This window comes from Amphiura filiformis, chromosome 4 (genome assembly GCF_039555335.1).
Source record: "Amphiura filiformis chromosome 4, Afil_fr2py, whole genome shotgun sequence".
NCBI lineage: Eukaryota > Metazoa > Echinodermata > Ophiuroidea > Amphilepidida > Amphiuridae > Amphiura > Amphiura filiformis.
In genome coordinates this window covers 38,310,064-38,454,242 of record NC_092631.1, presented here as the reverse complement: position 1 = coordinate 38,454,242, position 144,179 = coordinate 38,310,064, and the positions used below count along the sequence as shown (strand labels likewise).

Below are 144,179 nucleotides of genomic sequence, written 5' to 3'. Positions count from 1 at the left end.
CCCCTGGCAGATTTTTGGCTATTTCTCCATTCACAATCCTGCCCAAAAGTGTCTCCTTTTGACATGACACGTCACATTTCAAGAATAGGTAATCCAATGTTGTATTCGGAAGAGGCAGGTTTTTCAATAAACATCAAACTTGATGGGTACCAATCATTTTGATACACCCTGTTATTGGTGCCGTACCTCAGAGTTGAGTATTAATGTTATCGCACATACTTTAACGTGCATAAAACAAATGTACATGGCGAAAATAAAGGAAAATATGCACGATCCTGGAACCTAGAATCGAGCGCAGATATCAGAACCGGGAACCACATTCTCTCTCTTTTCGAACAGATCTGACACTTTTAACAGCGATGACCCCACCACCTTCTCTTTTCGAATAGAAGTTCTTATTAGTAAGATATATTGGTTATAATATACCTGCAGATGACAAAATATATAATTAATCTGATAACCCGACTTCCGAACCACGAGACGCAGCACATACACTGCTTATATACCCACACGTGCTAAACAGTATTCGCCGTAGAAATGATGGTGTAAATTTTATGCTCGCAAGTAAATGGACATATAATTGCAGGATTTCCGATCTTATAGGAACATTTTGGGAGAGGAAGGGAATTCTTACCAAAAGCATGTTGAATGATTAAATACATATAGTTTTATTAGTATTATGAATGAAATTGAACATAATCATGATCTTGAAATGCCGTGTCAACAGAGAAAATGGATCTATCCATTGTCCATAATAAAAATTCGACACTCCTCTATAGATATATAATTATGATTTACAAGATATTCGTTTTAAAAAGATTTGAGCTTAATAAAGAACATTATGTGCATAACAATTGCGTATTATATACCCGATATAAAACACGATATGAATGTTCCTTATCATGCTTATTTCGTACAACATAAATTGCTTTATGACGTGTTCAATTGATCATGATTCATCTGTTTTTATACTTTATTTTCATCATATTTTTCCGACTCTGATATTTGTTTGCTAAGTGCCTAGAATCGTCATTCTTACGTTTTATGTAATATCAAATTTGCTGTAGTGTTGTTGTTGCCTTAGGTTGCGATCACATAGTATACGGTATACGGTATTCGCTATTAAGATTATAGCCTCCTGCATGGATCGTTTGATAAAAAGTAAAGAAATATCAGATAAGTCACATGTAATGGCTGTTTGTAAGTTATGTTGACCAATTTCCCAACTATAATAATTATTTATGCCAATTCTTATAGATTAAGGGGCATTGAGAGAGATTAAGGGGCATTGTGAGATTAAGGGGCATTGAGAGATTAAGGGCATTGAGAGATTAAGGGACATTGTGAGATTAAGGGGCATTGTGAGATTAAGGGGCAATGTGAGATTAAGGGGCATTGTGAGATTAAGGAGCATTGTGAGATTAAGGGACATTGTGAGATTAAGGGGCGTTGTGAGATTAAGGGGCATTGTGAGCGTAAAGGGCATTGAGAGATTAAGGGCATTGAGAGATTAAGTTACATTGTGAGATTAAGGGCATTGTGAGATTAAGGGCATTGTGAGTTTAAGGGGCATTGAGAGATTAAGGGCATTGTGAGATTAAGGAACATTGTGAGATAAAGGGACATTGTGAGATTAAGGGGCATTGTGAGATTAAGGGGCATTGAGAGATTAAGGGCATTGAGAGATTAAGGGACATTGTGAGATTAAGGGGCATTGTGAGATTAAGGGGCATTGTGAGTTTAAGGGGCATTGAGAGATTAAGGGGCATTGTGAGATTAAGGAGCATTGTGAGGTTAAGGGACATTGTGAGATTAAGGGGCATTGTGAGATTAAGGGGCATTGAGAGATTAAGGGCATTGAGAGATTAAGGGATATCGTGAGATTAAGGGGCATTACGAGATTAAGGGGCTTTGTGAGATTAAGAGGTATTGAGAGATTAAGGGGCATTGTGAGATTAAGGAGCATTGTGAGATTAAGGGGCATTATAAGATTAAGGGGCATTGTGAGATTAAGGGCATTGAGAGATTAAGGGACATTGTGAGATTAAGGGCATTGTGAGATTAAGGGGCATTATGAGATTAAGGGGCATTGTGAGATTAAGGGGCATTATGGATTTAAGGGCAATGTAGGGATTAAGGGCATTGTGAGATTAAGGAACATTGTGAGATTAAGGAACATTGTAAGATTAAGGGGCATTGTGAGATTAAGGGGCATTATGAGATTAAGGGGCATTGTGAGATTAAGGGCATTGAGAGATTAAGGGATATTGTGAGATTAAGGGGCATTGTGAGATTAAGGGGCATTGTGAGATTAAGGGACATTATGAGATTAAGGGGCATTGTGAGATTAAGGGACATTGTGAGATTAAGGGGCATTGTGAGATTAAGGGGCATTGTGAGATTAAGGGACATTGAGAGATTAAGGGGCATTGTGAGATTTCACAAAAATTGCGCTCTCAATTTTGGTCAAAATCTAGTTTTTCAACATGCACGCAATATTTGTCCAAACACTCTAAATCAGCATTTGAAACAGCTAGTGTTTTCGTGTAAAAAAATATGACTTTGTATTAGGCTATACTGCATGGTAGGCTCAATGAGTGTTTTCTCGTTTGATTTTTTTTTGTTGGCGAAACCTCTCAAAAGTCCCTTTAACTGTTTATTTGTCTATGGCCCCTCATTTTTATAACTTTCTTTCTTTCAATTTTTGATTATCTTCAATTTTTCTTAAACTGAATCGGAAGGAAACATATCGGGAAAGGAAATCATTTTAGCAACAGCATCCGCAGTCTATGCTGAATTTACAAACTTCGACCTATAAAGGAAGGCATACTTTGTAATTATTAAATATTTCTTTGCCTTATCTGATCATAGATGAAATTAGTAGTGAAATGTGTAGGTCTATAGGACTCAAATTTCAACCCGCAATTCGGAGTTTGTAGGCCTATATATTTTTTACATGTATTTGAGTAGGGGCCTAAAACAGAAAAGATAAAACATGATAAATGAAGCAAAACAAAATATATTCCCATGGTTTGTGCATTGAAATGGAAAGCTATTTTACTTTAAAAAGGCCAAGTAAAATGATAATTAAAATTTTTTTTTCGTAAAATCGGTGTAAAACCCGTAATTAAAACTTTTTTAGCATATAGGCCTACAATAATGCCTATAAAAAGGAGGTATTTTTACTATGTTGTAGTTCTGAGAGGTAGGTCCCCTCTAATGATCTCAAAACCTTCCAAAAGTGTTTCTTGTATTAATATAGCAAGGCTATATAGAAAGCATCTCAACTTCCTAAACATATTTTTTGAAAAGTTATAATATAATTGAATATAAGAAAATGTAAAATATAACTGAAGAAACCTCTAAAAAGGAAGCGGGAGGGACGTGAAACATGTTTATTTTTATTTGGCCTTACAGATACAGCTGCATGGTATCGTTCTGGTTCCAATCTCACTATCAGACCTCCAGTACGATTATCCCTGGTATGAACGACCTCTGGATCGACCGTGACACTTCGTAAAATAAAAGCCGACTGAAAATTAGCGTCCAATAAATTGGTCAAGGGCACCTTCATGCGTAAAGAACTGGCGACCTAAATGACCCTGCATACCTAAAGCTATAGCATGAAGATCAAATCAATTCTTGATATAAAATATAGACCAGTATAGGTATGGTGTATGATGATACGTTTATATGCGTTATTAATAAAAGATACATGATTATCATATTAATGATGAAAGCCCATGAATACAGGTAGTTTTAGCTATATATATTTATACTTGTATATTCTAGTATATACAGACTATTATCAGGGCTGTCAACTTTTTGGAATTGCTTGGCGTGAGACAGAGGCATACCGGGATTTAATACAATGTTCATTTTGACCATAATTATTTGAGCCACGGCGCTCGAGAATCGTGAGATTTTACTCATTTTCCAGCTTTTTGCGTCAGATTTACTACCTAGGCGTGAGATTATACTACCTTGCCGTGACACCGTGAGAAAGTGACCCAATGCGTGAGACTCACGGCCAATGCGTGAGAGTTGACAGCCCTGCTATTAGGCCCTTCGCACTTGATTATTAGTTTCCTCATGGTTTCCTGTTAAAGATTTTGAAAAAGGGACGAGGTGACTTTTAATTATTAATTATTAATTATCTTTTATTTTCTTTATTTAGTTTGAACTATTACAAGCAACTATAGTCTCGTTTTGACTAGAGCGGGCATTTAATTATTTCACAACAATATTTGATTTTATAAATAAGTGAAGGTGGAGTTGTACTCTTTGTTCATTCATCATTAATTTATTGTTGATATTATTAAAGTCAGAAAATGGCAAGTAGAAGTAGCTGAAAGTTATTTTAAAGGAGAAAATTAGAAATGAAAATAAAATAATTAATTATTTTGAGATTTTCAATTTTGGACGCGGGCGGTAAACAGGAAACTAATAATCAAGTTCGAAGGGCCTTATATAATTATTAATAATTATTTATATCTTTATTTATTAAGGGACACGAGGTATTATTGTTGGTCGAAGCAGCAAAAAAAAAAAAAAATCGATTTTCATTATTGACCCCCCCTATATCATTGAAAAATAACACTTTGATGTTAATTCTACAAATCATATACTTGGAAAACTTGCTTGATTTATTGTTGTGAATGTATTTCTATTTCGGTATTAAACTTCACACGATTTACAAGCGTGACCGTTTTTATCTAAAAGAAAAAAAAATGCAGTGTTTCCCCAATTCTAAAATATACATTTTATCATGAAAATCAAACTATTCAGTTTTGCAACCATTTCACATTTCAAGTACTATTGTAGATTTGTTTGACAAACAACACTGTAGAATTATTCCGAGTAAATGCTAAACTTGATGCCAAATATGCAACAACAAAGCTATTATATAGGCCAAAATGTGTAGGCCTAAAACAAACGTTATCTTTAAGCTTATCACATTTTAGTTTCATACTATACATAATATTCACTGCATGGACATGTATATTTTCATATCTGCACTACATGTAGTCCGAAACTTTTAGAGTGATACATATTTGGTTGAACTTACCGATATATTCAGTAGCTGAAGCATCGACCCACTTATTAACTTATACTCCGGGCTTATTATCGTATTCTTGATGATAATACCAGCAGAGCCGCGAGTGAAATCAGTTGTTTAGTTGCCTTAGTTTCCAGTCACTTTAATGTATAGAACGTATAGCCTTGTTTGGATTACTTGACACAGAAGCTTTGTATATAAACCAATCTTATCACATACATATAGGCCTACTGTTGCACAGAAGAACTATACCAAACCAGCCAATATAGCCTTTATCAGATATTTACACTGCCAGTGAGCCTAAACATGCTAAACGGGATGGATACCCAGCAGCAGCATCGAGATAGACTTGTTGCTTCAGACTGTTTGCTTTAATATTTTGGAGATTCCTGGAGTTGCGAATAACATAGAAAACTCATGAACCGTGCGATATGTTTTAATATTTTGAATACAATATGCACACAAGCCATGGACCGCTAAATCCTGTAATATGACCATGTAATGAACTCATGAAGCTAGCTAGAACTTTTATGCTAGAACATGCTATAACAGGTGACCTCCAGATGATAAAATGGCCCATGCACTTATTAAAATAGTTCAATGTGTACATGGTGTACCACACCAGATTAGTGACCAGCATTGCGCTATTCCATAAAATAAGCCCCCCCCCCATACAGAGAACTTTCCAATAAACGAAAAGTCTGGAGTTTCTGACAACGATTGGAATTCCAGTTGCCAATAGCAATGTTACTGGGTATTTAAAAGCTTGGAAATGCAATTGAATGAATGAAAATCACGGAATTATCAGCTATTAATATCCAACATGTTCCTCTCAAGTTGATGAGGATTTCCGGTTTAAAAACTCTTTTTCTGCTCAATTTTTCACCTTTTGGACAATTTAAAAGTCTGGATTTCCAACAATCATGAGTTGGCAATCCGAGCTCCTATACGGGTGTCCGGACGGGTGTGCATCTATTTTCTGAATTGCACAAGTTCATAGATTAGATATGGGGGAGGTTAAAGTTAAACAGGAGAAGCTATATTATGGCCTACACGTACTAGTGGCGTAGATTTCTTTTTGAAATAGGGGGGTGTGGGGAGGAAAATTTCTTGAAGTATAGTGAATCCAGCCCTTTTGGCGACAGATTAAGTTCATGGTACAAATGCGCTCGAAACATAGGCGTAGGTCCCGGGGGATGGAGGGATTCCCCCCCCCCCCAATATTTTGCTAGGGGTGGTCTATGTTCACGCCTGTGTGTAGACGCCTGTGTATGGGTTTCTGATTGCCAATTTTAGCTCCCAAAGTACAACTTTTTTCGCGCTTCGCGCGAATTTATTCAGTTTCCACCATATTTCACCAGTTTAGGTTCAATATGACAAAAATGTTCGCGCGCATTCGTACCATAAACTAATATTCAAATTGTAAAATTTTTATTAATATTCAATTTTATTTTTATGAATATTCAAATTTATATGTAGGCCTACTTAAATTTTGTTTTCAATTTTTTTTTTTTAATATTCAATTATGAATATCAAAAATTTACAATTTGAATATCCATAATTTGATATATAACAGTTCAATATGATCCGCATGGGATTTCATATGTACGCAATCAGTGGTGCTGAGTGGGTCAACTTTGTCTTTTGGATGCACTAGCATTTTACGGAGAGTGGTGTTCGGTTTCATTGCTATCGAGCTTTCTAAAGATTCTGTTGGCTTTCTCTGCGAGTCTCTCTACGTACGTACGTACGGGATCACAACAAGTCCCTTTGTCTGATTTTTACCGTCTTTCTTAGTGTTACTTGCTCTGTTTTTGCATCAATTTACCTTTAAGTTTAACTTATTTGAAAGTCCAACCAAGGAGGTAAATAACATGTTAACTGGGTGGGCATTTGCCCACCCAGTAAATTATTTTGACTACCCAGTAAATTAAACTTGCCCATTGCCCAAAAGTGCCCACTCAGTAAATTATTTTGCCCACAAAAAATTGGGCACCATATAAGAATAATCATAAAACTAGTACATGTGTACCATGGTGTATCTCTTGAAATCAACTTGCAATTTCAAAGTGATGTTAAACAATGAATGTGGTGTATCATTTTATAACATCTCATTCTGCCATTGTATTCATTTACCATGTTTACAACAAATACTGGTTTGGCAATTAAAAAAAAAAACAATTATCAAATAATTTCAAATATTTTTAGAAAATGTCACTTATCCAAAACAGGTATAATTAAATTTAGATTTTTTAAATCTGTGCGTGATGTGTGTCTGTGACAAGAGATTTCACAGTAAAAGTCAAAAACAATATTTAATTATAATACCAAATAAAAATATTACCCTTTTCCCATCTAATTTTACTGGGTTTTTTTTATACCTAGGAGTAATGGTGAGTGATAATTAGTATAAGATTTTTAGATGTCCAAAGTAAAATTTAATTCGTGAATGTTGCTACATGAATATGCTAATATCGTCATAATATGCATTTAGAGGGAGGGTTAAGTCCACTTTTTACATCGAAGCCAAATTCTACGCGTTTTGCGGCGCGCGTTAATTTGTGGAAATTGTCCAGTTTTAATGATTGTTCACATATTTTGAAATTGATGAATTATTTGCATTCAGGACTTGATAGCGCATTGACGAATTACTTGCTATCAGCAGTAGATAGCTCTTTGATGAACGACTTTATAGCTCAACTTGCTATCAACAGTAGGCCTAGATATGACATTGACGAACTTCTTTCTATATTGCAGTAGATAACAAATTGATGAACTATGCTTGCTTATAGCAGTACATTATTGATGAACTACTGTACTTGCTATCAGCAGTAGAAAGGGCATTGATGTTGATAAACTACTTGATATATCAGACTATAGCGCATTGATGAATTACTTGCCATCAGCAATTATAAAAAGGGCATAGGTGAGCTTAATGCAATTGATCAGTAGTATAATCCATTGCTGATTACTTTTTATCAGCAATAGATAGGGCATTGATGAACTACTTGATACCAGGAGTAGATAGTGAAGTGACGAGCTGCTGGCGATCAACAGTAGATAGTGCTTGGATGAAATACTTGACATCTGCAGTAGATAGCGAATTGATGAACTACTTGCTATCAGCAGTAGATAGCGCATTGGTGAACTACTTGCTATCAGCAGTAGATAGCGCATTGGTGAACTACTTGCTATCAGCAGTAGATAGCGCATTGATGAACTACTTGCTATCAGCAGTAGATAGCGCATTGGTGATCTACTTGCTATCATCAGTAGATAGCGCATTGGTGATCTACTTGCTATCAGCAGTATAGATAGCGCATTGGTGAACTACTTGCTATCAGCAGTAGATAGCGCATCGGTGACCTACTTGCTATACAGCAGTAGATAGCGAGTTGGTGATATATCTACTTGCTATCAGCAGTAGATAGCGCATTGGTGAACTACTTGCTATCAGCAGTAGATAGCGAATTGGTGATCTACGATTTTTGCTATCAGCAGTAGATAGCTAATTGGTGATCTACTTGCTATCAGCAGTAGATCCGGGGGCACTTCAATATGAAATGGATATAGGTGTAGGGCTGGCACTTTCGCAGTAAGGGGCATTCGGTGAGAGCAAAATGTAAAAAATATGGGGTTAATGGGTGGGTGAGAGCATGATTTTTGGCATTCGGTGAGAGCAAAATGTAAAAAATATGGGGTCATTGGGTGAGAATATGGCTTTTTTTTTTTTAAATAGAACCTTTGGGTGAGAGCCGAAATAGCGCCACAGAAACTTCAAACATCGAATTTCTATTTCTAAATGGCTTCATAATAAGTAACAAAATCAGTGATAAATGCTGTTAAAATTGAGAAATAAGGGTCTTTGGGTGACAGATCAAATGGAAAAATAAAGGGTCTTAAGGGTGACAGAGCATGTGTTCGTAAAAAAATATGGGGTCTTTGGGTGACAGCGACGCTGAAAAGGGGGGTCTTACAGCCCTACATACGCGTCACCTCCAAAGTTGAGTGCCCCCCGGGGCAGTAGATAGCGCATTGGTGAACTACTTGCTATCAGCAGTAGATAGCGCATTGGTGAACTACTTGCTAGCAGCAGTAGATAGCGAATTGGTGAACTATTTGCTATCAGCAGTAGATAGCGCATTGTTGAACTACTTGCTATCAGCAGTAGATAGCGCATTGGTGAACTACTTGCTATCAGCAGTAGATAGCGAATTGGTGAACTACTTGCTGTCAGTAGTAGATAGCGAATTGGTGAAATACTTAATATCAGCAGTAGATAGCGCATTGGTGAATTACTTGCTATCAGCAGTAGATATAGATGGCGATTGATGAACTACTTGCTATACCAGCTGCAGATATTTATTAATTACTGTACTTGTTATCAGCGGTCAGTATGTCATCTGATCGATAAAGCAAAATAACGAAACATCCTAAAAAAAACCTAAGAAAACACAAGAAAATAACACAAAAATTCACAACATTCTCTAAAATAACGGAAATATAGATATTCTAAGATAACGCTGATTTTTAGGAAATATTCTAAAATAACTTGTTTTTGTGTCAGTTCCTGCAGAACTGACACCTTTAGTACAGGTTTGACGATGACGTGACAAATCGAATCTGTGACGTCAATATTAATATCTATATCAGTTTAAGGCTGTTCTAGTTAAATTACATACCCATTGGCATTTTGGCTGTTCCATTTAATTTACATACTCAACATTTCCCTGTGCACTTAGTCCATGAATTGATCCTGATTTGCATTGTCGTATAGAGTTATATTTTTGTACACAACAGGGATGTTACTATTGTTTTAACTAAATGAAGCATATTTTGCTTTTATCTTTCTTTGTTCTTTATTAATTATAAATTAGGTGATTTAATTAATATAATTCTTTGTTTTAGCGACCCACGGGTAAACAGACAAACAAAAACATAGGTCAAAATCCTTAAAAAGTACCCAAATCCCTACATTTTATATCTCCCTGTGTTATAGACAAATTGTATACGTCACATTTAAAATCATTTAAAATGACTTATAAATTGCCTTATGCTATAATGGGGTCTTATACATTTGTATTGTGTGAACTTTGTTTTTAAATGCCTTTGGCTTCCAGGTTAGTTTCTCGGAGCTGGTGAGGTGTATCTGGGTGTAACTTGGTAGGGTGGTGGTAAGTGGCTGCCCTAAGACTTGATGCATTTTTTGGCGCAAAATATGCAAATTAAGTAGCCAATTTGCATATTTAACTTAAAATTGTTTTGTGGGTGGTTTTTTTTGCCATTTCGAAGAACTGGTGAGGCGTATAGGGATATAACTTGATGAGGTTGTGGTAAGCGGCAGTTTCACGGAGCTGGTGAGGTGTATTGGGGTATAACTTGGTAGGGTGGTGGTAAGTGGCTGCCCTAAGACTTTATGCAATTTTTGGCGCAAATTAGGTAGCTAATATGCATATTTAACTTAAAAATTGTTTTTGGGTGGTTTTTTTTTTTTGCCATTTCGAAGAACTGGTGAGGCGTATAGGGATGTAACTTGATGAGGTTGTGGTAGCGGCAGTCGTAAGATCCGATGCAATTTTTGTCGCAAGATATGCAAATTAGTCACCACATTTGCCTATTTTTTTTATTTGTCGAATTGCTTTTGGCCATTTTTCGGAACCATCTTTAACATTACATTCAAATAATAATTACATTGTAAATTGGAACTGACACCAATTTTTTTCAGGAATATCTTGTTTTTAAGGATACTTTGCGTTATCGATCAGGTGACATAGGGCCTCTTGCTTGCGATATGCAGCGTGAATTTCCTAGTAAAATCACCTGTCTGCCAGGCTGGGAACTATGTGCTGTCTATTTCAGCTACACATATTGCCCTACCAGTGACCACACGCACTGCGTTGAGGAACTCACTTCGATTTGAATTTTATCGGGTTTTTTATTATTGTCATTCAGTCTCGAAGTCCAAAAGTAATATGTATTTCCGCTTCCAAAAATCGAAACGAGAAATTTTGGGTTTTTTTTCGCAAAGGAAAGTTTTCGGGAAAAACACATGTGAATTATTCATCCTCCAAAAACTGTACTAAAGTGAAAAGTTGAAGCCAAAAAAAGCGCTTGAGTTATCGATCAGGTGACAATTCATTAATTCGCATGAGATGACGTCATTAATTTGCATATTCATGAGATGACGTCATTAAGCACATTTTATATGAGATGACGTTACTAATTTGCATATTCATGAGATGACGTCACTAATTAAAATATTCATTAAACTACGTCATTAATTTGCATATTCACGAGATGACGTCAATAATTTGCATATTCACGAGATCACGTCATTAATTGGCATATTCATGAGATGACGTCAATAATTTGCTTATGCATGAGATGACGTCATTAATTTGCATATTCATGAGATGACGTCAGTAATCCGAATATTCATGAGATGACGACATTAATTTGAATATTCATAAGATGACATTAATTTTCATATTCATGGTGACCTCATTTATTTGCATACTCATGAGTTGATGTCAGTAATTTGAATATTCATTAGACGTCAGTAATTTGAATATCCTTGTGTCCTATCGCTTGCATGCATATTATCCGTTTGTAAGTTGCATGGCAGTACGAAACAAACAAATCTGCATAGTCGTGAGATGTCATTAATTTGCATATTCATGAGATGGCGTCATTATTTTGCATATTCATGAGAGGATTGATGTCGGTAATTTGCATATTCATTCAATGACGTCATTAATTTGCATACTCATGTGTTGACGTCATTAATTTGAATATTCATGAGATGGGGACGTACGAGTAATCCGAATATTCACGAGATGACTTGTTTAATTTGAATATTCATATGACGTCATTGTTTACCACGGCGCTTTAGCAGTTAGTTATACGGTACGCGTTTCATTGATATTAGTCCCATCTCTATTACCCCCCCCCCACACACACACCCCACATACAAACAAAATAGAGACGTAGGTCACGTCCGGGACCTGCAACCATAATGGGCCGCAATACACCTAACCCCACCCTTAGGGGTTTTTTTTGGGGGGGGGGGTAAAAATGCCAGCATGGAGTGTCGGGGTCAGAGGATGATTTAAGGAAGCCCCATCATGCACTGCAAACGTGTTATCACCAGAGTTTCAACTGCAACTTTACTTTTCAAATCCCATTGAATTCTGTGCACAAGATTAAGAATTGTGCGCGTGTCATTATTACTTGGTCGATTTCAGATCTAAAGTGATGAATGCATGAAGGATAATTCACACCTTCTGTAGGTAACATAAAATGTGAAATCGACTAGCATTGTGAATGCGTTTTTATTGTAAATATATCGGTCCAAATTCAAATTTAACCATGGCCGTCAATGCCATGTAGCCTACAGTGGCGTGGTGGGAAGTGCTTAAATCATCCTCCGGTCGGGGGTCGAGGTCATTAATATTGCCTTGCATTACATAATAAATAGGCCTATTCATAATGTTTTCAATGGAATGAGTTTTAATCATTTCAAAAATAATTTGAAACTTTTTTTTTTGGACAATGTAGGCCCAACCTATTTGCCTCAAACTGTATGATATTAGCGTATTGCGGCCCATAATGGTTGCAGATAATAAATAATAGGCCTATAGAACAAATTTCTGAACGAGAATTTTGGGAAAGAACGAAGCATTCCCTCCTTTTGCATTAGTCGCAGTAGCATGGAAACGTGCGCCTCGGTTCTGATATGACTATACATGTAGTAGAGGAATTTGCCAAAGTTATTTGTCAATATGCCAAAACACCGGTTTATAGGTGGCGCTACGTCGATACCGTTTGATAAAGTTGGTTCAAATATCAAAAGTTGAGACTGTAGAGGGATTGCCACAGTTTTGCCAAAGTTCAGACGATGGTGGCCGCCATTATTTAATACTACAAACCCACGTGTATCCTGCAACTTCCACTGAAAGTAAAATTTAAATTCCGTTATTTTACTGGTCCCCGTAAAAGTACGGGGAAACAACTGGCAGCAAATTTTCCGGTTATCCCGTAAAAAGAAATTACGGGATAACCGGGAAATTTGCTGCCAGTGGTTTCCGTACTTTTACGGGGACCAGTAAATTTAAATTTTACTTTCAGCAGGATTAAGTGAGAGTTCGCGATACACATTGGTTTGTAGTATTACATGTATAGATTCGTGTGGGGTGGGTGTGGAGGTAGGTAGTTGGTCCCGATAGGCCTACAGAGAGAAGGAAAAGAAAGCCTCAAGTTGAAGAATTACACAAATGCATCCAATTAACATTTATATTTCCGAAAATTAGTTTTTATTTATCAAATCTTTTTTTTCATATACGACGTAAATTGAATCATACAGTAAAGTTTCTGAAATGTTTTACGCATGATGAAAGTTATAAGAGAATTGAGAATATTTTAATCCATATACTTTACCAACAATGTGTGGATGAAACGTTCCCTTATGTGCACAGGGCTTATCACAATGACCGGCACCAACCATTTCATATTGAAAAGCCGGTTTCTTCCAAAATGCAACATAGAATGCTCTTGACATAGCCTCTTGAAACTATACCAAAATTGGGAGTCTTATGACCTTTTGTACGATCATGGATATCCAATTATCGTTTACTCTAGTTTTCTATGGAGTACATGTAATACTTTTATAATTATAAATTAACATTTCAGATTAATAATTTAATGATTGAACCCGTGTAAATATGAACTTGGAAGTTTTATCATTATTCTAAACCCGTATCAAATTAAATAACACGATCTGTACACTGCAAAAACCAGAGACGAAAAAAAAATCATCTCGGGCAAAAACTGTCTAGAGAGTTTGATCACTTTTGTCCTCGATTTGTAAACTTCAAACAAGCGTTCAATATCAAATTCCTAAACCTGTTTAGCATTTAAACGAGTTACAAATCGACAAGATGGCGTTTAGAAGTGTTTAATCTCTAGACATTGTTTTTGCAGTGTACTAAATTCACATGCATCTATAGTTAGTGTTTTTTTTCAGTATAGTGTCTTTCTTTAGTGATGACAGCAGAATATACACTCTTAAAAATACGTGGTCAAATATGCACCGACTAAAAATATTTACCGTTTCATTGCAAACTACCATTTTTGTAGTGAATCCCAAAAGGGCAATTTCTTTGACCTGTAAGCTACGTCAATTATGCACCGAATAAAAAAGGGTCAAATTTGACCCATATTTTAAGTGTGAAGTAGATCGTTCAGTAAACTTTTTTAAATTAATAATCCACAACATACATAAACTCATTTGCAATTTATCAAGATGTTAAATCCGCTGTGTTCCGAAGATTTCTGATGACGCATATCTCCGACATTCTGCTTGCCAATCATCATTCTTAAACATACACTTTATATTTTTTAAGTTTTAATTGTCCATGCCAGAGAGATGCAGGCAATATGACAAAATCTGGGAACATGAAGGTTGGCCAAATCGGTTCATACTTTGTAAGATTGATGTGCTGGATGACATATTTTCACATGTCAGACTAGACCCACCTGACCCCCCTGGGTAGGGAGATATGGGTACCCCCTAATTTGGGGCTTTTGACACAGGAAAATTGCTGTGAAAACAGTTGAAAAATGGCAAAGTTCATGAAGTTATTTTTCTATCAGCAACTTCTCGATTGGATTTTATTTTGAAATATTTGTCAAGACCATAGTTTATTTGTAATATAGAACTTAAAATTGCAATGATTGGGGTCTCGGGTTTTCAGGAGGGGGTCGTCAATGTTACCCCTCTTTAGCATTTTTAATAAATGTAAAAAAAGTGTAATTTTTAAAGCCCTTTTATGAAAATATACATCTTAAATATTGATTTTTTTTTTTAATGTCAAAATTTTGAGGCTATATTGGTCTACTCCAAACAATAAATGGTAGATTCGGGCGGTGTAACGAATTTGCATAAAATTGGTGTTTCTAGACAGTATTTTCGCCTAATAAATTTCTTTAAAACGATATTTTAAGTCTAAAACTTGGAGGAAACTGAACGTGACAATTCTATTTTTAGTCTTAAAATGTTTTCATATGGTGACATTGTTTTAGATTTTTCTAAACAGAATCATGTCAAGTCTGCAGAAGTGTTTCTAAATACAAAACAATTCATATTAAGCTATCTGAGTAAAATACAAAACAGAAATACTGAATACAAGACTACCTTGTGATAAACCATGATGAACAAAATTGCAATATAAATGTAGGTCCATTAAATATAATGTAGGCCTATTGTGTATGCATTTTTTAATTATATCATTATATTGTTTTTATATATTAATAAAAAGTATGCCTAAAAGCCCTCGATATTGTGAGTAAGAAACTAGGATATTATTAGTTTGGCTACTGGTATAATAGCTGATAACTAACATAGATCACAAGAGTTTATAAAGGAGTAAGTTAATCATTTCAAATAAATTGGATCACAGTTTACATTCACAAATAATTATTCTAGAAACACTATACTGCAAGTGCACACGAATCTTAGCCATGGAATGTAGTTCTAGTAGGCCTAGGTAGTAGCTGGGGCAGATATGGTCTTTTATGATCTTCAATTTCATGCTATTCTGCTTGAACTGCAACTGCCTTATAAATACTGAAATATTCACTAAATCAAACCAGGATTTTGTCCAATTACAATCGCAAATTTCCAAGTTTTTGGACAGTTCTTCTTTCTTTCTTCTGTCAAACTTGTAATGAGCCATCGTAGCCATAGGGCCTATGCTTTAGGCCAATGTAACCATATTTGGTCACAAGGACAAATGGGTGGGGGCACACATGTTACATGACCAACTCGGGGTCAAAGGTCATCCAAAGGTCATTATGGCCAAAATGTGATTTTCACTAAAAATGCTTCTTCTTCCACAAATTTCATAACACAATGACGTCACATGCATACCTGCATCAGCTTTAGCTAATGTCTAAAAGTTGAACAAAGAATTGAGGTCAAAGGTCATTAAGGGGGTAAAATCTTACAATTGCATTATCTCGACATCCGTAAGGGGTATGGGGCTCAAACTCGGTGACAACAAATCTCATGACCAGGGGAATATTTTACAGGGGTCAATTCAAAGGTCATGCAGAGGTCAAATTTTAGAAATGTATTTTTTGGACATCTGTCTGGAATGTAATTCATAGGCCTACATTTACATGCGAGATATACAGGTTGTATTAAAACGATTGGTACCAATCCATATTTTGTTTATTAAAAAGAAAAATTCATGGAACATCATGATATCAGACAGAATAAAATAACCTAGATATAATAAAATAACCTAGATAACTTACACAGTCATAAAGTGACCTTTGAATGCTTTTGCATGCATCTTTGAACTGGAAATACTATTACAGGAAGACATCATAAATACTTGAGAAGTAAAACATGTTTGATGTATATGATTTAATCAAAGTATCTATTCTGGCTGGAATACTTAGATTGTGCTTGAAATATTTGAGGTATAAAATTGTATACTTTTCAATAAAATATTGGGTAAGTTGGGATGAGTTGTTCTATATTATCATGATTATCAGGATCAGAAATATCAATGGACGATTGAGAGTAAAATCCAAGAATCTTGTCTTTTTTGCAATGTCCAACAAAAAGTAACAGCTTTCCATTTGAGATACCCAAAATTAATATTGCGAGTATCATGCTTTGTTTTTTTCTTTAGTGGTTACTTTGTAACTTGTTAATAGACATTTTCAACAATGCCACGATAATTGTATTTCAAATACTTAGATTGTGCTTGAAATATTTGAGGTATAAAATTGTATACTTTTCAATAAAATATTGGGTAAGTTGGGATGAGTTGTTCTATATTATCATGATTATCAGGATCAGAAATATCAATGGACGATTGAGAGTAAAATCCAAGAATCTTGTCTTTTTTGCAATGTCCAACAAAAAGTAACAGCTTTCCATTTGAGATACCCAAAATTAATATTGCGAGTATCATATGCTTTGTTTTTTCTTTAGTGGTTACTTTGTAACTTGTTAATAGACATTTTCAACAATGCCACGATAATTGTATTTCAAACACCAGTATGAGGTAACATTTTGTTTTCTTACATTATATTATTTATAGGCTGATTGTGATATTTTGAAACAAAGCAAATAACACAGCCAATCTACGTTGGGACAATTTGTAGATGGCTTAGAGGAATGTAAATTTGCACTTTCAGCTCCAAACAAGATCTTTAGATGTAATAATTTTTGTATTACAATTATATACATATTACCAATCGTTAAAAACAAAGCAAATAAGGGCATGGTCTACGTTGTGACAATTTGAGAAGGATCCGATCGTTATCAATATTTCCAAAAGCAGCGTGAAAAAAACAATACATGGATCTTAATGTAGTGATTCCTGAAAGCAATGTAAACATTGCACTTTCAGTTCCAAACAACCTCTTATGTGTAAGCTATCATTTTGACACTTACCTGTCCTCAGCTACATGTAGTACAATTAGGCGTCGAAAAGAACAGTAACATGCAAAGTGTCATCATGATTATGCACTAATAAAAAACTGAATTGCTAGATCTATAATAACTCATATTTATATGTTGATGCTAAGTAATGTTGTATGATCATGATTTAAATCCAAAGGGAGTGCTGCTTACCAAATAATTGTTTATTTCTTACTTTTGTTTGAGTGTTTAACCACATATTTTAGGTTTTTCTCATTTCAGATCGAATAAAATCTAGAAACACTTAAATTTTAGTAACATTTTGCTTTTGTTGTCCATGATATTAAAGTTTAAAACCTTACTCAACTTAATAACCAGCTCTAAATAAAGTATGTAGTTGAAATAATCACATATTTCATTATTACAATATTTTCAGTTTGTAATATTGCTAAAAATACCATATAGAAACACTGTATTTTCTAAAAAAAGCAACACCGCCCCAAGATATTCTAATTTGTTTCCCACAGCCACATGTTGGGTCCCTTTAATGACACCAACAAAAATTCAAAATTTGGATGTATATTTTTATATTTGCATTTGAATTCTTCAACTAAAATTCAATTTTTAAGACATTTTGAGGGGGTATGTTTAGACACCCCTAGAGCCAAATGATAGGGGTTGGTTGAATGTCAATTGTTCCATGTAATGCCCGGGGTAGATGTTTCCAACAAATACTTAATTTACTTAAATAACTTCAACCACTTGTGAAAAAATGAGAATACAAAATTGGCTTAAATTCAGGAAAAATTCATCTATTTTTAAGGGGGGTAGATTGTACCAAAACAAATAAGGGCTATAAACCCTTAACAAGGGGAGTCAGAATCCTGGAAAAGTTTCAGTGAGAATGTTTCATCAAACACCCTTACCACACCAAATATGGGCAAATTCGGACAACCTTGATGTTCCTGCCACTGCCTGGTTTTCTCCGGCATGATCAATTAAATAGTTATTTCTTTAGTTGAACTTGCAGCATTATATTCGATATCCGACCTGAAAAGAGAAAAGATAGATAAAATACAATTAAATAAATAAGTTTAACATCATTCATTTAAGCTCAAAAATAGTTTGATTGTCCTCCACAACTTTCAGAATTGGGTCGGTCGGGATTTTTCTAATTTTTTTTAAAGGTCCTAGCCAAAACATTGACTGTATGCCTTTTTAATTAAAATTAGCTTATGGGGGTACTACACCCCTGTGGTAAATTTGTGATTTGTTGTATTTTTCTCAACTAAAAACACACTGGTAACAAAAGTCATGTATATTGTTGGGGCAAGGAATCCAATTACTGAAATTTCAGCGACTCGAGACAAGCGGTTCAGTATATGATAGGAAATGAGGTACATCCTAGCGGTACCTCATTTCTTATCATAAATAACGAGCCTCTTGTTAGAAAATTAGAAAAAATTCCTTGCCCCTATAATATACCTAACTTTTGTTACCAGTGTGTTATTAGTTTTTGAGAAGTGCAAAAATAGTCACAATTTATCGAAGGGTGTAGTACCCCCTTAATAAATAGCCCAAATAGTTGTGAATTGGGATACTCTACTTTATACCACCTCTTCCATGTTTTTAAAATGGACAAATCGTATGATCAAGATGTCTGAGAGAATCTTTCTGCCATGTTAAATTTGCAACCCGCGCGTTCTATTCCGTTCTCATGGTAACGGTGACGCTATTTAAGCATTTGTCATTTTTACCTTTAGTACGACGTCCATTGAGTGACCTCGGCGATTTATTAGCTATGATGGCGCCCTTCACATTTTTAAATTTTTTAAATTTTACTGTCGCAAATTTTATAATGCACCAAGGCACAAACACAGTGAATTCCTTTCAAAATCGGAAGACCTGTTACAAAACTGCTTACCTATATTGTGAAATATCATTCCAATGCTTGTCTTAAATGTATTCAGGAGGAATTTCGAGATGATTATATCGGAAAAAATCGCCGTGTTTTGGCTGCAAGTCATGTCATGAAATCACTAAAATCTGGATGTTCGTGGCGTTAATAATTTTTTTTAAATATTTCCGTATTTGCTCAAAAATTTGAAGTAAATCCAGAGGTAGCCACTGTCATAATAAACACTATAATGAAGTTTCCAAGTACTCTCCAGGGATAAGACAGCCATAAATCATATCAACGTGCGAAGATTAAGCAGTGCAAAATTCGGAAACCCGTGCGCCAGACGGAGATTCGCGGAAATTTGAGTTGCGGCTGAGCCTCTATGACCTTGGTCACGCATCCCCATCTTAAATGTTCCAATAAATTCAAATTCTCACTTACGTTCATAAAGAAATGATAGAATTAAATATTTTTACATGAAAAATATTTATTTTTTATTTTACCTATCAAAATCATTGTTTATTTCACATTTTCGTAAATAACTTAAAACAGTCAAATCAGCGAGGTCGGCTACGTCACGGGGAATCCTGATTCGGGATTCCCAAACTATGTAAATAAACAAAACGTATCCCGAGCAGAAATGTTAGATTTGAAGTATTTATTTATTATGAAGAGACTTCTAAATTACAGTTTAGTGAATTTCCCGCGAATGCTGTTTTCAATATCCGCGCAAATTAAAATTCCTCGTTTTCACTATTAACTCAAATATGCCTATCAGATGACATTCACAGGTACGGATGCTGAACAGGCTTTGATGAGTAGCAGCATTTAGTAGAAGTGATAATAGGCCTATCATGCCAAAAAGCCCCTTCATAACGAGTACCCACTATTTCTATGAAGGACAGATATGAACCCACTTGGGGAATAGCTGGGAGGGAGGCATATTGGACTCGGGGGGGGGAGGATGGTACTTGATGAACCCGGGCAAGTAATGATATAAAATTGGATCGATTGAGCCCATATCTATTGGTAGAGCTATGGTCGAGTACAATATTTTAAAAATCATAGCAAGACCAATAAATATTGGGCGTAAAGCATCTAATTTTATCATTATTATGTTTTGGCTCCGATATTTTCACACACTTGGATTCATCAAAACATAATGAGTCCGATCGGATCCTAAAATTTGGTGGCCTTTTTTACAGTGATTTTGAATTTGGATGATCAACATGTCATTATACTTTTGCTGGATACAGACTCGCTGGACTCCGGTTGTACTATAGTTTTGGGACTCTGCACCGACTTGGACTGGATTGCAGATACAAGAATACACAAATGGCCTGTGCTTGCTCGGATGAGATTGAGATGGACTCTGTGGCACAGTCTTATAGGGGCGTGGCATGCCCCTCCTCATTGGAATCAAAATTTGACAAATTCTATTTAAAAAATAGTGCCCCCCTCAATCATATCCAGCGAGTCCCAAGGCCTGGAATGAGCCCTCACCAAAAAAATTTGATGACTCACTTTTGGTTCATACATAGGTTAAAAAAAGTCCCGTCTCAAAGCGCCCATGCAAATTTTGTTTTTCTTAGCACGTCCATTTCGGTTGAAATGACAAAATAATTTTTTGTTTCCTTTTTTTTATAGTTTTTGCCGTTTTTCTTTGTGTAAAAGAACCTAAATTTTATGCTGTGTACTTTTAAGTAAAAAGAACACTAGCAAATGACATATTAATAAATTTTTTTTTTTTTTTTTTAAAAAAAATCTTAAAAAAACAACCGCATTCGTGTTTGGAACTGCCAATTGCTTTGAGACATAGCTTTTTTTTTAATAGTTTAGCCTCATCAGGACATTTGCTGGATCGGAATTACATCTCCTGCTCTTGGTCAATCACAACTACAGCTAACAAAACACACATTGGTTCAAATATTTTCTAATCACATTTTATTTTGTATCAAACAGAAATTTGTCACAAATTTCTTAACAACTATATGAGTTCTTCACAGCCATTTTATTTACCACAACATGGGTCAGTCACCTACATTAAACATTACACTTATCACTTAAAATTCACTCTATCATGACAGTTTATGTCATTTGAATTCAAGTAGCACATTTTCAAAAATACAAATGTATTTTGGGTTTTAGCATGTCTCCATTTGATGACTAATACCATTCCAATTCTTTGAGGTAATTGTATCATTCATATCAATGGTTCATGCTCTTGACCACCCGCTATGCCAGGGACATGTTCTTATACATTTACATTTCACTTTGTATTAACAATACATTACAATTCTTTGCATTTGCATAATACACAAGCCATTCACCATTTTAATACCACCATGCACCACATTGTAAACAAACAGTCTGTACGACATAACAGCACAAATTCAAGTACCATTACTGAAGATGACGGTATCATAAATCGTCATATCATCTACAAGCCATTCACCATTTTTCATACCACCATGCACCATTATGCACCACATTGTATCAACAAAAGTTTGTACTACAAAAAAAGCACAAATTCAAGTACCATATCTGAAGATAAGGGTTACACAAGCCATCATTGTTTATGTAACAATACATTTCAATTCTTTAGATTGCATACACATGCCATTTAATACCACAATTATGCACCACATATAAAACAAACACTTTTTCTGAAATGAGTCTTCATTGTCATACCCTCCATGTACACCTATCCAATTCACATAAATCCCATAAGCCTTTGCATGTAGACCTGAGATGTGGTCCTTTGACACCACGCCAATGTGTACATCATTTAGCGAACATCGTTACTGTGCATTTGAAAGCCATGAAGTGCGCAGTAACAATGTGTACATCGGCATGACAACATCAGAGGTCTACCCACAAAGGCTTATGGTATTTCCCGAAAGGTGAATTGTGTCTTACCCCCTCTCCATTTCTATATTACCCTTCTCCATTTCTATCTTACAATCCATTTCCATTGATTACTGTCTTACCATCCCTCCCCATTCCTGTCGTACCATCCCTGTCGTACCATCCCTACCCATCCCTGTCGTACCATCCCTACCCATTCCTGTCACACCATCCCTCCCCATTCCTGTCGTACCATCCCTACCCATCCCTGTCGTACCATCCCTACCCATTCCTGTCACACCATCCCTCCCCATTCCTATCGTACCATCCCTGTCGTACCATCCCTACCCATTCCTGTCACACCATCCCTCCCCATTCCTGTCGTACCATCCCTGTCGTACCATCCCTACCCATTCCTGTCACACCATCCCTCCCCATTCCTGTCGTACCATCCCTGTCGTACCATCCCTACCCATTCCTGTCACACCATCCCTCCCCATTCCTGTTGCAGCATCCTCCCCATTCGTCGTACCATTCCTCACTATTTTCCTGTCTTACCATCCCTACCCATTGATCCCCCTCTAGTCTTACCATTCCTTCCCATTCCTGTTTTACCATCCCACCCCTCTCCATTTCTAAATTACTCCTTGCTCTCATTTAGATATTTAGGGATTTGTAATTTGATGAAACCACAATTTGGTGTAAACATTGTATTGTATTCCAGCACTTCAAAAAAAAAAAAAAAAAATTCTTATATGGAATGGATTTTGGATTCTGAAATTTAAAAAAATGCATTTGCCTAAAGAAATTAGCTATATACATGTATAATAAGGTATTAAATTAATTTTGTTTAATGAATTTCTGAAATAAATCAAACCAAAAATTGAGAGCTTTCAAATCATATAACTTAATTTGGCACGTATGATTCTTTATGATTTGTTAGTGTAAATTATATATTAGTAATAACAAGACTAATGTGCAAGTGAAATTAATTCTAATAATATATAAAACAATAGATCTGAAAAGTTTTTATACAGTGGAAACTTGTTAACACACTCTTAACCAAAATGTCTGATAACAGTGATTTTAGAGTCTCAAGTTTATAAATAAACTCATGATGCCACAAACTTAATTCATTAGCCCCAGCAATTTCGTGTTAACAAGTTTCCTGTATTTTATATATCATGAGCTGTGCGCCAAGCGTGTATGAGCGTACAAACAGAAGAGATAAACAATCACGCTGATTGGCTGATCAACAAACTTGATAACAAGTCGGTTTACCCATTGGTTGTTGGCGCGGCGCATAGTAGACGACCTTGTCAAGTTGTCCCTTCTACGCGATCGCAATTCACCAGTGCGTATCTGCATTTCCTGGACTGCGGAACTAATAAAAATTAACTTTAGACTCATATTCCTTGATCATGATATATTTGTATCCAGCTTCACACCATTGGTGATTGGTTGCAAACATCTCACTAGTGTGGCAGCTATTTTCCAATCACTGGTTAGTATAATAAGGTGGCATAGTTGTATCTCAAGCTTCACATCACTTTATTGGTTGCAAGCATTGGGCATAGTTTATACCATTGTGAATCAAATAAAAAGGTGGCACATTTGATCCAGCTTCACACCACACGTCATTGGTTGCAAGCATTGGTCATCATGCCACCGTAAATCAAATCAATAAAAAGGAAGGCAGTATTCCTCCAGCTTCACAACATGAGTTTCCACGAATGTGTAGGTTGTAAGCATGGCACTATGCCTTAAATTGTGTTGAGTCAAATGAACTCCATATGTACAAACCTTTCCATCTGCAAGACAAAAACAAAACAGAGATAGATGGTTAATATAGTACCTTGCACCTTTTATTTTTTAACAGTGATACATTTTCTCCATGCATACCAACTTCCCAGTTTGTTTCTTGTGGGGCTTCCACAAATCAATGCAACTTGTGAAGATCCGAGTGACTAGAATCTATCTCCCACCGCAGGGCGGTCGGGGTGGCTTTTGTCACAGGAAGATTTTGGTGCCATGATTTAAAGGGAATTTAAATTGAAACAGCTGTGCATTAGTAGAAGTCTTGACCTACAATTTACCTTACAATATTTACATTACCTTACTTTACATACTTACCTTACACAAATTACATTACAATATTACAAATTACATTACAATATCATACTTGCATGAAAAGTTTTCAGTATTATATGGACTTGCGCAATATAACAAAACACAATTTAATGCAGTTTTATATTTTAAATTTCAACAGCTGAAGAAAGCAAGTTACTGTTGCAATGTTGGTGTGAATCAATTATCAGGACAGAATTTTGACAGTCAATGTATACATGCAGCAAACATTAGAAAAATATATTGCATTGTAAAGTATACATACCTTCTCCGGCACTTCTCAGTTGGGCACACCCCGTTATTCAACAACAGTTCCTCTGAAGTCTGAAAGCATAATGCAACAAATAAATTAATCAGGCACAATCAGGAACAGCATTTTCTACAGTACAGCTCCTCTTCAGTTGCATTTGCAAGAGTGATTTATAGCTCCTCTTGATGACTTGTTAAATTCATAACATTTGGCTACATACATCAGGCATGAGACTGCACTTTCCTAAAAACAAACTGACAATGCGTGTGAAATTGGGCAAAAAGTACCAAAAACAGGCCTAAATTTAATAAAGTTACAGAATTAATATTTTATTGAAAGACTAGTCTTAAATTGATAATCTAACAAGTATCCAGATTAGTCAAAATTGACAAATCTCCCTAATGGAAAAAGAATTATTTAATATGTGGGGATTTTTAAAAACTGAAGACTGTCTAAAAAAAAAAAAAAAAAGGATAATCGACCGACCGACCCAAATTTCAATTTTTCCCACTTGAGGGCAACACAACAAAAAAAATGTTTTGCCTAATAAAGAAGTTGAGCTGCCGGGCGCCGAAATTGTCGAGTGCAATGACGTCCCAGTTAAATACAATGAAGGCTGACGACACAAATAACCATTACGTCATTGCACTTACACAATTTCGGCGCGGGAATTTTGAATATCGTGTGTTGATGAGAGCCGACTGTTTTTATTCGTTTTATGGTCAATTTGAGTTTGTTTTAAATAAAACCATGTGATTCGTGCTTGATAATTGTTTTTGTAACATAGGAATAATGTTCAGGGTTCCAGCACCTTTTTAAAATTCAAGGACTTTCAAGGTCCAAAAGCACGATTTTCAAGGACTTACCACAACACAAAAATCATGATCGCTCTCCATGCGGCACATATTAACAAAGTGACAGCTCCTCCCCAAATTTTGTCAAAATTATATTTTAAATTCCAATTTGCAAGGACTTTCAAGGACTGTGTGCAGTTTTCAGGACTTTAAAGGCCTTGAAAAGGCGTTTTCAAATTCAAGGACTTTCAAGGACCGTGGGAGCCCTGAATGTTATGATTGCCCGAGACTCCCTTTAACTAAAAGTTGTCAAGAAAAAAATTGTTGGCGCAAGAAACAAAAATTAGGAACGAAATAAAAATAAAAAAATGTTTGCGTTGGTATGCATCGGTAACCATAACTTGCGTCAGTAGCCATACATACAGTGTACGTTGATAACTTGCGCCAGCAAGTTGTGTATCAATTTCATCTGATACACGCGACCACAATAGCATTTTAGAATAAAAATGAAGCACACTTGAATGCGACGGCAAAGTAACCAACACGCCCTCTTCAATTAGTCCAACCGAGAAGTTGTTAAACTACATTATTACTGAAGTTCAACCGGAATAAAAGAAATTGTTGCTCCATAAATTATAATCATTTTTCATAACAAAATATGATATGAAAACACAGGTGAGCAATGTATGAATATATGGAGAGGTTAAACAGGTTGTAAATTATCAATATTAAAGGCCTATTCAGTGATTTGCTCATCCGGACGATAGTAAAAATCATCAAAATTCAGATTTTGGTACCTTTGTCATTGTCATAGATGTGCTGACATAGTGACATAGCCTGCTAGTGGTTCAGCCGAAAGCTGTGTATTTACGACAAAATAAAGGCATTTACATGAATCTGTAACTTCTGTACTCTCAGTACAGAAATTAGCTACATGTATTTGAATGGGGCTTCAACTTCTTCAATATTGCTGTTTGCTTTTTGTTTTTTGCAAAATTTTTCATTTCAAAAATACCAAATGACAATTTGAATGCCTTATCCTTCACTTTTAAAGCAATTTATAAACAATTTTAATTTTTTACACTTTCGCTGGGATCACTGAATAGGCCTTTAATACTTTGTGACATTTATAATGAAAACATAATTAAAACAGTCAAAAACGTTATTTCGATAACTTCACAAAGAATTGTTTTAAATTTAATATATTTGAAAATTGGTGACGATTGAATGAATTGAATTGTCTACTTGTATTACAAACGGTCACCGAATACGAAAGTAACAGGAGTTGTACACACGTCACTTGACAGTACATGTAGATACATTGTAGATTTCTCGAATATTGTACCAAGTCATGAAGTCCAAGACGGCAAGAGCAAACCAAATGAAAAGTCAGTAAAATTAGGATTTAGGTCATAGCAGCTGAATGCTATGCTGGGATCTTGTCTCGTATCATAATACATGGACATGGTAATTCATGAATTGGTATAAATATGTTGAATTTGTTTGAGTTTGATTGACATTCGACATTCAGAACTTGTCATTGACCCGACAGAATTATCGAAAAATTGACATAATGGCCATCAGGATCAGCATTGTAAATTACGAATAAACAATCATGACAATACCTGATGTAATGCAGCAGTGAGTTTATGGCTATTTAATACATGTATAAGCTTACCAATCATGTTACAGTACAATCGTTGTTCGGCGAATCGCCATATTCGTGCACTGACAACACATGTGAAAGAGCATATCGCAAGCGCACATGTCATGCACGTGTGCCGAATTTTGCTCCAATTTTGAGACACTTTTTCTCTACAATCCGTATCTTGCTCATTAACGGTTTTACAATCAAAAGTTGCCTAAAATACTAATGAAACAAATGCATGCATGTAATTTAGGCTCACAGGGATAAGACAAGAAATATTCTAATCAACTTAGCGTAAACAATCGTAAAATACCACTTACCAGTACAGTCAAGGACGCCGCTGCTGGGGATGATATTTTCCTAACCGGATTAGCAAGGTTAATCCCAGATATATATTAAGAAAGTTCCTATAACTAGGTTTATTTTAAAACAAACCCGGTTTAAAACAATCAATCTGACCTTTTAGAATCGATTAGAGAAGTAAACCCGCTTATGACGCGCGAAAATATATCGATCTTGATACCCACGAGGGCTCAGTTCGTCAATGCGAAGTTCGCATCGTAAAAACTTGACCTTTAACGGTCAAATCGCGAGTTGGACGTCGTACTACCTTATAAATTTATCATTTTTACCTCGTCAGTTATATTCATCCTTGCTGTTCAATAACTTAATAATTTTGGATTATTCTGAAATATACATTTTGTTAATTGGACTTTTCTTTCTAATTTGACACGGTTTGTGAACATTGAGCAAGAATTGACCAAGATATATGCGCCTCCACAAACTCTCAAACCCCTAAATGAAAAGTTGCAATTTTAACGATTCAATTGTGCCCGTTACACTGTGTGCTTTATTGATTGGCCCGTGGTGCTTGTGTGCAATACAACGATGCGTTCCCATTGAAAATGCAACTTTTGATTTTGGGGTTGAGGCTTTGGAGGCGCATATCTTGGTCAATTCTTGTTCGTTTTTCACGAACAGGGCGTCAAATGAGAAAGCAAAGTCCAATTAACAAAATGTATATTTCAGAATAATCCAAAATTATCTCAAGTTATTGAACAGCAAGGATGAATATAACCGACGAGTTTCTTTTTGTGCCTGGTGTACACTGGTTTTTGGTGGACCGCATAGCGGGACCACCCTATAATAATGAACTAAACTCTCAACAAAAGTTTGGAAAGTTTTTTAAAGCATCTGTATCTCAAATTATTTGCGACATATTCATATCGTGTTGCATACCAATGGATACACTCTTGTTCCGGCAGTTAACAGTCGCCAAGTATAAGAAGAAAAGTTTAAGATTTTTAAACAATTAATGTTCAAAGGCGTGATTTTGCGCTTAATCTGCAAAGTTTAACGTATGTTAAAAGACTGTTAAACTCGAGCGTATAAAGGTGGTTATTTTTTGTTACGTTAAAAGGCGTTAAACTGTGTAATGTTTAGTGGAATTGTACTTTACCTGTTTAACGATACATCTCGCGCCACGGAATTTTAACCAATTATTGTTTAAAATGACAAAAGCAAATGGCGGCCACGAGTGAATGCTGGTCGTGCTGCTTATGGTATCCTGAAACTTCGTTCAAATAGGTAGGTTTGAGTCAATCAGGTTGCACCAAACTCGAGATTCGTTTGATAAGTTATGCATAGACATCATTGAGGATGGATATTGATGCGTTCATTTGCTAGATTTAACAACGTCATTGGTATGACATTCTAGCGATACTGTACTGTACTGTTCTACGTGCACGGTACATGTATATCACCAATGTGTGTACCGCGATGTTCAGTTTTGGGCATACGCACAATAGCTTACAATGTAGACGAGATGCATTGAAGTATCGGTATGTTCGATACCGTATCGAGTGTGTGAATTTATTAGCGTTGATGTATTGTATTTTAGCATTGTATCGTAATGCATGCGAGAGAGAAAGGCTTACTAGATTTTAATTTTTTACTCGGATACATTGCCCGGATACATAGCGGGTTGAACTGATTAAAAAAAAAAACTTTATGCATGAAATTGTATTTTTGAACGAATCTCACAGTTGACCAAGATCTGATGACTTCAAATCTATCATGAATTATGTTTCAGTATAAAATTTTTAAAAAAATAAAGAAAGAAAGTCCCAATCATAATTAAATCCAATACAACCATTGATTAAGCAGTTGTATTTCTTAAACAATCCTTAGATAAAATAGAACATATAAATCATTATCTGTTTAGAGTTATTAAGCAAATATTGATTAAAAGACCTTAAACAACCTAGTTGGTTAAGCACTTAAACTTGAAGCTGGTTAAAGTGCTATATGCATTTATTGGTTAAAAGTTTTAACCAACTATTGATTTGAGCCTTAAACAACAAGAAAATTAAGGGCCCTTAACCAATATTTCGACGAGAGGACCACGTAACTAACACGAGTTTAAGATTGATTAAGATTGTTTAAGACTTTTTTAATTGGCGAAATAAGAGTGTAGCTACAATACGTCTCTTTACAATGACGCCCCATTTGAAACAATAACATTTTTCACGGCCGAGTACACGCCTTGTGAATGTGGTCTCAAACAGAATTTGCCAAATTGAGCATTATTCTGTACAGCAAGCTGCAATCCCATATCTTGTCGCGTCCCCTTTGAAATTATATAGGCCTAAAAGGATGAGTCATGTCCCCCTCCAATATTAAGGTCAAAATTTCATGTCCCCCTCGAGTCAAAATCCTCCGTTCCCCATGGCTTAAATAGTGAGCGCTCCTTAAGTAGAACCGATGTTACTTACCAAACTGACTGTTATATACAACGAAGGACGGAGGGAGGTAGTTTAACAAGTGCATGAGCCAGGTGCGCACTTGCAGTCGGCACCACACGCGCAGTTTGGACATGCTGAATCTGAAAATAGTAAAGTAATAATGATAATAAATATAAATAAAATAATACTAATGATAGTACAAAGTTTCACGAAAAATTAACTAATTTGACCTCAAATGACCCAGCTAATTAACATAACAGTTACACTGCTAAAACAAGTGTTTATATTTAAACACCATATTGTGTTTATCAGAGCAACACTTAATAAACACTAATGTTAATGTTAATGGTTCTAACACTAATGTTCATAAATTAACACTTAACGCCGACACTAAAACTTTTGTTAAAATTCTTTTTACTTCCAAATTGCCCCCCCCCCCCAATATCTGATCTAGGAGGTGGGGGCCACTGTTAATTTCTCGGGGAGAGGGTGTATGACACATGACCATACCCAAGTATTTGCGAGGTCTAAACATGAGAAGTGCGATTTCTTTCCAATCTTTGGTCACGCATGATACCCCTGGGGATTTTGGGCCATTGACCTGGACCCATCTGGGCCTGTGGTAAATCCAGCCCCGTTTCAATAGGGGAGAGCGGGTAGTGTTCGTCCTAGTGGCAGGTTCGCCCACCACGTGATTCATCTCAGCACTACGGCCATCGGGGAATTTGGTGATGGCAAAATTAGGTAACATACATGTAGGTCATAAACTTCTCATATTAGCTACGCGACAATACGAACGTGTTCATCGAACTATAATTCAAAAGTAGCACTTACTTGAACATGCCCCACATCCTTTGCAGTTTCCTTCTTTACAACAGCTTCCATCTTCACAGCATGCCTTCCCTGCACAGGCACATGGCTTGCCATCTGTGATAAGTAACATAGAATTACAATCAATTAAAATCTGGTGAGGAATGCAACAATTATGCGTACCCCAAGAGTGGCGAATTCTCCAAATGGACTGCCAAAAATTACTTTATTAAATTGCGCATGTTTAGCAGTTCCAAAGAATCTGCCTCACCGTTTTGGATGCACTAACAAATCTTTGCCCCATTACACATGCCAGATGTTTAGGGGCAATATTACCCTTACCCCCTTTGACGTGCCAAAAAAGTGCTCCGCCCATCTTCACCCTCCCTAAGGGACCGATCATTATTTACGGCAGGGGGGGGGGGGGATAGTGGGCGTTTTGGAAAATATATCAACAAAAAATTCGTGTTCCTCTTCGTTTCCCCTTGCGTTTTCCCAATTTTCTCCATTTAAGGGGGTACTACAGTAACTACACCCCTGCCCAATTGTGTGCCTAATTTTGCATTTTTCTCAAAAATTATAGCGCATTGGCGACAAGTAAGATATGTACATTAGGACAAACTATTGTGGGGTAACAGTCAAAAATGAGGGAAAACCAATATTTGATCAACAAATCAATAAGTACTTGCCCGAGTTGCTGAATTTTCAGTGCAGTAGTTCTAGTCTTGCCACTATAATATACATATCTTACTTGTCACCAATGCGCTATAATTTGAGAAAAATGCAAAAATAGGCACAAAATTGGCCAGGGGTGTAGTACCCCCTTAAAATTTAACAATCCCCCTCCTGGTTCAACTAAAAATTTCAGGTTCCCCCTCAAGACCAACAAAATTCGTGTTCCCCTAAATTTTACCATCCCCTGCCATAACGATCGCTCCCTAAAAACCGACCTATATACATTGTAATTCACCGCCCTTGGGGTACACATTGCACCACCCCTAAATGAAAAAAACACCAGAGAATATCTTCATTGTATGTATTATTATATAACACTTTCCCTATACAGTGGCATACCAAGTAAATTATTCCAAAAATTGGGAGGGGGAGCTTCGGGTATACCGACTCGGGTTAACCATTCCCAAACAGATTTGAACAAGAGTGCAAATATCCACACAAATCCAGGTAAACCTTTCGTACTACAGAGCGTAGGTGCACCATCAGTGGAGGCGCTACGGGGTATCCCCCCCCCCCCGAATAATCCCCACACTCTTGAGGCAAAACCCCAAAATTGCGGCAATTTTGCACAAAATTTGTCTTTGCCCCCCTCCCCAAATTCACTTTGCCCCCACCCCCGAAAAAATTCCAGATGCCACCACTGTGCACCATCCCCTTCGACCTGCCAAATTAGTGCCAAAATGGCTTCCAAAAGGCTTCCTCCTTTTCAATATCATGATGTTCATAAAGAACGCCATAGCAGACAATGGACCAGTACAATGGCGATGCATTCATATTGCACTATTATACACTCAGAACGCTAGTCAATCGATGGCTATTGTTATATCAGAGAAGATAAAATTTCTTCTCATCTTCTCTGCAGGCTCACTCATTTCGTCTGCGGTGCATTTCATTTTAATCAAGCAGCATTTCCAAACCCCAAATCGGATTTAAACGAAATAAAAAGCATTCGATAGCCAATATTGTACATTTTTAAATTATTAAAAACCTCAAAATGCCATTTTACCTCTATTTCCCGTTTTCACCTTGCAAGCTTTACCTTATTAATCTCAGCAAACCACAATGCATGACACTATTTTTTTTCTAAAATCCTGGTGCTATTTTTGGTGTCAACTCTTAGCTTTTTTCAAAGTAAGGGAACAACCCACAAGTTCGATGAAGTCCTATAAATGAAAGTCCTTTCGTTGGAAGGGGGTCAACAAATTACAAATTACGTTGTAAAAAAAATAGTTAAAACATCGGTTGATCAAAGTTGATCTTTTTGTTTGAAGGATTTAAAGGAGTATTTCGTGATCCTAGCATCCTCTTTATGACATTTTTCTGCAGATATCCACGAAAACTTGACTTGACTTGCAAAAAAGCTTATCCCAAAAATTTCAGTCGATTCCGATTTTGCGAATTTTGCATGACTATGTGCATTACACTGCTCCATAGACAATGTGTTGTTATTTAGTTCTGGTATATACCAGAACTAACTTCAAATTTCACGATATCTTTGCGAAACTAATTAATCGGCAAGACTTCATTTTGTGTACATAACATTATGTAGCCGGAGGTTTCCAGTGATATAAAAATTTCCAACTTTTTTAAGGAAAGTATTTTCTGTTGTAGGCCTACAATATTGACATTTTACAGTGGTTGCTTCAAACCGATTTCAAATCAATTACAAATGTAGTACAATGTACCGGTATCCCTTTAAAAGGGCATTTCGTGATCCACAGCATCACCCTCCCCCCACACACTTTTCTCAAAAAAGGTTGATTTTCATGCCACTGGAAACCTCTGGCTGCATAATGTTTATGTTCCAAAATAATACACATATCCCCTAACCATAACTCACAAACGCAAAATCGGAATCAACTGAAGTTTTGGGAATAAGCTTTTTTTCGTGGATATGGATATCTACCGATAAAATTCAATTTTCATTATCTAAATCAATATATTATTGAAAAATAACACTTGTAATGGATGATTTTACATGCAATAAGAAATATCGATTATTTCTGCTGGTTGTATTTGAAATGAAGTTAGGACATTTCACATTTTCGCAGTTGCAAGTGAAAAACGGATAAAACTAAAATATATTACTATTATGAAGACCCACACGATATATGTGAAAAATCTTTCTTTAGCAAACTATAGTTTGAAACGCTAAGAATTTAACAAAAAAGCTCATGGACGAAGGTTTAAAGTGTAAAAATCAAAAATCTTATAAGACAATTTCATGCCTAATTTTTTTTTTAACACCAGGATTTTTTTTTCTGTAATTTAAAAAAAGGTGTATCCAAGCACTACAGATTTTATGTGACATTAGGCCTACTGAAAAAAATTAAATTGTTTATTCAATTGGCATTTCAGAATTGTGTTGATTTCAACATGCATCGACCGACTTTTAGCACGCAGGCTATGCATAACAATAGAGGATAATCAGTAGCGTTCCGAGTGTATACAGTCAAGTAATCCAAAGTAGTAAATGGCGAGATGGGCGGTAAACTGAAGCAAGATGGTGACACCACCCTTTATTGCGTAAATCACGGAAAATTAAATTCAAAATGTTAAAATGCGCACTGAAGACACCGGTTTCTCATAAAAAGACAAAATTTCAAAAAGTTAAAACTGCGCCACTGTTTCATTTAACACCAAAATTCCACGCTGAAAATCGCTGGGTGGGTCGATCCAAGATGTAAAAGAGCAATACAATATGTCCGCTAGCAATCTTCCAGATGCGGGACAAAAATATTTTACAAAAATGCGAGAATGACAAATCATAAGGCCAAGTAAAAATAAACATGTTTAGCGTCTTGGCGTTTTGAAAAAGGAGTTTTTTTTACGAAACTGCTCTATTTTCCCATATTTTAACGCCTTATTTTGAATATTCGGCGTTGTAAATGATACCCGAAAATGAGGCACTTTGTTTTCGTTGTTTTGGAAGGTAGGCCCCTCCTGTGATCACAAAACTCTTCTGAAATGTCTCTTATACAATTGCAAGGCTGTATACAAAATTTCAACTTCTCAAACATCTTTAAGTTATAAATACAAATTTACAAAATAAAAAAGAACTTTGAAAAATCTCCAAAAAAGGAGGGCGGGGAAGCTCCCGCTAAACTTGTTTATTTTTCTACTCGGCCTAATAATTATTATTTTACCAACAAAATTACTTACCAACACAGCATACGCACTTAGGCATGGTAAATAGTTCGTAATAAAATACTTCGGAGACGAAGAAAACTAGCAAATCACTAGCAGTGTAGATGACAAGTACGACGAGTCGACGACGAGTAAGATCAGTGATGTTAATGATGCGATTCGCGGATTTCCTTCGTTTTATATATACACTGTGGTCATGCATGGTACCGTATGCAGTGATTTGCTGTACCGTGTGCAAACGTGTCCAGCATTTGTTATGACTTATGTAAGAGTTCATTATGTAAGAAGAATGGGATTGAACTATTATGTAAGAATGGGGTTGATGAACTAAGACACTTTAGGCCGTGTGATTAAAAATAAATCATGTTTAGAGTCCCCTTCCCCTTCCTTTTTTGAAGATTCTTAAATTTTATTTTTATTTTCTTAAATTTCAGTTATAACTTTCTAATGAAGATGTTTAAGAAGTTCTATAGCCTTCTATAACCTTACAAATACGTCAGAAAAGTTTTGTGATCAGTAGACCATGCCATAGTCGAATTTTGATAAATTAAAATATGTTATCATTAAGGGGTTCTACACCCCTGTCCAATTTTGTGCCTATTTGTGCATTTTTCTCAAAAATTATAGCACATTGGTGACAGGTAAGATAATGTATATTTAGGGGCAAGGACTACAACTACTGTACTGAAAATTCAGCAACTCAAAGCAAGTAGTTATTGATTTATTGATCAAATATTGGTTTTCCCTCATTTTTGACTGTAGGCCTATATCTCCACAACTGTTGTCTGTGCTGAAATAAAATTTCCAGTGCAGTAGTTGTAGTCCTTGCCCCTATAATATATATATATCTTACTTGTCTCCAATGCGCTATAATTTTTGAGAAAAATGCCAAAATAGGCACAAAAATGGACAGGGGTGTAGTACCCCCTTAATCATGATGAACGCATTCGGTTGAACTCAAAATTATACTGATGTTTCTTAGAATTAAAGTGTTAAATAGTAAAACGGTCATAAGTTTATAAATTAGTGACGAAAAAGTAAAGCATACGTAGGCCTATGTTATTGAATGCAACGTATCTTGCATCATGGCTCACTTCAATACTGAACAATTATTCTTATTTTGGAATCTTCAGTTTCATATTGATCGCGAAAGCCCGAGTGAAACTTGGGAAACTAACAAACAGAGGGAGTATACAGTGACTGAAAAGATCAGATGTGAAACTTGCACACAAAGTAATACAAATTAGAGTTGTATGCTTAAATGTAAAAGTATGCAAAATGGGTAAGTGGACTACGGAGAAGTCTATGTGATCAGTAGAGGGACTCCCAGGGGGGGGGGTCTTCGAAAAAAAATAATTACGGGGATGTGCCACGCAGACTTTCGGATGCTGACTTTCTCTATACCTACTTTTTGCTGTTTTTGCCACCCATCAGTATACCAATTTTTCACAAAAAACACCCCAAAAGCACCCACATTTGCCCTAATTAGGCGCTTTTAGTGGCACTTTCGCCCAAATGCGCCCAATTGGGCGCATTGGTCTCCACTGAAAACCCACCCATCGATATACCAAAATTGCTGAAAAGGTACCCCAAAACCGTGGCACATCCCCGTATACCTTCAACCAGGGAGAACCCCCTCCGGGAGGGGACTATTCCAGAAAAACAAAATAAATACAAATTCCTTTAAAAAAGGAATTGGGCAACCAATGAGAGCTTTGATGTGATGGCCTCCTTTTTTTAGGTAGGCCTATAGGCCTATCGTAGAACGTATAGTGAGCCAAATTATCTGGTATTTAGCTGGACTGCCATGCAGTCTATAAGACTTCTATATTTGTTTATGTATTCTAATTGCAAATCAAGACTACGCGGTAGTTTAGCTAAATAATGGAAAGATTGTCTCACTATAAACACGCTCATAGTAGGCCTATATGCAAAATACGTCTAAAGGGGTTTAAAAAAAATCCCTCCTCCTCCTTCCTTATTTTTTAAAAAGCTGGACGCTAAACATGTACTTCTTTTATTCGGCCTTATGTTTGTTTGTCACGCACTATAATAAGCGGCTAAATACCAAAACCTAGAGTATGATTATCTATTATTTAATACCTAAAGTGTTATTATCTAGGCCTATTCAAAATCTTGTGACACCTCATACATATAATTACCAGCGGTAGTATGTTGACCGGAGGGATGGGACGATTTTAAATGTATTGTTAAAACCAAGGGCATGATAGTAGAGCATGTTTAGGGTAAAACATGGCTCGCTCGTGACATAGGTGATAAACACTTCATATTTGGCATAATATAGAAAGTTATACATCATGATCAATTAGGGTCAACAAATGTTGTGTTCCAAAGCCTACCTGCAAACACGATTTATATTCCTTCGTTTTCCAAGTTAGTTCAAATAAAATCATTTACTACAAAAGTCAACATTTAATTGCATTGGTGTGACTATTGTAGAAAAAGTGATGTTTTCAGGCTTTTTCAAACTTTTCAGGTTTTTTTCACGTGTGATCATTCTCATGCCTGACTATAGGAGCAGTAAATCGACTAGTAAAAATAAAACAATAAAAGGCCAACCCAAAAAGAATATATAAAATCTGTTCCAACTGACCAGCAGGGTCAGCTTTTTCAAAAAGAAAAGTCCAAAAAGGTGGTCGAGAAGGCTGTGTGCGACACGTTTCTTGCCCGAACCGAAAATTGTCAGTATCGACACAAAATTGGCCGATTTAGTCATATATACCATGGAAATATTTCAAACACAAGGCCGGACTTTACCATTGGGCGAGATGGGCAAGGTCCCATGCCCCCCAATTGCCTAATGTGTGTTCCTTTAGCCTGAAAACACCATGCTTTGGACCAAAATATGATAAAATTGCAAAACTTTGCGCGCTTTCGCACGCACTGGCCTTCACAGCAAAATTCACCTTCATTTTGGGCTAAAATTGCCTGCAATTGGAAATTTATAGCGCGCTTCGCGCGCACTTTAACCATGACATTAGGAAGAATTATGGCCAAAATTCATTTCTATTAAGGGATCTGGAATGAGCGTTTTGACAGTATTTTTTGTGGGACATGAGAGCACATCAGACATATCGAATTTCAATTCTGAAATTCACGATATAATACAAATTTTATAACAAATTATTAAAATTTGACATTTTTCACATTATTGTTAATTATGTAAGTCCTCGAAGTAAATTTTATAAATCTAATGATATATTCTTAAAGTGTATGTAGCTGGGAGGAAAAGGAAATCAATTGAAAATTTTGACCTTTCATATTGAAGATATGGATTTTTTTCCCAAAAAGACCTAATTTTTGTGTGTGTTTTGGGAAAACAAAATCCATATCTTCAATATGATAGGTCAAAATTTTCAATTGATCGTCGGCTTTTCATCCCACCTACATACCGGGTACACTTTAAGTAGAAATCATCAGATTAATAAAGTTTACTTCGAGTACTGTTAAATATCAAAAATATCAATTTTTAATCATTTGCCATAAAATGTGTATTTCATTGCGAATTTCCAAAAATCCTAATTATTTGATATCAGAAGGACATTCTTCGTATTCAGAATGCAATTCGATATGTCTGATGTGCTCTAATGTCCCACAATAAATACTGTCCAAACGTTCATACCCCATTCGGACCGCGCAATTTCTTTGAAAAAGTGATAACTCAGTTTTCTATCTTCGGGCACTTGAAAAATCTAAAACTAATTTAGGCCTACTTTGTTTGTTTGTTTGTTTTCCTTTGATGTTTTTACTAGGAAGTACACTTTTTTCGATGTCACACCACCCGCACTTACCCCAATTTGGCCCCGCCCAATACAGGCTTACCCCCCCCCCCCCACACACACACACTCCCCCACTCACCGGAAAAATCCCAGCTACGCCACTGGATGTTGGCAACTGAAACTGTGACCAGTGTAATTACCCCCCCCATCATAAACCATTTCCTTAGAAATGGTAACCTGATGCAGTCAATCATAAGAAATAAAAACTGTTTTACAACAAGCCATAAGAATTAAATTATGTAGAAACACCGAATTCTTTCATTTCGGATGTAATCCACTTTTTTTTTAAACTTCAAAGAAATTCACTTTGTGTTGGAAATATGATTTTGAATTTCCAAATCATTATCTAAAACAAATTTAAATAGACTGCAAATAGTTCACTTTATTTTTATTTGAGCCTTATCTGGTAGTTGATATTTTTGGTGGCAAACTAAGCTCGAAGTTTAAAAACGTGATTTAAGAAATGTATTCCTTTGACAATATAGTGATGATGATGATTATGGTGGTGATGGTGGTGATAATGATGATGATGATGGTGATAATGTTAATGATGACGACGACGACGACGACGACGACGACGACGACGACGATGATGATGATGATGATAATGATGATGATGATGATGATGATGATAACGATGATGACGACGATGATGATGATAATGACGTAGGTTGTAATCAAAACTACGTAATAAAGAATGAACATTCTCCAGCAAGCCTATTTAGTTTTTCGCTGTGCCATGTTTACATCTCAAAACATTATACATTTCTCTGGTGGTGAACCATTACGATTTACAAGCATTGAAAAGCATGCTGCTAGACGGTTGACCATACAATAATAAATATATATTATTAGTTTCTTTATCTATTAAGCGGTCAACCGTGACAGATGTGTGCAGTTCGAGAAAAAAAATCATAAAAAAAATAAAATTCAAATATTTTTGGTGAAGTTGGTCGAAATTCAAAAAAATGAAAAAACGGCTCCTAGATATTTTCATCTAGTTTTTACAAATTAATAAAAAAAAAATTTGGCCCAAGAATTTTTTTTTTTTTGCACGAAAAAAAAGTGGGCCAAAAAACCGTTTTGGGGATTTTGGGCCAAAAATGAGCATTTTGGCCCAAATTGGACCTCACAGATGAACTTATCAAGTCTTTGCCATTCTAAATATGTATACTTTTATATACTTTACATCAACAATTAAGCAGTTATGAGGCCCGAAAGTTCCCAGAAATTTGACACATGATGTTTAGCTTTTAAATATGTTTACAAAGCGGTGGCAAAATTTTGTTCTGTTTTTACAGTGTAGCAAAAACTTTTCATGGTCTTTTTATGCTGCCTGGCAAGTTATTTTGATTTTATCGAGCAAAAGGATATCCCTTCTTACAGCATATCAACAGGTCCAGTTTCTGTAATGAGGTGTCACCGGACTTGGAACAGATAATAATTCTGGCAACTTAGCAACTATTTTAAACTGTTGCGAACGTAATGAATTCAATTTTTGGATAATAATAGAAGTACTTTCTATACCTCTTGCATACCACACATTCCATCGTCATACAAGTTGATAACAATGGTCATAGATCATGATTTGGAATCTTTTCAATTTTGTCAAAAGATTAAAATGATTATGAATATTCCTAAAACCATAATCATGATAACAACAAAACGCATACGTCGCATTTGTTGTTGTTGATGACATTATTATCTATTTGGATTTAGTTGCATTAATGCAAGTTTCAAAACATTTTCCCATACTGTAGTAGTTGATGTATCTAGTGTGTTTGGATTTTTAAGGCCACATATTCCTTGGAAATAATGTTCTCAGATTTTCATCATGTACTTTCCCCTATCATTCTCTTTCGGTTACCTATTAAAGTTGTTCTGTGATCTAGAAATATTTTGCTATGATGCAAATTTCAGAGAAATAATGTGATGTGGTTTTTACAATGAAAAGTATTATGAAGAAGAAATGCTATGTGTTATCTGGGACACACCCAATTATGCAAGTATTATGAATAAGAAATGTTTAAACATTGGATAAATGCTATATAGCTGAACTTTGAGGATTGATAAGATAGTAGAGTATTATTGACATGAATAAAGGATAAGTATGTCCGCTATAACTTGTATCATATATTTATTAAACCTGTTATGTTATTTATAAAGGTATTGACCATTTACGTCATAATTTCCATTTAACATAATTGATTTGTTTATACTTCGCTTTACAGAATACGGAGTAGGCCTATTTAGAGAATCTTCTTTGGAGGAGGAACAGATATAGGGTCATTATACCAGGCTCGGTATATGACTTACTCTGATGACGGCAATGATTTATTATAATATTAATGTTGTCCACCCACCCTTATTTATGTTATTAAATATTGATACAATTGTAATTGTTTGATTCCAAGACATGGTTTCTCTGAACCATGAAAACAATGCATAACCTTGCATCATTGACATCACACATTCTTTGGTCATGTTTGGTGTCCAGTGTCATACTCATGGTTACATCAGGGAGCTATCATGTTCCTGCTCACATACCATAACTTTGAGCCAATCAGAGTGAGTATTAAAGTAGCCAGTAGGGCCTACCTCGGGAAGTATAGTCAAATCATCCAACACCTCAGGATCTGTCGTAGATACTTTCCCTTGAAACATGTTAAACGGTCAAACAGATTTTTATTCAACCAAAGCTCCTATTGTTGAAGGGACAACATAATAGAATTCAGTATTGTTGGTCAGCTGTTTGTCACAACCTACAACAATGAGAGGAATTCCCAAACTAACACGTGACTTGTTAACCTTGTTATTGTTCTTTTGTATTGATTGATCGATAAATGTTCATTTTAGGGACAATTGGGCTGGTTTGTTTTTATTTTTGACGCAGGCAGGAGTGCGTGTGCAGTATGTGTAGTATCGTGTGCAATATTTACCATTGTCTCGCTTCCAGAGCAGAGAACTGTTCTTCCTCCTGGAAACCCGGAGGTGACAGCACCAGAGCAAATGACGTCATTTCTGGATTTCAGCCGGGACGGTTACGTTCACGCCCATACATCAGTATAGGCCTACTATACGCATAACCGTAAAATCTAGTTTTACTAAAGTAAAACATCTTTGGGGACGCAGCCATTAGATATTATCGGGGTAAGGGAGTTTTTTGAAATGGAAAAAAAACACCATTGCCTCACTGCCTGACCCTAACTCACTATAGCTCCCCGATAATATCTAATGGTGTGTCCCTTTAATATTAGTCTCAACATTAGTCTCTAATGAAACTGAAGACCCACCCATATTAAATTGTTAACCACATATTGGTTAATCTTATTTTGTGGGTTAAACTTGTGGGTTAAAGTTTTAGTATTTGTTGCTTAAACATGAACAAGGAACAGTTTAAAATACCTAATCATTTGTTGGTTAATTTTGATCGTCATAACATGGGCGGATTAAAATTTTAATATCAACACTGGGCCATGCGTTTTGAGTTGGGCCGGTAATGCGTTACATGTTTTCGCGAGATGAAAATTGCATGTTTTTTCGTTTAGATATGCATATCTTTCACATATTATACCCAACATGTATAAAAGTATACATTTTCTTGCTGCAAATGAACCAAAAAATCCAAAAATGCACTTTAAAATGCCACAGGGTGTAACACTAAGGAGTTATGAAACTGAAAATACCAAATATTTTAGGGAAAAAATGTAAAATTTGACAAATTACAGAAAAAAGTTAGCTTCACCCCACATATATAAAAGTTCCATATTTGAATTCCTCTCAGTCAGAGCTTTAAATACATATATAACATCATAGGGTTCAATAAAATTTAAATGATTTTGCGCCAGTCTCTTTCAAGGCATATTTTCCCATTGACTTCAATGTGTAACCCGAACGATAATAAAAATGCAAAATTGCTTCTTAAGGAGGTACTACACCCCTGGTCAATTTTGTGCCTATTTTTTGCATTTGTCTCAAAAATTATAGCACATTGGTGACAAGTAATATATGTATATTATAGGGGCAAGGACTACAACTACTGTACTGAAAATTCAGCAACTCAAAGCAAGTAGTTATTGATTTATTGATCAAATATTGGGTTTCCCTCATTTTTGACTGTAACTCCACAACAGTTGTCTGTGCTGAAATAAATTTTCCAGTGCAGTAGCTGTTGTCCTTGCCCCTATAATATACATATCTTACTTTTCCCCAATGCGCTATAATTTTTGAGAAAAATGCAAAAATAGGCACACAATTGGGCAGGGGTGTAGTACCCCCTTAAAGCAAATTAAATTACCTGGAATATGATTGTATGGTGTTATGCAGTTTAAAGTGAATTGTAAAAATGTGAAAAAAGAAATGGACCTCTAGCATCATATGACCCCTGGGGGTCACATTTATTAACTTTGCTCCTCCTGATCCTCCTCCTCCTGATCCTCCTCCCCCCCCACACACATTATGCTAATTAGATGTAAATTATTCAAATGTTAATAACTGTTTACAACTTTGTTAAGGTTTACCGTATTGGTCTCATCACAAGCTTTAATTTGACACCAAATTTAACTGAGAAAATTAAAAAGATGAACCCTAAAATGTCGCGCGCATGTAACATCTCCACCTATTTACCATGTTTACTGACCCAACTCAAAACGCATGGCCACTGGTTAACTTTTTTATATGCACAATTAAGTACAAAATGATCAACACATGCATATACGAAGTGAGACGTGTCCCAAGAGTGGGGACTAGAATCCCAAATTGAAGTGTTCAAAGGTATATGGCACTTTCTAAAATAATTGTAAATTAATGTGTATAATTGATTATTATATTCAGAACCTCATTTAAATAAACACCTCAAAAGAAATAAGTCCCCCTCTGAACATGTCGTCATAACATCGTAAGGTTTCATTTTGTACCAACAAAACTAACTTTGAAATAATTATATGACTGTTTACTAAGTGCTGTGTGAAAATGAGAGATTTCCATGACTTCAGGGCTGAATGAGCCTAAATTGAAGTCAAAAAGTGCCCAATCCAAAAGTCACAAAGTAGGCCTATGCTTGTCACAAAAGTTGATTCATGGCTTGTTACTAATGGAAAACCCCATGTGTTTGAGTGCAGTTTAAAATCCTCACCAAGTGAACATTTACTGTAATGTGTATCGATTCTTGATCATTCAGCCATGCAAATCCCCTTGGTGCAGAGTTCAGCACAGTGAGTTGTAAGATGGTCAGTTCCATTCCTGTCCCAATACGCCTTGCAGTTAACAAGCATAGGCCTACTTTGTGACTTTTGGAAAGGGCACTTTTTGTCTTCAATTTAGGCTCATTCAGCCCTGAAGTCATGGAAATCTCTCATTTTCACACAGCACTTAGTAAACAGTCATATCATTATTTCAAAGTTAGTTTTGTTGGTACAAAATGAAACCTTACGATGTTATGACGACATGTTCAGAGGGGGACTTATTTCTTTTGAGGTGTTTATTATACATTAGTTTGCTGCATTTTATATAGTAGTGCATAAGTCGTAACGCTACGTGCATGTATGCCATTTGGCTGCCATGCTCGCGTAGGCCTATCATTTTTGTTGCCGCCACATAAAATGTTATGATTTTGTTGGCGGGAAATCCCCTTTTAGTCCAATGTTGATAACCCGGTTGATAACGCATTGACGAACTAAACTTGCTACCATGCAGCATGGAAGAAAGAGATGAGTCTTTCTGCATGCAGCCAGCAGTAGATGGCGATTGATGAACTACTTGCTATGAGCTGCAGATAGGGTTTGCTATGAGATAGAGCATTGATGAAGTACTTGCTATCAGCAGAAGATAAGGCATTGATGAAGTATATCAGCAGTAGATATAACATTGATGAACTAGTTGTTATCAGCAGTTAGAAAAAGGCCCAATGTCACTGGATCGATAACGCAAAATTACGAAAACACAAAATAATCCAAAATGTGAGAACAGCATTTTTGCTGATCGGGTTACCCTGGGCATTCCCTGGGTAAATATGATGTAATAAAATTTTGAAAAGATGAATGCCTCATCGCAATTTTCTCTTTTTTTTTTTAAATCTTGTAATTATTATGTCCCGAGCACATTAATGAGCACAAAACATACTTTGAAAAAGATAACCACGATGACTAGGCATTTCATCTTTTGTTTTAATACTTCAAGAACTTTCATTACACATAAAAATATTATATTACTGGTCATATATTTTTTAGGCCTATCACTCCAAAATACTTCTCCCATAAAAAAAATTACTCACTTACGACAGACAGTTATGGTCGACAATTTATTTATTCGTTCGTTAGTTTGTTTTTTGGCTCGTTCATTATATTTTTCTCTCATTTTCAAGAACTTGGAATACATAATGGCGTCCCCATTCTAGAAACAACTGCGCGAAAATTTCGTCGCTCGCAAGACATAGTGGCGTATCAGCCATTTTTGACAAAATGAGATAAGATCAATTTCATAATCTATGTATAAAACTCTACATTCTGACAAATTTTCAAGACATACATGTCATTAATTAATTAAGTATTATCACTAATTAGGTTTGGCGTATCTCACTCAATGGAACTATTGTGTACAACATTTCCCCGGAACATTTCCCTTGTTTTGGAAGACATAGTGGCGTATCCGTGACTTACGCCACTATGTCGTAAATATGTGACATACACCACTGTTTTGTTTGTTTGTTTGTTTGTTTGTTTGTTTACCCAGGTTGGTCCGTGAGGGACACATGCTAATCCATGGAAAACCATGGACCGTTCCAAGCTCATACAAATCCACAAGCCTGGATAGCCAGTGTAGGCTAATAAATATGCATGCTGGCCTAGATAGCTTTGATAAACAAAGCAAGAAATGGAAGAAAATAGCTAGGAAAAAGAGAAAAGAGAGAAGGCCACTCCCAAACACAATCAATTATACAATTTTACTCTCAGCCCTTACTTCGTGAGAAAGGAAACTGGAATTCCAATCTCAAGCCCCGATGCAAAGGCTTTTGGTATATCGCGACTGTGTGGCCAATATGGATATGAATTCAACTATTATTCGACATACTGGGGTATCACGTGTCGTTTGTCAATTTTGAATGGAGAATAATTTTTCAAAAAAATTGACATACTGGTCTCATCACAAGCTTTAATTTGACACCAAATTTAACTACATAGGCTGCATATTAACTGAGAAAATTAAAAAGATGAACCCTATGTCGCGCGCATGTAACATCTCCACCTATTTACCATGTTTACTGGCCCAACTCAAAACGCATGGCCACTGGTTAACTTTTTTATATTCACAATTAAGTACAAAATGATCAACACATGCATATACGAAGTGAGACGTGTCCCAAGAGTGGGGACTAGAATCCCAAATAAGTGTTCAAAGGTATGTGGCACTTTCTAAAATAATTGTAAATTAATGTGTATAATTGATTATTATATTCAGAACCTCATTTAAATATTATACATTAGTTTGCTGCATTATAGTAGTGCATAAGTCGTAACGCTACGTGTATGCCATTTGGCTGCCATGCTCGCCTAGGCCTATCATTTTTTTTTGCCGCCACATAAAATGTTATGATTTTGTTGGCGGGAAATCCCCTTTTAGTCCAATGTTGATAACGCATTGACGAACTATACTTGCTACCATGCAGCCAGCAGTAGATGGCGATTGATGAACTACTTGCTATCAGCTGCAGATAGGGCTTGCTATCAGCAGTAGATAGAGCATTGATGAAGTACTTGCTATCAGCAGAAGATAAGGCATTGATGAAGTATATCAGCAGTAGATATAACATTGATGAACTAGTTGTTATCAGCAGTTAGAAAAAGGCACAATGTCACTGGATCGATAACGCAAAATTACGAAAACACAAAATAATCCAAAATATCACAAAATAAGGAGAAATAACACAAAATTTCATAAAACATTCTAAAAAAGCCCACAATTTTAAGAAATATTCTAAAATAACCCAAAATTTCTTTAAAAAAAAAAAAAAAAAAGGGGGGTGCAAAATTTCAGAAAACAGTTTAAAAAAACATAAATATATAAAATAATGAAAAAAAGAAATTAAAGGTTACTTTGCGTTATCGATCAAGTACCATAGGGCCTACACCTATCCATCGGCCCACGTTAGCTACCGGTACCATGGAAATAAAGAGACACTCGCTTCCTATAGTCCAACGGACAAAACTGGTATTATCATTCATCATGTTCATTATATGTGTATAATAGAAACAGAACCAGAAAGATGCATCCGGGAACTTGACTTGAGTTGCTATCAGCAGTAGATATAGGGCATTGATGAAGTATACTGCGCCAATAAAGTATCCTTACACTTGGAAAAATAATCACAATTTCCAGACTGAACAATATTGGGGTAAATTAAAAAAAAATAGATGCACTATCTAATCCCGCACATTATGACACCACATTGAATCCAATGTGACTTCAAGAAGCAAAGTTACAAGCATTTGATCAGACGAAGGTCCAGTTTTAAAAGTGACAAACTGGCCTATTCAAAACTCCACAGACTAGACATCTGGTTTGAGAGTGGTGAATGGCTAATTTATGCGTTTGGCTTTAATTTAAAACAAAAGGAACAAACAAACAAACAAAAGAACTGACAAATAAAATGAAAGTTATGAAAAGTACAGAGGAGCAAAAACTGAAATAAAAACTGCTTTAAATAACGCTTCATTGAAGAAACTGTGTTGTCTCTTTGTTTCGCTCGTTGGAATCTTTTTGCGCCTGGTATAGGCCAGTTTGTCACTTTTAAAACCGGACCTTCGTCTATTCAATTGCTTGTAACTTTACTTCTTGAGGTCACATTGGATTCAATGTGGTGTCATAATGTGCAGGATTAGATAGTGCATCTATTAAAAACAAATTTACCCCAATATTGTTCAGTTTTGAAATTGTGATTATTTTTCCAAGTGTAAGGATACTTTATTGGCGTAGTATACTTGCTATCAGCAGAAGATAGGGCATTGATGAAGTACTTGCTATCAGCAGAAGATAGGGCATTGATGAAGTACTTGCTATCAGCAGAAGATAGGGCATTGATGAAGTACTTGCTATCAGCAGAAGATAGGGCATTGATGAAGTACTTGCTATCAGCTGCAGATAGGGCATTGATGAAGTACTTGCTATCAGCAGAAGATAGGGCATTGATGAAGTACTTGCTATCAGCAGAAGATAGGGCATTGATGAAGTACTTGTTATCAGCAGAAGATAGGGCATTGATGAAGTACTTGCTATCAGCAGAAGATAGGGCATTGATGAAGTACTTGCTATCAGCAGAAGATAGGACATTGATGAAGTACTTGCTATCAGCAGAAGATAGGGCATTGATGAAGTACTTGCTATCAGTAGAAGATAGGGCATTGATGAAGTACTTGCTATCAGCAGAAGACAGGGCATTGATGAAGTACTTGCTATCAGCAGAAGATAGGGCATTGATGAAGTACTTGCTATCAGTAGAAGATAGGACATTGATGAAGTACTTGCTATCAGCAGAAGATAGGGCATTGATGAAGTACTTGCTATCAGTAGAAGATAGGGCATTGATGAAGTACTTGCTATCAGCAGAAGATAGGGCATTGATGAAGTACTTGCTATCAGCAGAAGACAGGGCATTGATGAAGTACTTGCTATCAGCAGAAGATAGGGCATTGATGAAGTACTTGCTATCAGTAGAAGATAGGGCATTGATGAAGTACTTGCTATCAGCAGAAGATAGGGCATTGATGAAGTACGTGCTATCAGCAGAAGATAGGGCATTGATGAAGTACTTGCTATCAGCAGAAGATAGGGCATTGATGAAGTACTTGCTATCAGCAGAAGATAGGGCATTGATGAAGTACGTGCTATCAGCAGAAGATAGGGCATTGATGAAGTACTTGCTATCAGCAGAAGATAGGGCATTGATGAAGTACTTGTTATCAGCAGAAGATAGGGCATTGATGAAGTACTTGCTATCAGCTGCAGATAGGGCATTGATGAAGTACTTGCTATCAGCAGAAGATAGGGCATTGATGAAGTACGTGCTATCAGCAGAAGATAGGGCATTGATGAAGTACTTGCTATCAGCTGCAGATAGGGCATTGATGAAGTACTTGCTATCAGCAGAAGATAGGGCATTGATGAAGTACTTGCTATCAGCAGAAGATAGGGCATTGATGAAGTACTTGTTATCAGCAGAAGATAGGGCATTGATGAAGTACTTGTTATCAGCAGAAGATAGGGCATTGATGAAGTACTTGTTATCAGCAGAAGATAGGGCATTGATGAAGTACTTGCTATCAGCAGAAGATAGGGCATTGATGAAGTACTTGCTATCAGCAGAAGATAGGGCATTGATGAAGTACTTGCTATCAGCAGAAGATAGGGCATTGATGAAGTACTTGCTATCAGCAGAAGATAGGGCATTGATGAAGTACTTGCTATCAGCAGAAGATAGGGCATTGATGAAGTACTTGCTATCAGCAGAAGATAGGGCATTGATGAAGTACTTGCTATCAGCTGCAGATAGGGCATTGATGAAGTACTTGCTATCAGCAGAAGATAGGGCATTGATGAAGTACTTGCTATCAGCAGAAGATAGGGCATTGATGAAGTACTTGCTATCAGCAGAAGATAGGGCATTGATGAAGTACTTGCTATCAGCAGAAGATAGGGCATTGATGAAGTACTTGCTATCAGCTGCAGATAGGGCATTGATGAAGTACTTGCTATCAGCAGAAGATAGGGCATTGATGAAGTACTTGCTATCAGCAGAAGATAGGGCATTGATGAAGTACTTGCTATCAGCAGAAGATAGGGCATTGATGAAGTACTTGCTATCAGCTGCAGATAGGGCATTGATGAAGTACTTGCTATCAGCAGAAGATAGGGCATTGATGAAGTACTTGCTATCAGCAGAAGATAGGGCATTGATGAAGTACTTGCTATCAGCAGAAGATAGGGCATTGATGAAGTACGTGCTATCAGCAGAAGATAGGGCATTGATGAAGTACTTGTTATCAGCTGCAGATAGGGCATTGATGAAGTACTTGCTATCAGCAGAAGATAGGGCATTGATGAAGTACTTGTTATCAGCTGCAGATAGGGCATTGATGAAGTACTTGTTATCAGCTGCAGATAGGGCATTGATGAAGTACTTGCTATCAGCAGAAGATAGGGCATTGATGAAGTACTTGCTATCAGCAGAAGATAGGGCATTGATGAAGTACTTGCTATCAGCAGAAGATAGGGCATTGATGAAGTACTTGCTATCAGCAGAAGATAGGGCATTGATGAAGTACTTGCTATCAGCAGAAGATAGGGCATTGATGAAGTACTTGCTATCAGCAGAAGATAGGGCATTGATGAAGTACTTGCTATCAGCAGAAGATAGGGCATTGATGAAGTACTTGTTATCAGCAGAAGATGGGGCATTGATGAAGTACTTGTTATCAGCAGAAGATAGGGCATTGATGAAGTACTTGCTATCAGCAGAAGATAGGGCATTGATGAAGTACTTGCTATCAGCAGAAGATAGGACATTGATGAAGTACTTGCTATCAGCAGAAGATAGGGCATTGATGAAGTACTTGCTATCAGCAGAAGATAGGGCATTGATGAAGTACTTGCTATCAGCAGAAGATAGGGCATTGATGAAGTACTTGCTATCAGCAGAAGATCGGGCATTGATGAAGTACTTGCTATCAGCAGAAGATAGGGCATTGATGAAGTACTTGCTATCAGCAGAAGATAGGGCATTGATGAAGTACTTGCTATCAGCAGTAGATATAACATTGATGAACTAGTTTCTTATCAGCAGTAGATAGCGCATTGATGATTACTTGTTCTCAACAGTAGGGCATCATTGAGTAACTACTTGCTATCAGGAGCAGATTGCTATCAGGAATTGGTGAAATACTTGCCATCAGCATCAGCAGTAAATAGGATACTGATGAACTACTTGCAATCACTTGTTAGCGCGCTTTGATGAACTACATGTATTTGCGTTCACCAGTACTAGAAAGGTTATTGATAAACTACTTATTATCAGCATTAGATAGGCCTAACGCATTGATGAATTACTTGCTATCAGCAGTTAGATAACGCATTGATGAACTTATACTTGTGATCAGCATTAGATAACGCAGTGAAGAACTACTTGTTTTCAGCAGTTAGAAAAAGGCCCAATGTCACTGGATCGATAACGCAAAATTACGAAAACACAAAATAATCCAAAATATCACAAAATAAGGAGAAATAACACAAAATTTCACAAAACATTCTAAAAAAGCCCACAATTTTAAGAAATATTCTAAAATAACCCAAAATTTCTTTAAAAAAAAGGGGGGGGGGGGGTGCGAAATTTCAGACAGTTAAAAAAAACCCCATAAAATATATAAAATAATGAAAAAAAAAATTAAAGGTTACTTTGCGTTATCGATCAAGTACCATAGGGCCTATACACCTATCCATCAGCCCACGTTAGCTACCGGTACCATGGAAATAAAGAGACACTCGCTTCCTATAGCCCAACGGACAAAACTGGTATTATCATTCATCATGTTCATCATAGCCGATAATTTCATTGGAAGGACGACACATACGACTTTGCAACTATATAAGATGCCTGCCATGAAAGATGGCGCTGCGCATACATTTGTTTCATGATTGAAATCTCTCTGAGACAGAATGCAGATTTCCTCAGCAACCAGTTTGGTTCCGCCTCCTCCACACAAACAGTCTGTCAATGACAACGTATAACACCATTTCTGATTGGCTAAGAGGGTGTCTATGTAAAGTCAATAGTCTATATGTGTATAATAGAAACAGAACCAGAAAGATGCATCCGGGAACTTGACTTGAGTGGATAATAAAAGTTATGTGATTTTTGGTTGTTAATGGAAGGGGTATGAACGTTTGGAGAGTATTTATTGTGGGACATTAGAGCACATCAGACATATCAAATTGCATTCTGAATACGAAAAATGGCCTTCTGATATCAAATAATGTTGATTTTTTGAAATTCGCAATACAATACACAAATCATTAAAAATTGATATTTTTGATAATTAACAGTACTCGAAGTAAACTTTATAAATCTGATGATTTTTACCTAAAGTGTATGTAGGTGGGATGAAAAGCCGACGATCAATTGAAAATTTTGACCTTTCGTATTGAAGATATGGATTTTTTCCCCAAAAAACAAAAAAAATGGGTCTTTTTGGGAAAAAAATCCATATCTTCAATATAAAAGGTCAAAATTTTCAATTGATTGTCGGCTTTTCCTCCCAGCTACATACACTTTTAGACTATATCATTAAATTTATAAAATTTACTTCGAGGACTGTTATATCTCCAAAATGTGAAAATATCAAATTTTAATAATTTGTCATAACATTTGTATTATATCGTGAATTTCATAAAATGAAAATTATTTGATATCAGAAAGACATTCTTCGTATTCAGAATGCAATTCGATAGGTCTGATGTGCTCTCATGTCCCACAACAAATGCTGTCGAAACGCTCAAAACGCTCATTCCAGTTCCCTTATAGATGTGTTGGTTAAAGTGAATTCAGATTTGGTATGTCGGAGACGGTCTGAAAAGAAAATAGTGCAGTTATGTCTACAGTAAATTTTCCATGACCTTTACAACACTTACTTTAAGTGCTGTTTGTCAAGTGCCAACAATAACCCAGTGCTAAACTAGTTCCATCTACTACCTTCTCTGATCTACCACAGTCACAGCCAATTAGCGCCTATGGGCCACTTGACTGCCATGGTTACCATTTCCGGTTGGCTTCACACTGGTCTGGGCTCTCTCTGACTTGAGTTTCATGCGATCTCCTGTCATTTTACTTATCAAGGCGGTCCCCTGTTATTAAAATTCCTATGCTAATGAATTAAAGGCTGGCATAAAGAGTATAGATCAAGCTTGATTGACAGAAAGTACTAAATTCGTACCTCAAACAGTTTCGCGACACCCGTCTTCCAACTGCGGCAAACCCAGGCCGGTTCGGTGAGGTAAAATTAGCATTGATTTTGCACGGGACTTTGGACAAGATTTTGAGGTTTCCTTTCTCACAAAAATGTATGGTCCCCCGTTACCGAAACTTGTATCGGGTTAAAAATGCAGACACATTAAAAAAGAATAAGTAATCTCACTATAGAGCAAGTACTAAAATCATAGGTCTTATACTTTTTGATATATGATGCTAACTAGTTGCCATCCTATACCTACAACACAGCGCTACCAGTAGAGGTCAATTACCTATTGTGAGTGCCTCTGTGTTGTGTGTATACAGTAGTTAACAATAACTGCATGATGATGGATAATTTTGATTTAAAAGGTTGCCCACATCTATGTAGAAATCATTACAGATTTATTTCTGAAAATGATTAAATTGCTTTATTTCTGTTCAGATAATTTAATCAATAGGCCTACCTAATGCTTGCTGAGAGTACCGTTTTACTAGATTTAAGAGTATAATCATGAGTAATTTCAATATCCTGGCACGTGAGATAAGAGATGTGATGATGGAGGTAGAACTTTTTGAATGACCCTCGTATATTTGGAGTGACAAAACACTAGACTGACTGGTCTATATACAGGGTGTCCAGAATCAGTACTGTGTAATCTCCCGATTTGAAAAAAAAAATATTAAAAATATTAAATCAGCTGAGGTACAAATGTCACCTACTTATTTTGTTAATTTCATAGAGATATCGTCATTTGTTTTTTGGGCGTGACATAAAAAATTTAATATTGAAAATCGATTAAAAACTGCTTTCGTATTATCTAAGATGCAAAGGACTCGTAACTCATTATAGCCCATCTGTAGGTGCAATAATATATTCGACAAACTTGCACCATTCTGAAGAAAAAATACCATTTGAGATTTGATGTATATACAATTCCCGCAAAATAAAGATAGCACAAGTCACACAAGTGATAGTAATATAGTTTTAAAAAAATGGAAAATAATGAGTGTTGCCCGATACTAATCATTCTGGGTCACACTGTATATGCCACGACTTATATTATGTATCCCAATATCAGTTCATTGTTCTTGTGTCGATTTAGACATTATATAAATATTAAAGTGTATTTAAAGTTTGTATTAAGGCACCAGCATGTATCAGGCACACATTGAATTTTAACCCTTATGACGTAAGCTAAACTACATAAATAGTATGAAGAGATGGCCTACCCAATGAAAATAGCAGTGTAAGGTGTAAGATATCATAGCAAGCGGGGCTACACCGCCCACTGGAAGATTGCGTTACTTTTGAGACATTATCTTCAAGGGACCACAACGGTTTCTTCACCAAGCTGATACCAGTTTAAACTTTTTGATATAAATTGGAATTGAAAAATACAGTTGACGTACTGGAACAACCTCTATACAATAATGGTAAGTATAGGCCTATAGTTTCGTAACAATGACAAAGGCAAATCTTTTATCATTATGGAGAGTAAAATGGTCCTATATTATTTTGTCATGTTGGATTGATTTGATATGTGCTAATAATTTTGCTGTACTTTATAATATGTAATTTTAAATTTCTGTTGTGCAATTGTTATGATGCTGGGCCCGGTGTAAGAACAGCATTTTTGCTGATCGGGTTACCCTGGGCATTCCCTGGGTAAATATGATGTAATAAAATTTTGAAAAGATGAATGCCTCATCGCAATTTTTTTTTCAAATCTTGTAATTATTATGCCCCGGGCACATTAATGAGCACAAAACATACTTTGAAAAAGATAACCACGATGACTAGGCATTTCATCTTTTGTTTTAAACTTTCATTACACATACAAATATTATATTACTGGTCATATATTTTTTAGGCCTATCACTCCTAACTACTTCACCCATAAAAATTACTCACTTACGACATACAGTTATGGTCGACAATTTATTTATTCGTTCGTTAGTTTGTTGTTTGGCTCGTTCATTATATTCTCTCATTTTCAAGAACTTGGAACTTAAAAATGGCGTCCCCCATTTTAGAAACAACTGCGCGAAAATTTGCACACATACCACTAATTTATAATCAAGGTGAATTTCAGTCTTAAATTGATCTTTCTAATGACTATTTATGCTGAAATGTGCGAAAAATTTGACTTTTACCGATCGATCCTGAACTGGTCAATTCGCCCCCCCCCCCCAGGACGGCGCACAAGGTACATTCCTTCCCCTAGCCACGCCACTGTTAGCAAATAAAAAATCACTTACCAATTCGTTTGTAATTGTCTCCTCATTTTGCACTCGTTTTATTCAGTTAAAAGAAATGGACTTTTGCCAAAAAAGGGCTGATTCTACATATACAGCAAATTAAACAAAACAAAATACAATCTCAAAACGGAAAATCTCGGTCGGTTGGGCCCGTAGAACAGGGTTTTTTTTCGTCGCCTTAAATAGAACACTGCTCAAAAGTTGTACATGAAATGTCTGTTTTCTTATTTCACAGAGATTGGCTCTAGTTTGTATCGCTGTTTGCATCAGCGTATCTCACGCCCTTACCGACGAAGAACTGGCAGCTTTCACGGGGTATGTATATAGTTGTGTATGGGGGGGTGGTCTCTCGGCACTGCAGCTTGTAATACTCTGGTATATGGAGCCGGGCAACTTGGACTTGCACGAGTAATACTTTTTCTACCCGTGAAGAAATAAATATACTGCTCACAAAAAGTATCCGAACAAAAATAAAAATTAAAAAAAAGACACTAAATCTAAAATACCAAATGAAGTATAATCAATAGATGGAGAATGCTGTTCTGCGTATTTTGATACCATTTGCCATTATTCGACTTAATATTCCCAAATTACACCAATTTGAATAAAAAGAGAGCATCATCATAAAGTGATCAAATTTACATTGACTTTTCTCTCAAAACACGCTATAGGCTATAATGATGAGCACAGCGAGTGAGTGTTCATATGTCACACTATAATGAGCCCGTTACAATAGCCGGTAGGAATCGTCCTGACTCCTGAAATAGGAGACATTTGTCACTTTTGAAATGCTCCCTTTTTCATTCAATTCGGTATAACTGGCAAAATAAAGTCGCATCGTGCCAAATGAGGTATCAAATTACGCAGAACAATAATAATTATCCAACTATTAATGATTACGGTACTTTACGTTAGCCTAATTGTCTTCAAGAAATGACTAATTACTTATCTAAAATCAGATATTCATAAGTCATAAATTCAATTAATCATGCAATTTCTTATTCTTTACAAATTGAATAGGCCTATTATAATATTATAAGAAAATATGTTGAAATGATGCATTATGTGAAATGGTATTACTTTTAGCATTATAAATACACCATTTCAGCATTATTTTTTCTGAATAAAAACTAATTATGTCTTAATGTTTAACTAATTTTAGTTAGTCGAAAATTAGTCGAGTTAGACCTTTTTTGACTAACATTAATCCCTTGAATTCGATATAACGTGCCAAAATAAAGTCGCATCGTGCCAAATGAGGTATCAAAATACGCAGAACAAAATTATCCAACCAATGATTATACTTTATTATGGTACTTTAGATTATTAATTATCTTCAAGATATTGTTTTAAGTGTTCGGATACTTTTTGTGCGCTGTATAATATTCTACTTAGCTATGGTTGCTCACTGCTCACCCGAAAATACTTATATGTTCTGCGGTGCTATACTGCACCAGAAAAGTATCCGTACACTTGGAAAAATAATCACAATTTCAAAACTGAACAATATTGGGGTAAATTTGTTTTTTTAATAGATGCACTACCTAATCCGGCACATTATGACACCCCATTGAATCCAATGTGACTTCAAGAAGCAAAGTTACAAGCATTTGATTAGACGAAGGTCCAGTTTTAAAAGTGATAAACTGGCCTATTCAAAAACTCCACGGACTAGACATCTGGTTTGAGAGTGGTGAATGGGTAATCTATGCGTGCCTTTAATTTAAAACAAAAGGAATTACAAATGAAAACTGAAACAAAAGAACTGACAAATAAAATGAAAAGTACAGAGAAGTAAAAACAGAAATAAAAACTGCTTTATATAACGCTTCATTGAAAAAACTGTGTTGTCTCTTTGTTGCACTTGCTGGAATCTTTTTGCGCCTGTTATAGGCCAGTTTGTCACTTTTAAACTGGACATTCGTCTATTCAATTGCTTGTACCTTTACTTCTTGAGGTCACATTGGATTTAATGTGGTGTCATAATGTGCCGGATTAGATACCGTATTCCATCTATTAAACATGTTAAAAAAACCAAATTTACCCCCAATATTGTTCAGTTTTGAAATTGTGATTATTTTTCCAAGTGTAAGGATACTTTTTTGGCGCAGTATATTTTGATACAGCAGTGACTTGAGCGCCCCACTACACACACTTTGTTTTCTTTCTGAGAAATGCACAGAGTTGGGGGATAAGTATGGGGCTGCCAATTTTTGAGCGGGGAAATCGAGACACTGACCCTCCACCTCTGCATTATATCGACCAAATTTCAATCGCATGTCGACCATATATCGACCCGATATCAACTTCACGTTGAATTGTAGTTGAAAACACCGACCTGCAGGTCGGTGTTGAGTTGAAGAAGAACGTGATTTCAACCACATCTCAACACAGGTGGAAATCAGGTTTATCGACGAGTTGATACGTCAACGTAGAATCGACGTTGATCATCAACCTGATTTCAACCACCATGAACATAATGTTGAATTGAGGTTGAAATTCAACCATAGGTTGACATGAGGTAAGATCAATGACGTTAAAGTTGAATCAGCGTCGACGTGACTTGTTAACCCCATGAGAACTACCTGCCGATTGGCCAAAATATATATTGTGTCCAATTTTGAACAAATCAAGGAGGGTATTAATAAGATCATCTGCAAATGCAGGTTTGACCATAAATAGTTTAAAGCCCGGTCATAATTGGTAATTGAAATGAGCATTCAAGTTATCAACCAAGCAGAAATGCTGTTAGATGACCAGTAGTGTCCAGGGGGTTAACTTTTGCACACTAGGTTACAAACATAATACCAGTGGATGTCCATACGTAGTGGTAGAAAAAATGAAAGATGATGATAATATTAAATACAAACATGTTTTCTTCCTTTTAAATATTCATTTAGATCTGTTTCCATCACTTCCAACCGGGAGAATCATATCCTTACCAGTGACGGAACACCAGACCATGACACAGGCACTTTTCCTAACGATTGCAATCCTAACGAGATGGCAGAGCAATCCTTCAGACGTCATATTCCCCTGAATCCTACAGTTGCGTCATCAACAAGTCCTCTTAATAAAGGAATCATCGGATACGCTGTCAATGGAGTGGCGTTCTTCAATCCATGTACATCAGCCAATCTAGACGCTACTCTCAATGAAGAGTTGGACATCTGTGGTGGTCATCCGGATCAAAAGGGAGTCTATCATTACCATGGTGTACCAAAATGCCTCTTTGAAGAACTCATGAGCCAATATCAAGAGCCATCTCAAATCTTCTTAGGTGTGGCTTTAGATGGTTTCCCTATCTACGGCCCCACAGATGAACCACTAGATGCAAACGGTTGTAACGGCCGGTTTCTAGATGCAGCTAAAACCAAATGGCAGTATCACGTCTCGGAAACAAAGTTCCCTTATATTTTGGGTTGTTATGTGGGAGAAGTAACCGTTGACGGTGATGGGATTGATACTTGCGATACAGGTAATTTGGGTGGAAGATGCAGTGCACCGGCTACGCCGGACGAAGAAACGGATGAAGAGGCGGATGAGGGCACAGACGAGGGCACGCCTACAGTTCCGGATGGTGGTAAACCTGGTCGTCCCAAACCTCGACCACGCGACGAACTCGTAGAATTGCTGATGGAAATTCTGAAACGCGACAAACTTATCGAAGATTAAATTAAACGTTAGGGGTATAAAGACATGTAGAAGTTCTAATAAGTTTATAGATTCTAAAGATTTGTCTATTAAAACTTCAATACGTGCAACTATTTTTAAACAATGCTGGACGTTTACAGAAGGTAAACACTATAGACTGTAAAATTACAGTCTATGATTATACACTTCTAAAACTAAATTAATCACTGCAAATGTTCCTAAATACGAAATGATAAACACATCAAAGTATTTAGACATTGTCATTATTTGCATATCACTTTTAAGAAATAAACACCCTGTTTATGAACTAAACATCAATAGTGTTCATAAACATTATGTTTAATCTTTAAAGCAAACATTATCATCAGAATACTTGGATTAATATCTAAGTACTTGGATATGTGTATCATTTAGTGTTTAGGAGCATTTATGAATTAAATGTATTGTGTTAAAAGTATTGTTTACCTCCTATAGATATATTACCTTAAGGGATGGGGTATGAACGTTTGGGTAGTATTTTTGTGGGACATGAGAGCACATCAGACATATCGAATTGCATTATGAATACGAAGAATGTCATTCTGATATCAAATAATTTAGATTTTTTGAAATTCGCGATATAATACATATTTTATTATGGCAAATGATTAAAATTGATATTTTTGATATTTAACAGTCCTCGAAGTAAACTTTATAAATCTTATGATATGTAATTAAAGTGTATGTAGCTGGGAAGAAAAGCCGACGATCAATTAAAAATTTTGACCTTTCATATTGAAGATATGGAATTTTTTTCCCCAAATCACCAACAAAATTTAGGTCTTTTTGGAAAAAAAAACGTATATCTTCAAAATGAAAGGTCAAAATTTTCAATTGATCTTCGGCTTTTTATCCCAGCTACATGCACTTTAATTACATATTATTAGATTTATAAAGTTTACTTCGAGGACTTTTAAATATCAAAAATTTTAAAAATATCAAATTTTAATAATCTGTCACAAAATTTGTATTACATCACGAATTTCAAAAAATCTAAATTATTTGATATCAGAAGGACATTCCTCGTATTCAGAATGCACTCCGATATGTCTCTCAGCTCCTACAAAAAAAAGTGTTGCAAGTAAAACAAGTATTGAAGTGTTTGGATAAGTGTAAAACTGGCCGTGTGTAAAATTTTGAGAAAGTATATTGATTAAACGTTTGAATCTTTCTAAAAATCCAGAAAGTTCTGCAAAACAATAATTATATCATTCAACATGTTCAAGTCTTTTAGTTGAAGAGTGGGAATTTCAAATGGGTTTACCTTAATAAGTGACTCAATTTAAAATCTACACCCCAGTAATTTCAAGTGCTCGTGGGTATACAAAACATCCGTAGGACGATAAAACAGCCACTGTTTGCTATCTCAATACACAAATGTGACCGTACACCACGAATGAGCCGTAAAGTAGGCCTTCAGTCAATTTTGTTTTATTTCGTGTTTAGAAAATTATAGTATATCATAAGCTTTAAAATGGTATATGATTTTACTTCAAATGATATCCAGAAGCGGGGTTATGGTTTGTTGAACTCTGCTCCTTCAACAAAATGGTACTTTTTCGGTTCTACATGTGTCTCTTTTTCCACATTGCTGGTAATAAAATATCAAACAGTCATAATTGGCGGTCATTTTAAATCATCACCAAGTCAACGAGGTTCAGGAAAGTCCTCTCATTGTTGATTGTTGGTTATACATATACGGTACCTACACAAAATACAATGCTTTGTACAGGATTTAGTCAAAACAAACAAAGACTAGAGCTATTTAAGAATTCTACAGACATAGGTAGAAGCTAAATTATCCTCTTCAGCAATTGGATTATTGATTGGTTTAACAGGTGTTTGACTGGCGCTATCAAAATGAGATACATGTCGCACCAAATTGAGGTACCTATGAATACGACCTTCATGCACATTTTACTCTGTAACTCAGAATACAATTTGTCGACTTTACGGCCCATTCGTGGTGTACGGCCACAAATACGACGAATAAATGACGATCACAAATAGGAGTGAATATCTTTTATCATAGTTTATTTGAAAACAAAATCATTCACTTATAACACCATGGAATTGTTCTAAACTACGATTTTTTTCATCAAAACCGTAGTACATATAAATCTGTTTACAATAATAACACCCTTTTAATTATTATGTGTATACTTTTACACATATTAAAAAACGGATAGATATTTTAAAGTAGCTATATATCCAAATTAACTCACAACTGTTGGCACATTAAAACAGGAATTAAACAATAATTATTGAAAGACACAATTTAGTGCAAAAAGAGGGTTTTAGATAATTCTATTGTGTGTTCTTGTACTCTAAACAAATCGGAATAATCTATATAGGGTGTGTATTGTGGCGTCTGATTGGACCTATCGGGTTTGCCTACTCATACTAGCGTAAACCTATGACCATGATGATGTCATCAGACTGCCCCACTACGACCATGACGACAAGAAAGAACACATTCTGTGAAACGCGCTCTTTGCTTAGATATACTAACAAAAAAACTCTTTTTTAAAAATCATTTTCACAAATAATGATTTGATTTCATTATAACCTCAAAATGTTCTCCAATGACTTAATAATATGAAGTTCTAATGTGATTGTGATGCTTTTATGCTTCCCTACTGTCAGTATGTTCGTTACTTCAAAATCGTATTCACACTATTATACGAATGTCATATAGTATCGGAGTTTAGACCCATAGCAGTTTAACATTACGTGTCAGTGCCTTAAAAGATCGAAGCAGAAAGACCAGCGTAAAAACTAATATCACTGGTCATGTATATTCGTCATCTTATATTTCACCTGTTTTAACCCGCCAATAGCACATTATGACTTTGTGTAAATGTGCTAGACAGGTGATAGGTTAGGATGACAAATATATGTTACCACGAAATTTGGTCGCAAGTTGGTAGTTTCAAGACACCCTGGCTTCTGCGGTGGTGTTCTTTGTTTGCCGCGCACCTGTTCAAGCCAGAAGTATGTCTGTATGTCCTTTATGAATGGGGGCACAATGGGCCATTTATGAAGGAAACCATGACCACCAACGCAGTAGCCATGGCATTTCAAAACTACCCACTTGCGACTTAACGCTCATTTCGTGGAGGCAAGACCAGTTTTTAATTTTTTTTACGGGTGATTCTGCTTCGAATTTTTAAGGCACTGACCACGTAATGAGTATGGTTTTGCATAGTGACGATTATCTATTTATCATAAACCATTCAAATGTAACCTATAACACGTAAAAAGCAACAAGCGAGTGGCCGAGCTCGGTATCGATGCTGTGGCAAAAAAACGCTTTGCACTGAAGAAAAAAACCCCGATAAGGACGCCCTCATCGCTCGGGTATAATACAAAAAAAAATATAAAAAAATAGGTGTATCATAGTTGAATTCGTCTGCATGGAAAAAAACCGCGGCGGTATAATTCGCCGTAGAAGAAGTGATGTAACAGGATTAATTATCATAGCGATGTGTCTACGCAAATCACGTGGCTGCACTCATCATGTGTAAATCATAGATTATTAAAGAAAGAAAAGATGAGTTGACCATAATGTTTATCAACAAAGGCAAGGGACTGGTATATCGATATGCTTGAGTGAACACCATGTAACCACTGCACTGTTCAATAGCCTCATTGTGACGTGGCAGGAGTTTTAAAAAACACGAGCCCTGAACAAAATATGATGCGTGCGCATACTGCCAGGCAAAAAACAATGGAAATTGTGATGATGCGTGCGCATACTGCCAGGCATTGACATCAGAAGTCAACTCATCTATAGAATTGCGATCCAGATCTTTATTCCTGTTCTTTGGATATACATCTATGGTAAATACAGAGGGTCAATGTTATGATGACGGAACATCTTGTGCATGACAACACATTCAAAGAGTGCAAAACACATCGCTATGGTAATTATTTATGTTACATCACTATTTCTACGGCGGATTATCCTAAGTTCGGAATGTACGCCCATCATTACAACGTACGTACATTAAAGCAGGCTAATGTAGCACATCTCAACTTTTCAACATTTAATCTTCAATAAAAAAAATGAATCGAATTCTCAAACAAAATTGATAACCAATCGTATTATTTTTCTATATTTTACACCATAAGCTGCCAAACAATACTTGCAATTTTTTCAAATCACCAAAAAAACAAACTCAAGCATGTATACCCTGTACACTATCTGTATACAATGTCTTCAGATCTTTGCAAATTTCAAACAAATTATTTTAGCAAGCACAAAATTCTCAAAACCTGCAAGGTAAACATTTCAGCGAAACTTTAGAATGGGCTAATCCAGTTATATACTAGTACATACACCTCGTATGGAAGACAAATTCAAGACATGACCTTAATCTTCCATGCAGGTAGTGTGAATTTCAAATGGGGTTACCTGAATGGGTGAATTCCCCTGGTGAATTCATTTGAAATATACACCCTCATGTGTAAGGAGATTAAGTTCATGTCTTCCATAGGGGTGACTGGATATCAAGTGGAATAGCCCAATGCGAGTAAACAGTGTGAGTATAAATAAACAAAATGCAAAGCAATTTTTTCAAATGCAAAGCTGAGACTAATCTACCTGAATCAGGTATGTTTGCCTCCGAATATAGTAATAACAAACAGGTACATAATTATACCAACTTGAAAATGCACAAATAATGAATTCATCAGCAGTCCATCTTCTTTGGAAACTCTTGTTCACCTTGGTGGACTGTGCCTAACATGGCCAATGCCCTTTGTCCTGTATGTATATACTATTTAAAAAAAAAGTTTTGCGACGAACGAAAAAGATCCCGCAAAGGCCAGATAGAACCATTTTAGGCATGAGAAAGGTTCTGTATAGGCCAGAAAGAACCATGTTGGGTTCTGCCCTGTATGTAGAACCCATAGAACCTTTTTTTCTAAGAGTGTCGTCTGAAGTATAAAAACACATTAACTTTTTTACATTGGGATTAAGAGAAATAACCTTTTTCAAAATTAAATTTCATGTCAAACGAAATGTTGACCCAGAAAATTAAGCCAATTTTGGACTATACAACATTTTGGTATAAACTGTAAAAATGTAATTTGATTTGATTATTTTGAAAAGACAATTTCAATGGTTGATGCAATTTTCGACTTCACTCAAATTGTATAGTTTACATTATATCATGTTAAAACTTTCAAGTTACATGAAGCTACGGGTCGGAACATATAGACAGCCACGAGCTTGGCAACTTTCATGACGCTTAGAAAAATAAAGTGCTTGGTTTCAACATTAGATAATAGAATTAACAAGCCTGTTAAGATAATAGAATTAATAAGTCTGTCTCTATAAAAACTTGCATTGTCCATTTAAATTTAATAATTAAAGGGTGTTTCACAACAACATTTTAGTTTTCATCATAACATGTTTCTTGAACATGTTTCAACGTTTCATTAAAATAAATCTTCACTAACAAAACTGTCATCATTTTTTTGTCTAAAATGATGTGATAAGCTGACAATTAAAGTTTATAATACACATTATATACACTTTTGTAAAGTTTATATACAAGAAAAGGAATATACAACATCTTGTAAATGTACACGTACACAAACAGGCACTTATTTACGAGATCCAAAGATACGTACATCCGTAGACGTGTTACAACTTACACAAGTCACTGGTCCATGCATGTAACCCATCTCACGGAGTAACAAGTTCACAAATTGATCCTATAGGTAATATGACGAGTATCATAATACTCTAGATACAAAGAAATACGATCATTATACACAAAAGGCATGTTGATGGCGATGAACTTCGCATTTGAGCAGAGGCATTTGATAATACCAAAAAGTTTTGATTGTCTTCAAAGCACATGATACCTTTTATTCGGGTTATAAACAACAAACAACACTAGGTCTATTATAAGTCTATTATTCATCCAGACTCATGACGATTCACAGACGTGACGTGAAGAATAAATATATGAGAGACATAGAAAAATGACCATATGAATGTATCAAGTTCAGTAAACAAATTACACTAGATGATAATAGACTCTGGTATATATACCTGCAATATTTTATCAACCAGCTACATACCGTAATGTGATTTGCGTCTACTGACGAGCACCAGATAAACCGATATAACCCGTTATAAGTGCCGCACGTGATTCGCTAAGCGTAGGTAGAAATGTCGCCCTCTAAAGTCAGTATAATACAAAGGGACGGTTTGTAATTATCACGTGTTCGTCGGTATGAGGAAAATCACAACGAATTATTATAAAACCACAGAAATTTTTCGAGAAAAAAAATCTAAATCGTAAAATCCATCATACTGATCAGTATTAAGACTGCAGCACAATGCTTTTGGGTCATTCTCAATGTTACAAGTTAACACGACAAACGTTACACGTTGGTGTTACCGACCTTGTCCGGAAGATTTAAAAAGCTATTGATAAATCAGCTGAACAAATCAACTCACACAAAACTTTATTTCTTTGTTTCTTTCCGTTTACAACAGGGTTTGTAATAAGGTTAGTAACATGGTAACATTTCTAACATGAAAATGAATGACCCTTTTATACTGTTGGCATCGTAATTTTTTTGCGCTTCTCCAAGATAAGTTTCTCCCTTGCAGTAATTAATTGCTTCAATAAAATAAAAACAATTTTGATCGAGTTTAAATAAAAGGAACGACGCGAATTGAAAAAATATCATAAGGTTACAGTAGTTTCACCGTAACATATTTGTAGTAGGAAACAGGAAAAGTAACCCTACCTAGGAATCGAACCCAGGACTTCCGGTTTGAGACACCTTCGCCTTAACCAGTTGGCCACAGGAGCTTCATGCTTAGGCAGATTGTAAACTCAAAACCGGTGAATCTTTATGATATAGATATTCTTAAGTTAAAATCAATTTGATTCAAATGACAAGGAGCATTACTTGTAAATGAACATACTTCGGGCTATTCCAGTTGAATTTCATACACCCCCTATGGAAGACTTGACCTTCTTTCGCGTAGGGAGTATGAATTTCAATTGGCATTGGGTGACTCCATTTGAAATCTACACTCCGTATGTGGGACATTAAGGTCATATCTTCCACATGGGGTGTATGGATTTAAACGGGAATAGCCTTTTATGAGAAGCCAGCAAGTCCTGATGTTCTTAGCTAAAAGTAGTCATGACAAAAACATGTTGCTTTAATGTTCAAAGAACTACATGTGTGTCTAGCCACAGACACTAACCATTGCTAACCAAGCAAGGAGTGACATAAATTATTGACCTTTTCGGTAAATCCAATAATTCTTTGCGTTTAGACCTGAGATGTCGTCATTTGACGTCACACCGATGTGCACATCGTTAAGTGAACATCGTTCCTGCATGCATTTCAAAGCCGTGAAGTGCGCATTAACAATGTGCGCATCGGTGATGACATCGCAGGTCTAACCGCAAAGAATTATGGGATTGACCGAATTGACCTTTTTTGTATATCCCAGAATCCTTTGCAATAATGATGCGCATAATAGTCATTGCGAACATTGAACTGCACAAGAAAAGTTGTGCGCATCGACGAACGACGATGCCCGGCGACGATGATGTAATTTAGACTGCTGCCCTCAGTCGTCAACCTTCACTACGAAGTATTCAAATACATGTGTAGTGTAGGCGGCTGATGGAGTCAGTCTAGATGCATTTTGTAAGGCTTTCGGGAATTGAAGAAATGGTCTATCACGTGCTCTCGTTTATTATCTATACAGTATACACCTTCAAAATACACAAAACACATTTTTTGATCATAGTAAAGTTTTTTTGGTACAAAATAAGAAAATATAGAAAAAAAATGTTTCTGTTTTCCATTACATGTGAATTCTTTCATTCATACGGCTACTGTTTACATTCTTATTGCATCAAATAAATAAAAATATAAATTTGGTAATCCCTACTTTATACTAACAAAGTCAACTATTTTTTGTACATTTTAACGGGAAACGAAAGGATTTGGAATTAAAAAAAAACACCCTAAAATCTAAGATTAATCTATCTAATATCCCAGAGTTGTAGAGTTGTGATGGGTTTTACTTTCAATGGGAATGGTGTAAGCGTGCTGTTTTGAGGAATTAGTATACGATATTTAATTAACAATATAAATTATATCCATTTAAACCCAGCACTACAACTGTCAACGAATACTACCACGGTTCTAGATCGAGAATGTATCAAACGGATACAAATTTGCAATTGAATATTTATGGCTTTTTTATATTCGCTTTAAAATAAGGCGTGTTTCATCAAAATCGTGTACTGCTACCTCATGAGCAGCACAAAAAAATCGTACATAGCGCCAACAGTTGATTCTAACAGCAATAAGCACACAGCAACATACTAAATATATTCCCGTCTTTTTTCTGTTCAAATAGAAATTCATAGAACATATTGAAGCTATATCATTAGCAAACCAACAACTGCCACGCCGTGTCCAATCATGATAAAAGACAGACCGTGACATCCCAGGAAACACAAAAAATGTTTTAAAAACCATCATGTTCACAACGTGTTATGAATGCGTTTTGGTCAAAACGTTTTAATAATATTGAAATGGCGGGTTATATAACATGAAAACATTTTAAAACATTTTATATGAAAAAAAAAACCCTCACTAAAACAACATTTCAAAAATGTTGTAAAAATGTTATTACATAATATTTTTAGCAAACATTTTTGAAAAGTATTTTGTCAACACGCAATAACATTATGTTAGAAAGTTTTCAAAAATGTTTTGTGTTTGCTGGGATAGTTTGGATTTCAGTGTTTTAAGTACCGTTCAAAACGGTAATAGGCCTACTCCTAATTTCATTTTAAATCAAAGAAGTAATAGTAATTACAATACAACAGAAGAGTGCTGCCACAAACTTGTAGCTCTGGATGTCACGACCCTTGACCCTTCTTGGTAACAGGGTCATGATATCCGATTGTCTAAACGCGTGTCATAAGAGTACCAATTATACTTTTTGATAAAATTATCTCCAAAAATCATATCAGCTGTGAAATCACGCACGTTCTGGTACCACGATAGTCACAGTTTGGTTCGAGTCATATCACATAGGCATTTTGCCATTGTTATTAAAAACAATAAGAATGATTCTTTGGATCTACGTTGTTTTTGATTGAAGTTTTGTGCTCATCGGACGGCTCCTTTGGTTAGTATGATAACAATATTAGTTTCGAGGTTGAAAACCTCATACTACACACATTCACCAACATCCTAATGCTGATTATGCATCTACTAAACGACTGGTGGGACTTCACACACACACCCCGCACACGTACCCCAGCCCCAAAGTGCACCACAAACCTGGCATGCCTAAGCTGATAGGTCTCAGTTCCTCACAAACCTCTCCTACGCATAAACACGCTACACTTTTCTTCATTCACGTTCTAGCCATGCTAGTCATATATACATGCACTTGGGAGTGTACACTCCTTCCAAACAGCACACAAAAACACATCAAACATTTTCTCATACAGCATATACGAATGCATTCAACAGTACTTTAGCAGAAGCACAACGTCCCATTTATTATGTTTGATGAATCCAAGTGTGTGAAAATATTGGATCCAAAACTTGACATGATAAAAAGTGGATGCTTTACGCCCAGTATTATTGGTCTCGCTATGAGTTTTAAAATATTGGACTCAATCGATCCAATATCAATATTGGGCTATTCCTGTTGAGATCCATACACCCCCTGCGGAAGACATTACCTTAATATACCACACAAGGAATGTGAATTTCAAATGGAGTCAGCGTGACTCCATTTGAAATTCACATTCCTTCTGAGCGAGATTAAAGCCATATTATAACATTTCTGTAAAAATATATTAGTATTTATTTTCCATAAAATGTTAGCTTTTACTGTCAGATATGTCCCCTTTAATTTTGAGCCGAACAAGTGAGGTAAAGCATAGAAAATTGGAATTTACTACTAGCGCCCATGCATGTTACTCCCGCGGTTGTAATGTAATACGGTACGATCCTCGGGGTGTGTGTGTCTGTGTATCCCGCACGCCGTGTACGTAATGTGCATACGTGTTCGACTAAAATTTCCATCGTAATAATAAAACGCCGGTTCCATCGTTTTATTCAAAATCTCGGATTTTGACAAAACTAAAGTCTTGATTTTTGCAGAGTATCTTTATTGACTAAAGTACATTACAATCGTGTAAAAAACAGAAAAAAAAAAAAATTGAGAGCGTTCTCCTCAGCAAATGTTATAATATGGCTTTAAGGTAATGCCTTCCATAGGAATGTATGGATTTCTACTGGAATAGCCCATTGCAGCCGACTGTAACTAAAATTGAGTTACATTTTTCAGGAAATCGTGAAGCATTATTTCTAAAATCATCGTTCGATGATGAAAAAATAACAACTTTGCTGCATCGCACGATAAAGCACTGCATGCTGATAGTCAAACATTCATTCATCTCAGGCAATCCCACACTATTAATTTCAAAATCTAACCTCTCATCACACAAATCTTTTATACCATCAGGCCCGAGATTATAGAATTCGTTGCCGTAGTGCGCGTTAGTAACCATTGGTTACTGGTTCGAGCCTGGGCTCATACACATGTTCCGAAGTATGATATGTCATAGGCTTTGTGTTGTGATCATTTTGGTCAGTGGTGCGAACCAAGAGGCCGGTCGACTGCATATCCGTCAGTACACGCTTTTCAATACGGAATAAATGCTAACCTCTCGTGGCATCATCCAAGCAGCAAAGTTCATTTCCCATTGAAAAAGCGTGTATTGACGGATATGCAGTTTACCGTTCTGCCAAAGAAAGTATGAGCCAGTTGATCTACATGTAGCAACGGTCATATTCTAACGTGCACTATATATACGACAACGATTAAGCAAAGTCAGGATCGATCGGTCTGAATGTTGAGCAAGGCATCAAGAGGCTTCCGAGTTAGAGTAGATATCTTACACTTCCCACAATGCTTTTCTTCCATTTCAATATTTTGTATTGATTTGCTATCTAGTGCAACATGGGTCGATAGTGACAAAAAGTACCTCAACGAACAGAGCACATCCAGATCTTGCAAAAATGTTTATTTCATGACTATCGACCTATGTTTAGCCAGTCTATACTCAACATGAAACCAAAGGGAACCTGTACAAAGTAATAAAGAATGTCCTTTGCTATGATGTATCATGTTGCAAAGGATTCTGGGAAGGGTAAGATATCTTCTCTGTTTCTGAAACGCGGAAACCTAAGAGAATGCAAACAATTTGGTTTCATCTACACTGCATGTATTTGGCTAAGTATACACATCACTTCCAAACACTTTTATATATTGTAATTAATATTTTAAGCACTTCGGAAATTGAAATGGGAATAATCGATGTAGCCTATTCATTGCAATATTCTCGTATTGTCAATATAACATAGACGTATTTTTGTGCTTTCTAAAACAATACAAGATTAACTTATAATCTTAACAAGCCATTGAAAATCATTCTGATTTTGTAGAGTATTCCTCGTACTAATTTTAAATTGAAATTTTATAAAAAAAACATTCTCATAATAACTTCCTTGCTATCAGAACTTTGTCTTGATATTTGTGAGGATATGCTAATCATCTCACGGAGACGCGAAACGCGAAAATGACGTCATCGCTTTATGTGATCCGCTTGTTTTACAAGGAATCACCAGTCATTCATCGCGGATTCAAAAGGTATACTTTATTTTCAGAGAAACTACGTTTCCCCATCAATAACGTGCTAGCAAGCCTAGGTTCCAGGATCGTGCATATGAAGAGAAAAATTAAGCATAAAGTTGCCGTTATCATATCATAGCCGCAATTTTGTGTGTGACGTCATTTTTCACTTCTTGCGTCTCCGCGGGAAGATTATAAAACACAACCTCCCGAATATCAGTAAATCATACACTTCAAGAATTACAGTTCACACAATTCATACCTATCAACTAGGTAACACCTGCAAAAACACTGTGCTCATCCAAAACCGAACTTTGTTCAGGTTTTAGGTATTACAAATTTACATTAATCGCAGATCTTAACACTTTCCAAAATAATTACTTCAATACAACTGTACAGTTTTGCACAAAATCCCGCAATCTATTTAGAGCAGAAACACTGCTAAAATGAACCTAAACATAACTAATTCTATGTTTTACATAATGTTAGTCAGCTAGGGAAAAACCGGAGTTGCATATTGTTTAATGATGTCATTTTCATGCCATCAAAATAGACATATCATTGTCACGAATTCCTCATTTGTTAACCCCCTGAGCACTACTGCCTTTCTATAGCATCAACTTTGATTGGTTGATGGCAAGAGATATTCAGTTGAATAGCCAATAAGAATACAGTTTTGAAAATATTTCACCCATTCATTTTAAATGATGGCATTATTCTTACAAGATCACTGATTGGTTCAATAAATGAAACAACATCCATTCTAACCAATCGGTAGGTAGTTCTCATGGGGTTAACTTGACTACACACTGGAATTGTACTTTTAAAAAGTATTGTTCCAAAATAGTGCAATGATTTTAATGTGAATTATTGAACACACATATTTCAAAATTCAAAAGTGTTGCACTGCACCAATAAATGATTCTATTGCAGGCTTTTCACCATTTGAACTAATCACATAATTCAGCATCGAAGTGGTTACGTAATTCTCTTTGTTACCGGTTCACGCTATTTTGGTATGCCTTCGAGTGCCATATACTTTGTGTGGTGATCGTTTCGATCGTGGTTCATTACTCAAAAGCGTGATCCCGTTGACATAGTAACATTACGTAACTTCGATACTGAATACCCATGTTCTTATTATTCTGACTGGGTTTAAGTATGAAATCAAGTGTTCCAAAAACCGTAAGTAATAGTTCTTCTGATTACGTAAACAAGCATTTATATGCACTCTTTCACAAACCTTGCATGATCACTAGTATGATTTATACCACGGAAAAGACATTTTCAATCCAGAAAGAAAAAGGGATAATTGTTTTTCATACTCAAAACCAGGCAGAGTAAATCTTAATTACACCAAGCATCAGCAATGTATGTGTCTAACAGGTTGGTAGCTTTAATTCAATTGTACCGTAATGTCCGTAATATAAACCGCACAACATAAGCACATTGCACTACTAACAGGTTGGTAGCTTCTTAAATTCAATTATACCGTAATGTCCGTAATATAAACCGCACAACATAAGCACATTGAACACTACCGGTTCATAACAATGTACACGCCAAGGTTTACGGTATTGTACCATCATTGCTAAACCCATTTTATTCTCTTAACTTAATGGAAGCACAGTTGATGGCAGTGTGCATAAAAGCCTCAAGCTTCCAACATGTTGTAAACACAGTTCAGTAACACCAGGATTCTAGAGAGCACGTACATAATAATATGAACATGGTTTAACAATAGTGAACAACAATAGAACAATAAAATATTCAAGAAACCAACAGGTTAAATGGCACCGAAAGCATTATCGCAACACAGAACAAACATATTGCAAATATAATATACGGCAAACTTAGCATTTATGAATTAACAAAACAAATACGGTTTACAAAATGTGTAGCCTATAAACTTATTACTAAATACAAGCGATCTTCTATATCAAACCCTTTAAGAGTATCGGTAATTCACATGGAAAATATAATCAAAAAAATATTTATACACTTATACGAAAAGGAGCAACATTACACTGGGGTACCTGGTGGAGCTTGGAAATATTATACTTCCGTTGACGATCCCCGAGTTCTTTTGCCTCACATCGGACAGAATACAATTCTTCTGTTTGGATTTCTCCACAGAGTCCACCCTGTTTGCATGTTTACCTCTGCTATCAGTGACGTCATCATGACGTAATGATTGTCCTGTGGCTGTTGCCGTCGTTGGCTGAGCGATTTCAGAGTGGGGTAAGGCATATGCTTCAGCTCCTCTTGTTAAACACCCTGTTTCACAAAATTGTCTTGGTGATAATGATGAGTGCAAATTGTCTTCATCTTCAAAACTCACCCTCTTCCCTACCCCCGGGGATGGTTTGGCTAGGGTTCTGCGTGCATTGTTGTTACAGTTATTCTCATTGCCATCACCACCAACGGTAATTGCAACTGGTTCATGCAAACAATTGCTAATTGGTCCCTGTTTACTAGTGTTATCGTTCTGATCTATTTTGTCACTCAATGTCTTACAATCCCCACCCCCACCAACACTTCCACCACCACTATCGGATAGCGTTTCATTATCTAGATCAGTTTCAACCTCTATTGGACCATTTGTTAGAGGCGTATGGCAGATAACATCGGGAGGAGAAACACTAATATGATTGTTTGGCATGACATCTACCTCAGTTTGTACCCCTTCATCGCCTCTTAACGGTTGGTTTTCTTCCATATCCCCTTGTTCCGTTTCTTCCGATTGTTCAACGGTTTCATCCACTTCCTTCACAGGGAATAACGCGTTATAAGGAGGTGGAGGCGACGTTTTAGATGTTGGACTGGTGGAGGGCGGAGAGGTGTTATTCAATGGTTGAATCTCATCCAATCTAACAAATGGTGGAGACCGCGATCCGTTTGAAAAATGATAATCTGTAGGGGAGTCTCCACTTGTGGGTAGTCTGAATGGCAATGTGGTGGCTTCTTCAGCAGATTGTTGTGATCCTCGACGAGCACTGTTGAAGATCTGCGCCAGACTGTTGTTGCGTTGAGAGTTGCCGGATCCTCTTCGAGACACCTGTTTTGTTGGTAATGTGTTTTCTTCGCGCCATCTTTGAATTTTCCTTCCAATTGCATTACGCACCTGCAAAAAATGGGAAAAAGTTACTAACCGCTCCATTTGGTTATATTGTTTTTTTAGTACTTGCCAATGCAACATTATGAAACATGATCTTTATCCATGGCGTTGTCTTTTTTAAAGAGAGTTCTTGTTTTGTTTTTGTTGTTGTTTTTAAAATCGCATTGACCAAATGCACGGAGTTATAAGATTGAAAATGTTATATTTGTTCTGATTAACTATAAATAAATCAAATAAACTATTTCGTCTCAGGAAAAAGATGCCATTATTTTAGAATTGTTATTGATTTTGAATAAAAAGCGTAAAAACAATATAATTTATTATATGTACATATGGTTGTGTTTGTTAGCATTTAATCATTTTGAGTAGAGCTGATCAGGATTCCCTTTGCGATTTGGTTGGCCTAGTATTTAACCGCTTTATATACAAACAAATAAACAAACACTTAAATTGAAGAGAAACCGGAATCATGTTTATTTGTTTGTTTGTTCTTATAGTAACTTGTAAGTGGTAAACAGGGATGGGGATTGTATGTTTGTTGGTTGCTTGTAAGCAAAAGTTGCCAACAACAGCTCTCACTATGAGCCCAAAAGACATGACCTTAATCTTCTACACAGGAAGTGTGAATTTCAAATGGGGTTACCTGAATGGATGACTTCATTTGAAATCTACATAGGGTGTATGGATTTCAACTGGAATAGCCAAGATGATCTCATTTCCAGTGCATATTAAAAGTCTGATTATTGATATATAATTAGTCATTGAATTAATCATTCGATTAGTAATCAATTAGTAATGCATGTAAATGACTATAAATCGCGAAGTCATAAATTCGTCATAAGTCATGCAATTTCTTATTCTTTATAAATTGAATATTATAAGTTATGAAAATATGTTGAAATGATGCAAATTAATGTAAAATTATATTACTGTTCTTTTAGCATTATAAATACATATCAGCATGATTTTCCTTGAATAAAAATGATATCACTGTTCTTTTAACATTATAGCCTACATAATTTCAGCATTATTTTTCTTGAATAAAAAAAAATATATATGACTAATTTTAGTTAGTCGAAAATTGGTCGAATTAGACCTTTTTTGAGTAACTTAAAGCCATATTATAACATTTTCAAACAAAATAGATTAGCATTTCTTTGCCATAAAATGTTAGCTTTTACTGTCAGATATATCCCCTTTTATTTTGAGCCGAACAACTACGGCAAAGCAAAGAAAATTGGAATTTACTACCAGCGCACATGTCGCCAATACGTACCACTCCTTCGGTCATGTTGTGGTGCGACCCTTTGTTGTGTATATCATCGTCCCGCACGCCGTGTACGTACTGTGTGTTATGAACATCGTGTATGCGTTCGACTAATAATTCCATCGTAATAATAAAGTGCCGAATCCGGCGTTTTATTCAAAATCTCGGATTTTGACAAAACTACAGCATCTAGAGTCTTGATTTTTGCAGGGTATGGGTTTAATAAAGTACAATTTAATCGTGTAAAAAAAGGAATTTTAAAAATTCAGTGAGGGCGTCTTCCTCAGCAAATGTTATAATATGGCTTTAATTTTAACAGTGTGGAGGATATGTTCTGTATTCTAGGCATTCAAAGGTCGTTCTTCATGTTCTTTGAATGTAGAAACATGTTAAAAGTTAAAGAACTGTACGTGCCCTGATGAGCATGTTTAACATCATATGGCACATGACCATATTCGTTTTCCACGTATATTCATAGTTTTATATCACGAAAGGATATCCAAGTTGTAGGAATATTCACTAAAGCTACAGCACATTTTCCAAACGTTTTATATCATTGACCTTTGTCTGGGAACCCGTGTACCATCTTATAGTGAACGATTATACCGTCTTACCTCCTGGTTCATATACACATATATGATAGCGACAAAGAACCCTTGCGTGGAATGGAGTAAGGCATTGAGATACTGAAATATCAGGAATGACGCCGAGTTCTTATCCACCTCTACTGGCTTGAAGATAAAGATGAGATATGTCACGCCTAATAAGGGCAGCAATACCAGTGTACCTTTCACGGCTTTCCTGTTAAATGCAAAGAAGAGATCAAAACGTGAGATGACGTCGTCTCTTACACTTTATTGTGATCTGGTGGTAAAGTGCAGATGGCATGGATGGTGTAAACCGGGGGTGTAAACAACACAAGTGATTTGATTCTATCTGGTATGAATACGTTGACCGTCATTGCCGGTAACATGTCTAGTTCTAATGCACCTGTCAATTGTAATTCCGGCCCCGGCGACTTACGGGACCTGGCTGGGCGGGGACTCAATTTTGAAAATGGACAATCCCCTAAACCCGCCGACGGCGGGGCATCTTCTAATGGTGAGTCCCCGACCAAATCCCGGCCCACACCACGGGGAATTTTCCTAAGTCACTGTCAATCGTCCAAGTCCCGCCCGTCGAAGTCCCTGACAAGACCTCGGCTCATATCATGCATGTTCCAGGCCCATGGTCCCGGTCCATCTTGCCATATTCTGGATGGTGGGAACATTTTTGAGAACACCATAGTTGCCAGTATAACCGCCCGCTCACTTTGCCACTCTCTTTCCACTCTTGTTTTTGTTCTCTTTTGCTCTACCCTGACCCTCTTTGTAATACTTTTAATTTTTACATTATGTTTACCTATACTGCTGCGTTTCCAGTGAATGAGATGCTCTGAGTTTGGTCACCAATATACACATGATGTGTATCAGGAAGATCAGGTTAATCTGCAAGTTGGAAAAAAATTATAAAGAAAATACTTTGAAATCATTAAGTGAAGTAAATAAAATTGTAACCAAACGCAATGATGTGTGACGCTATGGGATAAATTGGTCCAGATGTGCAAAACAAATAAGGCTATCCACATAATACCTTTTTACATTTCGTAAAATATTTTTTCCGATTTATTTCAAAAAGCGCTTGGGGGGACAACATATATAGTTGTGGATCCTATATTACGGCATAGCACGGCACGAACAAAGAGCCATGAACACTTTTGGGAAAATTATAGTTTGACTCCCGGGTTGACTTTCAGTCATAAGCTGAGGCACAATCGTTTTAAAGAAGATAAGTAAAAATCAACATGAAAAAAATTATATCTCTTGTTTCTGACATTGATAAATTGGGATTCAATTGCTTTCTTGCGCATTTGGCATTGAATTTGTGTCACAGAAAGATAAAAATAGGGGAATTTTATTATTTATTTATTTTTATGACCAAAATTGGAACATTCGATAGGTGAAGGCAACATTGTACAGGAAAATGTAATTATGTCTAGCAAGACGTAGCAATAAAGTATACCGTGTTGCGTGCACTCAACCGTCAGCAATGTGTGACGTTCAGTAGGGTGAAGATAATTAACTTGGCTGAAAACTGCACTTTTAATTGCATCGATTTTTCATTCTAACACTTGTGACTTCAGGTTTCAACGTCTGTTCGCCGACTCCAAAATTTTGTGATTTATCAAATGGGTACACTTTATACGATGTCATTCTAAAATTGGATCGAATTTGAGTAGCAGTTATGGGGAAGTGCATTAAATGTATTTTACATCAGCAACTGTGGAACAGATTTGATTTGGTATATAACAAAGTGTTATTTTTGCTATTATTTTGCATCGAACGTATTTTCTCGTCCTTTTAAAAATCAATGTATGTATACGACGACGAACAATACACATTTCGTTAGTTTGACATAGTTATTTGCATTTATTTACAAAACACTTGCTTCCCAAATGAAACAAATGTTGTTGTTACGGCCTTGAAGATATGAATAGGAAAACATATTACAAAGAAACTCCAACAAATATGAAAACATAGAATAAATAAATAAATAAATAAATAAATAAATAAATAAATAAATAAATAAATAAATAAGTAAAAGTTGTTTACATATTATTATTTTGTGGATTTTCCCCACTGTTGTTTCGTATTCGATGATGAAGTTAAAGATATCAAATAACAGGAACAAAATCGAACATTAAAAAAAAAAGTGTAGGCTGGCGCGTGTTTTCATCCGATAACTTGGAACAATACTTTGCTTGGAATATGTACCGTGTTACTTCTAAATATTCTCAAGGGAACCTTTAATGGCTGTACAAAAGAATCAATAATAATGTGAAGCAAATATCATTTTCTGGGGATTTGATCGTATTTTGTAGAACAGAATCCTCCTTCAATGCCCATCCCCAGGGCCCCATCTGCGCCAAAAACGTCCATTTATGATTGATTTTTAAAGACGATATCGGATCTCGTCCTCTTTATAAAGCGATAACATGAGATAAGTTACTTGCGGTGATGTGGTGTGTTAGTTAAAAGTAAAGACCTGGTATATATGTATTATCCTAGATTTTATTTAAAACATTCGATCGTAAAACGAGCTAAATTTACAGTTTTTCTATTGGAAATTGTAAAAGCGATACAATTCACATTATGGTCCGATATCGGAAACCAATTACCATAATTGGTTCAATTAATAACCGGGAATAAATTACTTAATGATGTGGGTTACTTTTCTGCGAAAACGGGGTCAGGCGAAACCACCTCCGGTACCGGTATCAATCTATCATTAATGACTATGGCATGTTATGCAGTCTGTGCTTATGACAATGCAATCTATATCAAGCTAAATAATAATGACATTAGCGGTGACATTACCATGATTAGCCTACTGATACATTTTCCATATATTTCCTGCTCTTTTTCTTTTCCTTTTATTCTAAATCACTTTACGAGGCTTTGGCAAACTGGCATAAAATATATATTGAGAGAGCGAAAACAAAAATATCGGGACTCTGCGGGTATTGAACCCCAAGCCTCACCATTACAACCAGTGCCATTACCACTGCGCTACTTGAGGTCACTGCTGCATAGGCATATACTCGGGTAATCTTAAAGGGGGACTCCGGCAATCATAACATTATGCCTTATATGTTAGAAAAATAATTATCAAGCACGAATCAGATTGTTTTATTTAAAACAAACTTATATTGACCATAAAAACGAATAAAAACGCGATATTCAAAATTCCCGCGCCAAAATTGTCTAAGTGCAATGACGTAATGGTTATTTGTGTTCAATTGTCGTCAGCCTTCATTGTATTACTGGGACGTCATTGCCCTCGGCACCCGGGAATTTTGAATATCGCGTGTTGAGAAACGGATGTTTTTATTCGTTTTTATGGTCACCATGAGTTTGTTTTAAATAAAACCCTGTGATTCGTATAAAAAGCACCCGTTTACTTAAAACATGCGAAAGTGTAGCTTAAAGACACTAAACCTAAATTACCAAATAAAGTTTGAATGAAAAAAGAGAGCATTTCAACGGTGAACTTTATAGATATAGTTTTTCATTTTAAGTGTGGGAACACTTTTTGTGAGCAGTATATTAAATAAAAAGACATGATTGCCCGTTCTCTCGCTGTGTCTTGACAGTCAATTATATATATTCTGTTCCTGTTCTTTTTTGCCTCATCTTCTACCTCTTAATATAAGATTTTATTTGGACTTAAATTTTGTTCTCCTGTCAAACCATATAATTTCCAATTCAAGTTCAGACGCCAATACCTTTATCATGCATGGGTTGTATGTTCAATGGGGAAAAAAGGAAGGGGAAAGGCTGGGATCTCACGTCTCGAAAACACACAGCTTAAAGATGTGCTCCTGAGTTGTTTCTTATAGTAGTAAGCGAAGAGGAAAATAGCTTGTCATGATCTCATCGCTCGCCTATTGACCCGTTTTGGTCCGTTGTCTCTACAAGTAGATGATCTCTACTCCCTATGTCAATAATAAGCATAATAAGTCAGATGGTTCATGCATCCAGGTCGCCATGCCTAGTCCCTGCTATCTTTATAGGACGCGAGTATGCCATACAGGAATTAGACGCGACCCGAATAAAGGATTGAAAGGCATGTCCCACATTTCTAGGAAAAGTTCAAGTTTGATGTTTTTCCTTTCTTTGCCCTTGTATATTTGTTTATATTGTTTTATCCTCCTCTTCTTGTTCTTTCTTCTTCTCTATTATTTCCTTCGTCTATCTTTGTCTTCTGTTCTTTTCTATTTCTCCTCATCCTCTAGTCTCTCTCCCCCTTCTTCTTTTCTTCGTACTTTTATTTTTAACTCTTTCTTCCTTCTTACTCATTCTTTGTCCTTATTTTTTCTTCCTACTTCTTTCCTCTACTTTACTTTCTTCCCTTTCTGTCCTATCTTTATCTTATTCATCTCGTTTCCTTCTAATACCTCTTTCTTTATTTTCTTCGTCTATTTCTTTTCCCCCTTCGTCTACGTCTTATTCTTCTCCTTCTGATTTTCCTTCTCTTCATCAATTGGTGAAAATTAAGTACCCATTTCACCTGTCAATGAAATTTGACTTCCAAAATGCAATACAGAAATGATACATGGTTAAGAGTTCACGAGCATATTATAATATATACATATACCATGTGTATTATCATGATTATAGGCCCCTGTTTAAAATCGAAAATCTGCTATAGGCATGCATGCAAAATTGATGTGCGATTGATATTTTTCTCCATCTCGGAGGAGAACACAAGCCTTGTGACAATATTAAAATGTGATTTAAGTATGTCACCGTCACGTCTGAACAAGAATTACTTGGTGTGTATTATGAAAGTGGTCCACACAATAAGTAAATTACAAAATACACCCACTTAATGATATCTTAAAACGTTTTAGTGCCCATTTGAAAATGTTACGAAAAACAAATTAGCATCTCGGCAAACACAATTGACAAAACGTTTTTAAAACTTTTTTTTTATACAGGTTATATTTTGGGGTTTTGGTTTAGGTAAGAACGTTTTGATAAAATTAAATATCGGGTTAGATAAAGGTCATGAAAACGTTTTAAACTGTGACGTTATTTGAAAACACACTACAAAAATATACAAACATATTTGTAAAATGTTCTTAAAAAATGGTATTGTAAAATATTTTTTGCAAACATTTTTGGCAAATATTTTGTCAACACTTGAATAACATTATGTTAGAATATTTGTGTAAGTTATTTTTGAATGTTATGAAACGTTTCATACCCTTTATAAACCCTTTATATAACCTGGCATTTAAACGTTTTCTGGCAACCCTTTCTAATCTTTTGCGAATGATGTCGTATACTTTTGCTGGGATGATAGCAGTTTCACCAAAATATATTTGAGCTTATTAGACTACCGTAAAACCCCGTCTACAAGCATATATAGTGTTTTTTATGAAAGCTAAATTAATTCGATGCAAGCGTTAATATACCAATATAATAGATTGGTCTTAAAACAATACTTGTTTGTATATGCTTAGATCCGTAATTTATTTGTTCAAATTCCATAATGGCGCCTGGATTAATGTAGCTTTCATCAGAGGCACTCTATATGCTTGTAGACGGGGTTTTACGGTATATAGATAAAAGCCAGTGATCCCGATATTCCTGCATTGATTTGATGATCAACTGAAATTTTGAGATTTCTGAGATTTTGAAATTGTTTTGCATGAGATGATGCAAATAAATTTACAAATCGGCTGACTACTATCGTATTGTATAGAGGTTTCAATATAGATACCGATTTTGAAATAAAAACTTACATGCTTGCGTGGATCATTTTAAATAAACGAAATTACGATTTCAAGAAAAGGACAGGTGCATGAGTTATCTCGTCAGATCATTAATTATTATATATACTCAAGATTCGATGAAGAAGAGAACGACATTTGCTTTAGGCAATGTAAGCGTGGATTTCTAGTTACCATGGTTACAGTACAACGGGCAATTCTAGAAAACAAGTGCACACCCCCATAGAAGAGTAGGCCTAACGTTTCAATAAAAGAAATGTCTGGATTTCCAAGGTAGCTTTCTGGAAACGACTGGAATTCCAGTTGCCAATGTTACTTGAAAAAAACTTGGAAATGCAATTAAAATGAATGGAAAGTCACGGCATTGTTCAAAAATGAGCTGTCAAATTGAGAATTTCTGATTTTGAATTATTTTTCTGCTGGATTTTGTTCTCGCTTTTGGTCACTTTAAAATGTTGCATTTTCATGCAACAAACCACGACTAGATAAAACGTCCGCGGGAAATCCGAACTCATCTATAATAGCGGTGTGCATCTATTTTCTGGAAGAGCCCGATTTAAGAATAGTGAAATAGGGGGTACAAAAACAATTTGCGATAAAATAGTGTAAAAACAGGGAGCACGGTGGACGAGCGGAACGGACTCCGACTCGTAATCGTAAGGTTGCGGGTTCGAGCCCCGGCAACGCCATCGTGTTGTGACCTTAAGTAAGGTACTTTATCTCCATCCATGCAGGTGATAAATGGGTACCGGCATTCTTTAATGCTAGGAAGGTAACAGACTCGCTGTGGAGGAGGTGTAGTGATCCCCCTACAGCCAAATTACATGGAGGAGTCTGGCCCAATCGCCAATGAAAGAGAGATGGGCACTCCGTTCACTGTTTATACACAGGTTCGCCTCCTTTATAAAAAAGTTATGGTGTCAATCTATTCAACATAATTGTATAATGCGCTTTCTTTTAAAATAAATGTAAATTTAATATATATGAAGGAGATGACAAGTGTTTGATTTGTGTAGTGGTAGTAACCATCAATTATATTCTGTAGTATAAGTTAGTATAGTGCTTACTCTTGTTACCATGGTTACCGCAAGATAAACGGCAAAATTGGGGTACAAAAATATTTGCAATAAAATAGTATAGTAAGAAAGTGGTGTCAATACATGGCCGGAAAATGTTTAGGCAAATGTATACAGTTTGTATTTATATACATGACATAGGCGTATGAGATAAATAAAATTAATTCAAAGTAAGCAAAATTAATACGGTGAGTGTTTTTTCGACATCATTCCGCAACCATTTTAAGCACAATCTAAACAGATCTATTGGCGTATCATTATTTTAAATAGGCTAAATACACATTATGGTGTGCTACATTATACATTCATGGTGAGCATCCCCTTTGCATGTTTGTAATGATATTTGTTTTGTATAAAAATAACAATAATTTAGATAGAGTGTGGGAACATTATATTGTGCACTTTGTTCGAAAATAAACCTTTTATACATTAGTTATCTTGCTAAAAGCTAAGAGAATGAAGTTTTATATATATGCTTTTTTAAACATCTTAAGACGATTTGTGATGCTCCTCTGAGTATAATAAACACCTCAAAAGAAATAAGTCCCCCTCTGAACATGTCGTCATAACATCGTAAGGTTTCATTTTGTACCAACAAAACTAACTTTGAAATAATTATATGACTGTTTACTAAGTGCTGTGTGAAAATGAGAGATTTCCATGACTTCAGGGTTGAATGAGCCTAAATTGAAGGCAAAAACTGCCCTTTTCAAAAGTCACAAAGTATAGGCCTATGCTTGTCATAAAAGTTGATCCATGGCTTGTTACTAATGGAAAACCCCATGTGTTTGAGTGCAGTTTAAAATCCTCACCAAGTGAACATTTACTGTAATGTGTATCGATTCTTGATCATTCAGCCATGCAAATCCCCTTGGTGCAGAGTTCAGCACAGTGAGTTGTAAGATGGTCAGTTCCATTCCTTGTCCCAATACGCCTTGCAATTAACAAGCATATAGGCCTACTTTGTGACTTTTGGAAAGGGCACTTTTTGTCTTCAATTTAGGCTCATTCAGCCCTGAAGTCATGGAAATCTCTCATTTTCACACAGCACTTAGTAAACAGTCATATAACTATTTCAAAGTTAGTTTTGTTGGTACAAAACGAAACCTTACGATGTTATGACAACATGTTCAGAGGGGGACTTATTTCTTTTGAGGTGTTTATTATAAAGCAGTACAACTATTATTAAATTGAGAGGGAAATATATGTGCAGAATAACAAACCCTATTTATTCAGATATTGTGCAATTCGTTTTTCGTTAATGTTCATTTGAAAATAACAATAAGCATTGCTGATTGAGAGATGTAAGTTAAAACTTTTTGATTAAGCTAAAACGCAAATCAAACAATCAATCAATACCTGATCAGCTGCTGATTGTTCATCGATAATCCATGATCACACTCATCACTTTTTTACACCTTGGAAAAGTAGCGCCAAGGCTATCTCTAAATTCTAAAGTATTATTTTTCAAGTCCTAAACATTTTTTTTACACGTGACAAAGCTGTTATAACAATATAAGTTCTTTAGATTTAAAATAAAATGCATCATGAAGTTTTAAATTGAACTTTTAATTCCAAACTATTCATTTTAAAAATCCGATGAAAGATTTAAAATAGAACTTTGGAATTTAAAGAGATATATAGAATAATTATTATAACAGGAGAATTTAAAACAAAAGATCCGATTACTAGATTAAGCGCTGCGATTGAAGTGTTAGCCTTGCAAGCAATAACCTACAATCTCCGCGAAACGATGTATCTTTCTTTGTAAACATTTTATTTTTTCCTCACAAAAGTATGTCTATAGTTGTTATCACGATATGGAAGTCGGTCACTTCAATTGAGTTTAAAGATGTTTTTACATTTTGGTACATGTTTAAATCGACAGTTAATCATTTTAAGTCAACTACGCCGATTTAAATCATCGGTCTTTTTTTCCGTCCTATTTTCAGTTGCATCCTTATTTCAAATGGACGACAGTATATAGTAAATGAATGGCGTAGAGGATGCCTGAAAAATAAGTGCCGGTACTTGACTTGTCACAACTTTCAATGTGTTTTAAGATATCGCAATCAGCATATCGCATTAGGTTTCACTGCCTGAACAAGAACTGTTCATGTCTCACCCCTTTTTCAACCAAATCAATGGTAATAACTCTTGTAGTAAGGGATCAACATTTAACCACAAATTGCCTCAGGCAAAACTCACTTCAAATACCACAAGAGGTCCTTTTTATGTAACTCATTGACCCATCTGTGTCATATACTGCCTCTACAGTTTGTCCACTATGAAGTACAAAGTGACAACGCGTATGCGTATCTGCTGCATGTATGCGTGCCTTCAAAGTCGGTACAATGTATGCATCCGCGTCTGTACTTTGTACTTCAGAGTAGACTGACTGTAGCTACAATGACAGCCTGGTAATCTGGTCACCTCACTAACCTTATCAGGAGGGAATTCAAGTTGTGTTCAATTCTCTTCAGGCAGTGAAACCTAATGGCCGGAAGTCACGTCGTCAGTTTTTTGTAATAATTAGATAGTAAGGGGCTGTGCAATAATTATGAGCCCTGGGGAGGGTAAAATTGGGGGGGGCAAGAAATTTTTGGCGAGCCAAAAGGGGGGGCAAGCAATTTTTGGCAAGCTGAGAGGGGGGGCAAGTGATTTTTGGCACACATTCATGGGGCGCCTTTTTAATAAAACGCTCTAAAAAGGCTTGGAAAACAGTACGGAAACGCTTAAATATGCAAATTTTCCTGCCCGCTGCGCTCGCAACAGGTATATAGACCATTTAAGGTTTGTAAATTGGGATCCCAAAATTTGGCATGCGCAAGGGGGGGCAAAGAATTTTTGGCGGGCCGAGGGGGGGGGCAAGCAATTTTGGCAGGCCGAGAGGGGGGGCAAGCGATTTTGGCGAGCTGTTTGAAATTTTATTTCGGGGGCTCATAATTATTGCACAGCCCCTAAGGTTTACGAGCAAAATGTAGTTGTTGGCTAAGCAACCATTTAACTAGGTTTTTGTTATAAATTGTTGTATGTTATGGAACATAACTAAAATGAGTTTCTTTCAGTGGCGTAACCAGACCGGATCTTCCGGGGGGGCAAGATTTAAAATTTCCCAATTTCTGATCAAAAGTTATAGTATTTACTATTTTTCCATATTTCGTGCTCTTCTTCCCAGTTTTTTTAGTGTGGGGGTGTGTGTGTGGGGTGTACTGGTTACGTCACTGCTTTCACAGCTTTTGATATTTTTACTGTTACTTTTGGGAACTTTATTTAAGTAACATTTCTTTTGTGTTATTTTATGCCATATTGAGATTTTTTAAACACACTATCTTATGTGTTTTATAAAATGTGATGTGATCAAGCCAAATCATTCGGAAGTCAGAAATATTGATTTTGAGATATAGTCAAACAAAATATTGATTTGATTTGTTTGGGTTTTGACAACTCCGGATAACCCAAGAAAGCCTCTATTGAAGCTTATTTCCATTGGGGTCCATTTGAACACCGGGACGGGTTGGGAACAGTCAGGGGTTAACACCCTACTCTTTTCGAAACTGGCTGCGAGATACATGTACAGGTATGGCTCTCTGCACACGGGACCGACGGCTTAACGTCCCCTCCGAAGGACGGAGCACTTTCATGATTCATTTACCCAATTCTAAATGAACCATCTACAAAGGTTGCCAATTAATTTCAGACTTTTTTTTTCCAAGTCAATATCCCAGCAAATCGCCACCGTCAGGAAATAAACCCGGGACCTCATGCACTAAAGGCAAGTACCCTATCCATTGCGCCACGCTCTCCCTCGTGGCGCATGAAATAATCCCTCTTTCCTTTTTTTATCCACTCGTAGAATTCCTCTTTCCTTTTGTTTTGGAATGTGTCCAATTTCAATGGGGTTTTCTGTAAAATGTAGTTTTACAAATTATGCTTTATACATCAAAGCAAAAAATGAAAATTGAATATACCCGACTTCAGGCTGATTTTGCTTGATCACAACACAAATAAATAGATAATTTCGGGTTATTGCTTTGGTTATTTAATGCAATTTGAGTGTGTTTGAAGATGATTATCCGTTTGTTGTTGTTGTTTTATTATAAAGTTTTTGTATAAATAAGATTCAGGGTTTTTCTTCATCATGTTCATTCATTTTTTTTTCACGAAATACTTTTTCTGCTTTTTGATACCCCGTGGGTTACTTTAAGTTTAAGATTGATGAAGAAACGCTTCACATGTTCGAACGTCCTTTCGAATGAGCTACATAGTGGTTAATATATTTCATCTATATATACTTCTACATATCAATCATGTTCAGAAGATGGATTGTAAACGTTTATTAGCATCACAAAAAGAGGCGTAAAACAGGTATTGTATTTTATTTTAGTACTTTATCATGCTTATTGTTAAGGGGTCAAGTCTCGGAAATGCGGTAAAAATATCGTATAGCTTCATAATTATTTACCCACGATATATAAAAGTGCCCATTTGGGGATGGGACAAAAGCCAAGGAATCTAAATATAAACAGAGATTTGGTGCAAAAGTGACCACTTTGGGGAAACTTACAACAACAAAAAACATTTCTACCTAGGCACTGACATAGAATACAAAAATGTGTTCAATGCAAACGTGGCCTTTGCGTTTCTTATTAGAGACTCTATTCTAGGGACGGTTTTTCATTTACCTGGCGTTCTTGTGGATCTATGTGGTTAAGGGGATAACATAACAATGACAGGATGCTGAATTATCTCTTCTTCGCTTCTCCTTCTTTTTCTTCTCCTTCTTCTTCATCCATCTCGGACATTATTCGCATCCCTTTGTTCAGCTGCACTAAGTTGGAATAGGTCCGCGTGCACAAAACAAGTTATGCAGACCTCGTCTAAACAATGAGGTAAAGCAATGAGAATCAACTTCACCATGCTTGCTTGTCACTTATGGAGAGCCGAATATTATGCACCTCCGGATTATATCGCTTTGAGCCGGGTAAATAATCGGGAGGTGCACTATTTTGCATTCCATAAGCATGGTGAGTGACTAATACACATGGTGAACGGCTCTTTTCTGAGCCACCAAAACCTTTTACGTTAGCAGATAGGCGAGATCTGCTTGTTCTCTGTTGACATGGGGCAGTCTTCAGTGAACGGCTCTTTTCAGAGCGACCAGTAGGCAAGGGGTGGCCTATATGTCTCATACTTAGGTACTTTGCCCTGAAGAAGTCAGAGCTACTCCTGACGAAAGCTTGACAGTTCTAAACTTGTCCGACGGCAAACTCGCTAAAAACCTACCAATGGTAAAGTTGGTACTCTTTATTTTACCCAGTTGTTTAGTTAGACATGGCCTAACTTGTTTTGTGCGTACCGACCTTATGGTTCACTTTCACTAGTTATTGTTTTGACGTCAACTTCTTTACATTTTTGGTTGCATTTTTGGGCACATTAGTTTAATTTGCTTATCTATTATTTAAAAAAATTGGATATACGGCAAGCGATATATATGTCCGTTTTTTTTTGTTGCCTCCCCCTCCTCGAATTCAGTTCACTCTATAATAGTCTTTATTATACATTCCACCCATATACCAAACCGTATGATTCCCCAAACATGCAAACTGTAACAAGTCTCCTCACATGCACATACCCTCAAGAAACGTCCTGAAGTACTTCGTCACTTTAAATTATTCACAACCTTCGTAAATTGGGATTAAAATATGAGCCAGGCAGTGCAGCAGTGCATGTGCTTTTAAAGTTTCATTTTATTGTACCTTTCTCCACAAATAACTCTTCTGCCGTTGTAATTGAACGTAGCAGTGCTAGTCTGTGCCTGAATCTTTGTCTATACACGTCTAACCAGCTTCTCAAATCGACTATTATTTATAAAAGTCTGATAATAGCTCCTTTCACACGTAAATATCCCGACTAAACGATTATTTTCTCATGTTTTGCGGACTGACATGCAGCTATAGCTATAGGAGACTGTACTTCTTTCCACGATTTTTGACTGATGAAGGTGATATAGGGAAAGGTGAAATGGTAAAAGCCCAGTAGTCTATTAGCTATTGATTCGAATACTATATGCTGATACATGCTCCAAGTGTTACATCTTTTACACGCGAATCTATACCCGAGGCTCAATTTCGTTCCTTGCACCATTTTCCGAGTGAATCAGCCAAGTTACCACTCGAAGTGTAAAAACAAGGGTCTCAGCAAGTAGTACGACCGACATGGAGGGGAGGCCTGAGCCTTTACTGGCTCAGTGGCTTAGCGTCATAGGAGCATCAAAACCGATTTGAAAAATCGGAAAATTGCCGAAAAAACGGATTGTGCAATGCACTCCGCCCCAAATCAGACCTGGTGCCCCTCCCCTTAGCATGAATCACGCTAAGTCACTAAGAGGAATATATAAGCAGAAAACAACACACACATATACATACTTACGCATATAATAAACATAATTGGTGATGATATGATGTATGTTACATTGCTCTTTTCATTTAGCCAACATCTGCAATAAAAAAATCACAAAGTTGAAGCTTGTTATACATTTGCAAAATACAAAGAATACGTCTATTCCAAATTGCAAAACCGTAACACCAATATGTTTACCAAGCACTGAGTAACCTAAACCTAACCGTGCGCATGTTTTATTGCTATCGGAAGGAAAAGAAGAAACCAAAAAGGAGAGAAGGTGAACAAAGAAGTCACTTGGTACCCCCGGGATTCGGACCTCAGACCCCTCGCATGCCACGCAGAAGATCATTAGTTACGCTGGCCCGGCCAGCGATTCCTGGAGTTAAGGTCCGTTCATACTACCACAACACATAGCGAGACCAAAAATAATAATGGGCATAAAGCATCCAATTTTTTTTCACACACTTGGATGCATCAAAACATAATAATGATATAAAATTGGGCTCAACAAAGTTAACTGTTTCATAGTTACTCGACTACACTTTTTTGCTGTGTATGATTCAACAATCGCAGCTAACCTCAATTCATGTCTGATTCATGTGTAGGATGAGTGTTCAATACTGTTCATACCCTACACATTCAAAGGTCATTCTAAAATTAATGTACACGCATGGGGGGATAACGAACTCTTGACCTGATACACGAGCATGTTAGAAATCCATGTGACCTTTCCGAGTTTTTAAATATTTAATGTTTTAATCAGAATCTTGTAATGCAACATGAAACTTAAACGTCTTATTTCGGTTCATGTTACCTATTCCGTGGGTGGGATAGTGACGAAGCCATGAGCCCAGGCAACGAACACCAATTTCACACTGTATAAACCTCATGCATTTTCACGATCCCCTAAGACATTCCCGGACGCATTCTCTTTAAAAAAGAAATTACCATACCAGTTGAAATGTTAACTACTATAATATACCTTTATTGAAATGAATTTATTCCATGCACTTACCCGTCGTCGTAAAATTTATTTAACATGGCAAATATGCTGACAAATATTGTAGGAACCCCTGCAAATAAAGACAAGAAAAACAAAAGTTAAAAAGTTAAATAAAAGATGGCGACTCTATAGTATAAAATTCAAATGAGATGAGAATTCAAAACACCTGATTTATTCAGTGTTTATACTATTTTGTCTTAACCAATTCATGATGCCCAGGCAATGGAACAGAGAACGCGATTGTTTCATTGTTTATAGAAGTAATGACCATTCCAACAACTAAATGTAAGTACTTTCTTCAAATAAACAAGGCAACTCACTTGAAGTATTTATTTAGACCTTTTCTTCATAGATTCCACTTGCCGATCGAATGCATTTTGTAGAATTAAATCAGTTGATGATGAGAATACGAATGATAATTTACTGATACCGTGCATACGGAATTATTTAGAAGAAAGGATGAAGGCAACTTGTTACGCATCTCTGCAAAAACAGTGTTAAGAATCGGGGCCAGATTGGTGTTTAGAAAGTTAAATGTTTAGCATTGAAACATTTTAATGTTTAGATCCTAAACACACTTCATATGATTTTGTGCATGTTAAGATGTTTAGGATCTAAACATTCAAGTGTTTAAATGCTATGGATTTAACGTTCTCAACATAAATCTTTCCCCGATTTCTAAACACTGTTTTTACAGTGTATCGTTGCTATGATAATATCCTTCAGCTGAGATTTTTATCTCTGAACTGTGATAAAATGCGTATTTTAAATAATTTTTCATCTAACAACCCTCTTCACTTCCTGTGTGTCTGTTTGTTTGTTTTATTACACTAATATGATCATTAGAACTGAAAAATACTGCTTTTGGCTTTACGTAACACATTTGTTTCAAACTTAAAATATGAGTATATAATCTTCTTTAAAATGTAACGGGAGGCACCACTTTAGGGATTAATATTTGAAGCGGTTTCTTATGTGAAAACATGGTTGGTTCATTTATATTTGTGTCCGACAACATGGTCGTCGAGAAAAGGAGTTTTTTGGTGGCTCTGAAAAGAGCCGTTTGGAAATACATTGGTCAACGTTTACGAATACGTTTGGACAACCTCTGCATACTGACTTTTGTTGCTGAGAAAAGCTTAATCATGCCTTAAGCAACATGTGTCCGACAACATGGTCGTCGAGAAAAGGAGTTTTTGGTGGCTCTGAAAAGAGCCGTTTGGAAATACATTGGTCAACGTTTACGAATACGTTTGGACAACCTCTGCATACTGACTTTTGTTGCTGAGAAAAGCTTAATCATGCCTTAAGCTAACATGTGTCCGACAACATGGTCGTCGAGAAAAGGAGATTTTGGTGGCTCTGAAAAGAGCCGTTTGAAATACATTGGTCAACGTTTACGAATACGTTTGGACAATCTCTGCATACTAACTTTCCTTGCTGAGAAAAGCTTAATCATGCCTTAAGCAACTTTAAAATGTTAATAACCGTTACATATTTCATCACAGTATCGAGGGAATCTAGAAATGAGCACAGAGACCTGTCGCCATGGTTAATTTTTTTGTTCCACTTCATATAGACCATGGTTTTAATGTTTGTTTTATCTGGTCCCCTGTCATGGAAATTCAAACAATAGCAGTGTTCTCATCACGTCCCGGTAAAACTTGAGCGGGAATGACATCCTTTGAGTAATAGGAGCTTACAGAAGCTAACAGAAGAAAACGTAAGGACTCATTTAAATTTTATAAGATTAAATTTAACATAGCTGCATCTTAACACCACCGTCCTAGTTTCGTGAAAACGACGATCAACTTAAAGCTATACTGTACCTATGTCACTGGATTCTATTCCACTTTCTTTTTTGCCATTGCTAAATAAAGAGGTCGAAATGTTCAAGTTCTAAGGCACTAACAACTTGATTCTAGTATACATGTTACCCGGTATATAACGTGTTTCTATACCAAACCCAAAGGCAGACTATTTTGAGATGAAGCTATTGTGTCGATTTTTTAATTAAATTTAATTATTGAGTTATTGGTGGTGATATTTCGATTTATACTGGATGACTCGATTTCAAGGAAAAGGATTATTTTAGGAAAAGAGGATTATTTCATCAATAACCGCCTGTTAATCCCCATTGTGTGCTGTGCATTTGAGAAATCCATTGCTGTAATATTAATTTTTCTCAGTATTACATTGATACTATAAATCTATAGAATCCTTCATATATTGTACCATATCATATCTTCACTTTTTTTAAAAGCTTATTTTGTAATCATTACAGCTACATAAAATCTTTCAAAAGGTATGAGTTTGACGTCCACCGGACCTGTGACAAGCGATTGCTTATGACCTATGAATGTGTCCAATATAACCTTTGACTTTTTCATCAACAAATTACTGTTTGCTGGAGGAACAAAAAGTTTTGATTCTATGTAAGTGCAGAATGCAGATTGTAGCTTAGGATGCGGTCACGCCTGGCAACTGTTTTTGATTCTACAACCCCTTATTTATTTAAGTTATAATCATACGTTTATTAATGGCTCAAAATGGATAAATTGATGAATAAATTAATATTGTTTGATCTGTTTTTGTATGTTATGCAAATGTCTGGCAATTGTATGTAAAAACATCAGTAGTTCAGGCGCCAAGTTTGTAAAATATACGTAAATCGTATCTTGTGGGTTATGAAGTATACTCTTATTACATCAGTATTTCTGCATGGCAAGATCTTTGTCTCTTTTATATTGTTATTACAATATAAAGGCATACCAAGCTAAGGCGTATCTACAATAGCTGCCTGGTGTCATATTTATTATAGTATGTACAATATAGACTGCAGATACTGTCAAAAGTCCTTAGGGCAGCTATTATAGATAAGGCCTTATTATTGAGCAAAAGTGCCCTTGATTTAATTTAAGATAATTATGTCTGCACAAATCGAAAGATGTACAACAAGTTTTTTGAAATTCTTTGAAAACACTTTTGCAAGTAACGTAAGACACAAAGTTGTCTATGCAGTCTGATACGCACACGAAGCGTCCAAAATGTATATATACTGCGCCAATAAAGTATCCTTACACTTGGAAAAATAATCACAATTTCAAAACTGAACAATATTGGGGTACATTTGTTTTTTTAATAGATGCACTATCTAATCCTGCACATTATGACACCACATTGAATCCGATGTGACCTCAAGAAGTAAAGTTAAAAGCAATTGAATAGACGAAGGTCCAGTTTTAAAAGTGACAAACTGGCCTATACAAGGCGCAAAACAAGCGGAGCAAAGAGACAACACAGTTTCTTTAATGAAGCGTTATTTAAAGCAGTTTTTATTTCAGTTTTTGCTTTGTTTGTACTTTTCATAACTTTAATTTTATTTGTCACTTCTTTTGTTTCAGTTTTCTTTTGTTCCTTTTGTTTTAAATTAAAGCCAGACGCATAAAATAGGCACATCACCACTCTCAAACCAGATGTATAGTCTGTCATCTGTAGAGTTTTGAATAGGCCAGTTTGTCACTTTTAAAACTGGACCTTCGTCTAATCAAATGCTTTTAACTTTGCTTATTGAAGTCACATTGGATTCAATGTGGTGTCATTATGTGCAGGATCTTAAACAATTTTACCCCAATATTGGTTCAGTTTGTAAATTGTGATTATTTTTCCAAGTGTAAGGATACTTTATTGGCGCAGTATATAAGACGTCTCACATGAAATCAGTTTGTTTGGAATGGAAAATGTCTTAGAGTGTGTCTCACTCTCCAGCTAGTCCGCCCAGAAGCTCCCTAGCAAGTTCGCCCAATCGTGCACCCAAAGGCATACGACGAGAAGGATGAGGCATTGAGAGCTCGTTTGGGCGCGTTGTCAAGGTACTGCTCTGTGAACAATCTCTGTGAAACCTGCCTGGTTATCAAATTAATCAGTGACAAGGTTATCTCTGAATTTGATATGTGCTACTTGATGCAATAACATTAAAATATCAATTAGCACCTGTCAAATTCAAAGATAACCTTGTCACTGATTAATTTGATAACCAGGCAGGTTTGGTTCACCCCAGAAGTACTGCTCTGGCAGGGCTTTCTGTTAAAGGTGATATCCAACTTACCCCAACCTAAGATGATATAAACCCAAAATCGATCCTTTCTGACGGTCAGTGCTCTTGCAACTAGTGTGTAAAGATACACGCCTTCCACGAACATCCAGAAGAAATTTGTCATGATACAATAATGTAAGACTGTCACCAATAATCGGCAAACCCACTGTGCATAGAAGATAGAAAGATAGACAATAATTCATTAAAAAGTTGTCTTAAATAAGTCGTTACGATTTCCGCATACAGACGTATATGGGATTACTATTATAAACCGTACCTATTATGGCGATTGAACACGTGATGTGTGGCCGAGTGCGGTTGCGATCGTGACAAAAATGATTTGGCACTGCAAGCAATAATCATCACATTCTTATGAGTCGCCTTCATGTCTATGAAAAACACGGTGATGTCGCCCTCTAGAGTCAGTACAATACAAAGGGGCAGTTTATATTTAACCGGTATTCATCGGTATAAGAAAACCACAACAAAATAATATATAGATTAGGGTGTGGGTGTGTGGGGTGTGGGGGTTGGTGGTGGTGTGTCTTATGAAAATTTAGAAACACAAAAATAATATAAAGAAATAAACAAAACAACTATGTGTATGACATCAAATTCGACCGTTCATTAATGAATTAATTTAATTACCGGGAAACAATAACTAACCCAAATATATTTGCCGTTTTCGATACGTATGATAATATACTGTGTTTTATTCGTCCCCTGAATTTTGCTTTAAATTTTTACTGCTTGTCAAAAGTCTCTTGGAGAATTTTAATTTGTAACCATTACACTCCCACATAAATGGATACATCATTAACGAGTCAAATTCCGTGACTAGAAGAATACCTTTAGATTTCATTAGAAACCATTGACATCCCTCGCATCTATCATTGTGTCTGCTCTACCTACCCACACTCTTTCTTCCAGGGATTGACAATATTAATAATTTTGTATGTGCTATTATTGTGTTTAGTTTTCAATTTATGAAGAAAAATATCAATCACTGTCACGAGCATCCAAATAATGTTTCAATTGCTTCCCAGAAACCCTTGCGAAATATCAAATCCCAATCACTCAAGCGAAATCCAATCAGCGCGTTTATAATATTGATTAAATACCGGAGAACGACTTCTTTATAGACGAATCCAATTTCACGCATTCCTACTCCTCAATGGCAGCCATAGCCGCGACGGGGACCCAGCTATCTCACCTAAAATGTGAAATGATGCGGCCTTTGATGAAGGGTATTTTAAACTGCATTCTCTCACCCGTGTTACACGTAGACAAAAGAATGATGACAGTTTACAACACAAAAGAATCTAACATCGAATTTTAAGCGGGTATAATCAACCCAATTGGGCACTCACAACACCTGTTTGGTGCATGCGGGGAACCAAATATGGCCGACCAAATCCTGACCATGACTTGGCTCGTTGGATTCGTCTATAGTCCCCTTTGTTTGTTCCAATTTTTAAAGAAACTAAATATCTATTATAGATTAATATACCGGTAATAATAATAATAATAATAATAATAATAATAATAATAAAAAATATGAGTAGAAAGATGAGAACCCATCCCATTTCTGATTTCTGTCACCCAATGCAGCGATGTATTGGGTGTCAGATATCAGACACTATCCACCACATTACATCGACTAACTATTATCTGTTGTGATATTATAATATCAAAACATCTGAACATCCATAGCTAATAGCTCAAAAAACATATTATGTTGTATAATGGGAATGGGCAAAAAGCTTCTTTGAAAATCATCCAACGCAATTTCTAACTCCAAATTCGATCACCGCGCGCCGTGGGATAAAATCGTTTTGGTTGGTTGTGGCAAAAATGTCCGCTGTATGTAGTCCGCTATAGGCAACATCTCGATCATCATGACAATGTGTTGCTATAAAATAGATGGATCATATTTTGAAAAACTATGAATAGAAGTGGGGAGTTATATAATACTGAACACGGTGAATCCGGAAGGGTTCAAACCCGAAAGGAGACAGCTGTACAATAAAGGGTTTATTACTTTTTACTTTTATTTTATTATTGTTTATTTCCTTCTGGACTTTTGGCAATCTCAATATATGAAATCTTTCATGTTGTTAATGAAAGCATCTATTTCATATTATACATCATTATCATAGTCATCGTTGCCGGGGAGGGAAACTACTTTAAAAAGTATAAACCTCGGCTGAGCCCCCATTTGTGGACAAATTAAGGATGTCACAAATCTTTTCAGGCTACATGAATTACATTCGTCCTAATAACGGGTGCCCAAAATCATATTTGCTAAAATTACAGGGTTTCTCTTGTGATGAAAAAAAATCATCCCAATTCAGAGGAAAAGAAACCCAAATTAACACCTTTAATTAGTTAATCCTCTTTATTGTCATCGTCATCATCATTCTTCCTTTAACCGTTGTTTGGTGTAATCTAAAACTGTCATTAAAAAAAAAGTTGAACAATGATGGCGCTATTTATCTTAAATCTTGTTTGCATCTTTACAAGGGGTAGAAACTTGTATAAAGGAACATCAGAAAAAAATGCTAACAAATGGCAAGCAATTTTTTCAAACACCTTTTTATCATGAAATGTAAGGAATAAGTCATATTATTTGGCAGGCGGCATAGGACACGCAATTCGGACGTACGAGGCTGGCGAAGATACAGGGCTGACAGCCCCATTCACAATACACCGTTAGCGATTATAAATGGACAATTAACATACTTGCAGTGGGGTACTTTGCAGAACCCCAACGGTTTTAGAGTAAGATAATTTTGCTTTGACACCACATAACAAATTTAGAATTGTTTGTGAAGATTTCATGATTACGTGTTAATCCAATGGCGACGTCAAAAATAGCGATATCGCATCCACCATCATCTGTTATTTGGCTATTATTATGTAAATAGCGCCCTCAATTTGCACACAAATACACAGTTTATAAAATAGAAATTACCACAAAAACGATGAATAATTTGATATAGAAACGAAAATGTATCTTCAAAATAGCTTTAAAATATATGTGTATTAGCATGATAGCTGTTAGTATTGTCCAGGTCTAGAATTGAACATTATACAATGTTTTTTGTTAGAAAAATTAATAAATTCACATAATCATCATCAGCATCATCGCAACATCCACCTACGACACTGCTGCAACAGCCACCTGATTACTGCGATAGATTGCTGGAGACAGACTGCTTCACTCCTTCCTGTGTTACAACCCTTATTCTACTTAGCATGTAAACTTTCTTCCGTTCCCGTCCTCATTTATTAATGTACAATTGTATATCTGTCGGTATTATGTTCTGTCCTGTGTTTTGTGTTTTTGGGTCACATACATAATATGTATGTCAACAGCACTACATATCACATATCAAGTGACAATTGAAATCCGCCGATCAAACGTCCATAATTTACAGTACTTCAAATTCAAGTACATCCAACACTTGATCAATATTTATCCTTGTATCATAATGGTCCATCTTTGTTTATATTGTATACTAGTAATGAACAGAACGGAAATAAATGATTCTGAACTATTATCACATCATCTTTAATTGGCACTTTTAAAAAGTGTGGTTAAATATTGAATAAAAAAATAAAATAACGGAAAGTATCCACGTCAATATAAGTCAAAATAAAATGAAACACGTTACATGATCATGTGCAATTTGTCTTATTTTTGTTGTCATTAATTCATGGATACAGTATAAGATTGTCAACGTTTTTGGTATTCCATCCTCCTGTCACCCACGCACATTATGCTACAGATTTTTCAAACAAATCTGTCCTATTTTCCCAACATTTGTGCTGAAGGGTGCAATGACTCATTTATATTTTGGTCAATACCGTAAAATTCCGTCTACAAGCATATATATGCCTCTAAACGAGGTTTTTTTTTTTTGACACAAGAGACAAGAGGCAGACACTCTCAACAAAAACGTTATTTGGAGTTTGAACAACTACATTACTGATAAAGGCGGCTGTACAAACATGTATATTTGTAAGACCAATCTATTGCAATGTTTATGAGAAGGGTATTGGCCTTTCATATCTTTCGTTAAAAAAAACCTCGTTTAGAGGCATATGCTTCTAGACGGAATTCTACGGTATGTTTCTAGCATGACACCTGTTACCAACTGTCAACATTTGACAATCAATATCGTTATTAGAGGAGGTCTGGAAAGCTGACTGAACATTGTCGTCAACTGATTCTCATCTGCATATGGGTCATTATATCGCCATTAGCTGTATGACTGTTAAATTGGTCATTTCAGGGACTGGGAAATGATTCTAAATGACTAAAGCCTCCAGCATACTTTCCTGCCGCTTTCCGCTGCGGCAAGCGGCAGGGCGTTTCAACCAATGACAAGCCTTTATTGTGTCCGTTTGTCTGCAATGCGCGTGCGCCACGCCGCTCAGCTGCAAGCGGCAGGGTAGTATGAAACCACCATAAATCTGTCAAGAAAAATTGCTCAAATCTTAAGAGGGACCGGCCTGGTAGCGTAAACGCCGTAACGCAATATAAAAATACCCGTATCTCAAGAATCTTAAGTCCAATATCAATGAAATCAATTATCGCTCGATATGTTTTTGCGACGGGTATTTGCAGTTCACACAACGCATATAATACAGACTGGAGTTACACCAGGTTTGCCATCACAATAGTATTTTAGTGAGATGACCCTTGCTTAATGATAAAATGATGTACAAGTAGCTTCTTGTTTTTTAATTACTTAAGTAGTGCATATACCCCTGGTGAAGTTTGACCGCTCTGTTCAGAATCATATAAAAGGCTGAGTCCTTGGTCTACTGAAGATTCGGTGACTCTGAAAAGAGCCACATAAAAGGGCTTGTCCTTGGTCTATTGAAGATTTGGTGGCTCTGAAAAGAGCCACATAGAAGGACTTGTCCTTGGTCAACTGAAGAATCGGTGGCTCTGAAAAGAGTCACATAAACATGATAAAAAGGCTTGTAAATCTACTGAAGATTCGGTGGCTCTGAAAAGAGCCAATTAAAGAGCTTGTCCTTGGTCTACTGAAGATTCGGTGTCTTGAAAAAGAGCCACTTAAAGGGCTTGTTCTTGGTCTACTGAAGATTCGGTGGCTCTGAAAAGAGCCACATAAAAAAAGGGGGGCTTGTCGTCGGTATACTTCGGTGGCTCTGAAAAGAGCCACATAAAATGGCTCGTCTTTGGACTACTGAAGATTCGGTGGCTCGGAAATGAGCCTTTCAGGTGGACTGGAGGAAAGAGTATCAAATGAAAAAAGGTAATGTAGTTTGTTCTACAACCGACTTAATTTGCTTGCTTGAGTCACACATTTTGTTAGGAAATAAGGCCATTGGTCATTTCAGGGAAGGGGAAATGATTCTAATGACTAAATCTGTCAAGAAAAATGGCTCAATTCTTAATAGGGACAGGCCCGATAACGTAGACGTCGTAACGCAATTAAAAATACCCGGATCTCAAGAACCTTAAGTCCAATATCAATGAAACCAATTATTGCTCGATATGTTTTTGCGACGGATATTTACAGTTCACACAACGCATATCATGCAGATTGGAGTTACACCAGGTTTTCCATCAGAATAGTATAAAACTGGGAAAATCCGGTTTTTTTTTCAGGACGAAGCTATAAGGAGTATTAAATACATGTAGACCGTCGCTTGTTTACAATGTGACAGAGTATTTTAGTGGGATGACCCTTGCTTAATGATAAAATGATGTACAAGTAGCTTATTGGTTTTTTTTTTTAAACTAAAATTAAAATTATTTAAGTTTGACCGCTCTGCTCACAGTCATATAAAAGGTCAGAAAAAAGGTAATGTAGTTTGTTCTACAACCGACTTATTTTGCTAGCTCGAGTCACACATTTTGTTAGGAAATAAGGCCATGCAGAATTTGTTCCCATTATACGCCAAAAGCTAAAGAAATTACAAACTAAAAAAAATCCCAAAACCCACCCGAAACAGAGCAAAATATTTTGTTGCTTTAATAGCGTTAACTATTTTGGAAGTATTTAGTAAATATTGTTGAATCTAATGAACAAATTTGATCGTCTCTCAGGGCTGATGTGATTATCTGATTACCATGGTGATACACGGCCTTTGCGGGTATAACATATGATAAGCTATAGCATTATAAGCACAATCATCCTTATTAAAATTACTTGTCATAAGGCTATACAATACGGATTAAAAAAAAATAATAAAACAATAAAGATATACTATAAGATTATATTAATATTATTATAGTGAATGAAAAAGCGGAAACACTATATAATAGAATTAAACAAGATTACGAAACACTTGCTGACTGGCAAGCAGCCAAACAACACAAATGATACAAAATAATTGTATAGTGTAAATATATTACTTGTCAATTTCAAGTACCCAGGTATTAAAGTAGCTTGCATAAATGGAAATCCACTCGTTTTTATTATCTACGAGTTTTGACAGTACTTCGGCTCCTATGCTATAAAGCGACTTAGGCGGGTACCCAGCAAACACAAAACGTTTTCGACATCATTCGCAAAAGGTTATAAAAGGTTGTCAGAAAACGTTTAAATGTCGGGTTATATAAAGGGTACATTAATGGTATAAAACGGTTTCATTAATTTAAAAAACATTTGTTGGTAATTTACTGCACAGCAAAAACAAATGTTTTATAGAAAACATTTAAATTTCGGGTTATATAAAGGGTATAAAACGTTTTAATAACATTCCAAAAACATTTTTTGAAAACTTGGTACAAATCATTCTAAACAGAATGTTATTTTGGGGTTGAAAAAATATTTTGCAAAAAAATGTTTGCCCAAAATATTTACAATAACGTTTTTAAAATGTTTTCACGACCTTTATATAACCCGACATTGAAATGTTATTAAAACGTTTTGTAAAAAACATTTTAAGAACATTTCTGTGTTTGCTGGGTGCAAATATTTTAACATAATGTTATTTAAGTGTTGACAAAATATTTGGTCAAAAATGTTTGCAAAAATAGTTTACAATGACATTTCGATTGTTGTAGTGTGTTTTCATACAAAACGTTTTGAAACGATTTCATGACCTTTATATAACCCGACATTTTAATGCTATTAAAACGTTTTTACCAAACCAAAACCCAAAATATAACTTATTTAAAACGTTTTAAAAACGTTTTTGTGTTTGCTGGGTAGAAGTAGTGCCTGTGTTGTTTGTGCTCAAACATTGAAAAAGAAAAAAAATGGAAAAAAAAGTAAAGCCCACACTTTAGGGAAAGGTATGGGTTCAATAGGTAAAATCCCATATTAAGAAAATATAGTCTTTCTTTCATTATTTTTTCTTTCTTTCCTCTCCCCTTCTCTCGTTCATTCATTCATTCATTCACCCTTTTTTTATCGCGAATAGTTTGACCAATACTCTGTAATTTATTAAAGATATTCTATTTCTATAAGAAAAACACTTGTTGAATATTCAAGTTTTTATTCTCCGTTTCCGCATACAGGCTGTATCAAAATAATTGGTACAAACATGTACCCATTAGGTTTCATGTTTATTGACTAACCTGCTGCCTGCAAATACAACATTGGATCATATTGAAATTGCAACAATTCAATATTTATAGACTATTTATCTACAGATTAGGTGAATCCTACTTTGCATTTTGATATGCAGTCTTGTCCATAATCACTGACAACTGATGGTACAACCCAGAGGATGATTTAAGCACTTCCCACCACGCCACTGTGTTGACTTGCGGTTAGCACAGCTGTGTGAGTGAATATGACACCACTGCTCGCACATTGCATTGACGGGCATGGTTAAATTTGAATTTGGACTGATATATTTACAATAAAAACGTATTCAAAATGCTAGTCGATTTCACATGTTATGTTACCTACAGAAGGTGAGAATTATCCGTTATGCATACATCACTTTTGTTCTGAAATCGACCAAGTAATAATGATACACACAAAATTCTTAAACAACATCTTTTGCACAAAATTCAATGGAATTTGAAAAGTAAAGTGGCAGTTGAAACTCTAGTGATAACACGTTTGCAGTGCATGATGGGGCTTCCTTAAATCATCCTATGGATACAACATGTAATTATAAATGTCAATTTAGTTCACCCTATACGATGACCACTAGACAGTATCGTGAATTATAATGTAATACGATTTGAATCAAGTCCATAAAACTGTCGCATGGAATTTCATCTACCATGACTACAGAATGATTACGGGCGATATGCAACATGTTTGCCATGAAATAGACACGGGAAATAAACCCATAGATATGGCTTGAAGCCAACAACACACCCGTACCTACATAAAGATGACATATAAATGGTAAACACATTATATGATTGGATGATGTTGTTACTAAAATATGCAATAACTGATTGTAAAGGGTTTTTTGTTGTTGTTTAATGCACATCACCTTTCCATACTTTGTAGATGTGAAATGTATCAGCTACTTTATCCCATTTCATTGATATATAAATGACCTAGGATTGTATTATGATATCATCATGCTTGGTTCCTGTCCTAGAAATTAATATCTTGTCCGAGATTTTGTGCGACTCCATTGTAACAGTATATCAGTGGTTATTACAAGAGTAGAGACCTTCCGACGATGTTCGATATAAATAGAATAAAAGATACTATTCGTTGACAGTGAAAAATGAGAAGTTGTACAGTAAAGACATTAATCTGTGATTGATTTGGTTTATCAAGACATTTCGATATTCACGAAAAATAGTGCAATATGAGCTGTAGTACAACAACGACAAGAATATAATAAATAGTCTATTTGATTGATTCTCTTTTCATCAAGACATTTGTAGACAGATCCAGATATTTTATGGACAGATTAATGATCTTAATTGGTTTTTAGACAGTTACTGAAGAAGAAGGATGAAGAATGTACAGGATGCTAAACAGTGGATGCACCAGGAGTGTGGACGGGCATCCGGGTATGGAGGTGAATAGTTTATAATTTTGGAAAAAGGTAGACCGCAGATTTGCTTACAATTTGGCGTTTTTGTTTGTTTGTTTTTGCCAAACCGTGGACATTTTCCTCATATCTTATTTTGACGAGGGAGGGGAGGGAGGGGGAGGGAGGACCAACACATTAGTCCGTCCTGTGTGTTAACCACTAGACAGGAACGTGAATGTAATACGATTTAAATCAAAATTGTTACATGTTTAAAATTGCAACAAACTCAATAAATGATTGAAAAGGGTATTTCTATACTCTGTAGATGTATACGAAATGTATCAATCACTTTATTCCATTTCATTGATATAACCTAGGATTGTATTATGATATCATCATACATAGTTTCCTGTTCTAGAAATTAATATCTTGTCCGAGATTTTGTGAGACTCGATTGTAACAGTATATCAGTGGTTATTACAAGAGGAGAGACCTTCCGACGATGTTCGATATAAATAGAATAAAAGATACTATTCGTTGACAGTGAAAAATGAGAAGTTGTACAGTAAAGACATTAATCTATGATTGATTTGGTTTATCAAGACATTTCGATATTCACGAAAAATAGTGCAATATGAGCTGTAGTACAACAACGACAAGAATATAATAAATAGTCTATTTGATTGATTCTCTTTTCATCAAGACATTTGTAGACAGATCCAGATATTTTATGGACAGATTAAAGGCCCATTCAGTGATTTGCTAATCCGGACGATCGTAAAAATCATCAAAATTCAGATTTTGGTACCTTTGTGATTGCCACAGATGTGCTAACATAGCCTGCGAGTGGTTCAGTCGAAAGCCGTGTATTTCAGACGATATAAGATATTTTACACGAATCTGTAATTTAGATACTGAGAGTATCTAAATTAGCTAGAGCCTACATGTATTTGAATGGGGCTTCAACTTCGTCAGTACTGCTGTTTTCTTCGTTTTTTGCCAAATTTGTCATTTCAAAAATACCAAATGACAATTTGAATGACTTATTCTTCACTTTTAAGCAATTTATAAACAATTTTAATTGATTTACACTTGCGCTGGGATCACTGAATGGGTCTTTAATGATCTTAATTGGGTTTTAGACAGTTATTGAAGAAGGATGGAGAATATACAGGATGCTAAACAGTGGAGGCACCAAGACGTGCTTGGTGGGTGGATATCCGGGCAACTTAATTTCTTTCTGCAACCATATTTAATGGGCAGCAATACCAGCAACATTTAGGGTTAGTGGGTTAGAATTAGAGCTAGAATTAGAGTTAGAGTTAGTTTGAGTTTAAGTTTGAGTTTGAGTTAGAGCTCGAGTTAGGTTAGAGTTAGATTTAGAGTTAGAGCTAGAGTTAGAGTTTGAGTTAGGGTTAGAGTTAGAGTTTGGTTTAGCGTATTGCGGTCCATTAAAAATGGGCCGCAATAACAACAACCCTTATGGTTAGGGGTTGGGAATAGAGTTTGAGTTTAAGTTCGAGTTAGACTTTGAGTGATATCTTATTTTGACGAGGGACGGAGGACCAACATTGGGGATCCCCTCATGTCCACCTGACGTAGCCACTGAAGCTTAAGGTATTTACATGAAAGTGTTGTACTTACATATTTACTGGGATCCTTTATAACTTGTGTGTTGGTAACCAGAGCCACAAAGAAGCTTATATACAACAAGATAAAAGAGCTGACTAAATTCCAATGAATGTAGTTTCGAACACATCGAAGACTCCTATAATTAAGAAACACACAACACAACACCTTTTAGTATAATAGTATGTACATTTATATACGCAAGTTGGGGTATATGTTGATTTTAATGCATGAATAAAACATTTTGTTTTAAATACAGAACACCCTTCTTCTTAATAATTCTAGTAGGGAGCACTAAAGACGCACAGATGTAGAACTTGTGAAGAAATTAAAGATTTATATTTGACACCTTCAAACAGCTGAGGATGGGCATATAGGTGATCACCCTATTAACCTGTTTCTTGTATTTTTCTGACCCATTATTATGGCTATACTGGATAAAGAGTGAAATTACAATTTATTATATCAACCTAGAATTGTCTTCCTAATTTATATATATAGGTTACACTCCTTTTAAAGCTGCATGTATAAAGTAAGATAAAAAACATTTACGCATTTAAATCAAATACAATGGGATGTTATTAATCACATGATATTCCACAGCACATTTTACAACTGATATAACTGATATTATTAGATAAAGAGATAAAACATATTTTTCATGTCACCACACTTATTGAAATTTCATGTATTATTCTGATTTAATATTACGGCTTCGCTATTCACAGAGTGATACTATAGATACAGAGTGACACTACAACTTATTAAATCAACCCAGAACTGGCTTCCTGATTTATAAATATAGGTTATACACTCTATGTAAAGATAAAGGCTAAATGTAAGACATGTATGAAATATTATAATCATATTATGATAGCACAATGCCAAAGGAAAAGATATATAATATTGTATCTTACCCCACATATAAATTCTAATTTGAACTTTTATAATACACTTATTTTTAAGTGAAAATGGAAGTAAACGAAAACAAATTTGGTTAAACTATGACTTGAACTCCAAGAGAATTGATTTATACTTGTCTAACATTAATGTTCTTGCTTGTGTAACTTTTGAACAGATCAATATGGATTAAGGCTAAAATCAACAAAATGCAGTGCATTAAATTAACATTGCTAATGAGTCCTGACAGTATCTTTTGACAGATTAAGTAGCAATCTAAATTTCTGATTCATTTATTGTGACCTATATAATGATGAATTGTTTACTTAGCATATACTAGTTAATGATCCTTGACTTATATCAGTCCTGCTTCCTTCACCACTCATAAATACCACCTGTTCATTATTATACTACCGTAAAAACTCGATAGTTAGCGCATGTGCTTACTATCGAGCGCTTTTAAAACATGCAAACATGAAGAGCAACATCCATAACAGTGTAAAGGATTTTGAGCAAATCATCGATACACATTATAGTTATAAACGAACAAGTAAACCTGCAAATGTTTGTCTCAACCCCATTAGCTCAATTGGTAAAACGCCGGACTTTGGTACAAGTTCATGTTTTCAAAAACGCTCGATAGTAAGGATTCATTCATTCATTCATTCATTCATTCATTCATTTCCACAATTCACATAAAAATACAAAATACGCATTAAAATATCAGTACATCAAAATACCATCAAAGAATCGTGGAGGAGATGGCCGAAAGGCCAGTAAGGCCAGAGGTAGCCACCCCCTTTAACAAAAAAGTTACCAAACAGAAAACTCAACAGCAAATAATAAAAATTAAAAACAACGAACAAACAAACAAGAACCAAAAAACTACGATGCTCGCCAATTAATCATATTTTGAAATTAAGTGTCTTTTGTACACGTTCCGGAAATGTTTCACTGAATAAGGATATAATGCTAACTATCGAGTTTTATACAATTCAACTAATACAATTCAACTATAGAGGCTGTATTAAACAACAACTTTTTTGCAAGAAAAATAAAATAAAAAAGACCGGTGTATAAATGTTTGATACATTGAAATGAGTAATATATCCGAAGTATTTTAGTTGCATGGGTTCTTTAGTTGCATGAGTTATTTTTTCGTTCGGGTTATTCCCGATAACTTAGATCATAGACAGTCGTATAGACAATGCGCTTGGCCACTTTCATGCAACTAAATTTAGTATGTACCGCGTGAAATTGATTTTACGCTGTGCACTACATTTACATAGAAAAGAATAACAAAGATTTTTCTTGTATTTCGTTACAAATAATTATATATAAATAAATAATAAATCATAATATACTATTTCTTTAGAGTTTATAAAAACAACAACAACGACAACAACAACAACAACAACAACAACAACAACAACAACAACAACAACAACAACAACAACAACAAAACAGTTCTCATTAACTTAAACGGTTCAATTCCATTCAATCCCTTTTGGCATGGATTAGTTGCACAAAAGACACACATAGACCATTTGTTCATACGATTAGTTTACACAATTGGTTATATCTGTGCTTGTATAACACCATTTTGATTGAAACACAGCTTATTAAGAATTTACCTCTATGGGAATTCAAAATTAGAACAACAAGTTCTGACATTCAATTCTATTTTTTCCAATTTTGTTGTTGTTACAGCCTCAAGATCCAACCCCCACAAACAATACTTGGACGTGTATCAAACATTTATTAAACATGTAGGCTATATCCCTAAAACATTTTCACTGTTGAAGGATGAACAGGGATTTTTTATTAGGTTGCTTTACAAAGAGTGACATTTCAAGAAACGGTTGAATCTAAAACAAACCAACCATGTTCAGTTTGAACGGTAGACTGAACTCATGTGAATAAATGAATTGTTTTTAGCGTCTGCTGTGTAATTATCTTCTCATATAACACGGGCATTACTATTATTTTAAGTAGAATAACTAGGCCGAATGCCGCGCCGTGTTGTTCTAAATGTCGGCGATTTTTTATAGCGTCTTTTCAATGTGTTCAAAGCATTTATTCTGCTGCCAAATAGAGCATGTTTATAGTGGCTGTATACGGAAAGATTATACGGCAATACCCATTATTTTTGAAGTACTTATACGGTAAATAACGGATAATCTTGCTCGCTATAAACACGTTCTATACGATATATCCACACCATGTGGCTGACAATAACACGGCGCCGGTCTGACTACCCCTAAGAGCTCCCTATTGTACACTTAGGTGGAGCGGGACAAGTAAGTACCCAAGAATACTACACCTTGGTTCTGACGGGGCTTGGACCCACACCCTTGTGATCAGGACTCGAACCATTAAGCCGCCGTACGCACAAAAAAAGCTCTACGCTGAGAAATAATGGAATTACGTGGTATATGAGGCGATAGATGCGCAAGATGAAAAACAATACCTTCTATTCAAATAATATGATGATATTATACATGAATGATATGCCAAGTGCATGTTTTAATGTTGTACCACTTACTTGAAATAGAGAAAAATAACAAATGCTCCGACTAGTGCTGCAAAGGAGATACTATAACCCGATAGCGTTATGACCATTACTGGAAACTCGTGCGGTGTATTATTCTGTACAGAAAAAAAAAAAAGGATATGAAATGTGATTTTTAGTGTGTCTCTGTAAATCTTGCATGTGGGTCACAGTTAAATAAGAGCCAGGAGTAGAAGTTGCAGTAACAATAAACAAAAGAAGTATACGCTTGAGTAAAATTAACTTTTTATGTGGTCTAGAAGTCTATAACTATCTTTTGACAGTGTTTGGGGTGTTTAGAATGACGTTTCGACGTGTGTACACATAAGCTGACCGGATAGATTTCTGCTTCAACAAACTTTAATTAAGTACAGGTAGGCACCATACCACGAAAGAAAGTATCATTTGATGTTGATATTTAGTAAATAAAGACCTTAGCAAACAAATATGCAATTTTCTTGTCAGATATAACCACCCTCCAATACTAGGAAGACAACAGAAGGTGATAACTGACATCCCACATCAGATCCACTCATCCGTGGATAATCAGATTCCTCGCAGAGATCCACGCGAGGCATCTAAAACAACAGTTTCAATGTGTCTTGGTGGCGGCATGTGATGAATCAAACTTAACGTAATGAGTTCCACCCGAATCTTGTAAAAAAATAACCAACAAACGATTGCTACGCTCTGATTCTCTTCTCCAAACGAACACCTGCCTGTTCAGTACTAACTTTCAATATGATCTTTAAACATCGATTTATGAACTCATTTTGTAAAAATAAAATAAAAATAACAAAGGAAAAGCATTGTTCTCTATTATAAATGTATGTTTCCAATCATTTTTTTCCATATCGATGTTTTGTTTGAATGTATCGTTTACTTTATATAGTATTTCGTTTCATTATTGCGGAATAAACCTAACAAAAAGAGCACATAATTGCTTCAAAAGTCTGTAATATAACATACAACAGTGCAGAATATCAAACAATTGACAAAACCGAAATGAATCAATACCAAAGCGTAAATCAAATAAAGTTGCTTGTAACAACGAACTTCTTCGACTCTTGCCCGGGTGATGTTTGTTTTTTTCGAATGGCTTTATTTCCAATATCAAAAGCTACCAATTAATACGTATCACGGCGATTGCAAGTCTGCTCAAAAATTATAAAAGTAGTATCTCTTTCAAACTATCAAAGTAGATATAGTATTTTTACTTAGAGGGCATCGATCTAACGATTCTAAAAAACACTAGTTTGGAAATTATTCCTTTAGTATTGTTTATTCTAATTTCAACACTCTAGAGGCCTCGGCTGTACTTTGGGTAATTGCAATACAAACCCAGAATATAAAGTCACCGTGGTATTGTGATATTCTGCATTGAGCTATATGTGCTTTTACAGGTATATCATGAAAAAAACACTCGATACTGTGCTTGGAAATTATTGATGTTTCGAGAAGCATGTTTGAGCCTGTAATATCGTATTATTTAAGGCACGACGAATCGAGGATATGTTACATATTGAATTTAATAGTATCATTCATGTAATTTTAATATTTCCATTTTCATGAACAGTGTATACCCTGGGAGTATAAAACTATTATGTATAAACGCTTGGCTGCTTCCCCGTAAAATTCATATCAATTACGGCTGTTGCTTTCATGATTATGATTATGTTTCCATATGTTGCTGTTTGCCACATATTCTGATAAATGAATAAGATATGTAGAAAACTAATGAAATGATTTACATTCAATATATGAAATAGGTTTACCCGGTATGATTCATCTGGTTCAAATCTGATAATTAAAAGTCTTTTTCTCAAAAGAGATGCAGTATATCAGTATACAGGGGCGTTTCTAACATTTGATGTTGAAAATTTCGTTGTTATTTGTTAGTCTCTTTCAGATTTTTTTAAATACCATTATACCAATGTCTACCCCTTGTTAAGATGAAAACACGATTTAAGATAAATAGCGCCCTCCGTGTTCACCTTTTCTTGAAAATGGCATAGCTTTACATGCTATCAAACAACCGTGAAATCGATTGAGGTCCTTGCACCCCTTTCCTTCCTGAATATATTCATATACAATTATCTTCGTGTTTATGGTGAAACTAAACAATTTTCTGTCAAAGGCAACCTTATACCTGCATCCTTTTAGAAAACTTAATTATTTCCAGTATCATCTTGGTACTTGGTAAGAGTACAGGCCAACACTACTGGCCCCTTTCACTCTAGATTCATATAATGTAGGAAAAATATGACTTTGAAAGCACTAAAAAGATACAGAAACCATCCAAGGTCAGACTGCCCAATGCATGATTGGTTTGCGCAATAATAGAGAGCTTGCGATTTCCTAACGTAGGTTATCATACGCCCGTGCATATATACAAAATCCCGTCACATGAGAGTGCTTTTGAATAGATGCACGGGCGTATGATACGTACGTTTGGAAATCGCACGCTCTCTATTGTGGCTTTGCTAACTTGTCTACTTGTCACCTTCACTGCAAATCGGTCCTTTAGCCTGACGGAGACTTAGCTTCCTGTATGTTTGAATTGTGTCAATGTAGATACAGTCAGATACAGTATTGGGTAGCCTACGAGGCCGGTCGACTGCATATCCGTCAGTACACGCTTTTCAATACGGAATAAATGCTAACCTCATCGTGACATCATCCAAGCAGCAAAGTTCATTTCCCATTGAAAAAACGTGTATTGACGGATATGCAGTTGACCGTTCTGCTACATATCTTCGTGATCACCGGCGAATCCACTAACTTGTAAATCGGCCCTGTTGTTTATATGAAGACTATAGATGGAGCCATTGTCTTTTGGTTTATAATCAATTATTTTTGTTGTGCGTGTTTGCCATCTTTACTGCCCGCGGTCGGCGAATCGCCAAGGACTCTTCAATAGTTGCACAGGCCGGTTTAGAGTAATTTGGGATTCGTCAGTGTGCGATAACCGCGACGATATCAATGTTTATATTTATACTCCATCGCTGAGTGACAAGCGGTTTGTTAATCAATGCGGTAAAGCGCTTTTGTTGTGTTGGAAAAAGCGCACTACCTCGTTACTCAGCGATGACTCAGCGATGAAGTATAAAGTTATCTTTAGTATGATACTTACATATTGTTCTATTGGTTCGCATCTGTTATAATCCGATTTACCTTCAAATCCCCATGTGCCATTATAATGACAAAGTCTGGACACATTTTCTGAAAAATAAAAATATAATCATTAAAAATAATTAAGAACATTTCTGAAAATGTGGTCGATAGTAATTTCATCAACTATTATATCAGGTGATTCAGATATCAATGGAATTTTCAATTACCCCCAGTTGAAATAAGGTACACTTTATTAAAAAGTTTTGCTAGGCATATCCGTCAGGAGTATCTCCATTTATTTGTAATCCAGAATTGGATTTAACTTCACCGTATCCAATAAAATACGGACCAAAAGGGTACCATTCCAATACATCAAACGTGGCCTAACTTCTCATACGAAGTTTACATATATTTATTGAGTCGATCCTTTAATATAAATTCCTTAGAAAAGTGCATAATCCTACAAAGGTATTGAATACTGGGATGCGACATAAAATTTTGGGTGTGTTGGGTGGGAAAAATTCCAAGTTGACATACTCCTTCCGTGACAGATAGCAATGTGCCTGTTTCCTGGAAAACTGGGCGGCGCCGGAATATTATTGACAACTTCCCATTGGTTTTGATCAATCAATTTAAATAAGGATAGGATTGAATCATCTTGGATGTTTCGTTACCTAGGTAACGCAGCAAAATAGATCAAGGTCAATAGGCCTCAATGGTTTGCATCCAGAAGAAAAAAAAAACTTCCTTGTTCATCTTCTCTCTTTATTCCGTCCTTCTCCTTTCCCATAGACAAAAAAAAAGCACGGTGGAAGTTAGGTTTAAAAGAAAATCAATTTAAGGGAAAAGAACGCCTTTAGAGCATTAGAAAATACCGTTATATTTACGGTGATTTACTATCGTTGTCTATATCCTCAGACGAGCAACATGATTTACATCGCCTTAAAGAGTTATATCCTCGCTCATGATTTATTCAGGCATGTTTTATTTTATTTTCCTGACACAGGATTCGTTTGCACTATTTGTAATGTTATTACAAATGCCCTTTGCAAACCACTTTGAGATTGCATTTTCACAAAAACCACTTAGAATCTGAGAAAGTACGGAATATGTCCATGGCGCGGACGGATCAGATCAACAATATTGCGGATACAGGTGTATTTTTACTAGCGCAACGAGGCATTATCAAATCTACACTGACTATTTATACCATCCTGTATGGTCAATTCTGTCGATCATCTTCCTTAAAAGGTACGAGGCAGTGTTATTTTATCGAGATGAAAACAACTGGCTATTGTCCACTCCTTTTTAATTTCCTGGCTTCATTTGAGCAGCAGTAATATAGGAACCTGGCATTAGTGGTATCCATTGAATGCTGTTCAATCCAAATCAATCTATATCCATAATTGAACTGTTGTATCCAATAATGCGGTATCCATAATTCGGTATCCACAATGTGCACGTGGTATTCATCATCCAATCAGATGCCACTATAAGGCTGATCCGGGCCTAAACGCGCAACGTATTTTGGTACGCTTTCCGTGGCATACTATATGTGCTCATTGGTTTAAGCAACGTCGCGTCGGTGCAACACATATGAACGTAATCTCGGTATTTCGGGGATAAAAAAGGAATAAAAAAATCAAGTCATTCAGAAATCACACGGAGCTATTTGGCTCCATTTGCAATTGAACACTTTAATTTGAATTACATGTATTAGATCGCTGGCGCACCTGTAATAATGCAATGTGAGGTGCACTTTCAGGCTTAAATAATTCAACAAAGTAATGAAAATTTGTTGTAGTTTCATGATTGGATGCGAAGATTGGACCAACGTACTTTCTTCACAGAAATAGGTATTCCTTGTAGTTGGCATTTGTTCTTCACTAGAACTTACAAGAATCAAAACAAATGAGAAAAATAAAAGAAGCATATTCAATAAGACGTATGATGAACGTAACACTCATTATCGAATAATAATGGGTATGTTTGGATTGATTTCATAACAGAAAATAAAACTTCGTTGTGATTATTATTTCGCGAAGTAAGTTTCGGCGCAGGTGTCCAGGCTTGACGTTGACACACGCTTTGAGATGATGCCCGGTAGGGGTGACATTAACACGAAACGACATCTGACTATTATATGGGAGTGCATTTTATAATATTATTTATTATAAGGACTAATACTGGTCTGATTATATTGATATAATATGACTTTAAAAAATCAACTCCAACATTAAGCATGTTAAGGTCATGAACGTGTTGGTATGATACAGTAAGCTTAGATATCTTAAAGCGCATTGTATAATGCATTCCTGGATTTGTATGTTTGACGGTGTGTGTTATATAAGAAAGAAATCGACGGCAATTATATGCCAATTAGTTCCGCACGCCCTGTAAGTGACAATCACACTGACAAGCGTAACGATCCAATAAATACCAGTCTCAATACTGATTTCTTGATCTTCTCTTAAGCTCGTATCTGTATAGCAGTCTCGGTTACTAGGCTAAGACGAGGCGGTAAGAGAGCATAACGCAATAAGACGCATTGTAAATTATCATACGTGTCTCCCATGTCTATACCAGCCACATCAATCAATGTTTCCTAAGGAATATAAATCCGTTTATGGAGAAATCCTAGATAACATGTATGGCTTAATATTGTTCCAATATTAGCAGCTGATTTTGGGCTATTGCCAGTTTACTAGCAGGACCAATATTGATGCAAAGTTGGGCCAATGCCAATGTTGGACCAACATTGATGCAATGTTGGGCCAATGCCAATGTTGGACCAATATTGGTGCAATGTTGGGCCAATGCCAATGTTGGACCAACATTGATGCAATGTTGGGCCAATGCTAATGTTGGACCAATATTGGTGCAATGTTGGGCCAATGCCAATGTTGGACCAATATTAGTGCAATGTTGGACTAAAACCAATGTTAACCCAATATAGTTACAATGATGGGCTATAGAGCGAATGTCGGCCCAATATTGGTGTAATGGCAAGAGCGAATACAATGATGGGCTATAGAGTGAATGTCGGCCCCATATTGGTGTAATGGGCCAGAGCGAATGTCGGCCCAATATTGGTGCAATGTTGGGCTAGAGCCAATGTCGGCTCAATACTCAGTACATTGTTAGTTAGAGCCAATGTCGGGTCATTGATAAATTTGAAAATTATAACAGTATAGACCAACATTGGGCTAACATCGCCTAATTATTCCACATTATTATGGTGTACTATTTAGTAGGCAAAAAAACAAAAACTTCTCTGCAGAAAATGTTTGCAGCAATTGGCCCTTTTATCTTTTTCTCCTCACACAAAAATGCTCCGACGGCGAAATTGTTGAAGCCTTATAATAGATCATTCCTATCATTGATGTTCCCGTTTTTATTTATTCAAATTCATTTTATTTTCTGAACACTATGCCTACCTGATGTGTCGTAGTTCACCCCATTTAACTCTGCCGGACACGGTCGTATGTGAACCCCTGGTTCACTTGCTGGCCAGCATTGAATTAAATCGTAGTAGCTAGGACATAGCCGACCTGAAAAGAAGCAAACAAAAACATATTCAATTTATCATGTTTATGTAGAATAAACAAACAAACAAATATACAGGTAAACGAATCAATTATAATATTAGATAACATTGTTGCTGCAAAAACAATTCTTGACGGTATAAGTCAAATAAAAGGTTGAAGGAAGTCATAATATCATCATTCGTAATAACATCACGAATCTACCCTTTCAAGTAAAAACAATCTCTGCTTTGTTAATCGCTAATAAAACGATCTACTCATTTGAATGTAAACTTGTCTAATTTGACGAGGGAAACTATTCGGGTGGGAATATATCAGATTTCTTTTCAAAATGAACATATTTCTCTTCAAAATGAATTGGATATTCTCATCAAAAGAACAAGAAATCTTTTCAATTTAAATAGTTACTTGAGCCCCAATATCAACACAAAACATCAAGGCTGCAGGCCGGACAGGCCCGAGGCCGGAGACTCCCATAGTTGAGTTCTTTACTAATGGAGTACAAAAACTATTAATTTTGAAAAGATTATCGGTTCAAAGTGATAATATACCTAATCAAAATGAACAATATATCTCATCAAAACCATTCTAAAATGAATACTACAAAATTAGAGTGTAGATACGGTCTTTCACCTTGGGAGCAGACTGCAGTAACATATTATGAGCCTCTATACATTAAAGCCATAATGTACTATCTCGTACAATATGAATTTTGTTAATTGTTTTCAAGCCTGAATTGTTTGTAATGTTTACATACTGTTTAAGCATACATTTATGTTCTAATTTGCACCTAAATGGAATTGCTCATTCATGTCATTATCAGGGAAATTCGCCGTGTTTGTCAGGTCAACAGAGCAAGTTTGCCATAATGAACTCCCACTCCCGGCTTGCATACTAGCCAGCACTGAATTAATATACAGATATTCAATGTTTATGAGTACAATGGTAAGAATATTTTTACGAGGTGAAATATGGACTGTTCCATTCAACGAGGCTTTGACGAGTTGAATGGAACAGTTCATATTTTACAGAATTACTTAATTTTATAAATCATCAGGAAAACAAAATAGATTTAAAAAATATCTATAAAGTTTTTTTTATTCTAGAAGCGGCACCCACACCTGTAATCGGCGAGTCGTGGTGGTCACCATGCGAGCTATACACTTGCGTTTGTCAGCGTTGGGAAGGTAGCTGCGAGGGAGTTCAATGGAAAATGGACTATTGCACTCGCGCGGAGTGCAATAGTCTTTTCTAAAAATGGCAACAATAATCAATGGTAATTGACCAATCAAATGATAAGAATCTTTGAATGGGTTATATAAATCGTGAGGACATAGCCGACAAGACCTATGATTATTCACTATTCAAACTAAATCCTTTAAACCATTTGGAGCACCCTTCACCGTAATAAACAACGAGAAATCAACCCACAGCAATAAAATCCAGGAACATCAGGTAAGTACATTAAAAGTAATTGAAATCGTTATAGGTTATGTAAAATTCAGTTTCCTCACAAAGAGATTTCATAAAAAGTAAGTCAGCCACTGTAAATACATTAATAGCTGCATAACTATTAACTGTATTCACAATATTTTTACCTAAAAAGAAATATTGCTTACTAACACGTTGAACATTGATGGCGCTATTTATCTTAAATCTTGTTTGCATCTTAGGGGTAGACACTTGGATAATGATATTAGAACATCAGTAACAAATGACAAGGGAATTTTCAAAAACGTTTTATCATGAAATGTAAGGTAGCACATGTATTATTTGGCTACTTTAAATTTAAAATGTAAATAGCGCCCTCATTTTGCATACAAATGTACAGGTTATAGAATAAAAAGAAGAGGAAAACTATTCATTATTGTCGAATTTCGTAATTGTGATCAGAAAATATTAAACATTTGGAAACCAATCCAGATGAATAAAATCCTAGCACACCAGGTATGTACATTAATAGTAATTGATATTGTTGTATGAAAAAATAAGTATAAATACAACACAGGTTTACATCTACGATTTCGTTACATAAAGTCTAAAATAAATATATGAAAAAACTCATCGATTCAAAAGGTGCTCTTTAAATATATAGCATTAGTAATTGTATATTCATAAAATCTACGTGTATTCTAGTTTCCTTCTTGCTGTGTTTGTCTTTAAATAAAAACAAGCTAATCAAAATGGAATATATAGGTTATATAAAATTCAGTTGTCCCGCATACATAGCATGCTTTGGTGAAAATAAATAAACAGGCAATATAAACAAAGACTTTACTATGCCACTACTAACACACGTGTTACAATACTCATGGGGTCTATTAATTTTACGTGGTCTATATTTTGCAAAATACTCATTAATTATTCATAATGAAAAGGAAGAGACCTGGACAACCTACGCAGCTATCGCTAATATATGTGAATTATTCTTATAACCAAAATACGCAAGTCGAACTGGTGTCCTGCGATTTGCTATTAAACATGATATAGTAATGCAAACGGTAATTAGTCAAGGGAGGAGGAGGAGGAGAAGGAGGAGCAGAAGGGGGATGGGGAGGAGAAGAAGGGGAGGAGAAGAAGGGGAGGAGGAGGAGGGGAGGAGGAGGAGAAGGAGACGAAGGGGAGGTGGAAGAGCAGACGACGACGGTTTCTTCGACTTTTAAACGAATTACCTAATCCTGCACATTATGAAACCACGTTTAATCCAATGTGACCTCAAGAAGTAAAGTTACAAGCAATTGCATAGAGGCCAGTTTGTCATTTGAAAGTGACAAACTGGCCTATACAATGCGCAAAAAGATTCCAACAAGCGCAACAAAGAGACGACACAGTTCCTTCACTGAAGCGTTATTTAAAGCAGTTTTTATTTCAATTTTACTTCTCTGTACTTTTTATAACTTTCAATTTATTTGTCAGTAAGCACGGACAAATTAGCCATTCCACCACTCTCAAACCAGATGTCTAGTCCGTGGAGTTTTGAATAGGCCAGTTTGTCACTTTTAAAACTGGAATCAAATGCTTGTCACTTTGCTTCTTGAAGTCACATTAGATTCAGTGGGGTGTCGTAATGTGCCGGATTAGATTTTACCCAAATGTGGTTTAGATTTAAAATTAGGATTTTTCTTCCAAGTGTAGGATACTTTTTTGGCACAGTATATTTCAGAATTGGTGAGATGGCTTAGGCCTACGTACTGTCTTTTACGCTAATTTGATTTGAAAATCACTCTGCGGTCAGCGAATTTCAAAGAAATTCCATGACGTTAGCTCTAATGGGTACACGTAATTTCAAACTACAATATAGTTAAGATCAATGATAGTAGAATCCATGTATGCGTGCGTTTCAACAGATGACGCAAACACGACCTCTTTCCCAGGTCGTACAAATACCACTCTCTAGGGACAGCGTACTAAGCCAGCGCAGTCAAGTCAGTGAATTGGAGTACTAAGGCTAGGATAGATATCACTTTTTTAGGTGAAGGTTAAACAAATTGCAATAAAAATTTTTTCACTGCAGTGCATTTCAGTGAGGTCCCCTAAATGGCTACCTAAAAGTCCAAAAATATCCACGTAGTGGAAGTGTGCCTAATTTGCATAAATCCAATATGGCCGCTATTTCGACAATTTTCGCCGAGATTTCTTATCGTAGGTCGATGTTGTGGCACTTAAAAGCACAAAGTTCACATTTATATGGGTGAACTATGCATTATATATCATATTAAGAGACATATCTTGTTTAATTGTGCATAGCAGTATTCATAAATCCAAAATGGCCGCCGATATTAAGATTAACACACAGATTTTAGGCCAATAGTATTAGTTTTAACCTGGAAATTGTTTGTAACAAGCTGATTTTTTCTGGAATAGGTTCAAAAATAAGTGTAGAATCACTGATAAAAAGTCCCCGCAAATCCCCTGTGGGCGTTTTTCAAAATCCAAGATGGCGTCCAAAATGGCTGCCATTTTCATATTTTTTTCATAATTCCCAACTATAGCTGGAAACACAAATAAGGTATCCAAACATATGTTTTGAGGTATGAAAAATATTTATAAATCCACATTAAGATGATTCAACCCTGGCAAGTGTCCAAAATCCAAGATGGCGTCCAAAATGGTCACCATTTTCATGTTTATCTCATAATTTCCAAACCATACTAGCTAGAAACACAAGTAAGGTATCTAAACATATGTTTTGAGGTATGTGGAATTTTTATAAATCCATATTAAGATGATTCAACCCTTGCAAGTATCCGAAATCCAAAATGGCACCCCAAATTTGCTGCCTTTCCAAAGCCCGGATCTGTAATTTAAAAAGCACAAAGTCAATTTGAGACCAAACTAGGGCATCTGGAGCCATACGATTTGGATGAAACCTCCAACTATAGAAACCAAACTCAATTGGCTAAAAATGGCAACAGATTGAAAATTTGTGGTTGAAGAGGTACGTTATGAAATACCTTAATTCTAAAGTTGTTTCATTTTCATTATACTCTTTGATGATTGGTGCTGTGTTGCAACAAGTATGGCCACTGCATTTTCTGCACATTGTTGTACAGTGAAGACCTAGTTTCTTGCAACTACATGTCATAGTGTTGCATTCATCAGGCTAACATCCACAAGACACCATGTGGTCGTACTCATTAAGTGAATCATATTTGCTGGCCCCATAAAGCTGAAGGATGAAGCCTTCACCTTATTTCTATACCTCATCATGCGTACTCGTACTGTTCGCAAAAGTCCCTAGGAAGTCATCTTTGCCTTTCTTGTGTATCATGTTGAAAGGGTTACGCTTTCCCCGGCGATAGATGGCTGAGACTGTGTCACAGACTCACATCCTGTGATGGCATGAAGTGTCAACTGCCAACAATTAGTTTCTGGTATCTCCAAATGCTTGCTGGATATCACTTACTCGGAACACTATCTCAGGATTACTACAGAATTTCATGAAGGCATCTGTTGTTGAACTTGCCCTGGACACCAGCATCACAAGTAGGTCAGTGTCTGTACCCGCCACCACAACTGGTAGCTCTTCTGTCTCTGCTACTGTAAGGGCTGTGCACACAATCAATGTATTGGCATCTGCTTCAGCCTGGATGACATGAATTCCAGCCATACGCATCCTCCCACTGATCATTTCTATATATAAGTCGCTGTTTGTTCAACAAATGTTGTTGAAGGGCATCAACACCGCCTGGGCTGAATGAAAAATCCCCGAAGACTGGAGTAAAAGTCTATTAACCCCTGTATACAAAAAGGGCAACAGACTGGACCCAGCCAACTACAGAGCTATTACCCTCCTGTCAATCCTGGGAAAAGTATTCTGTAAGATGGTTCTTAACCGAATACAACAGACTGTAGATAACCATCTGAGAGAGGAACAGTGTGGGTTCAGGAGTTCCAGAGGCACCTCAGATGCAGTTTACAGTACGCCAAATCTTTGAAAAGGCTAAAAAAGACGCATTCCAATACACTGGAATTTTATAGACTTCCAAGCAGCATTTGACCCCATATGGACAGATGGAGGGAAGCCCTTTGGAAATGTCTGAGATCAGTAGAACTCATTGCAAAAATGTATGAGCAATCCAAATGCTCAGTCGTGGTAAATGGAAAGATCACCGATTGCTTTGAAGTCCTCGTTAGTGTTAGACAGGAATGTCATCTCTCATCATCATGCCTCTTCAATCTAAATCTGGAGTTTGTCATGAAAGACGTCCAAAATCTAGGCTCAGGTGTGCAAATGGGTGACATCCGATATGCAGATGACACCACAATCATGGATATGGACTTTGAGAACCTGCAAATCTCCGCTAATGAATTGGAGAAAGCATCCAGCAGCTGGGGAATGAAAATGAACCCAACAAAATGCAAGATCATATTTGACGATCCAAGAGATATGATGCTGAACCAGATGCCATTTTAGTAAATAACTTCGTCTTTCTGGGTAGCAGTGTGCCCTCAGTAGAAGAGGATATTAAACGTCGCATAAACCTTCTCAGTTCGAAATTCATGGTTGCACTGTATTTCATGAAAGAGGAGATGCAGATCTGTTAATTGTAACTACAGCAGTAGAAGCAGCTAAGTTTAAAGACACAGTTCTTGTCGGTGATGATACAGACTTTCTCATCTTGCTGATTTTCTACGCTGATCTGAATGCAAAGGACATCTTTTTTGCACCTGAGCCCAAGACAAACTCCAAAGACATGGAATATCAAGCAGCTGAAGGAAACCCTAGGAAGTAATGTGTGTGGCGACATTCTCTTTGCCCATGCGCTTCTGGGCTGCGATACAACCTCTCGCATATTTGGACTAGGGAAAGGTGTATCACTGAAGAAAATCATGAAGAATGACTACTTCTGTGAGCTTGCCAAAGTATTTAGTAAGCCAGCATCAGACCTGTAGGACACCATTATTACAGCTGGAGAGAAGGCAATTGTATGCCTGTATGGTGGTGACTCAACAGAAGATCTGGACTCTTTGAGGTACAGAAACTATTGCGTAAAGATACCATCAATCACGTCTGCCTTAGAAGCAAAGACTTTGCCACCAACTTCAGCAGCAGCTAAGTTCCACAGTCTGCGTGTGTACTATCAGATATTAGAATGGAAAGGAATGGCAGGCGACCTGACACCGGGACACTGGGGTTGGCAGGTCATGGATGGGAAATATCTTCCAATACAAACTGATAAACCACCAGCACCTGCATCATTCCTTAAAGTCATCAGATGCGGATGCAAGAAAGACTGTGCAACCAAGAAATGTACATGCCGGAAGTATGGCCTCCAATGTTCAACAGCCTGCACTGGTTGTCGTGGCACTAGTTGCACCAACTCACCACCACCAGACCAAGAACTTGATGCTACTACTGATCAGCCTGCCACATTAATGTTCTGGTTAGCTTTGTTGGACACTACCAATTCTTCATCAACTTAAAATATGTATACCACAATGTTAGCCTCATGATCTGCATCCTGTAATAACAACTGAACTGGGACTGTAAACCAATATAGACATATGCACTGTATTAAGGTGAGAATCAAAATCAAAATGCAAATTAACCCACTTTTTTGAAAATGTATGTGTTTATGCAAATTAAAGAACCTATATTGTGATACATTTGAAATTCAAAAATAATTTTTCAATATGAATAGACCATTCTAATAATTGCGTATTCACATCGCAAACAGCGATCTGTACTGAAACGGAGGCAGAACTAAGCTAGACCTGATCCCAGTACTTGGTGAGTGTAGCCTGAATGCCCCTGAAAGGTACCAGGACCAGAACTAGCTTACTTCTAGGTCATTTTCAGCGTTAATCTAGGTACATAGTTTATCATAAGAAAGGTCTATAAGTGTTGTCGCAATTATTCTGATCATTATTATTATTTATAATCAGTTCTCTACAAAAATGTTTAATTTGGCAGCCATTTTGGATTTAAGCAAATAAAGACACTTGTGCAAACAAAAAAATTCTTTGAAATAACATTATAGACATTCAAAGTACACTAAAAGTATGATAAAAGGTATGTATGGTGAAAATTTTGACCAAATCTGTGCGAAAACCCTAGAATTGGCGGCCATTTTGGATTTATGTAAATTAGACACACTTCCACTACATGGATTTTTTTGGACTTTTAGTATGTCATTTTGGGGACCTTTCTAAAATGCATTGCAGTGAAAAAGTTTTTATTGCAATTTGTTTAACCTCAAAACACAATATTCCTAGCCTATAATGAGTGTTATCACGATCAAGTAGTTTTTCTGTCAAATGGTTTTCTTTCCCCTATTGTTTGTTTTCATTATAACGAAGTGTTGGTTACAGCTGATTTCGTGGTGGATGTAGAGGAAGAGGATCCTCTTCCTCTTCAGGGGGAAAGAGGAAGAGGTTGAGGGGAGGAGGAAGAGGAGGAGGACGTGGAGGGGAGGGAAAGGAGGAGGAGGAAGAGTAGCAAGAAGAATAAGAGGAGGAGATGGGGGAGAAAGAGGAAGAGGATAAGTGGAAGAGGAGGAGGTGGAGGGGGAGGAGGAGACGACGACGGTTACTTCGGCTTTTAAACGAAGTAAAAATAATGTGCAATGGCCGAGGCGTATAGCTTTAAGACCATGCTTTGCTTCAAAAGAACCCGAGATCCTAGGTAGACTAATAAAAGGAAACATCTTTAATATGCATCTATCCTTCCAATCAAGGGTTTAGTAATGTACATTATGAGCAGAGCGGGGATAGAATACTTGACTGATGCAGAAAGAAGGCTATACTAAAAGAATAATAATCAACATTCGCAATGAAGCGCGAACATTTGACAAAATACAAGTTTCACAGGCGCATGTTAATATGTGTACCTCATTCTGTCGTAACGTATAATGCATTATAAGTATTTCAGAGTTTTCGATATGGCTTAGGACTATTACGTACTGTCTTTTACGCTAATTTGGTTAAATAGTCACTCTGCGGTCAGTGGAATGTAATCCCTTCTGTTCTTGTCTTCACAACTATTGGAAATAGTGTCTTGCAAACAGTGGCGTAAAAATACTTTTTCAGAGGGGGAAGGGGAAGTCAACATTTAATGGTGACTAACTTTGACGAAAAACGTCGAAAATTGGTAAAACGTACAAAAGGCAGAATAATCTTAAACATCAAGGCAGCCAGCATCCCACATGGGGCAAGACTTCTCACGGGGGAAGCTGTCTCCCATGCCCCCTGGCTACGCCAATATCTTTGCTGATGTACTGATGTACATCGTCAACAGAGGTTGATAGTTATAAGCAGCATCGGCGGTTGATCCTAGATCGCACACAAATGTTGATGTGGTGCCAATAGGACACAGTGCAGAATCTAGCTGAGTAAGTCAACGTCGCCTCGAAGCAATACGTAGTGTGCCGATGAAGTACTATAGTGACTTATCATTGGTTGCGTCTTCGCCAATGATGATAGGCATCGACTACGAAACATCTTATCATCTTTTGCTCGGTATTGCCATTCATTGTCCGAAACCTTTATACTAGTGTTTATTGTAGTACTTATTTGGGCTTAATCACCGTGAATAATTCGTGGATCATTCAATGTAATCCGGCAAATAATGTATATCGATAAAATTATCATCGCACCCACGGACACTATTTTGTTGGGGTGTTGTTGTCAAGTGTTATAATCCGGTTGCGTGGAATGCAGGAGTTAGGCCGATGAACGGGTGACTGAACATGGCTTGGATCAGCGTCGTGGGTTCCAGATACGCCGATGAGTTAGTCGGCGAGATTTTGCACTAAACCCTTAAAGACACAATTTGACAGTGGATGAGTTACATTCTTATAAGCCCAATGCTCACTCTTCGCGTGAATCTTTTTTTCCTCGCCTCAACTTTTTTACCTATTATAAAATGACCATGAAAGCTGGCAAGGTTTCAAAAACAGCATCCATTAAAAATTAGAATCATTTTCATACCTTCAGGGACAAACGTTAGGCAATTATTATAATATTGACATTCAGACGACAGGATATAACGCTAGTTTGTTACCAGCAGAAAATAAAGATTGATTTTCTCGCGGCCATGTAATAGGTTATGAAAATGTATCAATAAAGTTTAATGCTTTTGGTCACGCTGTGATATTTTCATTACCAACACGTCCTTCGAGAGCGCTATTATTAATGTCAGGATGCTACAAATGGAATATATTATTAGAAAAGGGAATAATTATCAATTATCGCAATGCTTGCTCATATCTTAGATAACGTATTTTATACTTCCTACTTTGAAGAATATTGAATCAAGTGAATTTATTTCACCAAGATAGTGTTTAAGATATGTATTTAAACACTATCTTGTGTTAAAAAATATAAACATCTTCATATTTCTAAACGTATTTTGGTGTTTATACATTAACATCCCTATACCTTCACTGTACAAACAAGTGTTTATGAAGTGTTAAAGTGTTTATTAAGTGTTGCTCTGCTGTTTTTGCAGTGTTGTCTGTGCATGAATGTGCTTGGTGAACGTCCGCGAGCTTCATGATCTCAGACGAAATTTTCGGGCGATATTTATGATAAAATGTTTATTGAACTCATATTATTTTTTAACAGTTTCCAAACTCAAATTTGTCTTTAGTTTGTGGTGCTTAAAGAGTTAGGCCGATGAAGCCGATGAACGGGTGACTGAACATGGCTTGGATCAGCGTCTTGGGTTCCAGATACTCCGATGAGTTAGTCGGCGAGATTTTGCACTAAACCCTTAAAGACACAATTTGACAGTGGATGAGTTACATTCTTATAAGCCCAATGCTCACTCTTCGCGTGAATCTTTTTTTCCTCGCCTCAACTTTTTTACCTATTATAAAATGACCATGAAAGCTGGCAAGGTTTCAAAAACAGCATCCATTAAAAATTAGAATCATTTTCATACCTTCAGGGACAAACGTTAGGCAATTATTATAATATTGACATTCAGACGACAGGATATAACGCTAGTTTGTTACCAGCAGAAAATAAAGATTGATTTTCTCGCGGCCATGTAATAGGTTATGAAAATGTATCAATAAAGTTTAATGCTTTTGGTCACGCTGTGATATTTTCATTACCAACACGTCCTTCGAGAGCGCTATTATTAATGTCAGGATGCTACAAATGGAATATATTATTAGAAAAGGGAATAATTATCAATTATCGCAATGCTTGCTCATATCTTAGATAACGTATTTTATACTTCCTACTTTGAAGAATATTAACCAAGAGAGTGTTTAAGATATGTATTTAAACACTATCTTGTGTTAAAAAATATAAACATCTTCATATTTCTAAACGTGTTTTGGTGTTTATACATTAACATCCCTATACCTTCACTGTACAAACAAGTGTTTATGAAGTGTTAAAGTGTTTATTTAGTGTTGCTCTGCTGTTTTTGCAGTGTTGTCTGTGCATGAATGTGCTTGGTGAACGTCCGCGAGCTTCATGATCTCAGACGAAATTTTCGGGCGATATTTATGATAAAATGTTTATTGAACTCATATTATTTTTGCTGAACCATGAAATGGTATCAGCCTATAAGTGTGAATGTTACTAGCTTACTTACTAGCTTACTTACTAGCTTACTGACTAACCATTTGGTCTGAAATGGACATATCTCTAAATGTTACGAAGGTATGACCCCATGAGTGGTGTCATATGAAAGAGGAAAACATAAAGAATATAATAAAAATATTTCCAAACGTCGGAGTTCATCCAGGGGTCACAGGGGTCAAAAAAGGTCATTTTAACTGAAAATGCTCCGATTGAGCTTAAATTTAAATGCAATGATCGTTGTGACATTCTAAACATGTTTTAAACATTTAAAAATTTATTTAAGGTCATTAAGGGGTCATAGGTCGTGGTTCTCAAAATGCTCCAATTGAGCTGAAATTTAAATGCAATGATCCTTATGACATTCTAAACATTTAAAAAATATTTTAAGATTCATTTAAGGTCATTAAGGGGTCATAAAGGGGTCAAAGGTCAAGTTTTCCGAAATGCTACGATTGAGCTCAAATTTAAATGCAATGATCCTTATGACATTCTAAACATCTTGAAAATATTTTGAAATTCATTTAAGTTCATTAAGGGGCAATAAAGGGGTCAAAGGTCAAGTTTACAAAATGCTTCAATTGACCTGAAATTTAAATGCAATGATCCTTATGACATTCTTAACATGTTTTAAATATTTTAAAATTCATTTAAGGTCATTAAGGGGGTCATACAGAGATCAAAAGTCAAGTTTTCAAAATGCCAGCTTCTCACAATATACTGCCAAAGCCACATGGTTCAGCTATGGTGCGGTTATCGCTCTAGTTTAACAGTTTCCAAACTCAAATTTGTCTTTAGTTTGTGGTGCTTCAGTCGCAGTAGATTTTTTTTTTAATATAACTTTGCTTCCTGCTCCTCATGGGATCCCCTCTTCTTCCTTTCCCACCAAATCCACCTCCTTCCTCCCCTCCCGCTCCTCCTCCACCCATCTCTTTCATTTCCTAATTTACATGCAGGTTCAGGATAGAATATGACGTACTTGCCTCAACTCAGAAGTACTATTAGATCATCAATTTTATTCACACAGTACGATTTTGTCTGCTTCATCTCGTCCGTGAAGGTGCTTGTAGCAGCTTCATCAACTATCGCTGATATCTCAGACGCGAATTTTCACGAGACCAGTACAAGTATAAGCTAGTGCTTCAGCATATTATTAATTGAACTCACTCCGGCAAGTTATGTTCAACAGTTCAAAACTCGAATTTGGATATAGAAAATAATTATAGAAAAAGTGTTCTTCTAGCAAAACTGTTCTTAGTTTCAATATCTTTTAAAACTTTGCTTCGTGCTGCCCTCAACGGTCCACTCTTTGTTCTTCATCATCCACCAAGTCCACCTCACCCGCTCCTCCACATCCACCTCCTTCATTTCTTACTTCACTTGCACGCCAGATCCTGGATAGAATACACGTGTATTTGCCTCAACTCTGAAGTACTATTGAATCATTAAGTTTATTTGCATATAGCTTGTGTCTAACTGTTTCAGCTCGTCTGTGGAGGTGCAGCAGCTTAATAAATTTCCGCACGATCGCTGATATCTCAGCCGAGACTTATTTTGTTAAGAGACTAAACAAGTACGTCGCTTTATTAGACTCGAAGACACTTTTAAAACAGTTTCAGCACTAATGGCCTTCAAGTGCGCTTTGTTGGGATATTTGAAAATTACAGGTGCTTCATATAATTTCATTGGTAGTATGAGTTCGATCTTATTTCACTTCAATGATTCTCTATAGCCTCGGTCTCTTGCTAACTTCTCTAATTTACCTCTTTGAAAGAAGTTTTGCCATAAAAAGTTCGTAAGGATCCTATTTTGCCCTCTAAAGAGAACCTTTGAAAGTTCTTAGGAGGAATCATAAATGGGCATTTACAACCTTTTTGTTCAAAAGGTTCTTAAATTCTAAAGGGTTGAATATCGAAGATCCCCTTAGATTCAACATGGGTTCGTGAAAATCTAAGAATCTTTTGTACAAACAATAAAGGCTATACATGAGTTGCAGAGAGCCAAAAAGTTCTTCAAATTGTAATAAGATATTTTATGGTTCTTCTAAGAACCATCAAGGGTCCTCCTGAGAAGATATAGAAGATCCACAAGTTCTATATTCATATCCGCATTTTCGTATCCCACGGTTTGAATTTATACATAGTAGTATAGCATGTTTCATTTTCAGAAAGGTTAAACCTTGACACAAGAATCAACAAGGGTGTAAGTTGATCTAAGAGCGGAATATGTGAAATATTTGAATTTCTTAATTCAATAAAACAAAGTTTGTACTGCATGGATGTTTTCAAACTCATTCAAAAGTACCTTTTAATGTCACGTAATTTAAGAAGTGCATGACACTTTAAGAAGACAAGACTAAAACAAAACTTTACATAAAACAATGTCATGTATCATCTTCAATGTCATCTATTATATCAGTAAATCCTCTTTGTCCATATATCATGCATGATGTTTCTATCTTAATTTATCGTACTATGCTACCGACAGGACAGCCCAGATGGATGACATCTAATTAATTTGCATTTAGTACATTCGAGTATTGCCCCTCGAAGTGATTTATCTGTCGAATCCAGGTACCGCCTCTGCGCTCAAGTCGAAGTATTTATTCCGGGTATTTCCAATAATTCTCTTCCGAGAGTATTTTACACACACTAGAGACTTAAAATGCACTGAGGAAAATGATAAAGTTAAAGTTGCAAACCCTCGAGAATGCTTATTCAGATCACAAAGTTTTGAATTAAATCAAATACTGGAACTTACATTTTTTTGCAACTTGCTACGTTGCGTCTGAAACCATCAGACTTCATCAGGCAACTGACCCGCTGGGCTGGTCATGTGACACAACTTATCTCACGCATGGGACCGGGCCATCAAGGCGATCCCTAGCCGTCTCAAAGTGTCACATGACCAGCCCAGCGGGTCAGTTGCCTGATGAAGTCTGATGGTTTCAGACGCAACGTAGCAAGTTGCAAAAAAAATGTAAGTTCCAGTATTTGATTTAATTCAAAACTTTGTGATTTTAACAACTGGATGACTGAGAATATTCACTATTTTGCTTATTCAGATCTTACTCAAGGACATGAAGGATCAAGTATTCCAAGACACGCGTCGTTCATGCGTTGTCCAGTACTTTTGACGTATTTGTGTTCACAGATAAAAGTCGTAACACTACTGTAATAGCTGCATGTTCTCGGTATAATTATACAAAAGGTTTAATACAAATATTCAATGTACACTTGGAATTGGAAATAAGTCATTTCAAAGTAAAATTTTAACCTTGCACTTCAAAATACGGGCAGCTATATACTTGTGAACATATCATAGAATCGAGGGTCATACAAAGTCAAAATAAGAAAGAGAGAGAGGAGACCTATTTTCTGAAAGCCCTTAAATATACATGGGTCCCAATTTTCGAAATGGGTAAATGTTCGGACGGAAACTCAAGCCGTACATCCCCGTCGAAATATAATTCAAGTACCCCCTCCAACAGATAAAGAAAGAGGTGATATTTTTAAATGAATGTTAACCGTATCAAAAAATTCCATTGAATTGACATGCATTACGAAATTTTATATTCCATTTTCCGAGAAATGTCAGAAAAGTAAATTAACTGTTTAAGCATGCTTATTACATTTCACGAGCTAGAAGGAGACTATTTCAAGGGAATGAGAACACCCTACATTAAAGTCATATTATATCAAATTTCACGAAATACAAGGAGAACATTATACAACAGAATCAGACCTTTATAACATTGAACTCGTGTTATATTAAAAATACGGTAAATGGGACTTCATTATTTCTCGAGAATTTTCGTTAATTAGGAGTGACAATGCCTCACTTAATTACGAAATAGAATCGGGCGACAATAAATGGCGACGTTGCAATATTTTATTGGGCCACATTTTATCACTTCTGGTATCTGGATCTTAATTTTCTTATAAACTTATGTTGCGCAGAGATAAACTAATATTAAACTCTGGTTTTGTGTAATATTGCAACATAGTGTGCGAAACGGAGTCAATGGACCTTTTCAAAGTTTTGTTTTCTCTAAAGCTGGATAAATCTACCGTTCATGGTTAAAGTGTTTCAAACACACATCACCATAATGCATCGTGCGTTTGCAAAAGCCCCCAAAATCGGTTCCTGATCCATGCAAGTTCCCATTGAATATATACACGATGGAGGGCTTTACCATGTTTACAGCAGCAATATCACCGGGGCTCTTAGGTTTTGGAAGATATTTACGGGTAACTGGAGGTCTCATGCACTCATTACAAGTGTTCAAAAATTAAGGGCTCCCGAAAAAAAAACCCGGTTTATGAAAAATGGGAACCAGTCATTTTTTGACACGGAGATCAACATAGCTTCTCTTTTGATGTGCACATTATTACATTTTGGAAGGTTAAGATAGTATAACAAAAGGTTAGTTCCTGATAGATGCACAAATCCATTTATAGTATGAAATTGGTTATTTGCTCATGAAAGAACATTATAAAGGCCTTCCTGGCACATGTGTGTATAAAAGATATGTCGTGGTTTAGTCTGTCTGAAAGTGGTTAACTTTCACATAATGGTATTTGTCATAATTGGAGTTGATCCCTTAAAATAAAAGTGGATTGTTTTCTGGATAAGTCACCTTAATGATACCTTAAATCTAGTTGAAGGTATGTGCACTGAAGGTTGCAATCTAGGTGTGGTGTGTGTATTCTATGTAGTGGTCAGACCTGGATTCAGCCCATTTCTTTTGTGGACAATTCTTTAGTGTCATGTAAATTAGACCCTGGCTTGGTGGGTGCATGTTCACAGAAATTCTGGGCATTCAATTTTAACACCTTGTTAAGATAAGATCTAATGCCCATTTCACTGATGAAAGTGGGATGCTGTTTTATTCAGCATGATGTATTCTGGGATACTGTGAAAACTTCTTTGCTCCGAACACAAGTAGCCATATCCATTAAGTAATAGTTGGTTATCAGTTTACAATAATATTTATATATGAGAGGCAATTGTGCGTTGTCAATCAAAATATAAAATAGAAACGACCTGTGTGCTTGATATTCTGTCTGTGCGTTCACACCTTCATATACACATTTCGAGCTGCAATGGCCTTGACAAAGATGCGAAACGTGACTGAATGACAAATAATTACACCCGAGGCCCAATGTGGTAACTAAACGTTTGCTTCTCATAAACTTCATTATAACCCCGGGATTATTACAAAGTCTTACTTTTGCCACTTTGATCAACTTTTCCAAATTACCCTCACATGGTAAAACGATATATAGAAAGATTTTAACTCTTGATCTCAATACAAATATATTTGCCTCCGTAATATCCAGCTGTTGCTACTACAGCCTTCTTTAGCGGACTGACCCGATCGAGCACACTTGAAGTGTGACCTTATAATCGGGTCATAGACGTTTGGCAACTTGTAGTGGCCCTCGTCCTTGTTCAGAGATGGTTGATTGGCCCTGATGTGTATGGTTTCTGTAACTCCTCTCTCGAATCAGCGGGGCTCCCTATCCAAATTTCGGAATTTGTCCAAGTCAACGTGATGGCCCGGTGACTCAATATGGATGTGGTTGGAAACCTCGGACGAAGTAGTGGTCTGCCCCTGGCATGGAATCATATACACCGGACCAGTGACGTCCTTTTTCTCGGTTTTGTCCTAAAAAATGGCGCAATGTTTTCGTAGGTTTAAATGTCACTCTTATACCAACTTTCTGGAAGTTTCTGCGAAGCGCTTCCGAAATTCCTTTGATGCAAGGTAGCACAACGTGTCCTTTAGTCGTACCCGTACTGTCCCTGTTAGAGTTTGATTTCGCGCTCTTGGATTTATTGATTTTATTGAAAGCCCATTCGGGGTAGCCGCACTTAGTGAGAGCTTGCGTTAGGTGGGTTTTTTTCCACCACAGCTTGGGGTTTAGTGATCATAGACTCCGCACGGTGAAACAAGGTCGAATTACCCCAAATTTATGTTCTAAGGGGTGGTTAGACGAGAAATGCAGATACTGGTCTGTGTGAGATAGCTCGCGATATATTTTTAGCTGCTATCAGCTTGGATGCTTTGGTGCTGTTCTAATAGCTATTTGTTCTAAGTGTTCCATGTATAAGTTGCACACTGTCGGCGCACACTTCAAGTGTGCTCGATCGGGTCAGTCCGCTGAAGAAGGCTGTAGTAACAACAGCTGAAAATTACGGAGGTAAATATATTTGTATTGAGATCAAGAGTTAAAATCTTTCTATATATGGATTACCAATACAGATGAACTTTCATGCTAATGGTAAACCGATAATTATATATAACTTAATTGTAAAGGAAATAACAGTAACATTGTTTTAGTCTGTTTATATGTTACAACCTGTTTCTATTCGAGTCAAATAGGAAAGTTAGCTATGGTTAACCTCAACCATGGCAAAAGTAAATTGTTAATGCTGTATAGAAAATACACCCTTTAACTTACTATATTAGTAAATATTAGTGCGAGTAATTATTTGTCATTCAGTCACGTTTCACATCTTTGTCAAGGCCTCAGTACCTTGAAATGTGTATGGTATGAATGCACCTAGAGCCATATCAAACAGACCACTCGTAACACCATACCTCTACTTCTCACCTAGATTGTAATAAAATATAATTATTGTAATGTAATGTAATGTAATGTAATGTAATGTAATGTAATGTAATGTAATGTAATGCAATGTAATGTAATACAATGTAAGGTAACATTAATGCAAAAGTAAACTTATGTCTGGAAACTACCAGGGCTAGCTTTATATCCCTTTTCTCATCATAAATTATACAAAGCAATATGTCTAATAAAATGATATATGATATACTATATATAGAATCAATAACATTCTTATGGTTAGACATTCATCTATATGACGATACATTGCACCTGTCTAATACAAAACAGATCCAGAGGAAAAGAAGGTTGAAATATAGCGGAAATGCTCAAAGTTAGCACTAAACTAATTGAATAGATTTTTTCGCAATACCCAATATATTGATAAAAATCCATGTAATAAATTGAAATATCTTAACGAAACTCCCACGTTAGCAATAACCATGTAAAGAAAGAGGTATAGGTATGTTTTTGTTTTGAAAAACAACGACAAGGTGAAAACGATCTACGAAATTAAACGAATTAAGGTAAGTGATGCAACCGGATAAGTAATGCTTAGAGATGAGATAGACATGTAGCCGAAATTACAATATGCGCCAGGAAGCTTTTGTTTTTAATCAAAAAGGTTATATTTTAAAAGTGAAAGGCTGACAAAGTGATTATAGAGATTTCAATTAACCTGACCTGCCAGCTAGGTAAAACGTGATGATAACTATACACTCTTAAAACGATCTACTCATTTTTGAATAGAAACTATTCGGGTGGGGTTTTAACAGACCTGCCAACTAGGTAAAGCGTGATAATAACTATACACTCTTAAAACGATCTACTCATTTTTGAATAGAAACTATTCGGGTGGGGTTTTAACAGAAATGCCAGCTTGGTAAAACGTGATAATGACTATACACTCTTAAAACGATCTACTCATTTTTGAATAGAAACTATACGGTTGGGGTTTTAACAGATTTCATTTCAAAATGAACATATTTCTCTTCAAAATGAATCGGATATTCTCTTCAAAATGACACGAAACTCATCAAATTTGATAAGATTGCCATGTCATTTTAAAACTGAATAAGTTCTTGTCAAAAATGAATCAAGAAATGACCAAGAAATGAAATTTGAATAGTTTGTCTTGTCAGAGGGGGACTAAACAGAATTTTCTCAAAATGAAATGGGTAATCTTGATAAATAATGAGTTTGCGATCTCGTCAATCTGACTACTTACTTGTTAAAATAAAACGGTAATTATTCATTTTGATAAGTTTGTCGGTTCAAATATTGTCGGTCCAAAGTGATTATATACATAATCAAAACGAACAGTAGGCTATATCTCATCAAAAATAAATGAATAAGGATTCTATTGAATGAATAGTACGAAATCAGAGTGTAGCAGATACTTTATTCGACTTAATGAGCAAACTGATTAACTCTCTCCACGCGGGTGTCTACTGCAGATGACAAATTTAATTTTTTCCCCAAAAATATCAGATTTGTAAATAATTATCATGACCATTTTTGGAATCAGCACGATAAATGCATTAAAATGAGTACAAACAAGCCTAGTATTGGTTCAGTGGTTCTTGAAATAACTCTTGATATTTTGAGAAAATATCTCAAAACTAGGACTTCTTATGTTGACGCCTATGGCTATGCATGTGAGCATGAAAAATATACAATTCCAAGTAAAAAGACCGTATCTGTTATGTGATTTACTTGTAGATACTTCAAATTGCTTTGGGATCAGACAAAACACCTGCTTCCACGGAAAAAGACAGTATGTGCGATATGATTCATTCAAAGATATTGCCTTTTCACCTAGCTGGTATAACATAATGTACCACAAATGAACAAAACAAGTCGCCGAGAAGGGGACGTTGATGCATTACCATTACTTTACATGATTATTTTGTCACTTATTTTCATATAAAAGAAATTACAATTCATCACTAGAGCGTCAAAATGTCCAATATTAAGTGTACCTTTATGAAGGTGTATAATGGCTTTGTTTCCATCCAAGTGATTTTGTATTTTATAAGGCCAAATTTATCATGCTTTTACTGCATGTATTCCTGTATTTTGTTGCTTTATTGCTTGTTGTCAAATATCATTAAACTACTGATAATAAAAAAATTGTCAAGTTTATTTGCATTATAGTTTGTGTCTAACTGTTTCAGCTCGTCTGTGAAGGTGCAGCAGCTTAATAAATTTCCTCACGATCGCTGATATCTCAGCCGAGACTTATTTTGTTAAGAGACTAAACAAGTACGTCGCTTTATTAGACTCGAAGACACTTTTAAAAGAGTTTCGGCACTAATGGCGTTCAAGTGCGCTTTGTTGGGATATTTGAAAATTACAGGTGCTTCATATAATTTCATTGGTAGTATGAGTTCGATCTTTTCTCACTTCAATGATTCTCTATAGCCTCGATCTCTTGCCAACTTTTCTAATTTACCTCTTTGAAAGAAGTTTTTCCACTCTATACTCTTGGGAAAAAAAGTTCGTAAGAATCCTATTTCGTCCTAGCTCTCAAGAGAGCCTTTGAAAGTTCTTAGGAGGAATCATAAATTGTCATTTACAACCTTTTTGTTAAAATGGTTCTTAAAATTTAAGAACCTCAAGGTTTGAATATCGAAGATCCCCTTAGATTCAACATGAGTTCGTGAAAATCTAAGAATCTTTTGTACAACCAAATAAAGGCTATATACATGAGTTGCAGAGAACCAAAAAGGTTCTTCAGAGTGCAATAAGATATTTTATGGTTCTTCTAAGAACCATCAAGGGTCCTTCTGAGAAGATATAGAAGATCCACAAGTTCTATATTCATATCCGCCTTTTCGTATCCCACGTTTGGATTTATACAGTGTAGTATAGCATGTTTCATTTTCAGAAAGTTTAAACCATGACACAAGAATCGCAAGGGTATAAGTTGGTTCTTTTTCCAGGGTCTATGATCAAAGAACGAAATATGTGAAATGTTTGAATTTCTTAATTCGATAAAACAAAATCTGTACTGCACGGATGTTTTCAAACTCATTCAAAAGTACCTTTTAATGTCACGTAATTTAAGAAGTGCATGACACTTTAAGAAGACAAGACTAAAAACAATACTTTACATAAAACAATACCATGTATCATCTTCATTGTCATCTATCATGTCTATTATATCAGTAAATCCTCTTTGTCCATATATCATGCATGATGTTTCTATCTTAATTAATCGTACTATGCTACCGAAAGGACAGCCCAGCTGGATGACATCTAATTAATTTGCATTTAGTACATCTGAGTATTGCCCCTCGAAGTGATTTATCTGTCGAATCCAGGTACCGCCTCTGCGCGCAAGTCTGTATCTCCAATAATGCTCTTCCGAGAGTATTTTACACACACTAGAGACTTAAAATGCACTGAGGAAAATGATAAAGTTAAAGTTGCAAACCCTCGAGATTGCTTATTCAGATCTTCCTCAAGGACATGAAGGATCAAGTATTCCAAGACACGCGTCGTTCATGCGTTGCCCAGTATACTGTCATGACTGTTGACCTATTTTTGCTCACAGATAAAAGCCATAACACTACTGTAATAGCTGCATGTTCTTGGTATAATTATACAAAAGGTTTAACACAAATATTCAATGTACACTTGGAATTGGAAATAAGTCATTTCAAAGCAAAATTTTAACCTTGTACTTCATAATACGGGTAGCTTTATACTTGTGAACATATCATAGAATCGAGGGTCATACAAAGTCAAAATAAGAAAGAGAGATGAGACCTAATTTCTGAAAATCCCTTAAATATACATGGGTCCCAATTTTCGAAATGGGTAAATGTTCGGACGGAAACTCAAGCCGCACATCCCCGTCGAAATTTAAATCAAGTACCCCCTCCAACAGATAAAGAAAGAGGTGATATTTTTAAATGAATGTTAACCGTATTAAAAAATTCCAATTGACATGCATTATGAAATTTTATATTCCATTTTCCGAGAAATGTCAGAAAAGTAAATTAACTGTTTAAGCATGCTTATTACATTTCACGAGCTAGAAGGCGAATATTTCAAGGGAATGAGAACACCCTACATTAAAGTCACATTATATTAAATTTCACGAAATACAAGGAGAACATTACAACAGAATCAGACCTTTATAACATTGAACTCGTGTTATAATAAAAATACGGTAAATGGGACTCATGTTCTCGAGAATTTTCGATAATTAGGAGTGACAATGCCTCACTTAATTACGAATACGAATATAGAATCGGGCGACAATAATGACGACGTTCCAATATTTTATTGGGCCACATTTTATCACTTCTGGTATCTGGATCTTAATTTTCTTATAAACTTGTGTTGCGCAGAGAAGAACTAATATTAAACTCTGGTTTTGTGTAATATTGCAACATAGTGTGCGAAACGGAGTCAATAGACCTTTTCAAAGTTTTGTTTTCTCTAAAGCTGGATAAATCGACCGTTCATGGTTAAAGTGTTTCAAACACACATCACCACAATGCATCGTGCGTTTGTAAAAGCCCCCAAAATTGGTTCCTGATCCATGCAAGTTCCCATTGAATATGTACCCGAAGGAGAGCTTTACAGCTGCAATATCACTAGGGCTCTTAGGTTTTGAATGATATTTACGGTAACTGGAGGTCTCATGCACTCATTACAAGTGTTCAAAAATTAAGGGCTTTCGAATTAATTTAAAAAAACCGGTTTATGAAATTTGAAATGAAAACTGGGAACTAGTCATTTTTGGGGCGCCCGCTACGGCGGCGGCCCATTATTTGGCTTGACTTTGCAAAAAGCTTCTAATTTCGGTCTTGCTAGATTTACTTCGTAACTGTTTTGCTTAAAAGTATGCCCAGCTTAGAAATAAAACTACAGAAATGTTGATCAAGTATATGTTGGTATGTAAAGAAGCCTTTACCCGTTAGCTTTAATAAACCGAAACAATAATTTCAATCGGCTCATAACTTTTGAAGATATGCTCTTTTAAAGAAATGTATCCGTTTTTCACTCTGTCCACGGAGGAGGCTTGGCTACTTCAAAGATTGAAAAGTGCATATACCATGCATGAATATAAAACATTCCTCGATGATAACTTTATAAAATAACAACTTTATTTTAGAAAATGGGCTTTACTTTACCGGTGGGCTTATGGGTTATGGATTTTGTTACGTGTCATTAATTTGGGCGAAATTGATGTGGGATGTGGACTTCTTTTGCTATACTTGCAATTACTTATGTTTTTCTCGGTTATTTTATGCCTTTTTGTTTTATTATGTTTCTTACTTTATTGTTTCTTGTTTTCTTTTTATTGACAACATAAGTCATTTCTCTTTTTGGAATTAAAAGGTAGCCTTGAAGTGAGTTTACTGTGCTGCTCTGCCCTCTACCTGTTTGCCTCCTTGACGAATACAGGTTTCAGCCCTAGTCATCATTGCATCAATTGCGTTGCGTACCAACCTTGTGCGCCGGATACTTGCGAATATAGCAATAATACGTTTGCAAAGATCTTGGATTTTGCCACAAATGAAGAAATCAAGTGGTGTGAGGTCTGGTGATCTTGCAGGCCACTCCACAGCATGACCCATCACAACCACTCTGTTTGCTATCCGTGGACAGAGTGAAAAACGGGTACTTCTCTTTAAAAGGGCATATCTTCAAAAGTTGTGAGCCGATTGAAATAATTGTTTAGGTTTATTAAAGCTAACAATTAGCGGTTTCTTTACATACCAAAATATATTTGATCAACTATTCAAAAACAGGTGAAAAAGAGGGCGCAATGAGGGGCCTCTTTTTTTGGGGGACACCCTGTACAATGTAAGGTAACATTAATGCAATAGTAAACTGATGTCTGGAAACTACCAGGGCTAGCTTTATAGCCTTTTTTCATCATAAGCAATATGTCTAATAAAATGATATATGATATACTATAACAAATTCAAAGTATAGACCTCTGGAAAAGGCAACCGTTAATTCCAAAGTTAGTCACCTGAAAAACAATACTTGTTATATGATATACTATATATAGAATCAATAACATTCTTATGGTTAGACATTCATTTATATGACGATACATTGCACCTGTCTAATACAAAACAGATCCAGAGGAAAAGAAGGTTGAAATATAGCGGAAATGCTCAAAGTTAGCACTAAACTAATTGAATAGATTTTTTCGCAATACGTAATATATTGATAAAAATCCATGTAATAAATTGAAATACTTTAACGAAACTCCCACGTTAGCAATAACCATGTAAAGAAAGAAGTATATAGGTATGCTTTTGTTTTGAAAAACAACCACAAGGTGAAAACGATCTACGAAATTAAACGAATTAAGGTAAGTGATGCAACCGGATACAGAAAGTAATGCTTAGAGATGAGATAGACATGTAGTCGAAATTACAATATGCGCCAGGAAGCTTTTGTTTTTAATCAAAAAGGTTATATTTTAAAAGTGAAAGGCTGACATAGAGATTTCAATTAACCTGACCTGCCAGCTAGGTAAAACGTGATAATGTATACACTCTTAAAACGATCTACTCATTTTTGAATAGAAACTATTCGGTTGGGGTTTTAACAGATTTCATTTCAAAATGAACATACGAGGGGGTATCCAAAAGTTTTTGAAATCACCCAGAAGTGAAAGAGCTGTATCGATGAAATTTTGACAGTGTAATCACTGGTCCTTATGTACATTATGGTCCAAAATGGTCTCATAAGTATGTTTACTCTCTTTACAGGTGGCGCTAGATGGGCAGTAGGCGCATAAGCTTTTCATGATAAGATCCTCCACTTTCTTGAGTTTTTTCACTGTGGCCGCATCATCCGTAAGTGATGGACGTCCACTTCTTGGCTCATCTATGAGGGGCATGTGGCCAGTTTGGAAATTCCTTTTTCAAAAAGCAACAGTGCCATATGATGGGCAATCATCACCGTAGATAGCTTTCATTTCATCATAGATTTTCTGAGTATTAATTAATGAATCGGATATTCTCTTCAAAATGACAAGAAACTCATCAAATTTGATAAGATTGCTATATGTCATTTTAAAACTGAATAAGTTCTTGTCAAAAATGAATCTAGGCTCTTATCAGAAATGACCAAGAAATGAAATTTGAATAGTTTGTCTTGTTAGAGGGGGACTAAACAGAATCTCCTCAAAATGAAATGGGTAATCTTGATAAATAATGAGTTTGAGATCTCGTCAATCTGACAACTTACTTGTTAAAATAAAACGGAAATTATTCATTTTGATAAGATTGTCGGTTCAAAGATTGTCGGTCCAAAGTGATTATATACATAATCAAAACGAACAGTAGGCTATATCTCATCAAAAATAAATGAATAAGGATTCTATTGAATGAATAGTACGAAATCAGAGTGTAGCGGATACTTTATTCGACTTAATGAGCAAACTGATTAACTCTCTCCACGCGGGTGTCTACTGCAGACGACAAGTTTCATTTTTCCCCCAAAAAATATCAGAATTGTAAATAATTGTCATGATCATTTTTGGAATCAGCATGATAAATGCATTAAAATGAGTACAAACAAGCCTAGTATTGGTTCAGTGGTTCTTGAAATAGCTCTTGATATTTTGAGAAAATATCTCAAAACTAGGACTTTTTATGTTGACGCCTATGGCTATCAAGCATGAAAAAATACAATTCCAAGTAAAAAGACCGTATCTGTTATGTGATTTACTTGGATACTTCAATTTGCTTTGGGATCAGACAAAACACCTGCCTCCACGGAAAAAAAGACAGTATGTGCGATGTAGTTGATTTAAAGATATCGCCTTTTCACCTATCAGGTGTAATAATACACATTATATACCACAAATAAACAAACGAAGTCGCCGAGAAGGGGACGTTGATGCATTACCATTACTTTACATGATTATTTTGTCATTTATTTTCATATAAAAGAAATTACAATTCATCACTAGAGCGTCAAAATGTCCAATATTAAGTGTGCCTTTATAAAGGTGTATAATGGCTTTGTTTCCGTCCAAGTGATTTTGTATTTTTTAAGGCCAAATTTACCATGCTTTTACTGCATGTATTCCTGTATTTTGTCCATTATTGCTTTATTGCTCGTGGTCAAATATCATTAAACTACTGATAATAAAAAACATTTCTGCGGGAAATCTAATTATGTAAGTGTTCACTGTTCATAATATAATATTATGGAATATAAAACAAACAATTCAGAAAGTCAAACATGGAGGTAAAACATACTCTACTCTCAACTTTCACAATAAACATGAAATAATAAGTACGTAAAGAGAGGTAAAACTGTTAAGAATATAACGTAAATTCATAAAAGTATAAAAAGATAAATAAATAAACAAATAAATAAATAAATAAATACTTTCAGTAAATAAAGAAGTGAATAAAATATTAAATAACAAAATCAAATAACTACATAAAAATTAATAAATAAACAATTTGAATTGTTTGTTTTATTTATGTATATGTTATTTAGTTATTTTTGTTTGTTATTTATTAAAATAAATACATAGATATATAAATAAAATATATCAATCAATAAATCAATAAATAAATAAACTTTAAAGAGAATATTGCTTATCCATGATAATCTATAAAATTCTTAATTAATAATGATCTATATTGTTATCCTCTTATTATAGATATTTATTAATGTATTCAATATTTATCACTCACTTGTTTATTTTCATTATTATAGCGACCTTAGAAAATAGAAAATAAGTGATTGTAATTTGTGACTTTATGTGATGGAAGAACTAGAAATTCAAAACAAAATAAAACAAAACAAAATATGGCAACCTGATTTGAAGGAACTCATCGCGCACTCACTCATCAAACATTACAAATAACCTACGTAATGACGGTTATAAAGTCAACATCACCATGTTGACTTTTTTACCGTTGCACTTTTTAACCGATGAAAAATTCAGGTCAACTTCAACATTAAAATCATTGCAAATATTGACATAGATTGCAACTACAAGTAAAATATTTTATCTGGCCTAGTTGAGTAGTCAAATCAAAGTAGCTTATTCTTCATGCATATTAATTCGTATGCAAGTCTGTCACGCATATCTAATTACTTGCATCAATTAAATATGCAAGTCTTCCATAAAAATAATAGTGACTCGCCAGTTTTGTCACTATAAAATACGGTAAGGAATGATTGTTGTAGTAATAACCAAGTGTTTATATCAAACACTAATGCTATAAATATGCTCTTACTTAAACAGTTTGAGCCTAAAAGTGGCGAGCTCTTGACTTTTAAATATACATAAAGTGGAATACTGCATTATTCATTTTAGTATAATTATGTAGTTTCTATTGCTTCAAGTTAACTTTCTGAACATACTTGCAGTGCAGTGTATTGTAGGGATAGAAAGATATCTCTGATTTTGTTGACCTTTCTTGTCGATCTCATATATCATTGCCAATATCATTTTCATTATCATCACATTTATTTTCATGATCATGATCATCATCATTATCACATACTCATCATATTCACCACAGCGATCATCATCATCATCATCATCATCATCATCATCATCATCATCATCATCATCATCATCATCATCATCTTCATCATCATCATCTTAATGTGTGAGCAGTAACGGTCGCATTTTCATATTTCCAGTGACAATGAAACCCAGTTGCTCTTTTCGCTTCCTGGAATTTCGCATATCAATAAATTTCCTGTTTCTCCTCCTGGTATAGTTCTAACCATATGGGCATCGTGAACAACAACATAATCATCACCGTCATTGTCAATCATCATGATCAGCATAATCGTCAGATTCACTACATTGATCATTATCATCATATTTGTGTGAGCAGTGACTGTCGTATTCTCATATTTCCAGTAGCAATTATGAAACCAAAGTGCTCTTTCCGCTTCCTGGAATTCCGCGCATCAATAACTTTCCTCAAAGAAAAGTTTAAAATTAGTCAACAACACTCACGTTTTTGTCCGAACAACTTTCCTGTTTCTCCTCCTGGTAGTTCTAACGCATCGTTAAAAGCACCATCGTCATTGTCATTATTGTCATCATCATCATCATGATGATCATAATGATAATGATTCACTACATTGATCATTATCATCATATTTGTGTGAGCAGTCTGTAACTGTCGCATTCTCATATTTCCAGTGGCAATTATGAAACCAAAGTGGATTTTCGCGCATCAATAACTTTCCTGTTTCTTCTCCTCGTAGTTCTAACCTTGAGCATCGTTAAAAGCTCCATCGTCATTATCATTATTGTCATCATCATCATAATGATGATCATAATGATAATGATGATGATCATCATAATCACTACATTGATCATTATCATCATATTTGTGTGAGCAATGACTGTCGCATTCTCATATTTCCAGTGGCAATTATGACACCAAAGTGCTCTTTCCGCTTCCTGGAATTCCGCGCATCAATAACTTTCATGATAATTCTAACCATGTGCATCCTGAACAACAACAGAATCATCATCCTAATTGCCATCATCATCATCATCATCATCATCATCATCATCATCATCATCATCATCATCATCATCGTCATCATCATCATCACATATTGTATGAACATTGACTGTTGCATTCGTTCCTATCCAGTGACCATTATGAAACCAAAGTGCTCTTCCTCTTTATTCAATTTTGTGCGTCAATTAATTTTCCCGTATCTCCTGATGGTTTTAACCATTGGAATCATTAACAACATCATAATCAGCAGCAGCAACAACGTTTGTCAATATTGTAATAACATTTGTAGTTCATGGGACTGTTGGAGCGCAAAGTAGTAATATTATTTGTCTTACGAATAATGTTACCAGCACATTATTTCAGTCCCGACACAAAAAAGCCCATAATACGCGAATAAGCACAGACATAAAAGTTCACAGCAGATTTGATTAGACTTCCATACATCAAATCATGTCCGGATTGTTTTCTCAATCATCAGAAGTTAATTTACTATTCATGACGAATTGAGTAATAGCAATGGACTGAAATAGAGCGCTTAAAGTTCGTCTATTTAGATTTTGCTTATTTTGTTTGCCTTTTAACACCCAGCTAAATGAACAAACAAACAAACACCACAAACATTTACCCCAACCCAGTATTTAAAAAAAAAGACTACGTACCTTTTTCTCCAAGGTCAAAATCTAGGTAGAAGCTTTCTAACGTTTGTCTGTACAAACATTCCTGAAATGGTTGTGTAAAATTCCCTGGTGATCTCTCTTTATATTGTTCAAACCACATATCAAATACTGTTCTATTGATGAGTGCAGGGAGAGTGTAAGGCCTCTGAGTATTAAGTGGACTGCTCTCCGAGATACCAGGACTGGGTTGGGGACTTTGTGAGGTCCCAGCAAGGAAGGTATATTCCGCCATCTCGGTTGTTGTGCTGTAATTAGAGTCCTGTGAGAGAACGCAGGTTGGAGAGAACGCTAGTAGAAACACAAATCCCTGTATAACAGAAAAAGAGAAAAAAAATGAAGCTGTTAACATTACTTGAATTATATGGCACCGACAGACATGTACATGAGCACGAGACTCTATATGATAAAATACTGACCTTTCAAAGTGTTATTAAATCCTTGGGTAGCTATACATTTTGGTGAGAGATTGTTCAATTCGGTGTAATTATAAAATCTATGAAACACACAAAGTAATGCCGTAAAAGATGCTGTGTATTATGATCAATGAAACACGACGATTTCCTCAATTCCAATTTTGCATATTTATAGCTGCAGCATTATAGTTAAAGCTACATAATGTGGATTTATTAATAATGAAAGCTCCGTTAAGAGTTGCATACTAGCCGGGTATATTAGAGGCGTCGGGACATTAATAACGAGTGCCGAATTCAATTGCCTGGACTCGCCTGTGAAGCTTATTTTTAGCAGACCTGTTGAAGAGTAAATATCACAATATGTTCTCATACTGAACTGTTTGTGATGAGTGTTCCACACGAACCAAAGTCAAAATGTCGTTAAAGCGTTTAACATGCAAGCATGTCAGACGCCTACTGAAAACTTCTCGACATCCGGGGTGTGCTTGCACAACTCCTCCATCACTATCCGTCCACTTTACGACAACAATAATCGGAAACAACTTGCGTGATTTATCAGGTACAGGTTATCGCTGAAGAATCGTCCTTATTTTTGCTCTTTTGATTGAAAATAATGCCAATAGAGCAAAATAGTGCGGAAGTTGAACATGCGGTGTTTGATGTTGCACGACCAAGTCGCCAACAGTCGTAGTCGCGACATTTAGCGATAGTCGCGACTTTCAACTATTATGACTTGGTGACAGTTGACTATGACGACTGCTGAATATAAGTGTTGCTGAAATGTTTTATATTATTATTATTATTTGCAAGGCAGACCCGGGTATTTGCCCTATCTCGTGATCATAATTGCTGGCAGTTCGAATAAGTCCCTAGTCCATAAGATATGTTTTGTGATGCCTGTTTCAATACCATACATGTATCTTTGTACGAAGTATTGCCCCGAGGTATTGCCTGCGTGACGTCATTCAAT

At 35.9% G+C, this 144,179-nt stretch overlaps 2 protein-coding genes and 2 long non-coding RNA genes across 4 annotated transcripts; 1 reads left to right on the top strand and 3 right to left on the bottom strand.

Moving 5' to 3' along the window:
* Positions 1 to 18,493: 18,493 nt before the first annotated feature.
* LOC140150864 (uncharacterized) lies at positions 18,494 to 34,667 on the bottom strand. Its single transcript, XR_011858857.1, has 4 exons — positions 34,513 to 34,667; positions 30,640 to 30,732; positions 29,836 to 29,945; positions 18,494 to 18,545 (listed from the first exon to the last, which is right to left on the bottom strand). It is a non-coding gene; the product is annotated as an uncharacterized lncRNA (long non-coding RNA).
* Positions 23,432 to 27,654, bottom strand: LOC140150865 (uncharacterized). Its single transcript, XR_011858858.1, has 3 exons — positions 27,382 to 27,654; positions 24,635 to 24,693; positions 23,432 to 24,053 (listed from the first exon to the last, which is right to left on the bottom strand). It is a non-coding gene; the product is annotated as an uncharacterized lncRNA (long non-coding RNA).
* Positions 34,668 to 53,587: 18,920 nt separating the features above from the next.
* LOC140150863 (uncharacterized) lies at positions 53,588 to 58,912 on the top strand. The gene is made up of 3 exons (XM_072173012.1): positions 53,588 to 53,724; positions 54,785 to 54,864; positions 57,450 to 58,912. Exons 1-3 carry the CDS (start codon positions 53,722 to 53,724, stop codon positions 58,222 to 58,224), a joined length of 858 nt encoding a protein of 285 aa, XP_072029113.1. The 5' UTR covers positions 53,588 to 53,721; the 3' UTR covers positions 58,225 to 58,912.
* A 9,502-nt stretch (positions 58,913 to 68,414) lies between these two features.
* LOC140150862 (uncharacterized) lies at positions 68,415 to 143,052 on the bottom strand. The gene is made up of 11 exons (XM_072173011.1): positions 142,779 to 143,052; positions 113,838 to 113,951; positions 110,420 to 110,508; positions 107,281 to 107,384; positions 103,851 to 103,974; positions 93,276 to 93,429; positions 89,180 to 89,237; positions 88,192 to 88,258; positions 75,748 to 75,833; positions 74,961 to 75,147; positions 68,415 to 73,085 (listed from the first exon to the last, which is right to left on the bottom strand). The coding sequence occupies exons 1-11, from the start codon at positions 143,026 to 143,028 to the stop codon at positions 71,964 to 71,966; spliced, it is 2,355 nt and encodes a 784-aa protein (XP_072029112.1). The 5' UTR covers positions 143,029 to 143,052; the 3' UTR covers positions 68,415 to 71,963.
* Positions 143,053 to 144,179: the final 1,127 nt, after the last annotated feature.

What these genes read in the sequence shown, in the direction of transcription:
- LOC140150863 (XM_072173012.1), top strand. An exon ending in GAACTGGCAGCTTTCACGGG is followed by an intron (nt 54,865 to 57,449) that starts GTATGTATATAG and finishes ATATTCATTTAG; the next exon opens with ATCTGTTTCCATCACTTCCA.
- LOC140150862 (XM_072173011.1), bottom strand. Translation starts at nt 143,028, where the DNA reads ATGGCGGAATATACCTTCCTTGCTGGGACCTCACAAAGTCCCCAACCC. An exon ending in TTATATCATCTTAGGTTGGG is followed by an intron (nt 89,238 to 93,275) that starts GTAAGTTGGATA and finishes CTTTATTTGCAG; the next exon opens with GGGTTCCTACAATATTTGTC. An exon ending in ATGTGTATATGAACCAGGAG is followed by an intron (nt 73,086 to 74,960) that starts GTAAGACGGTAT and finishes CATTTTTTGCAG; the next exon opens with GTGCGTAATGCAATTGGAAG.